This window comes from Falco cherrug, chromosome 4 (assembly GCF_023634085.1).
Source record: "Falco cherrug isolate bFalChe1 chromosome 4, bFalChe1.pri, whole genome shotgun sequence".
NCBI classification, from domain to species: Eukaryota; Metazoa; Chordata; class Aves; order Falconiformes; family Falconidae; genus Falco; species Falco cherrug.
Window position 1 is genome coordinate 10,818,516 of NC_073700.1, and position 136,302 is coordinate 10,954,817.

The following is a 136,302-nucleotide window of genomic DNA, read 5'->3' on the forward strand; positions in this document are numbered from 1 at the left end:
AGGCATCTGCCGTTGCCGTTGGAGGAACAAATACTTGTGGCCCCATCAAGCTTGTGAACCCCCCACGAGGAGCAGCTTCTTGCAGCACAGCTGGCAGCATCCCAGGAATGGCTCCAGCTTCACAGGCCTGCGTGCTGCCTGCCTGCCGTTCCTCCTCCCTGCCTGGCGAGTGCTTGCTGCATGCCCCTGCCACCGCGCTGCTCCTGCTGACACCCCCTGCCACGCTGCTGCCTGCTCCTGCAGGGTCTCCTCTCATGGGTCTCCAGGGTCTATGGTGACTCCCATGGCTGGGTTAGCATGCAGCTGGTCTCCTGGCACTGGGTGCCATGCTGGGAGGTGGGCAGCTCCTGTTTCCCAGCCCTGGGAGGGGGAAAAGCTCGGCATTGGGCAGCAGAGCAGCTCCTGTGCACAGGGGAGGTGGTGGTGTCTTGCCCATTTCCCCCCGCACCTGCTTCCCCCAGCTCTGGGGGAGGAGGGATGGTGCTCAGCCCCCTCCGATGGGGTGTGGAAGTGCTGTGGGGTTTGGGAGCTGGTGGGCAGCTTTCTCCCACATGTGGCAAGGGCCTCTGTGCTGCTGGCATTTGCCCTAGCTCTGTGTCCTGGGCTCCTGCAGCCCCCCTGCTCAGCTGCTCCCTGGGCCAGTCTGATTTGAAGCAGACAGTGGTGGTATCATCCTGCCCACGGTGCTGGTGACTATTCCTGTGAGGTCTCCAGGAGCAGCGCTGGGCTCCTGCGTGCCCCTCCAGTCCCCTGAAGCCGTGGTGCCCCTCCTGCACTGCTCTTGAGAGCAAGGTTTGGTGCAGAGTGGCAGGCACCATGCAAAGCCAGGAGTAGCCCCCGCCTCGGTGATGGCCCCCCCAGCACCCAGTGGGGGCTGAGCTGCCCCATCTGCACGCCCACCTTCCTGGAGGGATGCTGGTGAGGGCTTGAGGCAGCCAGACACAGCACCTCGGTGTTTGCAGGTAAGACAATGATCTCGCCTTCCCTAGCGCTGCGGGGAAGCACCAGTGACCTGGCCTTGCCCCGAACCACTCTCCCAGGGGACGGCTGCAGGAATGCCACCTTTCACCTCTGCATCCCACTGCCTGGCCCAAGGCGCTGGGCTGCTGACAGTGCTGGTCGCCAGGGCCACCCGCAGCTGGGCAGGTAGGCTGGGCAGCACCGGTGGGTGCAGGCGCCTGGCGCAGGTGGGCACGGACTGGCTCAGCACACACATGTTGGGTCACGCTCTGCACACCAGCACCCAGCCCGCACATGCCCTGAGCGCGCGTGCCGCAGGCTGGCAGCTCTCCCTCGGCTCTCCTTCATCTTCTTCCTGCAGGCATCTGAAGGGAAACCGCTCCCTCTGCTCTGCCAGCCCCTGTTCTCGCACCACCACCACGATGCATCCCTGGGTCCCCCTTTCAGCACCCCAGGCGCTGCCTGCCGCTGCCTGCATGTCCCGCGGCCAGGGCTGGGCTGGGAGCGCCTTAATCCACGGTGCCCCCAGGGCAGGCAATTCGTCTGCCCCTGCAAAGAGGCAGGAGTTGTTTCTCTTCCTTTGCAGCATGTGCTGAGCTGGCTGGGGCATCTCTAAGACGTGTGCACCCCACTGAGCTGTCAGCACGGGGAAAAGCAGCACTGGCCCCATGTGGAGGTGCTGAGTGAGCTTTGCTGCACCCAGTCCCTGCATTTCCACAATCTCCTGCATCCCCATCCTCGGTGGCAAGCCAGACTTATTTTGCAGAGCTTGGTCCCTACTATGGATGGGGACTATGGGGCCAGGAGTGAAGGGGAGCAGCTCATGCCTCTATCAGTTGAGAAGCTAGATGCCTGTGAGATGAGCCAGGCTGCATGGATGGTCACATGTAGCATGTGGCACATCACCTCCGAGGGGCACTTCAGCCCCTGCCAGCACTCTGCTTCCCCTTGCCTCCCTCTAGGTCCTGACATCCAGCCCCAGCCCCTGTGCAGCCTCTCTGCACATCCCCAGCATCACCCAAAGCCCAGGGGCAGGATACAGCTGATGAAGCTAGCTTGTTAACTAGGCACTCTTGAATCCCATGCAGTGCTACTGGCTCCTCATTTTGTTGCCATCGTCCTCACCACCACCCTCCCTTTCAGGGACACTGGCCCCATGCTGCTGCAAAGCACTGCTGGCCCTTGGCAGAACCCTCATGATGCCTGGCTTTCCCCTCCCTCGCTGTCCCTGAGGGCCAGTCTGGCCTCTGCAGCCAGGCTGACCCGGGCTGCCTTCTCCTGCCTGACTCGGCCAAAGAAGGGATCACATCTCTGTGGTGTCACCATTCCTGCCCTGATCTCTGTTTGCATGGACAGCGGAGCTTGGCCACAGTCCAGTGCATCTTCGTGAGAATCTGGTGTGTGGCCACGCCAGCAGCAGCCTCCAGACACAATAGTTTATGGACAGGAAAAACTTCCCATCCCTCCACAGCATCTGTGGGGAGAGCCAAGGCACACGCCTGCCCCACAGGGAACCCCGGTGTGGGGGCACAGTGGGCCCAGCCCAACTTCAAGTCTAGCTGCAGTGGGACCACTTACGTCCACAATCCTTCACCCACCAGACCCTCCCTGCTGCTGCCCCTACACCCACCATGGTCCCTACAGCTGGGAGCATCCCCAGAGTTGCTGGGCAGAGGGGGAAGCTTGCTGGTCATAGCTTCCCACTGATGTGATACTTTGCTTCCTTTACTGCAGGGATATGGCTTTGGGCAGCAGCAGGGTGGGGGGTTCTGCAAGGTGACCCCTGCAGCACAGAGAACTGGGGGTCTGCTGTCCGTTCCACTTGTGAAGCCTGGAGGGCTGGCACAGATGTCTCCCTCCCTGGACCTCTCGGGGCAGGTCATCAGGAGGTAAGGGGTGACCAGTTACCTGTCCTGGCCTATTTTGTGGCCCCTGGGCTTGATGGGGAGCCCAGCGTGATCATATCCCTGTGAGTCCGATGCTGGTCCTCTGGCACTCTCCCCGAGCTGGCTGGTGGTGGCAGCGCGTGTCTTTGGGCTCCTTCCCCGGAATGCTGGGGGCAGGCGACTGGGCGCCACGGCAGGGAGCTGGTGGTGGCTGGTGCTGGGAGACATTCCTGGAGCGTGTCCCAACTGGCCCCTGCGGCAGACGAGGTTCCCCCTCCAGCTCTGGCCAGTTCCTCCTCCCCTTGCCTGCCTCGGCACCAGCCCCACCCTGCTCCCCTCTACCTCTAAGCCCCCAAATTTAAGAGGATCAGAAGAGTGGGCAGCTCCCTTCCAGCAGCCCCAGAGCTGCCCGGTGCATCCCCGCCAGCTGGGGATGCCCATGCCATGCTGGAGTGGGGAGTGCTGCTGGACCGCTGCAGGGCCGGGAAACTAAAATTCTGTAAGGGTTGTGCTGAATCCCAGCCCATGCCAGATCATTGGCGAAGGCAGCGCCTGCAGGATCTGGAGAGGGTGGGTAGAGGATGGGGCGTGGGACCCATGGCACTGCAGCTGCAGCTGGCTCTGCAACCCAGCATTCGCCTCACCGTGCCATGTGACTCATCCTTTTTGCCACCCGACACAGAGGTGAAACCTTACCTGGGGCTGAAGAAAACAGATTTTCCTCGTTTCCCACTAAGGCAGCGGTGAGGCCGCCTGCCTGGCAAGGACAGGGCAGGGAGAGGCTCAGCCCTGGTGCTTCCTGCATGCCTGCTGTCAAACCGGGGGGCTCCCATCCCTGGGGGTGGCATGACCGCCCATGGGGCTTGGAGCTGGTGCTCCCCCCATGCCTGCAGCTCAGGGAAGCACCCTGCAGGGACCAGGGCTGGTGGGACCTGGGGAGATGTTTTGGGGCTTCCATGATCTGACACCTATGAGGCAGCAGAGGCTGTGCCGCAGGGGATGTGTGGCCAGCTGGCAAGTGGCATTTGGGGACCAGGGTGGCATGCATAGGGCAGGCAGGGGTGAGGGGCTGGGGTTAGGGTCAGCCCTGAAAGCTTGATCAGCATCAGTGGAGAGGAATCAATGCGCTTTGGGGCAAAGCCAACCAGAAGATAGGGAACCCCAAGCCTAGGCTGTGGGAATAAGGACTGGTGGTCTGGCTGCTAGCCCGCCAGGCTTGGGAAAAGGCTGACAGCTTTTTGGGATGTTCCCAGAGAGACTGGCGTGCAGCGGCGGCGCAGGGCAGCTGCGTGAGTCACTCGCACCTGGTGTTCTCCCTCCACCGAGGCAGCGGCAGCACCGTCTGTCCCGCGCCCCGGGCCGCAGATTCCTTCCCTGGCCCTGGTATGTGGCGGGGAGCTGGGAAACACCACGGAGGGGGAGGCGTTCTCATTCTGGGGACCCAGCACCCCCGCATGCCCCCCTCCAGTGCCAACACAAGGGGGATGCTGCTGACAAGACCGTCAAGATGCTCCCGGGCTGCCTGCGGGGAAACAGGGTTTGGGGACCACCCCACTTGGTGCCTGCCGTGTTCGCGGGGGCCGAGGTGGCAGGCAGAGCCCCCAGCATGGCTGCGGAGCATCACTGCCCCGGTGCCTCTGCCTGCGGTGCCCGCTGGGGATGCTCACCCCAGCGCTGCCCCTGTTAGCAGGGGTGACCCCTGGCTGCCCGTGCCCTGCTGCCGGCACCGCGCCGTGGGGCTGCTGCACCAGCTCCGGGCCCGGGGCCAGCCACAGAGCCCTTGGCAGGCCCCTCCGCTCCCTGTTTAACGAAGCCCCTTGTCTAATTGGGACAGGCTGCCCTGCCTTCATTAAGCAAGCTCTGGCGGGAGGAGGGTTTGGGGACAGTCCTGACCTGGGGATGCTGGACCCACAGCTGGACCCACAGAGCTGGGGCTGGCAGGGGGAAACCCGTGGCCACGGTGAACTTTGGAGCCGGCCGGCCAGGTTTGGGGGCCGGGGCTGGGGCCTAACGAGAGGAAGGCTAACGAAGAGGAGGGGATGCACTGCTTGCTGCGCCTTTAAGAAGAGCGGGGGCATCGCCGCTCCTCCCCTGCTTGGGAACAGTGTGTGCCTGGGAAAGTTGCCTGCAGCCGGCCCTGGAGCATCTTTGCTCAGTGGCAGGTGGCCCTGGCCCGGGCCCCCAGCTGTGAGGTGGCCCTGGGCCCCAGGGACCCCCAGGGTTGCTCCCCTTGCTGCCCGCAGGAAGATGCCCCCAGACTTGCCTGCTGCCCTGCCAGGAGCCAGAGGGGAGCCCCTGGGCTGGCAGCCAGGAGGGCACAGGTATGTGGGGTGCTGGGGACAGGGTGATGCGGCGTCACCAAGGGGACAGAGGGGAGGTGGCATGGGGCACATGCTGGGGCCATGAGCTTGGGTCAGACCCAGGTGAGCACAGGCACCAGCGGGGAGGACGGGGTGCAGTGTGATGTGACCCAAGGAGCCACGTGGTCCCACGGTGTGCCCTGGGGGTCAAGGGCACCTTGAGGGTCTGTACCCTAGGCTGAGGAGAAGCCCCAGGGGACAGTCCTGCCAGTCACTGGTCAGGCAGGGAATGAGGCCAGGCGGCACAGGGTCCCTGCCCACCTTGCTGGGTATCCTCTCTTGTTCGCCTCCTCCCACCAACTGCAATCACACCACCAGTGGCTTTCCAGCCCGTTGCTCTAGCCCCGGGGTAGGTTCTCAGCCACCAGTCTGTTCTGGTGGCTGCTGGGGGACCGTGTCTGGAGCAGGGCAGGAGGATGCCCCACAGTTGGTGCCAGGGCAATCCCTGTACTTGAGCTATGGGTGCTGGGGTCCCACGTGATGGGTACCGTAAGCTGTGGGTGCAGGAAAGGTCCTGGGCAAGGCTCAGCCATCCTGCAGCCTCGTGGGAGCTGCGGTGGCATGGGGAGCAGCCCTTCGCTACCACCATCGTCCTTCCTAGGGCTGGTGCTCAGAGCCAGGCTGTAACCGGAGGGGACCAGGGGCTTGGGTCCCCGTGGCACCTCTGTCCAGCTCTGTCCAGGGCCGGGCAGTGCCCTGAGGTCCCTGGGGACGAATCCCCTCCAGATGGATGGAGGTGTGTGGCCGGCTCCTGGCTGGCAGGTCTAAGAGCCACTTGCCACGTTCCTGAGATGTGAAGGATGGAGATGCTGGAGGGAAAACCGCCTTGAGCCTCGCCGGTGCCCACTCAGCCCCACACCGAGGTCACACTGGGCAAGCCCAGCAGAAACCCTGGCCGGGGGTCCAACCCCCCCCTGCTCCATCCCCACCTCGGTGCCCTCCTGCCCCTGCCCAGGGCGCAGCCGGCGGCGGAGCCAGGGCTGGTGCTTTGGGGGGGAACAGCCCGAAAAGCCACTTTCCCCCCATCCCCGGGGAGCGGGTGGGAAAAGCCCTTTCTGGGGGGCCGGGCTGGGCGGGGGCCGCGGTGCTCCCGCTCCCCCCCCCGGCACCGCGCTCCGGGCCGCCCTCAATAAAGGGGCGGGAGCACCGGGGGCCGCTCCGCGCCGGCACCGCCTGCGCCCGGCTCGGCACGGCACGGCCCGGCACGGCTCGGCACGGAGCGGCACGGCACGGAGCGGGGCGGCACGGCCCGGCACGGCGCGGCCCCGCGGGGTTCCCGGGTGAGTGCGGGCGGTGGCGGGGGGCCGGCTGCGGGCGCGGGCCGCTGCGGAGCAGGACCGAGCCCCCCGCACGGGCACCCGTGGGCGCTCACCCGCCCTCCCGCGCCGGGGCGGCCGTGGGGGCTCGCACCTCCTGCGTGCAGCCGGGCTGGGCTGAGACCCAGCGCGGCCATCACCGCGGTGTCAGGCTGGGTGACCCCGCAGGCGTGTGCGTGGGCAGCGGCGGGGTGTGAGGGCTCACGGGCAGGGCTCACCCACCCTGGTTCCCCTGGAGCACCCCGCTTTGGCCACCCATCCCGGGGTGGTGGGGAGCCCCTGCAGGCTGGGGCGGCAGTGGGCAGGAGCGGGCAGGGTGGGCTGCTGCCGGTGCCGAGGCGTGGGGCGGGCGGGCGGGCAGGCAGCGCCAAGGGCTTGTGGAGGCAGAGCCCGCGCACACCCTGCAGCCGGGGCTGGCAGCCTCCCCTGGCCTGGGCACGGCTCCCCCGGGCGTCAGGCAGCAAGCGGGGCCGCGGGCCAGGCCTGGCCAGGCTGAGCCGGAGGGCTGGAGCAGGGCCAGGCACCGGCCGGCATGGGGCACGCACGCGACCGTCCTCCTGTACCCTGTGCCACCGCCAGCCCGTGCCCTGCCACGGGGCAGCTGCCGGCACCGCTCCCACCTGGCCGGACGCTGGCCAGCCGCTGCCCACCCGCCACTTTTTGGTGAGCCAGCAGACCTGGCCCGCTGGGTAGGGCACTGGGTGCTGCCGGCTGCTCCTCTGGCGTGGGGGACACGTGGCAGCGTGGCTGGGCACAGCCCTGCTGCTCCCCGCCCCGGCTCAAAGTGAGGACTCTTCCCTGCGCCGTGGGGTGCCGGCAGCCGTGCCCAGGGCAGTGCTGGCACCGTGCCCTCCCGAGGCTGCCAGGTGTCCTGGCACGGCACGGTGCTGGGACATCCTGGACCCAGCCACTCTGCCACCGCTGCCCTCAGAGGTGTGAGGCTGTAGTGGTAGCATCCTCTCCCACAGGCTCCCACGATGAGTGGCTGGCTCCTGCTCCTCGCCATGCTCCCTGTGCTCCTGGCCCCCCCGGCCGCCATGGCGCAGAAGAGGAGCCAAGGTGGGTGCTGAGCACTGGGTGTACATGATGGGTGGGGTGAGAGGGCCCAAGCACCACTGTGCCATGGAGCCAGTCTGTGCCCTGAGCACCATCGCTGCCCCGCAGCAGTGTGCGAGGATGTGCTGGAGGCCGACATCGCCTTCCTGGTGGACGGCTCATCCAGCATCGGCAGGAACAACTTCCGCGCCATCCGCACCTTCATGGACGACCTGGTGGGGCCCTTCGTGCAGGTGGTGGGTGAGAAGGCGGTGCGCTTCGCCGTGGTGCAGTACAGTGATGAGCCGCGGTGAGCCCCGGGGAGAGGGCATGCAGGGCAGCGGGCAGCAGGGCTGGGAGGTGACACAGCCCCGCACACCCCCCAGGGTGGAGTTCCCCTTCTCCCAGCACACTGATGGCACAAGCGTCCGGAGGGCCATCCAGCAGCTCAGCTACAAGGGTGGCAACACACGGACTGGCGCTGGCTTCCGTTACATCGCTGACAACTTCTTTGGCCCCTCGCAGCTCCGTCCCGGGGTCCCGCAGGTACATGCAGGGCAGTGGCCCTAGGGACACCCAGAGTGTGATGTGGTGAGTCCGCAGGCCCTGGTCTGGGTCTCATGGCTCTGTCTTGGCCCCGCAGATCTGCATCCTCATCACAGATGGCAAATCCCAGGATGATGCTGAGGGGCCAGCAGCAAAGCTGAAGAGCCAGGGCATCAAGGTCTTTGCCGTGGGTGAGCAAGGCTTCAGAGCTAGGCAAGGGGGTTTCCCGCCGGGTTCAGGGTCCCTGCCCTGACCCATCATCTCCATCCCTGCTAGGGGTCAAGAACGCCGACCACAAGGAGCTTATCCGTGTGGCCTCAACACCCACTGAAGCCTTCTTCTTCTACGTCGGTGACTTCAAGCTGCTGGGGACGCTGGTGCCACTGATGACACGCAGGGTGTGCACAAGCGCTGGGGGGACCCTGCGCATGCTGGGTATGAGCCCCCATCCTCCTCCCTGTGGGGTGCAGCTGCCAGCAGTGCTGGCTGCCAGGCTGTGCTCACCCTGGTTGCACCCTTCGCACCCATCCTCCCCAAAATGCCCTCCTGGCCACCCTGTCCCACTGGGCACGTGGCTGTGCCACCCTGGCAAGCTCTCCCCACTGCCCGATGCACCCTGGAGACTATGGCCCCTGCGCTCCCCTGCAGATGGACCGAGCCACACTGGTCCCTCCAACCTGGAGATCCTGGAGCGCGGCCTCGACCAGCTGCAGATCCGCTGGACGGCAGCCAGCGGCCCTGTCACAGGCTACCGGGTTCAGCGTGTGCCACTGACGGGGCTGGGGCAGCCCATCGTGGCGGAGAGGCAGGAGGTGAGTGCTCCCACCTGCCTGCTCAGAGTCCCTGGAGATCCCCGGTGGCTCCATGTGTGGCCGGGGGATGGTGAGGGGATAACGCAGTCCCTGCCCAGGTGAGACTGGGACCACGGGAGACGAGCACTGTGCTGCGGGGGCTGCGCATGGGGACGGAGTACCTGGTCACTGTCACTGCCCAGTACGCCAACAGCATCGGCGAGTCAGTATCCAGCCGAGCACGTACCCGTGAGTGTCCATGCCCACAGGGACACGGGCAGGTGTCGGGGGTCTGCGGCACACGGGACTAGGGGCTCATCCGTGGCTCTGTGTGCCCCTAGAGAGCCGTGCTGGCTCCCTGCTGGATTTCCGTGTGGTGGAGACCGGACCAACCTTCCTGCGTGTAGCCTGGCAGCCTGGCCCTGAGCCCCCCCAGGGCTACGGCCTCAGCTACGCTGTGCAAGGTGAGGGGACGGTCCCTATGAGGGGACAGTGCACAGCTCGGTGGGCCGGGCAGGACATGGCAGAGGGTGTGCATGCGTGGGGGTTGATGCAGGGGGTGCATGCCTGCCTTCACCACAGCGGCCAGCACTTGCGTACGGGCTGTGGGGCACCCGTGCGTGCAGAGGCGTGGAGGTGGCGTGTGTGTTCCTACACCCAGAGGCTTTGGTGCGCAAGGCTTGGGGCATGTGCTTGGGTGTGCACAATGCCTGGGGGCCTGGTGTGTGCCCCAGCCTGGAGCTCGGAGCATGGGTATACGTGTGCCCCCATGATTGCTGCGCATGGGGGGCAGGCGGCAGACCCCCGTCCCAGCCATGCGCTGGGCTGGAGCTGCACACCTGGCAGCCCCTCCTTGGCCCCGGGCACTCCGGTGGGTGCCCTCATCCTGGCCGACATCCCAGCCTCTCCCCATGCTCCCCACCCCTGGCACGGCCTGGCATCCCTGGGGCAGGGTGCCGTCCCACAGACACCCCTTCCCTGCCAGGCCCGGTGCATGCTGTGCCCCTGTGCCCACCTGCACCCCCCCGCCTCCCCTCCAGGAGCAGCCCAGGGTGAGGAGAAGAGCCTGGGAGCCAGCACACAGTCAGCCACGCTCAGCAACCTGCGCCCCGACACTGAGTATGTGGTAATGCTCCGACCCCGCTATGCACAGCAGCCCACCGTCCCCGCCACGCTCACTGCCCGGACACGTAAGCACCGCGCCTTGCCCTGGGCCCAGCCAGGGATGCAGACAGGTTCCCAGCACAGGGATGCCCCTGCAGTCACGATGCCCTATGGGGAGGGGGCTGCCTGGCCCATTGCTGCCTGGAGGATCCCAACAGGGATGCAGGCAAGCATGACTACAGGGTGATGCTGTGTGCTCCCGGGGGAACACAGTACTGTGCACTCTCAAGCTCCTTCACAGCCGTCTGGGAATGTTTCCACCAGAGCTTTCCCCACGTGATGTAAAAATGTCAACTGAAAAAATGCGGGGTTTTGTTTTTTATAAATTGAAGCACTGCGCTCTTCAGGAGGAAAGTGCGGTTTCCACCAGGAAAGAGTGTGGTGGAAAGCATCGCTGGGCAGGAGCGGGGGTGAGGCCCCAGGGCAACACCTTTGCAAGCCTCAAATTTTGGCAAACCAATTCCTTCAGCTGCCCCAGGCAGCCTTAACCCACAGAAAGTATTTAAGGCATTAAGAGGAAGGTGTTTGAGCTCCAGTTTGCTGGAGCTGGGGTGCTCTGAAGGAGCTGTGTGGGTGTGGGCTGCACTCGGTGACTTCAGTGCAGTTCAGCATCCATGAGCAGGGGCAAGGGGGCTTCTTACTCCTGGAGCAGGTGGGTTTGCAGGTGAAGGTGCTTCCCCCTGCCTCCTGCTCCACTGTCATGTAGGGGATGCGACAGGCACCTCTTGCCCACAGGGCGCCTGGTGGGCATGCAGCACTTGGCTGTCCACAACGTCTCAGCGCAGAGCATGCTGCTGGCCTGGCAGCCCGTTGGTGGTGCCACCGGCTACCGGCTCTCCTGGGCAACCCTCACAGGTAGGTGTCTGTCCCAGAGCTTGTGGCCCTTCTGGTGGCACCAGGGAGGAGAGACGTGGGGGTGGTGGCACCCATTGCCTGGACCCCCCATGGGACTGCTGTGCCGGCTCTCACAGGGCAGGACAGGCATAGGGTGGACCTGGATTCTGGGCGGACGTCACACGCGCTGGGGGGGCTGCAGCCCAACACTGACTACGTGGTGACGGTGGCCCCACTTTTTGGGCAGCTGGAGGGGCCCACAGCCACTGTGCGGCAGAGGACGGGTAGGTGACGGGTACGGGTGGTGCCATCCTGCCTCTGGCTTTACTTACGCTGCCATTACCATGGGATGGGGTGGCAGCCATCCCCTGTGGCCCCACACCATGGTGATGCTCCCTACCCTGCCATGTGCGGGGGCTGGGGACCTGCTATGGTGGGTGGCTGGTGGCAGAGTGTCACAGGATAGCCTGGCCCACGGGATCCCTCTTGCAGAAGTGGGCACAGAGCAGACACTGCGGACCAACATCCTGGGCCCCACGTCCATCCAGGTGCTCTGGACCAGTGCCCGTGATGCCCGTGGCTACCGCCTGGAGTGGAAGAGAGCCACAGGTGGGATCAGGGTGCCCAGTCACCCTTGTGGACCCCCTATGCCAGCAGCCAGCAGTGACCTTCCCCTCCCCACAGGACTGGAGCCCCCCAGGACGGTGTCCCTCCCCAGCAGCACCAACACCTACCAGCTGACGGGGCTGCAGCCAGGCACTGAGTACCGCATCACCCTCTACACCCTCTATGATGGTGGTGAGGTGGCCACCCCCGTCACCACCTTCCAGACAGGTGAGTGACTACTGTGGGTCCATGGGTTGTCCCCCACCCTCCCGAGCCACTGGGATGGAGGAACATCTCACGTGGCATTGGTCAGCCTGGGGACCCCTTTGGTTGTGAGCCCCTCCTGGTCTCTGGTCACTGCCGAGGGTGAGGATGGGAGATGTGCTGTCTGGGCTGTGCAGCTCCAGCTGTGCCTCACCGTGTCCCCTTGCAGGTGTGGAGGCACCTGTGGGTGCCGTGTCGGACCTGCGGCTGGTTGAGGAGTCGGGCAGGTGGGTGCGACTGGGCTGGACTGGTGTTCCTGGTGCCACGGAGTACAAAGTGGTTGTGCGCAACAGCCAGGGTGAGTCTGTGGACAGGGGCGGGGACAGCACCCAAGGGACCCTGGCTGGCTGGCGCTGAGGGTCCTGTGGCTGCCCTGCTCCCGGCAGATGGCACGGAGAGGACAAAGCGTGTCCCAGGCAGCCAGACAGGGCTGGAGCTGGGTGACCTCCAGGAGGGCATCGCCTACCTGGTGCGTGTCTCAGCACTGGTGGGCAGCCGTGAGGGCAGCGCCGCCACGCTCACCGTCCGCCTCAGTAAGTCCACATCAGGGTTTGGTGCTGTGAGTCCCGGTACTGTGTTTTCTCCCCCGGCATGCATTTGCCACCTATCCCCCTGCAAGCGCTCAAGGTGCCAGGGGGGCCGAGGGCACCCCCTGGGCCCCCCAAGGTGATGCCATGGTGCCGTGGGGTGGTGCAGAATACCCAGCTGTGGGCAGCATCTCGGAGCTGCGTGTGATGGAGGCCGGGCCCAGCCAGCTGCGGGTCACCTGGCGAGGGCTACCAGGTGCCAGCGGCTACCTGCTGACGTGGCGAGGCAGTGACGGTGAGCATGAGGACCGTGGGGTGCTGCAGTAGAGGTGCTGGAGCCCTTCCCATCCTGGCCGTTTCTCCTAGGTCTGGATCAATCCCGCTTTCTCCCTGCCGACCCCACCACCTTCACCATCGAGGGGCTGCGTGCTGGCATTGTCTACACTGTTGGTGTCACAGCTATTGTGGATGGCCGTGAGGGCAACCCTGTCACTGCCACGGGGCGGATAGGTGCGGTGTCCCCCCACCTGTCAGTGCTGGCTGGTGCCGCTTGCTGTGAGCCCAGGTGACAGGGGTCCTCTTGGTGTCACAGCACCTGAGCAGGTGGGGACAGTGTCTCAACTGGAGGTGCAGGCATCCAGGAGCAATGTTGCCCGTGTCACCTGGGTTGGTGTGCCAGGAGCCACTGCCTACCGCGTGGTGTGGAGCCGCAGGGACGGTACTGTGGGACAGCATCAGGGGTGGGCTGCGAGGGCAGCAGGGTGGGGGCCTGACACTGCGGTCATTGGCAGGGGGCTCGGAGACCAGCCGGCGGGTTCCCGGCCACATCAGCTCTTTTGACATCCCTGACCTGGAGGGAGGTGTCTCCTACACTGTGAAGGTGACAGCGCTCGTAGGCAACCGTGAGGGAAACCCTGTCTCCATCATCGTCACCACCCGTGAGTGCTGGGGTGGGGGGCAGCATCCAGGGTGGCACCAGGCACCCTGCCCCTAATGCCTGTCCCTGCCCCGCAGCGGAGGCAGCCCCACTGCCCCCTGTCAGCAGCTTCCAGGTGATGGAGGCCTCGGAGCACCGCCTGCGCCTGGCCTGGGTGCCAGTGGCCAGCAGCGCCGGGTACCGCCTTGTCTGGCGCCTGGCTGAGGGTACGTGTGGCCGGCTGGCACCCCTGCCTCCCCCGCAGCCCCCGCGTCACACCCCCTCACCTCTCTCTGCCCCCCTGCACAGGGGGGCCCCAGCGCAGCCAGCAGCTCCCGGCCACCACCAGCTCCTACGACCTGGGCGGGCTGGAGCCAGGCCGGCGCTACCACATCAGCATCACCAGCCTGGGCAGTGGCCGGGAGAGCGAGCCAGCCACCATCACTGCTGTCACCAGTAAGGAACTGCATGGAGCTAAGGGGACGCTGGACCCCTGATGTGGGGCTGGAGCCCAGAGGGGCATCCAGGGACCGGGCTGTCCCAGCCTTAGGTTGGGGAGGGTGGTGGGTGGGGAGCTGGGGGGGGGTGGGGGTGGCTGTCCCATGGGGCCAGGACACCCTTTCCTCTTCCTTGGCAGCTGCCCGGGGCCATGTCACCAACCTGCGGGTGACAGAGGTACAGAGGGACTCAGTGACACTCACCTGGACCCCAATTCCTGGCGCCTCTGGCTACATCCTTTCCTGGAGCCCCCCCACAGGTGAGACGGGTGGGTGGCCCCGGGATAGGGGGCAGCATCCCTGCAGGGTCTCAGTGTCCCCCCTGACTCTGTCCCCTGGGTGGCAGCTGGTGGGGAGACAGGGCAGACGCTGTCTGGTGCTGCCAGCTCCCAGCAGGTTTCTGGGCTGCGCCTGGGCCAGCGCTACACCTTCACCCTTCGTCCGCTCCTGGGGAGCGCGCCGGGCGCCGAGACATCTGTCACCGAGCGCACAGGTATGGTGGGGTCACTACAGGGATGGACTGGGCTTATCTCTGCTCTGGTGGCAGCTTCACCCCTTCCCTGCCTGTAGTTTGCAGGGATGCCCGTGGTGACATTGTGTTCCTGGTGCACGGCACCCGTGACAGCTCCTCCGGTGCCGATGCTGTGCGCACCCTCCTCTCCAACACGGTGTCTGCCCTGGGGCGCCTGGGCCCTGAGGGCACCCAGGTAGGGGGCTGGTGCATGGGCAGGGGGCCTGGGTGTGCGGGCAGGCAGTGGTACCCACTGCTCCCCTGCACCCTTGCAGGTGGCTCTGGCCACGTACAGCTACCGCAGCCTGCCCTGGCTGCTCCTCAACCGCTCCAGTGACCTGCCCGCTGTGCTGGAGCAGATCCGCACCATGCGCTACGAGGAGCCCAGCGGCAATGCCATCGGTGAGGTGCGGCACTGGGAGCCAGGGTAGTGGTCGGTAGGATCCTGCTGACTGTTCTCTTCCTCCTTCTCCCTCCCTAGGGGCAGCCATCACCTTTGCCAGGACCTACCTGCTGAGCCCGGGTGCAGGGCGCCGGTCCAGTGTGCCAGCGGTGCTGGTGGTCCTGGCTGATGGCCCTTCTGGGGACGATGCCATTGCTGCAGCCAGGGACGTCAAGGCTGGTGGTGAGGATGGATAGAGTCCCAACAGGGTGTGCAGGGAGTTCTGCGGGGTGCTGAGGGTGCTCTTGGTTCAGGAGTCCGGGTGCTGGCGGTGGGCTTGGAGGGGTCAGACCGAGAGCAGCTCCGGCGCATGGTCACTGGTGAGGACCCGCGCTACATCTACAGTGATGGTGGTGCCCTGGCAGAGCTGGAGGGAGAGCTCACCGACGACCTCTGCACCATCATCTCCACCAGGGTAAGGGGCCAGGGTGCCCCAGGGGGCATGAGGGGGAGCAGCCTCATGGGGGTCAGGAGCTTCTCCTGCTCCTGGGTTCATATGGGCTTCTCTTGTCTTGCCAGCCGGAGCCCCAGCCGAAGCCCTGCACAGTGCAGTGCCCCAAGGTGAGCATCGCCACGCTGTGCTGTGCTGCGCCATGCCGTGCTGCAGCACAGGGGCTCAGCATAGATCAGGGTCCCCCCAGCTTGTTGATGGCAGCAGCGCAGTAGGGAGCCGAGCATGGGGGTGCAGCCCTAACCCCTTCACTCTGTCTCCTTGCAGGGCGAGAAGGGAGACCGCGGCGAGGCAGTGAGTGCTTTGGCATCCCCCCCCAGCTGGTGGCACGGGGTGGGGGCTGCCTTCCCCAAACCCTGCTGATGCTAGCCTGCGGGGGATGCTCACCGCTGACTTTGTCTCTGCAGGGACCACAAGGACGCACGGGGCCACCAGGCCCCCCTGGCGAGCCGGTAATACCCTGATGGGGGGGGAAATGGGGGCAGTTCCCTGGTGGGGGGCAGCAACAAGGTCCCTGGGTTCCCTTGTCCTGCCGGCAGGTGGGTGCGGTGCAGGGACCTATCCAGCCCTTGCTACAGGGATGGATGGGACCATCCCTTAGCCACCACCCGCCTGTCCTCTCTGCTGTCCTTCCAGGGCCGCCACGGGCTGCCTGGCCCTCCAGGACCCCGGGGGCCACAGGGTCTGCCGGGAGAGAGTGTCGAGCGGCCGGGCAAGAAGGGGGACAGGGTAAGTAACTCCAACCCCCTCACCCAGGCACCCCAGGATCCCCAGGCATAGTGATCTGGCCCCACAGGGCCTCTCTCTGCCTCTCGTCCCTCCCTTCTCCTTCTCGTCCAGGCTGGAGGAGGGATCCCCTTGGAGACCCCTGGTCCAGCCCCACACTGCTCCCTCACACTCCGGCTCAGCACACAGGGGAAAGGCACCCTGGGACCTGGCTCAGCCATGGGGCTGTTCTGGGCTCCCAGTGCTGGGACCAGCACTGCCTGGGGCACTGCGGGGGTCTGGCAGTGCCAGGGTCCACCAGGTGCTGGTATGACGCTCTTCCCTCCTGCAGGGGTTCCCCGGAGCTGATGGGACACCGGGAAGCCCTGGCCGCCCTGGGAACCCTGGATCACCTGGGCAGCCGGTGAGTGGGGATGTTCCTTGGTTTTGCTGCTCCCGGAGCCTACTCTTTCCCTGTGTCGGTGTGGCTCTGTAGCTGGCAAGGTCACTGCTGTCCCCTGTGTGTGTGTCCCAGGCCAAGTGTACTGGGCAGGGACTGTCAATCCCTGCTTTGGCTGGAGCCCCATCCAGCCGCATCCCATCCCATCCCATCCCATCCCATCCCATCCCATCCCATCCCATCCTCACTCCCTTGGCTGGCAGGGATACACACTCACATCCTGAGCTGTTGTTTTCCAGGGTACCCAGGGCATCCCTGGCCCCCGAGGGGATCCTGTGAGTATGGCCCCAGCCCTCCCCAGCCCTGCTCCCCGTACACACCCCCTCCTCACTCTTAGCTTTCCTTCCCAGGGGGCACGGGGGCCAATGGGGCTTTCTGGCCCGAAGGGGAACAAAGGCGAGCCGGTAGGTGATGGGCGTGGGGCTGCCCTGTGGGGGTCCCTGGGGAGCAGCGGGGACCCTGATGGGCATACCTCAGCCCCTGGCATCTCCTGGTCCTTGGTGTCTGGGTGACCTTGGAGTCTCCCCATCTACCTGATGGGCTCCTGGCCTTGTGGCACTCTGGCCCCCATCCTGCACGGGGCACACAACAGGGCACATGGGGACACTGATTTTTCCTCTACCTCCTTGTGCAGGGAGAGCCCAGAGTGATTGTGGATGGAGCACAGGGACTGCCAGGCCAGAAAGGGGAGCCGGGCACACCGGTAGGTGTGTGGGTGGTGATGCCAAAGGATCTCTGCCAGCACTGCCAGGCCGTGCTGCAGCCCCAGCTTAACAGAGCATCTCTGTCCTCTAGGGCAGCCCTGGCCCCCCTGGGAGCCCCGGCCCACAGGGGCCCTTTGGTGATCCAGGTCCCCCCGGTCTGCTTGGACCCATGGGGCCACCAGGACCTCCGGGAGAGTTTGTGAAGGTACATCCCCTGCAGGTGCTGTGTGGGGACAGCTGGGGGGACGTGTGGACAGATGGATGGAGGAACAGCCAGCAACCTGAAGCTGCTCCTTCGTGCACTCCTCCTGGTCTCACTCGTGGGCTGTGCCCCCACCAGCTGTGCCCACGCACACTTACATATGCATGAGCTGGTGCTGGGCAGTGTGGGGAGAGACGCGTGGCTTGCATGTACCCCAATACCACTGATGATGGGCTCTGTTCAGCATGTTCCCCGCCTGTTCACGGGGGCATAGGAAGAGCCCAAACCTGCCCTTACTTGCTTTTTTTGCCCTTGCAGGGGGAGAAGGGTGACCGAGGAGAAAGGGTGAGTGGCTCTGCATTTCCCTGGTTCTGCCCTCCTGAATGGAGGTCCCTGAGGGCTCTGCAGCCCCTCCAGGGTGCTGGGAAGGACTGAGCTCCCTGGGGCTATCACGCAGGAGCTGATGCCTGTCTCTGCAGGGCCCCCCTGGACTTGTGGATGGGGCAGTGCCTCGAGGGGAACCCGGCCCTCCGGTGAGTTGGGCCCCCAGGCCAGCAGGGATGGCAGAGGGGAGCAGGGCCATGGCAGCCATGTATCCCTGGGGATGAGCTGCATCACCAGGGGCTAAGCTGTGCTCTCTTGCAGGGCCTGCCTGGGGACCCTGGGCCCCGGGGACCTGCTGGGTCCCCTGGCCTGAAGGGAGAGAAGGTAAGAGGATGGTGGAGATGCTCTGTCCTGGGGCTTGGACCCCACACCGCTCTCCAGTGGGGGTGCCAATCCCCATCTCACGGGCATGGCTGTTGCCTTTCCTAATCCCTAGGGTGATGGCAAAGAAGGTTTCCCAGGGCCACCTGGCCGCCCTGGGGACCCAGGAGACCGGGTGAGTTTCCCGAGAGAAGGTAAGGCGGGCTAGAGCTGGCCTCACCAGCAAGCCAAGCCCGGACGGCACCCTGGAGGACTCCTGCTCCAGACAGCCTGGGCATTGACCCTGCCACGCTGGAGGTGACATCTTCTCCATCTTCCTTTGCAGGGCCCTCGGGGACCACCAGGGGAGCAGGGCAGGAAGGTGAGTGGTGCGGGGACTGAAGGGGTGCTCTCGCCTTGCCTTCAGCGGGTTCTGTGCCAGGACCTGCGCCATTCCCTGCAGGTCCTGCTGCCCCTGACCCCATATTCCTCCTGTGCCAGGGAGACCGTGGGGCGCCGGGTGAGCTGGGAGAGACGGGCGAGAAGGTGAGACAGTGCCGGAGTGAGACTGTGCCATTTGGCAGCATCGGCGGGTCCTGATGTTCCTGTGGCCCTGGTTAAGGCTGCACTGACCCTCAAATAAAAAAGCCTAATCCATTGTAAATATGCAGAAGACACTCAGTTCTATTACCACCCACTGCTTGTTACTTTCATTCAGTTTTTAAGGAGTCTGCCTCTGAGGTATGGTCTCTAATCACAATTACAGCGCTGGCTGTGCCTGGGGGTTGCTGTCAGACCCCAGTGATTTTGGATGGGATTCGGGGCTGGGCCCGGAGGGCTCTGAGGCGGTGCGTGGGGTGGGGGCAGTGTGGCGTGGCGGGAGGAAGGCTCCCTGAAACCCTCCTCTGCTTTGTTCTGCAGGGGGACCGCGGCGTGCCAGGCCCCGAGGGAGAGAAGGTAGGTGGGCTGAGGTGGCTGCAGCCACACCGGGGTGATGCCTGTCCTGCCCTGCAGCAGCTGCCCTGCCATGGGGTGGGAGGATGCCCCTGACACCTTCCTCTTCCTCCCCTCCTCTAGGGTGAGACAGGAGCCCCAGGGCGCCCAGGGCCATCTGGCAGAGAGGTGAGTTGGGGTAGCAGCTGTGGTGATGAAGACCCAGCACCCTGGGACTGGGGGGGCTGCCATGCCCTGGGTGCGCATCCCCAGGCACCACCAGCCCCTGAGGTCTCTTCTTTCACCACAGGGAGGTCCAGGACCAGCCGGCCCCCGGGGGGAGAAGGTGAGGGCAAAGCGGGGCCCTAGCAGGGTGGCAAGGGGCTGTTGGGGAAAGGGCTGGCAATGACACCTGTCTCTCTGCAGGGCGATCCAGGACCACCTGGCAAGCCGGTAAGTGATGCTGCCTGGCAGGTCCCCCTCTGCCTGTCCCAGCTCTGAGACAGGGATCCGTGGGCAGTGCCCAGCATGGTCCCCTCTGCTTCTCCCCCAGGCTCCCAGTGTGGCCGGTGTTGGAGGAGAGAAGGTAACCCTGCCCCAGCTGTGCCCCCCAGCCCTGTGCTGGTGCTCCCTGGGCATGGCTGTGGGCTGGGGAGGGCGTTTGCACAGATGGCCATCAACACGAGGGGATGCCCATGCTGGTCCCTCAGCCTGGCTGTCTGCAGCTGTAGTGGGAGGAAGGGGGGTGGTTTGTGGGGGCTGACAGTGCCATTTCATCTGCTCCAGGGTGACAGAGGCTTCCCAGGACCAGAAGGACCTCCTGGCCCGAAGGGCGAGGCAGGAGATAAAGGCGCCCGTGTGAGTACTGCCTGGGACAGGGGGCACAGGGGGCACAGCACAGACAGCCTGGGCTCACGGTGCCTACGCTGTTGCTCCAAGCTGCATCCCTTCATGTCTAGGGTGCCCCTGGCCTGAGCATCCCAGGGCCGGCTGGCCCCAAAGGCGAGCAGGGTGATCGGGTGAGTCTGGGTGCACCCCAGGGGCTGGGGCTGGCTGGGCTCTGCCCACAGAGGCACTGGTTCACAGCCCCAGTCACTCCCCGGGCACGGGACCGCCCCAGTCCCTGGTGACACGTGCTCTCCCTCTCCAACAACCAGGGTATCGTTGGCCTCACGGGCAGGAGCGGCCCAAAGGTAACGTCGCTGCAGGAGGCATTGCCCCTCCATCCATCTGTCCGTCCATCCATCCACCCACTGGGCTCTGGAGGGGCAATCCCTGCAGGCTGTGCCATGATGCTGCTCCAGGGAGTGGAGGGTGCCGTGCTGAGCCCCTTCTCCCCTTGGCAGTCCCCACACTCCCCCCACACTGTCTTAACCCATTGCCCTTTTTTCCCTGCCCAGGGCGATCCAGGGGAGCCAGGAGAGAAGGGTGAGCCGGGCCGAGCAGGCGCCCCAGGGCAGACCGGGCTGCGTGGCAAGGAGGTAGCGTGGGTCAAGGGGGCAGTGGGACAGGGGGCTGTGGGGCACCGTGGCCTTGAGGAGGTGGGGGATGGCAGGGAGCAGGGGGATGCTGGTGACTTGTGCTTTTCTCCTCCTGGCTGGTGCCCACTGACCTGTGCTGCAGGGAGAGCGTGGAGAGAAGGGTGATGAAGGCACCCCGGTAAGTGAGGACCCCCCAGGACCACTGCCCCCCTCCCCACTGCCCCCCACTCACCCCCTCTCTCCCTACAGGGTGAAGCGGGTCTGCCTGGCAAACCTGGAGACAGGGGCCCCCGGGTAAGTGCGAGGCTGGCGGGCACCCCGGGGCAGGCAAGATGCCCAGTGGCTGCCAGGTGGCTCCCGCCAATGCACGCCCTCCTCTGCCCTCCACCCAGGGCCTCCCTGGCTACCGCGGCCCCCCAGGGGAGAAGGGGGACTCAGGGGACCCAGGTCCCGAAGGCAGGAATGTGAGTACCACTTTGTGTGTGCCCACCACCCTGTGGGCACCCACCACCCCATGCACCTCATTGCCCCACACCCACCCTTTTACCCTTTTCCAGGGGTACCCTCCACCCCACAGGACCTCCCATCCCATGGGACCCCCATTCCCTCCTCCCCTCACCCTATCCTTCTTTGCTGCAGGGCAGCCCTGGAGCACCAGGGAGCAAAGGTGACCGTGGGGAGCCGGTGAGTGACGCAGGGCCGTGTGCCTGGTCCCCATCCCAGAGCCAGCCCTGCCCTCCCTGGAGCCACACCAGCTCCCCTTAACCTGCTTCCCTTGCCCTTCTTTCAGGGGCCTGCCGGACCCCCAGGACGAACTGTAAGCCCTGCCCCCACCCCTCTCCCTGCCCAGGGGCTGGTGCCTGCCCCCATGTGCTCTGATACCTCTCTCTGCCCCACAGGTTGATGTGGGGCTCGGTGGAGTAGGGGAGAAGGGTGAGAAGGTAACAAGTGGGTCCCCGGGAATGCTGGTGGTGGGGTGCCCTGTGCTGTCCCCGCTGGGCTCTGCCTGTGCACTGGGATCCTGGTGGCACCAAGCCCTCCCTGCCCAAAACAGCCCCTGCCATGCGGAGCTGATGCACCACAGCTGAGAGGCATGTGGGATCCGGGGCAACATAGGCTGATGCTCCTGCCCAGTGCTGGGAGGAGGGTGCCAGGGCAGGAGGGCCCTGTAGGGCTGAGTTCCTCGAAGGAGCCAGCATGCTTATGGCTCCTCAGCCCCACAGGGATCCCACGGCAGTACCCCACACTCTAGGTGTTCTGCTTTTATAAGCCAGCTCAAGTTCAGGGCAGCTTTGGCCATGGGCTGTGCTCTGTGCTGGATGGAATCATGGTCCCCAGCCGTGGCTCAGCTGGCTCCTGGCTCAGCAGCACTGCTCATTGCATTTCTTCTGAAACCAATATCTGGCCACCCGGGAGCTGCATCGAGCCCAGCAACCTCTATTTTTCAGCCTGTGCCTGTATTTTGAGACCTTTGCTATTATCCCGCCCTTAAACCACACAGCATAAGCAGAGGTGCTCAGCATGGGCTCTGGCACAGGCGTTTGCGCGGGCGGCGGGGCAGTATCCTCTAACTGCCGTGCCCTTCCCTGGCAGGGGGACCCTGGGGACCCTGGTGAGGATGGTGCAAAGGGTGCCCGGGGCGATGCCGGCTCCCCTGGCCTGCCTGGAGAGAGGGTAAGTGCTGGGGCTTCGGTGCGGGAGGCAGTGGGACAGCAAGACGGGTGATGTTCTGCGGGAGAGCTGGGGGTCCTGGTGAGCACCCAGGATCCCCTCCTTTCCCTCCATGCCCCACTGCTAAGTGTGTGTCTCTCTTGCAGGGTGTGGAGGGTCCTCGTGGCCCCCCCGGTGCACGGGTGAGTGCCCCATCCCCACGGGGGTCTGAGTCGGGGGGTCCGTGCCCTCCTCAGCTCCCGTTCAGGGCGGACAATGCTTACTCCTGTTCCCACCCTGCAGGGTGACCCCGGGGACCGAGGCCTGCCAGGAGAGAAGGTGAGGGGGCTGGGGGCTGGAAGCTGCCCCATGGCACCCCTGTCCTGCCCCATGGCTTCAGCCCTCCTGCCCTGCTGTCTTACAGGGGGACCGTGGCCCACCAGGGCTGGATGGCCGCAACGGGCTGGAAGGCAAACTTGGACCCCCAGGCCCTGCTGGGCTGCGGGTGAGCGTGGTCCAGGGCAGGGGGCACGGCTGCCCCCGGGCACTGTGGGTGGGGGGCTGTGGGACAGAGGGGCAATGGGACAGGAGGAGCCACCCCCACCCCCCCCGGACACTCTCTGCCCCAGGCTGGGGATGCTCGTAGGGGGCCTTTGGCGAGGTGGGGGTGTCCCTGCCCTCACCTCCTCCTTGTCTGCAGGGGGACCCGGGGAAGCAGGGGGACCCCGGCCGGGACGTAAGTACCTGCAGAGAGGGCGAGTTTGGGTTGTGGTCCCTCTGGGGCCATCATCCTTGCAAGGGACAGATGTCCTGTCCCATGCTCCTTGGTCTGGGGCAGCGCAGTGGGACTGTCTCCTGTCCCCAGCAGGGTGCCACCGTTCCAGCCATGCTCCCTCCTCCCAGAGCTGGCTGGGGATGGTGGGTGCCCTGCTGCCCTGTGCTTCTCCTGTCTCCTTTCCTCGCAGGGGCTGCCTGGGCTTCGTGGGGAACAGGGACTGCCTGGCCCCGTGGGTCCCCTGGGACCACCTGGCATCCCCGTAAGTACCAGCCGCCCTGGGGACACACCCTGCTCTGTGCCCGCTGCAGTCGGTCCCAGCTGGGTCTGCCTACCGGGGCTTGCCCTATGCCCAGCTCCCCCTTCCCTGCACCCTGGGGCCGTGATGGGTGCCCAGGGACCCCTGGCTGCTGGGGCCGGGGGGAGAGCTGGGGGTCTCTCTCACTGCCTCTTCTTCCTCCCAGGGCAAACCTGGCGATGACGGCAAACCCGGCATCAGCGGCAAGAACGTGAGTAGGGGGAGCGGGGCTTGGCTTTGGGGCTCACCTGGGGTCCTGAGGGCCAGTGATCCCAGTACAACATAAAGGCGAGAGGGGGAGCTCCCATGCTCTGTGCTGTACACCCGGTGCCAGTCCCTGTCCCATGTGGTGCCTGTGCTGGGGTGGTTGACCCAGGCAATGACTGGCAGCCTGTGTCCCCAGGGAGAAGACGGGATGCCGGGAGAGGATGGGAGAAAGGTAAGGAGCCAAGCCCTGGGTGGTCTCTGCGTGGTCCCCACATGCCTGGTGGCTCCTCCCTGCCTGGGTCCAGGAGCATTATTTTGGGGCATGCGGATGGGGCAGCATCCCTCTAACTCTATTCCCACCTGGTTAGGGAGACAAAGGTGACACAGGACCTCCTGGCAGAGAGGTGAGTACCTCCCCACAGAGGAGGTGGTGATGGGGGTGCTGGGTACGTGCCCCCACCTGGGACAGACCTGGGCACCCAGGTCCTGGGGGTGACACTGCTTTCTCGGCAGGGCCACAGTGGCGCCAAGGGCGAGCAGGGGGACAGAGGTCTGCCAGGCCCCCTTGGCCCCCCCGGCCTCCCCGGCATCCCAGGCCAGGTCGGCCCCCCAGGCCAGGTATGTAGTCCTTGAGCCCACAGTGCCACCCAGCACCAGACCCTGGAGTATGGGCTGCTGTGGGGCAGGCAAGACCCCTGCTCACAGCTCCCTTGGGGCATTGCCCTGTGTCCGTGGGTTCTGGGTGCTATTGTGTCCCCTCTACATCTTCCAGGGCTTGCCAGGGCTCCGTGGGGTGGCTGGACCAAAGGTAGGTGTGCTCATGCCCCTGAGCCTTCCTTGCAAGGCAAAGGTCTGGGGGACCCTGTGCCACCTTGGCGTCTTTGCTGTGTTTCAGGGGGACCCGGGGGAGCCTGGACTGCAAGGGGAGCCAGTGAGTACCCAGCACTGAGCCTGACAAGCTGCAAGCACCCCAGGGTGGTGGCAACCACAGCCTGCCCGGGCAGCACCAGCAGTGTTAACTCTCAAACCTACTGCTCTCCTCGCGTACTGCACCTCTGTACATCTTTTCATTCCCTTTTTCTCTGCAAACCTAGGGGCGACCTGGCAACCCTGGAGCACGTGGAGACCCTGGGGCTGCAGTGGTGAGTGCATCTCGACCTGCTGGGCTGGGATGTCAGCTCTGCCTGGGGAATGGAGGACCCTCCACAGCCCCTATGATGGGCACAGGCCAACACTCACTTTGTTTTTAATATCTTTTTATTGCAGAACATTGAACGTAGCCTGGAAGCACTTGGCATCAAGGTATGTAGTCCATGGCTGTCATGCTGGGGGCTGTTCCTGCCCACATGGCAGCAGGAGGGGGAGGATGTGGGAGGTGGTAAGAGACCACCCAGGATGAGTTGTTGGGGCCATGGGGTGCTGCCACATCTGGGTTGCACTGACCCCATGACTTTTCCTCCCTCCCAGATTTCATCCCTGAAGGAGCTCACAGGTGCCTACGACGGGAGCTCGGACTCATTTCTGCCGGTGTCGGAGCGGCTGCGGGGCCAGAAGGGCAGCCGGGGGGAGCCGGGAGAGAGGGGGCCTCCAGGTCGAGAGGTGAGTGGAGCCAGGCTCAATGCCATGCCCCAACATGCTGCCCCACTACCCAGTCTGGTTGGGGGGGCCATACAGCCGGCTCAACCCTGGGATGCTCCAGAAGGACTGACCCCCGGCGCATGGCTGGCTGTGGCAGCACGGTGTTATGTTTTGCAGGGGTCCTTAGGCTTCCCCGGTGAGCGAGGACCCAAAGGTGACAAGGGGGACCCCGGTGCCCCTGGCCCCCAGGGCCCCACGGGCCGTGCCGTGGGCGAGCGGGGTCCTGAGGGGCCACCCGGGCAGCCGGGGGAGCCTGGCAAGCCAGGCATCCCTGGGGTGCCGGGCCGGGCTGGGGAGCTGGGGGAGGCCGGGCGGCCCGGAGAGAAGGTGAGTGGGGCAAGGGCTGTGGGACCTGGTGCCGGGGCTTGGGGACAGCCCCGTGATGGCTACCACATTGTTTTCCCAGGGCGACCGGGGCGAAAAGGGTGACCGGGGCGAGCAGGTGAGCCAAAATGGGGACACAGTCCCCTCTGTCCCCCAAATGCTGTGCACCTCCTGGGGGGATGGGGGGCTCTCCTGGGGGCAGGAGGATGCCCTATAGGGGCCAGGATTGGCCATAGCAGGATAACTCTGCCCAGTTTGATGCTCAGCCTATTTTTCTCCCCCTTCTACTAGGGCAGGGAAGGCTTGCCTGGCCCCCCAGGGCCCCCAGGGCCCAAGGTAGGTGATGGCTGCTGCTGGGGACCATCCCCAAGGGGTGCGAGCCTGCACCTCTGGGGATGGATGGCCACGTCCAGACCCCTGGCACAGGGGCCTGGGGAGGGCTGTGCCCCTGGGGGGACCTTACTGAGATCCCCTGGGTGCTGGCCCTGACGGTGCCCTGCCCGCAGGCAGACGTGGTGGAGGGCAGCCTGATGGGTTTACCGGGTGAGCGTGGCCCCACCGGACCCAAGGGAGCGAAGGTGCGTGGTCAGGCAGAAGGGAATGGGGCGACCAAGCCAACCAGGCTGGGACAAATGATGAGCTGGGCAGGGACTGAGGGCTGTGGTGGGGCAAGCATCCCCAGAGGGGCAGCAGAGGCTGATGGCATCTGTCTTCTCTGTGACACAGGGCGAGCCAGGAGCCGAGGGTGAGCGCGGACCCAAAGGAGATAAGGTCTGTGGTTTTAAGTCTCCTGCTGCCAACAGGGCAGCCCCATGGAGTGAAGCCCTGGGCAGGGGCACCGTGGGGGCACCCCTCTTTGAGTGTCAGCAGGCCCTGGGTGGGGACAGAAAGGTCCCTGCCTGTTCCACAACCCTGCACCTGTCCCCTCTGCAGGGTGAGGGTGGCCCACGAGGCGAGCGAGGGGAGCCTGGCGAGAAGGGCAGGGATGGTGCCCCGGTGAGTACCGCAATGTCCCCCCACCCCTTGCTGACCCTGGACCCCTGCCTGGCACTGACCCCGTCTGCATCTCTTGCTCCAGGGTCTCCTGGGTGAGAGAGGGCTGGCTGGCCCCGAGGGGAAGCCGGTGAGTGGGGACATGATGGGGAGGATGTGGGATGGGACAGGGGGAAGGTCTTGTGGTCCCACACCAGCCACCACCAGTACTAGCGGGAACATTCACATCTCATTTACCTTCTTCCCCCACTCATGCAGGGCCCACAGGGCTTTAGGGGGCTTCCCACCTCTCACCCCCACCATAAGTACCCCTGGGCTGGGTACCGCTTGCTGGGAATGGGGAGCATCCTTGGGGGGCAGGCAGGGCTGCTTGGGGGTAGTGGGCTCCCACTCACCTGCCAGCTCTGACATTTCTTTGCAGGGCTTGCCAGGCTTCCCCGGCGTGCTGGGACGCCCGGTAGGTGTCTGTGTCCCCTCTGTGTCACTGTGCCCCCCCACCTCAGCATGCAGCTGGGGGCTCCTGACGGCAGGTGCTGGGTGAAGCTGTAGGGGCCACCCTGCTGCCTGGGTGGGTGCTTGGCCCCAGGCATCTTGCCAGGAGCCGGCCAGGCTTGTCCTCACTCAGCATGGGTGCAGTGTCTGGGTCTCCTCTCCCAGGGGACACCCCATGCACCTACCAGGGAAAACTCATCCCTGCAGTGACCCCATCTCTTCCTCCCTTCAGGGCAACCAGGGAGACCCAGGACCCCCAGGACCTCCGGTAAGCAGCCACCCCATGCCACGTGCAGGGGAGTGCCATGCAAGTGGGATATCAGCTTGGGGAGGTGTGTGTCCCCAGGGAGCAGGGGTAGGGTGGCAGTGCTGGGACCATGCTACCCCACTGTCCCCTCCCTGTCCTATGCCACCAGCAAGCACCACTCCAACATAATGTCCCCTTGTTCCCTGCAGGGAAGCACTGGCCCACCGGGGAGCCAGGGCCCAGCTGGGACCAAGGTATGGCATTGGCATCGGCATTGGCATCGCCACGTCAGACCAGGCAGAGGAAAGCAGGGCCTTGCCAGATTTGGGGGCTGGAGGGACGGGGGCATTTCAGGACATTCTGGGCTGGACAGAGGAACATTTTGGACTGGCCACCCTCATGGATCCAGCCAGCCCTGGGGAACAGCCCCGTGGCAGGCATGGGGATGTGGCTGTGACCATGGTGGCTGGTGGGTTGGGATGGTGGGGCTGATGCAGGCACTGTCTTCACAGGGCGATCCGGGGGAACCTGGCTCTGGCATCCGGGTGAGCGAGCACTCCTGCCATCCCTGCTGGCACCTGCCTGCCCCCCCAAAACCATCCAGCTCCCACCCACAGCCGCTGCACCTTCCTGCGGTGGCAGCCGAGGTCCTGGCTGTGCCAGGGCAGCATGCCATCCTCTCTCTAATGTGGCTGTTTCCATTGCAGGGCTTGCCTGGTCCCCAGGGCAGCATGGGACTGCCTGGCTCCCCTGGTCCCCCGGGCCCAGTGGTAGGTATTTGCAGACATCTCTCGCCCCAACCTGTCCCTTGGCCATTCCTGGTGCCTGGGCTGCCACTTGATTTCTGCTTGTCTCCCTTGCAGGGCCCACCGGGTGTTCCTGGGCTGCCAGGACAAGTGGTGAGTGTGTTGTCCCCTGCCCCTGCCTGGCTGCCATCAGTGTGGACACTTGGGGTTGCCTGGGGGTGTTGCAGGGCCCCTGTACCCCAGCCCCACTCTTATTGCCCTCAGGGGGAGAGCGGGAAGCCAGGTGTGCCGGGCAGGGATGGCGTGCCAGGGAAGGATGGCGAGGCAGGGATGCCTGGGAAGATGGTACGTTGCTGCTCACCCCATCCCATCCCAATGTGAGCCCCGTGGGGCTTAGCCTGGGGTGTCTGCAGCTGAGGCTGAGGGCTGTGCTGCTTGTGCCAGGGCGTGCCGGGACCTTCAGGCCCTGTGGGTCCCAAGGGAGAGCCAGGGGATGCCGGCGTGCCAGGGCAGGTGAGTGCAGAGCTGCTTCCACAGCAGCTGGGAGCTTCCCTGGGTGTTCCTGGGCTGGGACGAGGGGGAGCATCCCCATGCAGCCCTACTCACCTGCCCTCTCTCTCCTCTGTGCCCCAGGCCATCGCCGGCCCTCCTGGCGCCAAAGGCGAGAAGGTAAGGAGTCAGGGAGCAAGGCAGGGGGGACCCCCACCCCTGCGTGGCGTGGGCAGGGGTCCACAGGGTGCTGGCACCCATTGCGGGCTTGCCTGAACACCCATGTGTCACTGCAGGGCGAGCCGGCGCTGCTGGAGGGTGTGCTGCTGGGAGAACCCGTGAGTTACCCCCTTAACCTCGTCCCCTCTATTAACCTCATCCCCCTACCACCACCCCCTGCCTTCTGGGGGGCGAGCCAGCCCTGTGGCCTCCCCCTCCCCTAATGCTGCTCTCCCCAAGCAGGGCTCCAAGGGCGACCGAGGCTTGCCGGGCCCCAAGGGCGAGAAGGTGAGCGCTGCCCCGGGAGGCAGCAAGGAGGGTGCCATGAGGTCCCTGGGCTCCCTGGCTGCCTGGCCACAGCGTGGGGGGGGAACTGGCTGCAGCTGCTGCCCCTGTGCACCATCACATATCCCAGCTTTTTGCTTGTTTCACCCCTGCCAGGGGGAGCCAGGACGATTCGGGGAGCCAGGAGATCCTGGGGAAGATGTGAGTAGGAGGCGTATGGGGGGCCAGGGGGTGGATGCTGGGGGCAGTGGATGCTGCGAGGGAGTGGGGCCTGTACCCTTGTCACCTACCACCTAGCCCTTCCTCATGGCTTCATGTCTTCATAGGGAGCCAAGGGATCCTCTGGAGCCAAAGGGGAGAAGGTGTGTGTCCCCTGCCCCCAAAGACACTCCACAGCCCTGGGGGGCTGCCCCTGGTGGCATGGTGCCCTGGCACTGCTGTGCCCACCAGCCAGGGGATGTGCCACGTGCTCTCTGCCACCACACAGGGATCGCCAGGTGTTGGTGTGCAGGGGCCGCCAGGACAGGATGGGCCTCCAGGTTTGAAGGTAACCCCTGTCGCCACGTCACCCTGGCTCTCACCACATCCCCAATGCTGGGGTGCTGCCCTGCCTTGGCTGGATGAGGGAGAGGCACGCTCCTGAGGGGCTGTTTTCATAATTTTCATCCCTGCTCCAGGGTGACACCGGTTTGCCAGGACTACCAGGACCCCCAGGCTTAGCAGGCATTGCTGGGACACCGGGACAGCCAGGCCTGAGAGGGGACAATGGGCAGCCTGGCCTGCCGGGTCCCCCAGGAGAAAGGGTAGAAGCTACAGCCAGCACCTGGCCTCAGTGGTCCTGGTGACCCTGGACCCTTGGGCAGTGTCAGTGGGGTCCCTGCAAACCCCGCTGCCTCCCAGGCACAGTCCTTGCTCACTCACCGCTGTGTCCCTGCCCAGGGTTTGATCGGCTTTCCCGGGAGAGACGGCACCCCCGGGCCACCGGGACCCACGGGGCCCCCAGGGCCAGCAGTAAGTATGGGGCTCCAGTGCCGCAGCATCCCCAGGGGTACAGGCTCTGCCCTGGCTCCCCACCAGCTCGGGCAGGGTGACAGGGACTCACCCTGCACCCTGTGGCCCCTGGGGCTGGGGGTTGCTGGGGGGCTCTGGCATGGGGGCCGCTGTGGGAGCCCCAGAAATGCTTCGCAGGGCACCTGGCATCGCCTTCTGTGACTTGCTCACCCTGTCTTTTCTTTTAGGGCGTACAAGGGGCTTCTGGCCTGAAGGGTGACAAGGTAAGATAGGGCGCAGCCCTACAGCATGAGGGGTGTGGGGCTGCTCCTCTCGTGGGGTGTCCCTGCTTCAGCCACCCCACAGGGGATGCTGAGCCCACTCTGGATGGTGGCACACGGGAGCCTGCTCTGCATCAGGCACACAGAGAGGTGGTGGGGACTGTGGGGTGTCCCTGGCATGGGGGGGGACGTGGCACAGCTGGGAGGAGCAGTGGGCAGCAGGGACAAGGATGAGCTCTTGTCTTCCCCCTGGCAGGGTGCGCCGGGGGCCGGGCTGCCAGGAGCCAGAGGCGAGCGTGGAGACCCAGGGCCACGGGTAGGTACTGCCATGGCCCCTCTGTGTTCCCACCGCAGCCCCCCATGTCCCCGCCACCAGGGATGGGAATTCCCACGGTGTCAGCCTTGAGGGGATGGCGAGCCAGAACTGTGCCTGTCCCTGGGGTGGGGTGATGCTGGGGGTGCCCCCATCCTAGACTCCCTTCTCACATCCCTTTCTTCTCGCAGGGTGAAGACGGGCGCCCAGGACCAGAAGGGGATCGAGGGCCGGCGGTAAATACCCCACTCCCCAGGTGCACCCCTGTCCAGGACCCTCCCTGACCCCCTCCCCCCTTCTTCTCTCCTGCAGGGCTTGCCTGGGAACCGGGGGGAGCGTGGGGACAAGGTAAGGGACTCTAGGGGCTGGTGAGCTGGGGGTGAGCAAATGATGCATCCCCAGAGATCGGGGTCCACAGGGAGGTGCTGCCTGCTCCCCACCGTGCATCCTTGCAGCGTCTCACCATCTCTCTTTCCTCACAGGGTGACATTGGGGCCCCAGGGCCCAAAGGAGACAAGGTGAGTCCCAGGGCCAGGGGCAGCAGGAGGAAGAGGGCAGCAGTGCTGACCTCCCCGCTCACCCCCACCTCTCTTCTTTGGGTGTACAGGGCGATACTGTGGTGGTGGAGGGGCTCGCTGGAGCCCGAGGCAGCAAGGGGGAGCCGGTAAGAGCTGTCCCCATCCTTCCTGCCCTTCTCTGCATCGTCCCTCTTGTCCTGATGGGCAGGGACTCTCCTGTACATCCCCTCCCCAAGGCCCTGCCCGCCCTGCCCATGGTACATGGCAGCTCCCAGCCTTGTGCTGGGAAAGCTCCCAGCTTTCCTCACGTACCCCCTCTCCCGCCCGAGTGGCACAGGACAGCCTTCCCCCCACCTCTGCTTGCCAGAAGAGCTGGGGTGTGGGTCTTCTTGCCGCTGAGGGACCCTCCCTCACAGTGCATGTTGTCCCCTCTCCTTCAGCCACCTACAGACCCCTGTGTCCCTACCCCAGGGAGGTCTGTCCTCCCCACCCTGATGTGTATCTGAGCATCTCCTTGTCCGCTGACCCCTCCCTGCATTTCCCTCTTTGCAGGGAGAGCGTGGCCTGAAGGGCACAGAAGGGGACAAGGGGGACAAGGGGGAGCAAGGCATGCCCGGAGAGAAGGTACAGGGCTTGGGGGCTTGTGCGGGGCTGGGGGCTGCTGGGTTGGGAACTACAGAGGGCTGTTGACAGGGCAATGGACAGAGGGACCAGGGCATGATGGCATCCCTGTGCCACATGTGCTGGTGCTTCTGGGCACCCGGGCATGGTGCTTGGCGCCCCAGCAAGAGGAGCTGCTGCAATCAGCCTCGGAGGTCACCATGGCTGTGCTGTGGCCATGCCATGGCCAGAGCTCTTCCTCTTGCCCTGTGTTGATCTGGTTTTCTGCTTACAGGGGGTGAGGGGCGAGAAAGGCGAGAAGGGCTCCACAGGCTTTCCTGGGGCACGTGGCCCTGGTGGGCAAAAAGTAAGGAGCTAGGCACCCCCAACTGCTTGGGGTGCTGGGGGGTGCTGGGGGCACCAGCCCCCTCGCCTTCCCTGAACGATGCCTTTGCCTTCCCCAGGGAGAGGTCGGAGCATCAGGAGAGCCTGGCGAGCCGGTGAGGAGCCACGTCTCGGTGCCGCTGCCACCCCGCTGCGGAGCAGGAGCAGACCCCTGTCATGCTGTGTGCTCTCTTGTAGGGCCAGCCTGGCCGTGATGGGATCCCCGGAGCCCGGGGGGAGAAGGGGGACATGGGACCCCTGGGCATGCGTGGCCCCAAGGTGGGTTGGCCCCTCTGTTCATTGGTGCTCTCCCAGCCGGGACCTGTGCTGGCTTGGTGTGGCTCTGTGACTCCCCTCCTTATCCTCGCAGGGTGATCGGGGCATGAAAGGCGCCTGTGGCCTTGATGGGGACAAGGGCGAGAAGGTGAGTGGGTGCCCGCGGGGTGCCACAGGAGCCTGGATGCTGCCTGGAGGCTGCGGCCCTTTGGATCCCCTCTGCCAGCCAGCAGGAGCAGGGACATGGCTGAGGTTGGACCTCAGCCCCGTGGCAGGGGCATGGGGTCCCCTCCTCTGCCTGCGGCTCTGGGGTGAGCATTGAGGGGGCACAGGACTGACCGCCCTGCCTCTCTCCTGCCTGCTGTAGGGAGAGCCGGGGATCCCGGGGCGCTCAGGGCTGCTAGGGAGGAAAGGCGAGCCGGTAAGCACCACGCTGACACTGGTGTGGGATGGGAATGCACGGCTGGTGGCTAACAGACATCTGCTTTGTCCCCCAGGGAGAGCTGGGTCTGTCGGGACCACCGGGCATCCCTGGGAAGGAGGGGCTCATGGGACCCAAGGTATGTCAGGACGGCACTGGGAAAAGCTCTGCTGGCACCTCAGCCCCCATGCTGCCTGTCCCCCACTGCCTGTCCCCCACTGCCTGCCCCTTCCTCTTCACAGGGCGACCGGGGCTTCGACGGGCAGCAGGGAGCCAAAGGAGACCAGGGGGAGAAAGGAGACCGGGTGAGCAGGCTGGAAAGGGACGGTCTACATTGCACCCCACTGCACCGGGCCAGGATCCATCCTTGGTCAGAAGCACATCAGAGCCTGATAGTCCCAGAAGAGCCATCTGGTGCTGCTCTAAATTGTGTCACTAAACTAAAAGTGGCAACAAATTCCCACTCTTTACAAGAAGGCACTGGTTCTGGTACTTCAGGGGTGCCCAGCTGCAGGGTCAGAGGATGCCTGTGGCACCTGCTCTGGGGCTGGGGGCTCCGACTCCCCTGGCCTCACCCTTTGCTCTCCTGCAGGGTGCCCCGGGCATTATCGGTGGCCCTGGTCCCCGGGGTAGTGATGGTGCTCCTGGGCCGCCGGGGCCCCCAGGGAATGTCGGCCCACGAGGTCCTGAGGGCATGCAGGGCCAGAAGGTGAGTCCGCGCTGTGGGTGGCTGGTCCCCCTCGGTGCGTTGAGGAAGGGAGAGCCTTGTCACCGGAGTGGGTGAGGGGTTGGTGGTGTCAGGAGCCGTGTCCCAGCTCTGTCCCTGCCCTGTCAGCTCGCTGCCTCTGGGGTCCTCCCTTGTGTTCCCTTGTCCAGGTGGTGGGAGCCTGGGGGGTTGGGAACGCTGCTTGTCCTGGGGCTGGGCTGGACCCATCCCCAACCGCATCCCTATCCCCATCCCTACCTGCACAGGCATCCCCAGGGTGTGGGGACTGGGAAAACAGCACATCCATGGCACTGGGGAGAGCAGAGAGGCTCCAGACCCACCAGCCAGATCCTGAGCATGTGTCCTTTGCAGGGAGAGAGAGGGCCCCCTGGACAGTCGGTGCCAGGGGCCCGTGGTGTGCCTGGCATCCCTGGTGAGAGAGGAGAGCAGGTGGGTGAGCGGGTGCCTGGCCCTGCCTAGGAGAGCCCCAGCCGGGGCCAGCCTCCCACCTCCCTTCTGCTTGTCCCTAGGGCAGTCCTGGCACCCAGGGGCTCCATGGGGAGAAGGGGGAGCCGGGCATGACGGTAAGGAGCCAGAAGGGAGCCGGCACAGGCTTCCAGCAGGTCACTGGGGTGGGAAGGGGTGCCGGATCCATCCCACTGCTGCCGATGGAGGGACTTCCCCCACCTCTGGGCTCTGGGGCCTGGGAAAAGGGATTTTGCTCCTCTCTAACTGCACCGTCCCCCATTGCGGTGCCGGTCCTTTGCCCCTCTGTGTGCGTGGCAGGAGGAGGAGATCCGTGCCTTCGTCAGGCAGGAGATGAGCCAGCACTGTGGTGAGCATCCCCCACCACTGCCCTGGGGCTGGGGGTCTGGCCCCCACTGCCCCTGACCCCCAGCCCTGTCTCTCCCACAGCCTGCGGCGGCCACTTCCCGCGGCGCCTGGATTCACGTGAGCACTCAGGTTGCGGCTCTCCCTTCCTACCCCTCTGCTTCTGCCCCCGCCCCGCAGCATGTGTGGCACTGAAGGGGCCCAGCACCCAGGTGTGCTGCTGGTTTGGGGGACACTAGAGGTGTCTGGGACCCTCTGGGACCCCCTCAGTGAGGACCAGCATGAGTGGGACCATGCACAGGGAGAAAGGATGGTGTGTGGCAGAAGCGATGGTGCAGCAGGGATCCCCAGGGGCATCTGGCTTGGGATGGTGCCAATGGGATCTGGGTGCTGCCAGGGTCTGCCTATCGAGAAGGGACCATGGGTCCTGCACCCCATCCATGCTTGAGTGCCAGAGCCAGGGCAGGTGGGCTTGCAGTGGCCAGTACTGCTGAAGGGGAGGGTGGGGTGAGGGATGGAGGCAAGAGGTGGGCTGGGATGAGGTGGGTGCTTTCTCTCCAAGGAGGCTGGGGGGCTCGGGCCAGGAGCAGCCTCCACTCTGTCCAGGGAGGAGGAAGAAGCGTCCGCCAGGAGAGGGAGCATGGCCAAACAGGTGATGGAGAGCCTGGAGGACCTACAAGATCTGGCCCCATGGGCACTTGGGGCTCCCCATGCCCATCTTCATCCCCATCCCCACCCTGCTGGGCTCCCAGCAGTCACTGTCTCACTGAGCAGCAGCTCCTCCTATCTGTTCCTCCTCCGGGAGCCCCCAGCAGCCCTGGTCTGCAGTGCAGAGAGAGGATGGGGTATCCCCAGGTCCCCCATCCCCAGCCGTATGCTGCAGCAGTGCCAGGGCACTTTCCCCCTGGGAGGCTGGGGGAAGCACCCTGGGCCTCCTCGCCTCCCCCCTGATGCCGGTGCTGTGTCCTTTCCCCTCACAGGGCTCTTCCCCACACAGTCGTTCCTTGCTGGCGGCGCTCACGAAGTCCCTGTGCTCAAGTTGTCACACACTGAGGAAGAGGAGGGTGAGTGTCATCCCTGTGCTCTTAGTCCCCATCCCCCTTTACCCTGCTCCATGTGTGTGGCCAGTCACGTCCCTGCTTGCACCATCGGTGGCCATGCTGCCGGTTCCAGGGGGCTTTAATTAAAGAGGGAGGAGAGGGCAGCAAGGAGCGTGTGTGCGTGCAGGCACGTGCAGAGCAGGGGCCATGGCTGGGGGGAGCAGGACAGAGGGGGAAGCAAGGACTGCTCACGCCTGGCACTGTCTCCCAGGGCAAAACAGGGCGGTTATGCTTGACACAGATGACCTCGAGTATGAGAGCATGTATGGAGAGGAAGAGGACTATGATGAGGTCCTGGAGATGGACAGCTTGGAGCAGCCCTCAATGGATGGTGAGCTTGCCTGTGCCCACCTGGCACCGAGGATGGAGCTGGCAGGGGTGACTGTGGGGCTGCCTGAGCTTTGCTGGGGTGATGCCTCCACATCCTGCCTGGCAGCTGGTCCCCACCCCCTCTGGCTGGGGGGATCTGGGATTCGCAGCCCTCTCGCTGGCACCCAGCTGGGGTGTGCGTTCCCCATCACAGCACTGCGCCGCGCACACCTCATGCTCCTTCCCCCTCACAGAAGCTGTCCCTCTGGGCTGGTGGGACCTGCTGGCCCTGGCAGGTTTCCTGTGCTCCTGGTCATGAACCACAGGAGGGGATCCCAGAGCTCACAGGGGAGCAGGGAAGCCCCAGCAGCAGCAGTAGCATGTGGAGGATCCCTCCGGTACCCTTCCAAGGGACACTGTGGCCATCACATCCCCATGCCACCTCCTTCCCAGCTTTTGCTAGGAGCTGCTCCTTGGGGAGGGCTTGCCCAGAGCTGCGTCTCCTGCCCTCGCTCCCAGCACTTGGGCAGGGCATGGGAATGTCCCCTCCAGCCAAACCCTGCCCATGCTCAGTTGGGAACCATCCCTTGCCTTCCCCTTCTGGGGTTTCTCCTCCTCTGCCAAGTGGCTCTGGCTGCCTCCACCGCTGGTGTGCTGCCGGCTCCTGCCTACCCTCACCATTGCCATTTGCCCCCCACAGCTGAGCCCTGCAGCCTGCCGCTGGACGAGGGGGACTGCCAGCGCTATACACTGCGGTGGTACTACAACCAAAGAGTCACCGACTGCCGGCCCTTTGTCTACAGTGGCTGCCGGGGTAACCTCAACCGCTTCGACAGCAAGGAGGAGTGCGAGCTGCGCTGCAGGCAGCGTGCAGGGGCAGGTAGGCATGGCATGGCATGGCATGGCTGCTGGCACCAGCAGGTCCGGCAGCATCCCTACGTGGTGCCACAGGCTCGGCCAATGCAGAGCCAGGGGAACGATGCTGGTCCCCTGCTCAACTCTGACACCGCTTCGCTTCTCTCCGCAGATGCCCGTGGCGTTGCCAGCAGCACGGCGGGAGGGCAGCCAAAGGCATAGGTGTGGGCAGTGTCTCGGTAGGCAGGGCTGCCTGGTGGCAGGGCCCTGCTGCTGCCTCAGCCAGGGCTGGGCTGCCCGCGGTGGCGGGGGCCACGTGCCCACCGGCCCCCAGCAGGAACCTGGTGCTATTTCTAACGTGTCTTTTTGCTGCTCGTGGGTTTTCCCTTTCATATCAGTTTTATTGCCCATTAAGGTGAAATTTATATTAAATGGGAACACACCCCCCTTCCTCAAGGCTCTTAACCCCCTTTCCCACCTGGAAGTTTCCCGGGCTGTTCCCAGTTTGATTTTTAACTTATTTGCAGCCAATGAGATGGTGCTTGGCCCCGTGCCCCCTGTGTGGCAGCCCAGGAGCAGAGATGGGAATTGGCATGGTTGGGCTCCTCCCCTCCTCTCATCTAACATCCTCATCCCCTTCCCTGGACCCCCCACACCCCCAACTCCTCCCTGATCTCTGCTGGGGGAGACTGCCTGCATCCGTGGGCCAGGCAGTGCCTCCCTGCACGGCATCCCTCACCACCCCCGGTCCCGTAACCAGCTCCATCTGAATAAATTTCACCTTAACCTCAAGTGAGGCCCAGTTCCCCTTTTGTGGCTGCCGTGGTTTGGCAAAGACCTGTGGGGAGGCCAGAGGCTTTCTCCATGTGCTACCTTCCAGCTTGCATGCCCGCCAGCAGCACATCTGTCTAATCCAGGGGGGCTCTCCTGCACCCCCCAGCCCAGTGGGGAAACCCTGAGGATGGTGCTATGTTAGAGGAGGTTCCTGCTCGCCTATGCTCGCTCTCAAAGGCTTCATGAAAGCGATGTTGGCTCCAGGGGTCTGCAGCCCCTGCCTCCCCCCACCTTGGGGCCTGGAGCAGGCTGCTGGGTGGGCTTTGTGGCACCCATACGTACCGCTGCTCTTTGTGTATATCTGTATACAGTGAATGTATATGTGTACCAATGATATTAAAGCTGCGCTCGCGGGGAGATGCCACACTTCTTGATGCATTGCCAAAGGTGCCCGTGGAGTTTGGGGCCAGCTCTTGAGCCAAGCATGCCCCCTGCCCACCCTAGCTGGAATGCCCTTCCCAGCTGCTGAATGCTGCACCAGCTGGGGGTCCTCACCCCCCCAGGGACCCCAGTGCTCCGTCCCTGTGCCCGGTGTGTGCCCAGCTGACGCAAGCTAGGCCACGACCCTGTGGCCAGGCTGTGACATGTCGACACGTGAGGCTGCAGCACTGCATGATGTGCTGGGTGAATCAGTGCCACTGGCTAATTTTGGCTGTTGGGTGTGAGTTCCTGGCCATCCCTGGGAGGAGGAACAGAGCTGGCATTGTTTCCTGCCCTTGCCACTGCTGGGGAGGCTGCCCTGGGTTAGGTCATCCTGCGGCCACGGGGGTGGGCAAGACCCCCAGCAGTCTGAGCCCCAGCCCCGGGTGCCCTGGCTGCTGACCCTGGCCAGCCCTCCAGGCTGAGCACCCACCAACTGATCTCATGCAGGTGCCTGCCTGGCCTGAAAGCCCTTGGGTGCTCCCACAGCCCCTAGGGGGGGAACTCTGGGGCAAAACCCTTCTGTGTGGGGCTCACCCCACACCAATGCCTATAGGCTGCTACTCACTGCAGAGGGACTGGGACAGTCTGGACTGGTGCAGCTGGGCTGCAAACCAGTGGCATCCCATTAGGACTGGTTGTAGGTGGGCTGCAAACCGGTGATGTCCTGGTTGAACTGGTGCAGCTGGCTGCAAACCAGTGGCCCAAGCAGCGTGCTGGGGTTGGCACAGTGGGGAGGCAACGTGTCTCCAGATATAACCCTCAGCTGGCCAGGGCCAGGGACTCCATCAGGACAACAGTGCCAACCAGCACTGGGAGATGTCCAAGAGCCTCGTGTGGCACAACACCTGCGGAGCTGGCACTCACTGCCATTGCCACAGATGCCAGCCGGTAGTGATAACGCATATGTGTTTTCTCCCTTCCTTAAGTGATTAACCAAAGCTGACAGGAGCAGGAAGGCTCAGTTAGATGGAGAAAAACCATCTTGCGAGTCAGATGTGAAATAATTATGCCTGAGCTGCCCCAAGTTCCAGGAATCCCCTCTAAATGCAGTTGATGGAGATGCGAGGGGTCACACACCCACCCATGGCCCAGGATGATTTCATCTGCTATTAGGCAAAATGTATTAATAACACTGTCGTGTGCCCCCCCCCCCCCCCCCCCCCCCCCCCGCATGTCACCGTCACCCCCTGTGTGGGTCGGAGGTGGAGCTGAGGGCAGGATAAGAGCCAGGGCTTGGTGGGGAGCAGGGCAAACCCCCAGTTCATGGTCTGCACACGCTGGGAGCATTGGCTGAACGTCCAATCCAGGGGACGAGGACCTGCTGGAAATGGTGAGGCTGCAGCCTTTGGTGGTGCTTTTCAGGGGGCTTTTAGCTGTGGGTTGCAGGGGGTTGGATGCTTTTCATTACCTGCTTCCCAGTGAGTTAAACTGCCTCCAGCTGCCCAGTCCGGTACTTTCCAAAGGGTTCCACCCCGGAGATGGGTTGTAGGAGGTTGGATGCCTTTCACTGCTCTCCTTCCAGCTGGGCAAACCCCTCTGGGTGACTGATTCAGGGGAGAGGCAGCTATACAGCAGGATTTGTGAGGCACTGCCCCTGCCCCTGCTCTGACCCCCACCCCACTGCACAGCATCCTGACCCGTCACACTGTGGCACAGAACCCTGCATCCCCCGGGGCCCTCCCTGGGACCAGGGTGGGGGACAGGGTCAAGGAAGATGCTGAGGCTTAGCACAACTCAGCACACGTGGCCAGACTCGTGCCCTTGTCACCTCATTGCCACCGACCCGCTGTGTATTTTAGGTCAATTGGCTCACATCAACTCCTGGTGGGTGGCTTTTGCTCCAGAGAGCCTGGTAGCCCCGTGAGGGGACAGCATCTGCTGGGGAAAGCGTGGGAGGAGGAAAGCCCCACAGTCCGCCTGGCCCCGAAACCCCAGGCACGTCACACTTCCCCAGCCAAAGGGCAGGTCCGGGCCAGGGAGCAGCGGCAGACCCCAGGCAGCCACCCCCCCAGGCAGGAATGTCCCTTCCCCTGGGTGGCAAAGGACTGGAGGGTGTAAAATGAAGGGGACAGCTGGCATCTGGCCAGGGGCTGCAGGAAAGGATGGGGATACCCAGCTGATTTGCTTCCCATGTCCCCTTCAGCCTCCCCAAAACTCCCCCCACCCCATGCAAAAAGATTAAAATCAGGGTGGAAAACTGAAGGCCAAAAGGGAGGCGAGCCCCCAGCACTGGGCATGGCCAGCTGGTGCAGGGAGCGGGGGGGCTCTGCATGTGGCACCCCGGCAGAGATGCATTCTGTCCAGGGGGCTGCAGGGCCATGACAGTGTGATGGGGGGTGTGATGCTCAGCACCAGCCATGTGGTCCCTGCAGGCACTCCCAGCCACGCTGCACTGCAGGATGCTGCTCACCTTCCTGGTGGTCCTTGGAGCCCCAGTGAGAGCCTGGAAGGGGCTGAGCAGCGAGCAGCTCCCACCAGGCCCCCGAGTGGGGGACGGAGACAAGCTGATGAAGCAGGAAGCCACTGGTGCTAAGGAGATGCTGCCAGGTGTCCCTGAGATGAGGAAGGGTGACCACGGCTCCGGGGAAGGGTCTCATCCGGACAAAGCCAACCTGCCACTGCTAGAGGCATCAGCAAGAAAAGCATTGCCCTGGCCGATGAGCCCAGCCACCAAGAGACCTGCTCCCAGGAAAAAGTCAAGAAAGCTGTCCCTGTCACTTGATGTCCCCACCCATGTATTGAAAATCCTGCTCGACCTGGCCAGAGAGAAGGAGCTGCAGGCCAAGGCGGCCGCCAACGCTGAGCTGATGGCCCGCCTCGGGCGCAGGAAATAAACCTCCCGGCTGGGGCATGGCTTCTGCCAGGGCTGGGGAGGGCAGCAGGGCTGCTGGGGCGCACGGGTGGAGGGCACGTGCCCGCAGGGGACCACAGACACAGCACCTCATCTCCCCGGTCCCGGTGCACGAGGCACAAGCAGCAGCCATAGAAGGGTTTGGTTTAATAACTGTCACCTCAGCATCACCAGAGAAGATACAGCTGGGTTTGCCTACGGCAGGGCCAGCACAGGAGCACAGCCAGGTCCCAGCCCCAGGCACCGCAGGGACCTGTGTCCTGCTTCGGTCCCTGCTCCCCTGCTGCTGGGATGTCTCCAAGGAGGCTGCATCCAGCTAGGCAGGTTTTCCTGTGCCGCCTCTCTTGGGGTGGCTGCAGCGTGCAAAATCCTCTGCAAAGCTCGGCTGAGCCTCAAAGCCAGGGTTGGTGAGCGTGCACAATAAAAAGTTGGCATCAAACATGACTGGTTGTGGTTTATACAGGTCCTGCATCCCTGTACACCCCCATTTTGTGTTCCCTCTCCCCAGAGCTGCAGCGGGGACACATCCTGGGCCAGGGCCAGCACTGGAACTCAGCAAATCCCAAAGAGGGGCTGTCAGCCCTTGTACTGGCAGCAAGGCCAGCCCCCGGCCCAGGGTGTCCTCAGCAGCTCCGGGCCAACGGGGACATCGCGCTGTGCCGTGTGGCTGCCGTCTTTGGCGGAGCTGGGAGATAAGAGCGGCGTGGAGCAGAGTGCAGCTGCCCCGTGCAAAGTACAGGGTGGTGCGAGCGAGGCAAAAGCCAGGGGCCACGTGCCGGAGGGGCTGCTGGAGCTGGTGGGGGACACGGCCATGCTCTTCGAGGAGTACCTGCTGCAGGGTGAGTGCAGCCCCTTCACCTTGGAGCGGACAGAAGCCATCGGGGTGACCCAACGCCCCGTGGGAGGGATGTATCTCAGTAGCCAGCAAAGGGATGCGCCAGCAGATGGGTGGGTTGGGTGAGGCAGCAGGGTGGGTAACTGGTCCTGCCCTGCCTGCCCCAGGGCTCAGGCTACGCCTGGGCAGCACCGGACCCCCAGGACACCCTGCTGCAGTGGTGGGGGCTGCAGGGCTGGGCCCCGGGGTTTGCGGGTGTAGAGTACAGGTGGGGTGCCAGTGGGGACACGGGGCACAGGAGCTGCCAGAGGCGGTGTCCCACAGCAGGGACACACACTCAGGTGAGAACTGCCTGTCCCCAGGAGGGGTTCTCCCCCAGAGCACTGAGCCCTTGCCAGGAACTCCCCCTTCCCACGTCCTGCCCCACTGCCCCATCTTCCCTCCCTGACTCCCAGTGTGCCCCTGCCTTGCTCCGGCCCCCTCTGGCCCCAGCATTCCCTGATCGCCCGGTGCCCGGCTCTGCCGCTCCCAGGGTATCCCCCTGCCCAGTGTGTCCCAGGGATCCCAGTGTCCCCTCCTGCTGTGTCTCCTGGACTGTGTCCCCCAGTACAAGTGTCTCCTGCCCCAGGCCTTGTGCCGTCCCCAGCTCCACTGCCCCAGCATTCCCAGTGCCCGTACTGCCCTAACACCAGTCCCCCCAGCCCCACTGCCAATACTGCGCCCGCGCCAGCCCCAGTGCCTCCAGTGCCCCCCAGCGCCGCTGCCCCCGTTGCTCTCCGGTGCAAGTGCCGCCCCCAACCCCAGTCCCCCCCAATGCCAGTGCCGCCCCCAGGCCCCGTGCTCCCCAGCCCCACTGTGAATACTGCCCCAAGCCCAACGCCCCCCCGTGCCGCCCAGCCTCACCGCCCCCGGCCCCACTCCTAGCCCCGCCACCCCCCCCGCCAATCAGGCCCCGCCCTTCCCAATCGGTCCCGCCCTCTCCTCCTGTCAGTCACCGAGAGCCACGTCAGGGCGGGCGGGGCCGCGCCTGCGCAGTGCGGCGGGCGGCGGCGGCAGTGACAGGCTGGCAGGAAGGGGCGGGGGGCAGGAAGGGGCGGGCTGGCACCGGCACCGGCACCGGGACTGGGACGGGGACGGGGACTGCCACGGGGCGGGGAGGGCCTCACCTAGGGGCCGCTTGGCAGCACCATGCTGAAGAAGTTCGACAAGAAGGACGAGGAGTCGGGTGAGGGGAGGCCGCGGGGCTCTGCGTGGGTGGGGGGCCCTCCCGTGGGGAAGGGGAGCTGTGGGGGGAGACCCCTCCCGTGGGGAAGGGGAGCTGTGGGGGGAGACCCCTCCCGTGGGGAAGGGGAGCTGTGGGGGGAGACCCCTCCCGTGGGGAAGGGGAGCTGTGGGGGGAGACCCCTCCCGTGGGGAAGGGGAGCTGTGGGGGGAGACCCCTCCCGTGGGGAAGGGGAGCTGTGGGGGAGACCCCTCCCGTGGGGAGGGGGGTTGTGGAGGGAGACCCCTCCTGTGGGTAAGGGGGGGGCAGCTGCGGGGGGAGACCCCTCCTGTGGGTAAGGGGGGGGCAGCTGCGGGGGAGGCCCCCGAGGGAGCCATGAGGGGACACTGGGTACCAGCTTTGCAGCCGGGGCTGGCTGGCGCGCACCGGGGTGCAGTGTGAAGCACTGTGGAAGCACTAGAGCAGCCTGCTGCTGTCCTCTCCCTGCTGCATCCAGGGGCTAAACCAGTTGTTTTGGCACAGCACACCGAGGTCGCCCGCTGCACCACCAGGTGTGGAGTCTGAGACTAAATATTGAGCATATTAGCCCTGTTCACATTTACCCAACTCTCAAACCAGGTGCTAAAGCAGGGTAGAATCCGATTTGTAGTTTCTGGTATTTTTTCTGGCACACGTGGTCTGCTGTTCCAACAAGATCACTTCCACTTTCAGTGGATCTGAAAGGCTGAGAGCACCTAAAAACCACCAAGTGACTGCTTGACCTTTCAAAACTTTAGGCCTGGGTAGTAAGGAAGAGGTAGATATTTTATGTGGTGTGGAATTGAGGCTAGCTATGATAGTGTTTGCTTTCATGGTTGTGCCTTGTGGTATCTTTTTCATCCTCCTGTGAAGCTTTCTGTGTGCCTTGTTCTGCGTAATGAATCGGTGTGTCCTGAAGTGAATTCATTCAGTGTAAATCTTAGTGGTTGCTCTGTGGACTGTGCTTGCTTTTGATTTTAATATGCATTAAATGCTTTGCCCTTCTTTCCCTTGTCCAAAGCCTCCAGTGACATCCTGATAAGCAGAGAATTTAGTGAGGCAACTGTTGGAGGGGAATTGCTCTTGGCTTTCATTTTTGGGGCTATTCTTCATTTGCACCTGCCACACACTTCAAGGTGTTGGCACTACTTATGGCCAAGGCTGGCAGGAGATGCACTTCCTTGTATTATGGTGCTGACTTGTTGACTTTGCTCATATTCAGAGCTCACAGTGTTTGTTCTTTCTGCCACTGCTGCTTGCGTGCTTCCCAGCATTTTTTCTTTGCTATTACATCTATTTCTCATCCTATTGCTTCTGTCTCAAATGAAGATTCCTAGCATTTACTGCACCTGCCTTTCTCCCGTGGATTGTGTATATGTCCAAAATGTATAGCTTGAGTGCTTGTTTTTCTTAGTATTGGGTGCAGTGCATCACCTCTGAATTTACAGGCCTTGTATACCCATCTTTTCCATGTAAAGGCCAACAGGATGGTCATCTTGTTAAGATAAGTGTGTCTGCTTAATTGGCTTCTGTGACTCTGATTTTCATGGGTGGTTTAGGTAGCCTTAGATGAGCTGCTTCCAGCAGCTCTCAGAAATGCACTTTGAGATGTTATTTTGGGCATAAAATTACGAGATCCTTGCTTGGTCAGTGACTGTTTTTCTGCAAATCAGTATGAATTGTTATTAGTCATCCAATACTAGGAGCCTTCTGAACACACAGCTTCTGTCTTCCCTGTGTCTTTCTCCTCCACTGATGGAAGAATGCTTTGAGACCAGACTGAGACGTCATGTACAATGTATTTCAAGCTCCTTAGTACTATGAAAGATGAAGCAGCAATGCTCCCTTATTCATAGCTGATTTAGGGATTGTAGTTTTGCTGGGCCATGGGAAATACTGTTTTACCGGGCAGGTTTTTTGGAACGTGTTCACATGCTCATACTAGGACTGGTTCATACTAGAGATGTTAATTTTGTTCTTTCCCCTTGTTTTCTTCTCTCCTCAACCCCACGTAAGAGTCTGTGTTTTTTCAGCCACCTGCTGCATTTACAAACTCCTGAGCCAGAGAAGGGCAGTTTATGAACCAGGAAGGAGGCAGAGTGCAGATGTGCTTGCCTTTAAGTGTAAGGGTTACCCTTGCAAAGGCTTCTGGCACCAGCATAGGATGCTTCAAGCCCAGGTCAGATCGGAGCTGGGCCCAGGAGCTGCGCTCTCTAGCAGATCAGGCTTGTTAAACATTGCAGCCATTTCCAGCTCTGTTCCGTTTTGTCCCAGGGCCAGATTGAACATAGGTACTAATTAAAGCCTGCTTATCAATAACTGGCAGCTTTTGAAAAGCTGCAGCTCACAAATGCTTAGGAGGCGAGCTAATAGAGACCGTGCAGTATGATACTGCTTTTCCCTCTGATTATTTCATCCTTAATTGGTGAGGGGTTTAATTATTTAATATAATTTATTCTGTTAAGTGGAACAATGAAAGTTACTCTGTGTCCAGACTCTCTAGTCTGCTGTCTTGTTCTATTAATTAGTGATAGAGCCAAAAATACTTTACTGGTGGATTCCTGATTGGTTTATAAGGGAGGGATAAAGCACTCCTGACTCAACAGTCTGGCAAGCGATACTTCTTTTTGTCTGAGCTTTTGTTTCTAGGCCTGTCTTATTGATGCTCTAACTGTCAGCAAGCCTCCAGCCCAGGGGCTAGAAATAGGTCTTTGGGGATAACAGTGGAGCACAGTTACTTTACAGCTAATCAGTCTACCTCGGCTTATGGCTAGTTACTTCTGGAGGGGATGGCAAACTGAAGAATATTGTGTCTGCTCTTCCCTAACTGCTATGAAGACATCCAATTAATATTACTTAAAAGAGGGAGCTCTGGTTGCTTGGTGTTCATGAAAAAAGTTAGCCCAAAATGCTCAGTCTGTTTTTGAAGCATGGGCCTAGTTAGAAAGTCGCTTTCTCGTAGCACTATTCCTGGAAAGACTTTTCTTTCTTTTGCAGGTGGGGGTTCCAACCCATTCCAGCACCTGGAGAAGAGTGCAGTCTTGCAAGAGGTAAATGCTCAGATGATCTCCTTTTGTGTACCCCTTTCTGGATAGTCTCTCCCTTTCTTGAGTAGGTCACTGAAGAAATTCAGCAAGGAAGTGGGGGTTTATTAAAGTCTGTCTAGCTCTGAAAAAATGGGTAACACTCCCATTGGTTCTTATTTTATTGTTGGAGGGAGGAAGGAAGGAGGTTGAAATGGTCTCTGTGACAAATTAGAGACTGTGAATATAAATAGGAATAAAATGAATAAAATTACCTGGGAAAGCTCACCCTCAAACGAGAAAGTTGGAAAATGGGCCTTGAACACCCCAAATGTCCTGTAGATGACAAAGTTAATGGGTAGGGTGTCAGTAGTTATTGAATAGTCTGAATTCGCTCTGAAAAACTGCCTTTCTGTTCAACAGCAGGTAAACTCAATCCCCAGACGGTGTTGTTTCAGTGTTACCTGTTTGCTTGCAACATTGTGAATGGTGTTGACTCCCCTTAGCCTTGCAAGAGCTTTCATACATCTGTCAGAAGAGTAGTGTTTTAGCTAGCATACAATCCAGACTTGTGTGGGTGAAAGTGTGATGAGGATTTGGCCTTTAAACCTTAATTGCACTTGGATTTGTGATCCCAGACTGTAGAACCAGCTGTTTAAAAAGGATTCCATGTTTAACAGGAATTAAGGGGTAATCTGATCCAAAGTCATTAAGAACCTTGCCATACCTTGCTCACAATGTGGTGTTTGTATTGGTGGCCAAGACCAGACAGGACAGTGTTTGTGAGGAGGTGTTGGTGTCAGCATCCTTATCTGTGCTTTGTTTCCAGGCTCGGGTGTTTAATGAGACTCCCATAAATCCACGAAAATGTGCTCACATCCTCACCAAGATCCTGTATCTCATAAACCAGGTAAGGGAGAGAAAACTTACACCTATACAGAGACACGTGCAGCAGGTCCAAAGCTGGTGGTGATAATTGATATTTCCTTCCTTCCTTTCCAAACATCTTCTAGGGGGAGCACCTTGGTGTCATGGAAGCTACCGAATCCTTCTTTGCTATGACCAAACTCTTTCAGTCCAATGATGTAAGTCTGCTTGTTGTTTTCTGCTGTATTTATCTAGTGGGACAAGCTGTCAATGGGACAAGCTTGACAAATGTCAAGCTTGAGGCATGCATTTTTATACAGTCAGCTTTTCTGTCCTGCCTGGAGCTACCTGATCTGAGTGGGAAGAGTAGGCTGAAAGTTTAGAAACAGAGATCAGCTTCCTAGCCCTTCCCAGACCTTGTAGCAGCTTAACTGAAGCAACCTCTGATTTTGAGACAGATTCCTCCTTCTGAATTGCTCTTTGCCTCTTGAGACTGTGCTAGGCACAGATCAAGCATATAATCAGCTAGAATATACTATGCTTTGTGTCTGGCTTTAAAAGATCCTGCTTCCTGCTGAGAGTCAATAACTGTGTGTCCTGGAGGAGTTCAGGAATTAGTACCTACCCACAGCAGTAATACCATCGCTAGTTGTCCCCTAAACCACAGGGCATTACAATCATGAGACCAGTGTAGAGATTCCCAGACTCAGGAGTATAAATTGCTTGCTTTCTTGCTTTTGAAGCAACAGGGTGCCTTCAGCTAACGATTTCAAGCTTTTCTCCTTGTTCAAGTGACAAGTGAAAGATGAAACTAGATCCACGTAAATCTGGTATCTCTGCGGCTTCACTCTAAGATTGATGGATATAGAAGAGGAAGAGGCATATTGTTAATCAACATGGGTTTTGTACATCTTTTACGCTAAGGCACTGGGGCCCTCTGAAGGTGTCAGGTTCTTGATCTTCACAATAAAATCATAGAAGCAGGGAAAACTGAGATCTCTTCCTATCCTCTCAGCTGATATCTGTCTTCCCTCTTTCCTTGTCAGCCAACTCTTCGTAGGATGTGTTACCTGACTATCAAAGAGATGTCTTCTATTGCAGAAGATGTAATCATTGTTACTAGCAGGTCAGTCACTTCAATTTTCTTTACTGTTATATTCATGTGTCCTCCAGAAGGGCTTGTTCAACCTCTTGAAGATAGTTGTAGTCCTTAAGTAGGGTGAGGATAGGGAATGTCCTTGGTGAGGAAAAGATTTTCCTTTAAAAGAGGCCATTAGAATACAGACATTGAACTCCTAGTGAAGTATGTGAAATGCGCTGTGTCCCTATATCCCATGCTCGTGGCTGTTTGGGTTGTCCCTTTTGGTTATGTGATATGGCAGCACTGCTGATCTTTTGCCCTTTTGCAAAAGACTGGTTCATTAACTCCTACTTTCCTGTCTGAATGCCTTGAAGAATTTTGAAGACTTCTGGCATTAATTCCCAAGGCTTTCAACAGGTAGACAAGGCTTTACTGCTCCTGTAGCAGCACAGGATGCAACTTCACCAGGGAACAGAATTCCCTCTGTGAGTCATTCCTGAATTTCTGATCATCCCACTAAAAGGCTGGTGGGGGGAGACAGGAGCCTGAGGGTATAGGGTGTGCTGAGGGCCAAGGCCATGCAGCAGGCAGAAGACAGTCCCAAGAGCTGCAATGTGATGAACTCCCATCCACTCATAGATGGTCTTGCACTGACCAGGACCCTGGGGAAAGGGCAGGAATGAGCATTCACTAAGGAAGGCAGATGCCTTAGCGGGGTACATGTGTGTGCTCCGGTCTTGATTGGTGATCAGGAGCCCATACAGGGCTTGGAACCTGAGTACTGATCTTTTCCTCCTGCCTTCCCATCCTGGTGGGACTTTCCTGACACCTGCAGTTGCCTGCTTGGCATTCAGCTGTGGTGCTGGCTGCCTGCTGCTCTGTGTGCACTGCGTGTACCTGAGAGCTGCTGGCTCAGCAGTGCAGTACTGAGAGCTTCCTGTTTTCAACCAGCTTAACCAAAGACATGACTGGGAAGGATGACAATTACCGAGGCCCTGCTGTGAGAGCGCTCTGTCAAATCACTGATGTAAGTGCTGCTTTTCCCTTGGGGCAGCCCTAAGCCCTTCATCTTTCCCTACTTCACTCCATCCCACCTTCCACTCTGCTTTTCATGCCTTGCATCTCCCTTTTCACACTCCTGACAGCTTTTCTGTGTCAGCTGTTGTTTCCCTCTCCCTGCAGAGTACCATGTTGCAGGCCATTGAGCGTTACATGAAGCAGGCAATTGTTGACAAAGTGCCAAGTGTATCCAGCTCTGCTCTGGTGTCCTCCTTGGTACGTACTCCCTGCAGGGTGGGCCTGAGGGACAGTAAAGCTGGGAAGCAGTTATCTGTGGTGGGACTGAACAGTTTCAGGGTTTCATTGTTGCTGTTCTTTGTGAACTGAGGGACTAGTACTGAGTTCGTGGGCGATGATCGACCTCTTGAGGCCGCAGCCGTCACGGGCAGGTCTCTGCATGCTCTTCAGTACGTTGCTGCCACCAGCACCCTTGCGGGGAAGGCTCATTGCTTCTTAATATGAGCCGTGATTCCCAAAGCTTCCTCCGTCCTTTTCTTATGGGTCGTCTGTGGCTTGATCTCCCCACAGCACCTGCTGAAGACCAGTTATGATGTGGTAAAACGCTGGGTGAACGAGGCTCAGGAGGCAGCTTCCAGTGACAATATCATGGTGCAGGTAGGAAACCCGCTGCTGACACAGGGAACAGCAAGCAGCAGCTGGGAGTGGAGAAAAATGCTAGAGCTCAGCCAGCCACCTCTGGGCAACAGAGGGCATAAAAGTGGAAAAAGCACTCCATGGGTTTGTGACGATCTCTTTCCCTGCGCAGTATCATGCTCTGGGCTTGCTTTACCATGTGCGGAAGAATGACCGCCTGGCAGTCAACAAGATGCTCAGCAAGTTCACACGCCACGGCCTCAAGTCACCATTTGCCTACTGCATGATGATTCGAGTAGCCAGCAAGCTGCTGGAGGAAGAGGCTGGCAGGTGAGACATCTCCTTTGCCCTGCTGGAAGAATTTCCTCAGGTTCTGCTTCCATTTCCTCTTGCAGACTCACTTACCGTCTCATGAGGGCAATTATTTCTGTCTTTGAAGAGCAGCATGCAGCTTCTACCCTCTTACTGTTGGGTGAAAGCAGCAGAGAAAATAGAGGATGCTTTCATGGTTTTTACGAGCTGGCTTCTATGAGTTGTGTGCTTGCACACTGAATACTTTCTGGTTTCTCTGGACTGTTTTGCATAGGTGTTCTTTACTGAGATATTCTACTTCATTTTCTCTGTCTTCTGTAATTCTTTGGCTACCCTGTATGCAGCGTGGCTTCCTAGTGGATAAGATTTCTGGTGTGTACAGTAAACTCTTGATGTGTGAGGTCTAAGGGAGATTCTCTTTAGCCTGTAAGGCAGAGGGAGTCTTCTCAGAAGGTAGCCTGACTTCTAGCCCCTGCATGCTGGAAGTACAGTATCATGACCACTGCATAATCTGGGGACAGTGGATTTATGGCCACTTTTACCTTTCCAAGGGCTATGGGACCTGCCCATTTCTGCTGTCGGATTCTTAATGTTGTTAGCACCCTTGTTTTAATTCATTCTTGTGGGGTTTTTTGTCCCTTAGCCATGATAGCCCCCTGTTTGACTTCATCGAGAGCTGCCTAAGAAACAAGCACGAGATGGTGGTCTATGAAGCAGCATCTGCCATCGTTAACCTGCCCAACTGCACTGCCAAAGAGCTGGCTCCAGCTGTCTCAGGTAAATGTGGAGCTCACAGCAATGGCGAGGGAATTATGGACCTGCAGTGGTAACATCTCCTGATGACCCCAAGAAACAGGACCTTGTGTAGTTTCAGGCTTGTAGTACTGCCATACCGTTTTTTGCTTTATGCTGATGCTGAGAGCCTGTGATATGTGTGAGTAGCTTTTCTCCTGTAAAGGTTTTTGCCTGGTGTGTTCAAGTGTGGGTTACTGGAGGGGTCTCTTTTTTTTTTTTTTTCTTTCTTTCTTTCCCTCCTCTCTCCTGGGAAACAAAGCTTGAGTTCTAACTGATAAATCTTCCTGCTTTAGAGTGAGTGTACCTGTGCAAAAAGCCAAGGTATTGGGGTCCTGCCTTCCCAGCTCAGTCCAGTCCAAAGGTTCTTCTGAGCTGGGACTGTTGTCAGGTAGGGAGGCTGTGTGTCACCTCTTTGCACGGAGAGAGGGCCCTTCATGGGCCAGCCCTGGGAAAGGAACAGAGTTTGCATAGAAATGGAGAACAGCAGTTCAAATTGACTTAGTAGAAAAGATGACAAGGTGATGAAATCGGCTTTGAAGAAGAGTGAAGGATAGCAGCACCATGGAAGAAGAGGGAGGTGGGTAAGAGCTCTTTGTCAGCAGGGGTGTCTGGCAAAGGAGAATACAGGGAGGGAGGGAGGAATCTGGTAAATTCACAGTTGTTTTTTAAGCATTCTTCTAGTTACCTTGTGCTTGCAGCTGTCTCTTCATTTAAGCTCTTGCTTTAGGTATGAAACACTTCTCAATAATAGATTGCCTAAACGTCTGCCTTTGTTGTTTTCCCTCCTTGCAGTTTTGCAGCTGTTCTGCAGCTCCCCAAAAGCAGCGCTGAGATACGCAGCTGTCCGTACCCTCAACAAGGTAGGAGCCAGCCTCTTGGGAGCTGTAATAGTTTCTCATGTGCAGGGAGGTGCAGACTTCAGAAGAGAAAGGGGGGCAGATTATGTGATGATTTTCTGTGAATAACCTCTACCGTGAGCTACAGCTTTACATTTCATTGGTGTCTGAGTGCAATAAAACCTCAAAGAACACTTTAAGAAGGAAAAAAGAACACCTAAAGCAATCATTTTCACAGGTCTCTGTAAGTGTGTCACTGGTCTTATGTGTTACTACTTTCCCTTTTGAGCTTCCCATGGTGAAGGAGCTCCTTGTAAAACAGGGATCAAACCTTGATGCTGCTTCTTGCCTGTTCCGTGGCAATCTTTGCTCCAGCTTTTCCTTTGACCTTGTAAACTCTAAAAAAAGAAAAAGACAGGATGGCAGTGTCTGGTAACTGCTGTGCTTCCACCCACAAAGCTGTTCTGCAGAACTAGGCTTGCTGAGTTTTTATTGGGAGTTCATAGCTTTCTTTTCTTAATATAAAGAGGAGAATGAGAGAGTTAAAAGTAGTAAAAGATCGTTTATTACTACTGCTTCTCTTCCAGCAAGAGATGCAATTCTGCAGGAAGAAACAGCTTGTTACTTCAACCTCAGATTAGTTGTTTGTCTGAGATGACCTACATGTACAATCATTTATTTTTACAGGAGGGAGTGAGAGCTTACAAGACTTGAGTGAGTTTTGCCAGCTGGACTTTCTGCATCTATTGAGTGATTTCTGCTCTTCCTTCTCTGCTCTAGGTGGCCATGAAGCACCCATCTGCTGTGACTGCCTGTAATCTAGACCTGGAGAACCTTGTGACAGACTCGAACCGCAGCATAGCCACCCTGGCCATCACCACACTGCTGAAAACTGGCAGTGAGAGCAGCATTGACCGGCTCATGAAGCAGATCTCCTCTTTCATGTCCGAAATCTCAGATGAGTTCAAAGTAAGGAAGTGGGAGGAGGAGGGACATGCAGGTTCCTGAAGAAAGCCCTTGGCCTTTGTCCATGTTTGTGTGTGCAGTCTGAAACTTGCATGGAGCTGTTCCCAGGAGCTGGGCTGCAGAATATTTTCGGGGAAGAGAAAGAATCTGAGGCTGTTGGCCTAAGCCATGCCTTGGTTGTACAGCACTCAGCTCCAAAGTCACATGCTCTCTTCTGGGAAGACACCCTTTGAGAATTAAATCTTTTTCTTCTTCCCAGTTGGTGTGGGCTTTTGCTAGGGGCTGGCCCAGTGCATGAAGAGCAGTCTCCCCCAGTTTCTAGGATTGTACCTCCTGGAACTGTGGTTTTTTGGATAAGTAAAGGCAAAACTGTAGTTTCCAGGCTAGGGACCAGCACAAAATTAACACAAGTCAGCCTTCCCCCCCCGGCCTGGTGACACTGAATCCTTTTTTCACCTGCCCCCCTTTTCCTCCAGGTTGTAGTGGTGCAGGCTATCAATGCACTGTGTCAGAAATACCCTCGCAAACATGCTGTCCTCATGAACTTTCTCTTCACTATGCTTCGGGAAGAGGTAAGTTTGCAGGACAACGACTTTTTGTTCCATGTTTATATGCATGAACTGCAGGACTGCATGGTGACCCCTGTGAGAGTCAAGCTTTTACTGATAGTGCTGTGCAGTAGGAGCCTCTCTCTAAAAGGCTTGCAGTCTGACTGGCAGAAATGGCCAGCTGGGCACAACAGTTATACGCATACTGCCAGGCATATTTTTAATGTGGTTTTCATTCTTTTATTTTTCTGGGGGTTTATTAACTCTCAAAGCAAATGCAGGCAGCAGCAGATCTATTGGCATTCCATGTGTGTTTCACATTTGAACCAGCTTTCTTTTATACTTTGACAGCAAATTCCAAGAAGTTTTGTCTTGTACACAAAGATTCTATAGCAACCTATTTATTGATGACACAGGACCACTTTTGTTCTGTTCTCTGTGGTGTGGTGATGAAGGCATCACGAGTACCTATAATCATTCCCTGCGTTCAGTCAGACATAAATTGCAGAAAGACAGCTTCACAGAGGTTTGCTGAGGCTGTTTCTAAATGAGCTAACATGCCTGCAACACAGCTGGCCCCACTGCTTGCTCTGACATCACTTTCTGCCAATTACAGCCTCTCATTTGGGAACAAACCAGAGCATCTCATTTTGCTCCTGTGAAAAATGGACTATTCTCCTTTCCCAGATTTTCTGTGGGTGGATGGTATCATTTTGAATGGGGTTTTGTAGTTCAAACCATTTTGTTCTAAAGCTTTTTTTTAACCAAAAGTAGCTCCAGAAGGATCCCCCCAAATACCCAGCACTGCACATGTAATTGGCAGAGGATAGTGTGCAATTTAATCCCCTGGTGTGTATTGAGGACACTAGGAAATAGTGTCTGAAGATAACCAAGCATCAACAGCATGTCAGGTTATGGGGTGTGCCTGGGAAGATACTGATTGCCTGTCTTCCCACACTAATGGGCCTATTTGCTGGGTCCTGCTGTGGCAAATATGATCCTTAATATATTTCTCTTGTGATTCATCCTCAGATGTCTGGTGCTAAAGGGGAGAGGGTTGGGCTTTTTCTCCTCCCATATGGCTGTTTTTATGCACTAATTCTAGTAGCAGAGGATTTTGAAGGAGATGTAAACCCTTCAGGCGGATGCATTCTTTTACCCTCTTTAGGACTTGTTTTTTCCTTCACTGCGGCCATTCTGAAGGGAGTTGGCAAGAGAGCTTGACTGTTAGCTGGCCCTTTGGGTGTAAAGAGGGTCAAAAGTGGGGACAGCATTACTGCCTTTCTCCTTTCAAACACAGATTAAGAGCGCTGAGTGTGAGTGACCTTTTTGAAGAAAAGTCTTTCCTGTCTGGCTAGTTCAGAGTCTCTAAAATACTTTGAGATTGCCAGCTGAGCAGTTCCCTTTTGCTCCTTAGGGTGGCTTTGAATACAAGCGAGCTATCGTGGACTGCATCATCAGCATCATTGAGGAGAACTCGGAGAGCAAAGAGACAGGCCTGTCTCATCTCTGCGAATTCATTGAGGACTGCGAGTTCACCGTGCTGGCCACTCGTATCCTCCACCTCTTGGGGCAGGAAGGGCCCAAAACCAACAACCCCTCCAAATACATTCGTTTCATCTATAACAGGGTTGTCCTAGAGCATGAAGAAGTCCGGGCAGGTAAGAGACAGACCTGGAAAGCTGTCTACCCTATGGCAGATCTCCAAGGAAATAGTGTATGAACACCTTTGCTTTTGTGATTCGCCCTTGTTCTGAGCAGATCTTTTTACACAGCAAAGATCCTGCAGTAGTATTGATGGAAGAGGTAGCCTGCAGCTGAGAAACGGGGAGGGAGATGCAACACCTAAAACTAGACAGAGGAGCTTTGCAGGCACTTTGCTGTAATACATCTGCCTCTCTCTAGTCACAGTAATGCTTTACTAGTGCTAGCATCTCTCACGTGGCATTTCATCAAGGCCAGGAAATGGAGGAAACTTCAACTGATTTCTTTGCTTTCTAATTCTGTTTTCATGACTTGTACTACAGGTGCTGTAAGCGCCCTGGCCAAGTTTGGAGCCCAGAATGAGGAGATGTTACCTAGTATCTTGGTGTTACTGAAAAGGTGGGTTGTACCTCAGAGGTTTTCAACATCCTGGGTGAAAAACCCTGTTTGCTTGAGAGCTTGTTAGCATCCCCATGCATGTCTAGTCTTTTCCAGCTGTGGACCTGAAAAGGTACAGTGGGTACCTGGGATCCTGTGATGGGATCGCCACTGGATTCAGCACCACAAAGTGGACAGAATCCAAGTGTGGCAGATGATTGCTTTTCTAAACCAATTACTAGTAGACTGCTGGTTGTCTCCTATTGGCATGTTCTTTCTGGCCCCGTAAGGTGTCTTAGTCACCTGGATGCATTTGCATGGACTCTGCTGCCTTGCACTGAAGAAAGTTTTCTGCTTTTTCCTCTCAGGTGTGTGATGGATGACGACAACGAAGTGAGAGACAGAGCCACCTTCTACCTGAATGTTCTGGAGCAGAAGCAGAAAGCCCTCAATGCTGGCTACATCCTGAATGGTAATGCAGGAAGTCCTCAAAACAAGTCTCATCTCTTTCCTGGTTTAACGAGTGACAAAGAGCTGGTATTATCTGTGGTTTCAGTGACTTGTCCCTTCTGTCCCCAGGTTTGACGGTGTCTATCCCTGGCCTGGAGAGGGCTCTGCATCAGTACACCCTGGAGCCCTCCGAGAAACCCTTTGACTTGAAATCTGTTCCTTTGGCAACAGCTCCTATCATCGAGCAAAGAGCAGGTGAGGAACAGTCCCCTAAATGCTGGTCAAAACTGCTAGTAATTCCCTTGCAGCTCAGCCCTCAGACAGCAGACTACACTGGGGTTGCTGGGAATTGCTGAGCTCCATCCTGTTTGAATTTTGTGGGATTACATCTTCTGCAAAGACTAAGGCCAGCAAATCTGGTTGCTCCCACATTAGTGTTTCAGTTTAGTACAACTGCTAATAGTAGTAATAGTTGGTAATCCTCACTGGAGCTGCTGCAGTTGCAAAGGTTTTAGGAAACTAAATATGGGTGTCTAGTCCATAGCAAGATGAGAAACGAGCTTTCCTCATTTCCTCCCTTAGACAAATTCCTCTCCAGACATCAATCTGTTTTCTTATTTAGTTACTACTTACTCTTCACCTTCAAATCTTTTGTTGGGTTTGTGGTGTGAGTGTGTTTTCTTTCTGTTTTGCAGAAAATGCTCCTGTTGCTGTAGTCAAACAGCCAGAGAAGGTGGCAGCGACACGGCAAGAAATATTCCAAGGTGAACTGATACAAGGCCTCTCCTATGCCTGTGTGTGAGAACAACATAGCAACTTCTTGCTGAGCCTGCCTTAGCCCCTCTGGCTTTTTCCCACCTGCTTTCATAAAGTGACATGGGCTCCCTCCCAACTTTAAGTCAACTGTTCGCTCCAGGGAGGGTGGGCAGGCATGCCTGCAGTCCTGTTCTTTCTGTATCGCGATAGATCTGGACACAGCATGACTCTGCCTTTAATTTTGAAAGTCCCTATTGAATCCTTATGGATTTTTGATGGACAGTTCCATACTGCAGCAGCTTCTGGCAGCTTAAATGAGGGCTCTGAAACTGCTAACACGTTCCTGTGAGGTGGGGAAGGCAATGGTTTCTGTGTCCTCTGTTTCAGAGCAACTGGGGGCAATCCCAGAGTTTCGGGGACTGGGCCCGCTCTTCAAGTCTTCCCCAGAGCCTGTTGCCCTGACGGAGCTGGAGACAGAGTACGTGGTTCGTTGCACCAAGCACACCTTTGTCAGCCACATGGTGTTCCAGGTGGGTAACTGTGGCATGTGGTGCTGAAAGATGATTGGAAAATAAGCTCCTGACCAGTTAAAAGCTCCACTGGGAAGAAGCTCGGGGATATCTGTGTGCAGAGCACGTCACTGCAATGAGGAGTCCTTAGTTTCTCATCCAGGGCAGCAGAGCCCCAGAAAAAATTAATTAGGGAGCCTGTGTGTGTGGCTGAATGGTGCTTACACGTAGTCCAAATAAAACGAGCAAGCACTAGATGGGGCTGTTCTCACTGAGCAGCTGGCAGGATGAGCTGTGTTCTTTCCTCACGGTCCCCAGGCTTGTGGTTTGGGCATAAAAGAGTGAAGTTTACTGAAACACTGAAGAGGGTACCCAGGAAAGGGACGTAGTGGGGGAGAACTCTTCATCCCCTACATCTTGTTTTAGCTTGTGTAGTACACATGCTTTTTTCTGTATGTCTTGGCCTTGGCTGTACTGCCCTGCTGCTACATGTGAGATACTAGGATTGGTGTGCCAGCATCTTTGGTCCTCGGGGAGTTCAAGGCACAATGAGTCTTACAATAGCTTGTCAACAGCCGTGTTTTGTCATTAGCCAGCTCCTTCCTCAAAAGCTCAGAACTGCATACGCAGTCCTCATAGGGGCTGATCTTTGTTTCTGTTGTCCATCTACCAGATATAATTGTGTGAGGTTAAGTGACTTGTGATTGCAGCTGGAGCAAAGTCTGATCAGCAAGTTTAGACTTGCTGAAACAAGCTTGCTGAAACTTGCAAAGGATCATCTTCCCATCTGCTGTGGGGCACTGTTCCCTATAGCGTCAAGTGAAGTGTAGGCAGCACAGTACTCAATTTCCATACAGCAAAGAGTTAACCTGGAAATTACCATCCAGGGAGAAAGGACAAAGTACAGTTAGAGGAAAAATTTCCATACTAACTGGTGACCTGAAACAGGCAGAAGCTGACACATCCCTGCCCTCGCTGAATTTGTGCTTCTGCCTGGGTTGCAGTAGGCAGGCCTCGGGTAGTTGTGTGCTCGTTCATTGTAAGTGTTGTTTCCTTTAAAAACCAAACAAACCAACCAAAACAGTTTGCTGGAGCACTGGAGTCCCCTGCAGGGTTTTAGTTTCTCCCCTAAAGCATTTAAATGAGTAGGTTTTAGTCACAGTTGCTCTGTGAGTAACCTGGAACAGACAAGCCCTATGACTAGCCAGCTGATAGCAGGGTGCCCTGCTGAAACACAAAGACTAGGGGTTCGTAAGTTGACACCACACTCCCGCTCTGCCTAAAGTGAGTCTGCTATTAGATCTATAGTGAGCAGCTTCAAGCTGTTGCTGCTTTCTGCTTCCCTGTTCAGTTTGACTGCACAAACACCCTGAACGATCAGATCCTGGAGAATGTCACGGTGCAGATGGAGCCAACAGAGGGATATGAGGTCATTGGCTACGTACCTGCCAAAACCCTGGTGTACAACCAGCCGGGTACCTGCTACACGCTGGTGGCACTGTCTGAAGAGGATCCAACAGCAGGTAAACAGTTTGCCCTCTGTGTTTTCCTGACATTCTCCAAATTAAGCGTACTGTATTGCTCACCCCCACAGATTCTACCTTGCATCCTAGCCAGATATTTATAGCTGTGTGTGGGTGCAGCCGTGAGTGATGCTGAGCATGACTTCTCTCTGCTGTTCGGGGGATGTCAGGTGTCCCTTCTCCTCTCCCCGTTCCCTTGTGCTATAGCATTGACGAGTCAGGCAATGAGAGCTGGCAGATAAGTATTCAGCACTCTGCTGAGTTATCTTCCATGCACCCTGGCATGTCCTTTAGCATGTCGGTTCTTTGTGTTAGTATGTGAGGAGCTGGTACTTTTGTAAAGTGCTGTGAGTGCCCAGCTGCTTTGAGTAGCAAATGCATATTTCAGAGAAACTGCTAGAATTTCAGGGATGTCTGTTTGAACTGAACATCCCCTCATTTGTCACTGTCCAGAACATGAACCGGGCCTTACCTGTGCTTTGGTTTCCCTCGTTTGTGTTCTGGGACTGTGCGCCTGTGTGTGTTGCTGCTGTTCACCCAGCAGTGCCCATCTTCTTAGGGGTGAGTCATCACTTCCTCTCCCAGCCGAGTGCTATTAATCAGCTGCTGTGTTGCAGTGCAGGGTGGTTTCATGTCAGAGGCACACGAACCGATCCCTAGATAAGGATCTTGCCTCTTTACAAGGCACTGGTGGGCCACGTTTAGTTAGTATTCCCAACACAACTTGAGGTTCATCAGTAATAGCATTTAATCTGAGGATTATGGTCTGGTACAACCATCATGAGCCTATCTTTATCACTGTTTGCTAGCCTTAATATTAAAAATAAATACCTTGTCCTTGAGAGACAGAAACTGTGGGAGAGCCCTCTCTAGGTCACTGGCTAAGCCTGTACTGCTGACAATGATGGAGAACCCAGATCTCCCAGCCCAGTCCTGCCACTGGGGAGTGCGGATCTGTGGTAATGTGAGATTTGCCTTTGCCTCCCCTGCCTCCAGTGGCCTGTACCTTCAGCTGCATGATGAAGTTCACTGTCAAGGACTGTGATCCGAACACGGGTGAGACAGACGACGAGGGTTACGAGGACGAGTATGTGGTAAGGAGCTGGGCGTGTACCTGATCATGGAAAATGCTGTCATTTTGAGGGGTTTTGTGATCTGTACTTAGATCCCTGCGAGCAAGTGATGTGACCACTGGCGCTGATGTGGGCAGTATTATGTGAAGAGGAGGTTCTTGCCATCTGTGTGGTGTCTGTCCCGGGATGCAGATGTGGGTTTGCAGAGCTTGCTTTGCCTTGTTTGGAATATCTGGCAGACACCTGACTGTGCAGGATACCTATGTTTTGGGAGGCCATGGTGTGTCCTCCAGGCTTGGCTGGCTGTGCCCTTATGGGCTCTAGCAATAGCATGGTCAGGCTTGTGGAGACAGAGGGCCTTTGGACATCTTGTGTTCTCCATGAGTTGCTCTTTGTGGTGGCACAGTTAATTGCCTAGTGGCTTGCCTGATACAGGGAGATTGCTGGCCTTGTTCTTGCTCTGGGGAAGGTGGGTATCATGGTGTAACCTCAGCTGGCAACTAAGTACCTCACAGCCCCTCACTCACTCCCCCCAACAGGGAGGCGTGGGGAGGAGATTTGAGGGAAAAGGTAAAACTTGTGGGTTGAGATAAGAACGATTTAATAATTAAAATAAAATAATAATAGTAATCACAACTGTAATGAAAAGGGGAGAGAGGAATGAAATCCAAAAGGAAAAGCCAAACCAAACAAGCTCCAGGTCACGCACAATACAATTGCTCACCACCTGCTAACCGATGTCCAGGCAGGCCCCAGCCAACCCCCCCAGTTTATACACTGAGCATGATGTTCTATGGTATGGAATGTCCCTTTGGCTCGTTGGGATGAGCTGTCCTGGCCGTGTCCCCTCCCAGCTTCTTGTGCCCCTCCAGCCTTCTCACTGGCAGGGCCTGAGAAACTGGGAAGTCCTTGACCTACAATAAATTGCTTACCAACAACTGAAACCGTCAGTGTATTATCAGTATTATTCTCATACTAGATCCAGAACACAGCGCTGTACCAGCTACTGAAAATTAACTCTGTCCCAGCTGAAGCCAGGGTGGTGGGGCTTTTCCCTCTCCAGCACCAAGACCGATGAAAGCACCGATGCTGCAGAAGTGCCTCTCTTCCAGGCTTTGCTGTTTCCAGGGCAGGCTGTTTTACCATAAAGCAAGAAGCTGAACTTATGCTTGGTCAGAAACTGAGGCTGGCTCACAGAGGGTGGTGCTTACTCTCTGGAGAGAAAGGGATGTTGTGGCACAAACTCAGCTTGCCCTGTTAGCTCCAGAGGCTGTTTGCTATGGATTGCCTGTCACTGCTTTGAATCTGATTTGAGGCACTGCTGTGCAGTGAGTCACTGAGGACACAGCTTCCTCCCAGAAGGAGTGGGGAGGGTTTTTCCTGATGGAATGTGCAAGGTTAACCCCTCTCTCTGCTTCTCACCAGTCATCGGGGCATTTGAGTGATATTTAAACAAGCTCTTCTATGTGTTTCAACCAGAATCAGGAGGAGATTCTTTCCTGCAGTGATTGCTGAAATGAATGCAGGCTGGTGTCCAGCCAGCTCTGGCACTGACTGCCCTGCGATACACGCTCTGGAGGGACAAGCTCAGTTCTGCTTTGCACAGATCTAGTCACAGCAGCAGTTCAGCTAACCTGGCGTGTCGCGTTAGGTGATAGCAACTGTCTGACAGTGTCTCACTGTACTTTACCAGTCTGCAAAACCATAAGGCAGAAAGGCAAAATACAAGCTTATAAACGTTCCAGGGAATCAAATGCGGCATCTGCGTGAGCACAAGCAGCTATTTCTTAGCTTTTGGTTTTTTCCTTTGTTTTGTATGTTTCTCCAGTGCTTTGATCTCTGTCAGGCCAAGGGCTGTGCTTAGAATGGGAACCTGCTTTGTAGACACTGGAAATGACATGACCAGTGGCTTTGCCAGGCCTAGCAGTTGCTTGACCAGAAGGGGCAGGACTTGTTCTGAGGTATCCACGAGTGGAAGTGGAGGCTGTCTCCTACGTTCACCTGATTTCAGGGAACCCGGTCTAAAGTTCACTTTGGAGAGAGCAGGGTTAAAAATAACCATGTTTCACTTGGACCTCTTCTGCCACCAGCTTGAAGACCTGGAGGTAACAGTGGCTGATCACATCCAGCGAGTTCTGAAGCCAAACTTTGGAGCAGCCTGGGATGAAGTGGGTGACGAGTATGAAAAGGAAGAGACCTTCACTTTATCTGCAATTAAAACCCTTGAAGGTAAGGGGTTGTTGAGCCCAGCAGAGCTCTTAACATTCCCTCCAGCAGGCAGAGTCTGGAGGCACAGTCTGGCTCACTTTAGATCTCTCACAGAAAGGCTAATGGGGCAAAACCCTTCACAAGCTATTTCACCACAGCTGTTAAATACAGAGCTACAGTTAACGTGATAACAAGTTGAGGTTTCAAAAAACCCAACGAGCATTCTGGGCCCTGTGGAGACCAGGCTGGATCATGAAGCAAGAGAACATCTTGCTTTGCTCTCGTACTCTACCTTCCTAAGCAGACAGACTGTCGTTCAGCTGTGAGCTCCCACTTTCCTTTTTGAGACCAGTAAGAAAAGATTCAAAGAGCAAAAAACATCAGGCTGATGGGCAGGCTCATGGTGTAAGCCCTCTTCTCTTCCATGATGTTTTAGAGTCCTTTTATTTTTCCTGAGCAAGCTGCAGAAACCCTTTGATGGCTTAGAAGGGTGTCCTTGTCCTGTAACGATCGCTGTGCTTCCTTGTGCAGCCCCTTGGGATTTGTAATACCCTCCCTCAGCCTTTTCAAATTCCTCCTGAAGACCTGTGTCACCTGCAAGATGTCTCCTTCCTTCTGCAGCTGTCCCCAGAGAAAGAAGCAGGCTGTCAGGGCCGCACAGTTAGCGCGCAGTCAGCTGCATTCTCCTGCTTCCGTCGTCTGACTCATTCACCCTCCTCTTTCTGTTGCACCTTTGCTGCAACAGTTAACGGAACCGCCGTGTGGCGGTGGGGTTTTTGTGCATTGCCTTTGCCTCCCTCATGGCCTCCAAAACCACAATACTGGCCAATGCTATGTGTCCCTTGGGACCAGGAACATGAACCCTAACATGTAAGGAGGGCGTGAGTCGCCTTTAGATGCTCTCTGTGTGTCTCTGTTAAGGTACCTGTGACATGGAGCCCATTTTATTTTTTTCTTAACAGAGGCAGTTAGTAATATTGTGAAGTTCCTGGGTATGCAGCCCTGTGAGCGATCGGATAAAGTGCCAGATAACAAGAACTCCCACACGCTGTACCTGGCAGGTAAGCTGTGGGTGAGGCCTCTGCCGGAGGAGCAGCTCTTTGGGAGGTCACACAGAGCTGCCTGTTAAAAATCAGGGCAGGAGTTTCTGATGGAGCCCGCTGTGCTCTGGGTAGGATTTGGAGGCGTGTTCCTCCATGGCTTCTGTCTCCGCAAGTGTGCAGCAGCTGGTGTTGGGGATCAGCGAGGGTGCTGTGACGGGGGGATGTCGGCTGGGATCATCCCGAGGTTCAGCTGGGTGGAATTGGCTGTCTCCGTGACCTGTGGCCTCCTAGTTCAGAGTGAGCCTGCAGAGGAAAGTACGGCACCTTTGCCTGGCAAAATGGAGCTCTTGGGCAAGTGACTGGTGGTCACTGAAGGAGGGTCGTGCCTGGGTCTCTTCTCAGCTGGCGTTTAAGTTTTGCTTTCATGATTTGCACAGTAGCAAGAGCCCCAGGTACGTCATAACCAATGGGAAATGCGCTGCCTGAGGGTCTCTTCTGGCCCAGTGCTGGGGATTTGCTGGACTGCCTGGGGAAACCTGCCCTTGCCAAACAGTAGTAGTCATTTTTTTAAGCTTGCGGGAGAGGGTGGCCTGCAACACGCTCACTCCTTCCTCCCGCTCTCCCTTCCAGGTGTGTTCCGGGGTGGCCACGACCTCCTGGTACGGTCTCGTCTCGTCCTGACCGACACCGTGACGATGCAGGTCACTGCCCGCAGCGGAGAGGAGCTCCCTGTGGATGTGATCATGGCCTCTGTCGGCTAAACCGCCTTTTCCAGGACTGTCCTGTCCCCGAGCCCCTGCGGGCGACGCTTCTTTCTCTGGCAGCAGTATAGGGATCACATTCACTACAGCAGCTTTTGTGTCCTCTGCAGTACATTGTGTCCGGGGCTCTGTCCATAAAATAACCGTGCGTTTAGGGTCTGGTTTTACGAAGCGCCTTGTCGCCGCGCTGGAGCGTTTCCCAGCGGGTGCCCAGCTGTCGCCGCGGCGGGCAGGCGCCACCAGCCCGTGACCGTGACCGCCGCTCCCCTGTCCTTTTTATGTCGTTCAAATAAAACCATCTCGTACCGTTGCCGGCCTGTCTGGGGGAGGGCGAGGCGTTCCGCTCCCGGGGGCCGCCCCGCCCCGCGGCCCGCCCCTGCCCGCAGCCACTTCCCCGCCGGGGCGGAGCGCCGGGCCGAGCCGCGCCGAGCCCAGCCGAGCGGCGGGATGTGCGGCCGCACGGCCTGCTCCCTGGGCGCCGACAACCTCCGCCGGGCCTGCGCCTACCGCGACCGGCGGGGCCAGCGGCGGCAGCCCGAGTGGGTGCGGGCGGAGCGGTACCGGCCCTCGTACAACAAGGGCCCGCAGTCCAGCGGCCCGGTGCTGCTCTCCCGCCGGCACCTCCAGCAGGTACCGCCCTCCCCGCGCTTCGCAAACCGAAAGGGGCAGCCGGGTGTCCTGGGGCTTCAGTTCTGGGACGGGACGGGGTTGGGCCTCCCGCGGTGGCGTGGTACCGGTCTGCGTTGTAACGGCTGCTTGGGCTTCTCTTTGCTCAGGGTACGGGGCGGGTGTTGAATTTTCTAATTGCACAGATGCCGCCTCTCGTTAGTATTTACGTGTTCCAGAAGAGGGTGGGGAATCGGTACCGTACTTCCAGCATAGCCTTATATTTTCTGCAAAAAAATCATACATAAGTGATTAACTCTGGTAGAATTTGTTTCCTAAGTGTCTATAACTGCTCTGCTGGTTTCATTCTGCCTCCCTGAGGATTTTTTTTTTCCATTTCATAACATTGCATGGTGTGTTCAGGTTGCATTGGTAGGGGAGAGCAGAGAAAAAAAAAATCTGCTTCAGAGTTGTAAAATAACCGTACACCTGTGGTGACCGTTATCCCGGCTAATTTTAAGCCTCGCCAGACCTTTCTCAGAAAACCGGAGCAGCCTGTACAACTGTTTCTGCACCTTGTTTGGTTTCCGTGTAAGCAGGTGCCCAGGGAGGTGCTGCTCGTTCCTGTTCAGTGGGGTGAAGCTGGGCGCGCTGAGTTGGAACACACCTGTCTGGGCTCCCCGAGTTGAAGCACACCAGCCTGGGCTCCCCCTGCTCTTTCTCCCCTGGCCCGTGGGGCAGTGAAAGGAGCTGCTGCACTGAGCAGCCGGGACACCTCAGTGGGGCCGTGCTGGAGCGCCATGGGCGATTCCGTTAGCCTTCGTACCCTCCTTTCCTGCCTTGGGGTCCCACGTCCCCCTGAGAGCAGCTCTTGGAGCAGAGGAATGCAGGGCTGGGAGTGTCATACAGGTCACAGGCAGATGCCTGCTCAGTTGTCCACCTCTGTTGAAGTTGTTGGGATACAGGTACAGTGTGAGGTGCCCTTTTTTGCCTCCCAAGATCTGTGGGAGGCTCTGGAAGACTTCACAAAACTGGGCACATACACATCCATATATATATCTATTTATACACACACGCCTATGGTAGGTATATATGTGTGTATCTACTGCAGTTCTTTGGGAGCAGATGCCCCCCGGGGCCTTGCTCACCCAGCTGTGTGCTGCTGGGGCTGGCAGCTTGCGGACGGAAAGTGAGAGCAAGCTGGGGGAGAAGTGAAAGCCACAAGCCATTTCCATTGTCCGAAGGCAGATGATATGCAAAGCACAAGGAGTGAAAGTGAACCAGGTCAGCAGAAATCATGTTATTAAAATGAAGGTGAGGTTTACACCCTTTGGGACACTCGCTGTAAAGAGGGAAGTTTTGAGGACCGTAATACCAGCCTGACGTGACTGTTTGCTCAGGAGCTGGGGAACTCGCGCATCCAGGCCCTTCCTATGGAAGAAAAACCATGTTTTTCCTCCAAGAGTTGTCGGGCGAGCCTCACTGAAATGTTTATTTATTAGTTAGTTGTTCCCGCAAAATATTCTTGTGCTTTCTACTGGAGATTAATTCTTACAAGCAAGCTGTTTAGAATATGTGAAGTGTTACAATTAGTGGTTATTTCTGCTGGTTTGTGAGTGGCAGCCCTGCAGAAGAGCAGAGGCAGGTTTGGTGTTGGAGAGGCTGCGAGTCCCAGCTCAGCTCTTGGCAGAGATGCCAGCATGTTCCCCTTTGCAGGGGGAGAAGCCGCATCCACAGGGCTCTGTGAAGCCCCTCTCTTAAGGGGTGGAGATGCTCATGGTCCTTGAGATGTGGCTCTGACCCAAGGTGTTTCTCTGTTTCATTCGAAAGGATGCCGACTCCTCCGAGCGGGTCCTCATGGACATGCGCTGGGGCCTGATTCCCTCCTGGTTCAAAAAGGACGACCCCTCCAAAATGCAGTTTAATACCTCCAACTGCCGCAGTGATACCATGCTGAAGAAGTCCTCCTACAAGGTGAGTTGCTCTTACCTTCGTGTCCAGCTTAGAGAGATCTTGTAGCTGGCAAAACCAGAGCCAAAGCATCTCCCTAGCAAGTACTAGTCACAGTACCTGCTGCCCAGGGGAGTAAGTCCCTGTACTGCAGAGCTGGTAGGTTTCATTAAAATAGAAGAACTCAAAAAGTTATTGCTGGTGAAGCTCATCTTTTATCACAGTACTGGTAGTGGCGGCATTTGTGCACCCTGCAGGGCAGTTTAGGGGAGCCCCAAGAGGGAGCGAGTGGGCTAGATGGTCCCAGGAGTCCCCGTCCTCCCTTGCAGGCTGCCCGAGGCTGCTGTTCACTGCTCACTTGTGCTTTCTCTCCCCCAGGGTGCTCTCCTCAAAGGCAAGCGCTGCGTGGTCCTGGCGGATGGCTTCTACGAGTGGCAGCAGTGCAGTGGGAGGAAGCAGCCATATTTCATTTACTTCCCCCAGACCAAGGATGCTGTGGTATGGAGTCCCTGGCCGTGGCTGAACGCGGGTGCCCAGCTCCTGAGCCCCTGCTCCCTCCAGCTGCCCTGGGAAAAGCCCCCTTCCCTCCAGCTGTGCCCATCTCTGGGAGTCTCTGTTTCCTGACGGGGCTCTGTTCTGCGGTGGGCTCTGCACTCTGGCATCCCTCTGTGGCCGCTGGTCCCTGCCACTGCGGTCTCCTGACTGTAAGCTGTGCCACAGCATCCCCACCGTCACGCTCACTGCTCCCCACGTGCCAGATATTTGCATGGCTGGGCAATGTGTCTCACAGGGGACTGGGCTGGGAGTTTCGCTACCTCTTTCTTTCGGCTGAGTCAGCAGTTGGGATGTTCAGAAGGGGAGGAGGGTGCTGGCTTGCCTGTGGGAAGATGAAGTAACTCTCCTGGAGTTACGTCAAATTAGCCGGACTAATTTGAGGACTCCTGGAAAGCCCTCAAATTAATTCAGTTCCTGACTTAGATCTGAGTTGTTGACCTGCCGTGGCACTCACAAGTCTGTGATGCTTCAGCTGCCCATGGGCTGGCACTGACCAGGGTGATGGGGCCTCTCTCCTGCAGGCTGAGGGGAAGGAGGGAGATGAGGAGTGGAGAGGATGGAGGTTGCTCACCATGGCTGGGATTTTCGACTGCTGGGAGCCACCAGCGGGAGGAGAAATGCTATACACTTACACCATTATCACTGTGGATGCCTCTAAGGATGTGAGCTTCATCCATCACAGGTGAGTGAGAGTGGGCAAGGGGCTGCAGGATGGTGGCAGGGCAAGGGAGGAAAGCTGCGCCTGTGAACACCAGTCTGACATCATGCAGGCAGGGGGGAGCCCTGCCTACTCCTGATGCCCTTGGAGAAAAACATTACAACATTACTGGCTTGTATCAGGTCACCGGCTCATGCCCTTTCCATAAATTACCATCTCTGTGCCTCTGGCAAGCAGCAGAGTTGGATCACACTCCACCTGACCAGGGCCTGGCAGTCAGCCCCTCTGTCTCTTCCAGCAAAACAGCTACCTGGGTGAAGTGGATGTGTGCTCTGCCTTGTGGAAGAGCATCTTGCTGCTTCAGTTTTCCATCCTGTTTGCTTCCCCGCAAGCTGCTACCTCCTTGCTAGCTTACAAACCTGGCTTTTGCCGCCCCGCTCTGCCGTATTGGTGCTGGGCTTAGTCTCCAACTGTCTTGTCCCCTAGGATGCCAGCCATCCTGGATGGGGATGAGGCCATCAGGAAATGGCTGGACTTTGCTGAAGTGCCAACCCAAGAAGCTGTTAAACTCATCCAGCCCACAGAGAACATAGTTTTCCACCCAGTGTCCACCTTCGTCAACAGTGTCCGGAACAATGCACCTGAATGTCTCGCACCCATTGAGCTGGGAGCCAAGGTGAGTGCTGGCAGGGGAGAGCATGGCTACATGAGGTCCCTGTGTGGCCACATGAGTGGGGATGGTGCTGCCAGGTTGCAGGAGGGCAGCAGCAGGCAGCGTCTGCAGGGCATGCCTGCGCTTGATGCTGAAGTGCAGAAGCCCTGAACAGATTCCTTTCTCTCCGCTTCCAGAAATAAACTTACCCTGTGCCAGGATTTCTCTGCCAAATGAGGCAAATTCCATGTGAAATGGGGCTTGGAACAAGCCTGTTCACAGCAGCCCAGGGAACCTCCCGCAGATGTGCCTGACTGCAGGCAGGGCCATTGCTCCAGCCTCTGCATCCCGCTCCAGACCAGCTCTCAGTCACCCACCTGCCCTGCTCTTGCCGTGCTTCTGACTTCTCTCACTCTGTCTTTTGTCTCTCTAGGAGGTCAAAGCCACCCCAGGTAGCGAGGTGATGCTGGACTGGTTAAAAAACTCCCAGGAAGGCTCTCCCCAGAAGAAAGAAAATGATTTGCCCAGGTGGACAAGTCAGTTCATCCACAGCCCTTCACCCAAGAAAACTAGTGCAGATATCCTGCAGCAGTGGCTGAGGAAGGAGGGAGAGCCAGCTGTGAAGAAGCGCAAGGTTTAGGCACCAGCTGGGATGGCTGGCCATCCTTTTTCCTCCTGGTTTTCCTAAGCAGAATGAAGAATGTTTTTTTTGGAAGGCTCTGCAGGCTGGTATTGAGATTCCCCAAGCCTTTCAGGTTTTGATCCGATGCTCTTAAGTTGTTGTCTCTGTTCTTTGTGTTTTGTTAAAGGTTGGTGTTTGTCTTTAAAGCTTTTGGTGTGGTCTTGTGCTGATGGGAGTGAATATAACCTGCTGGCCTCCCTCCCTGCTAGTCATTCGTGCCAAGCAAAGATAAAGCCCAGAGAAGCATCTTAGCCTGCAAGGAGGAGTAGCTTCTGCCTTCTGACAGTGTTCATAGTTCGTGTCTCCTTCTGTTTTCTTTTCTTTTCCCTTTTTTTTGATATTAAACTGTTACCTCTTTTCCACTTAATTCTGTATTGATCTTGTACAAATTCCTTTCTAATACTCTTGCCCTCAGAAGATGGCTGCAGTACAGAGGAATATGCAATAAATACCAGGAGGAAACCCCAGGCTGGGAAGATTTGCCAAGAGTCATCCCACTCAGCACCAGCATTGCCATGCGCATTTGTGGCTCCTAAACAGGGAGATGTTTAAGCAGCCCCTCAGAGGAACTGGACTTTGCTTGGGTTTTCCTATGGGCAGCAGGATGGGACAGCACGTCTTGGTCACGTTGCTTGTACAATCATTTTGTTAATGGGATTTGAAGACTTAAGAGAGGATTTTCTTGATCTGTGGAGGGATGCACTCTGCCTTGTTCATAAAGGTCAGTCATTAAAGCCCAGATAACCAAAGTGCCATTGCAGAACAGCACAGGGCGGTTGTTTTTGAGGTCAGGGATTTTGTAAACAGAGCCAGATGTTACAGACCAAAAGCCTTGCATGGTGGGACCCTTGCTGGAAGGCAGTACTTCATTTGTACTGGAAACAATAAAATGAAATTAACTGGTTGATGTATAGTGCCCTTGTTCATGTGCATGTCTGTGTCCCCCTTGCCCACACCGCAGCCCCGCAGGCAGCGTTTGAATCTCCTCCATCTGCTGAGATGGAGACCAGCTACCCACTGCTGGGCTATCAGGGTACTGGCAGGGCCATGGTGCTGGAGCATTTCCATTTGCCAGTGGAAATATTCCCCAGGGATTTAATTTGGGGTTCCTCTCAAACGATCTGTCCCTGGGGAGCTGCAGGGGTGACTGTAGCTGGTGCCCATCCCTGAGGGGGGGGGACGGTGGAGCTGGGGCAGGAGCCGCAGGATGGGTACCTGGGGAGACCCGAGTGCTCTCGGAGCTGTATCTGTCTCTGAACGCCTCATGTGGCACAGAGGCAGATGAGCCCAGGTCTCCCAGCTTATGGGAAGCTGGGGGTGGGATAATGATTTCTAGCCAAAAAAGCCTGTTGCTAGCTGGCTCCTCATCACTCCCACGGTAACTTGAAGCAAGAGAGTTGCTGCATTAGCAGCTCCTGGCAGGATAAATAGATTTTCAGGTGCTGGGGCTTTCACCTTGGTGCCTGTCCTTGCAGGAGCAACAAGAGACGTTTCTCTCCCTGCCCAGCCATCACTGCTCTAGGGTGAGCAGCTCAGCTGCCCTGGCCCAGTCAGTGCTAACTGCAGATCAGGCTTTTCCAAAGGTCACCAGCTCATCTCAAATTCATTTCAGGTCTCCAGTTGCTGTGGAGGGAGTGAAGATGCTGAGCATGAGTAGGAGATGCTCACCTTTCCCTGCTCTGGGGAACATAATCCTTCCCTTGGGGAGGCAGGGGCAATGGAAAGACACAGGGTACAGGTTATCGCCCTCCAAACTGTGAGCAGGAGCAGCACCAAAAAACCCTACGCTGAGGTGTTATTGCTGAACTACACCACCTTTAAACCGGAGCCTGGCTGCTTGCCCAGCACCGTTTGCAGCGGTTGCTCTACCGGGCAGGGAGGTGACCGCACTCAGCCAGGCAAGACCCGGCCCCGACAGCTGGCTTGGGAGCAACTTTCCCCTTGGATGCAGGATGCTCTGGCAGGGAGGGTAGTGCTGGCTTCGAGCGGGGAGACGCTCCGGGGGACACCCCCTCGCCGGAGCATCCCCCCCGCCCGCAGGCCCCGGCACCCTCGCAGCAGCGGCATCCCGCCGGCCGGGGAGGGGGCTCTGGGTTTGGGGAAGGTAAAGGGGGCAGCCGGGGAGGAGCAAGCGCTGCCGGGACACCCGCGGGGGCTCCGGCCACCCCCCGTCCTCGGCCCCGGCGCAGCCAGGAAGCGGCTCTCGGGCTGCGGGCGAGCGCTGGCTGCGGCCGCGCCGGGCCGGGCGGGCGCCGGGACCCCCTCAGCGGGGGGCAGAGCCGGGCCGCTCCGTGCCGGGCGCTGCCCTCGGCGCCGGCCCCGCGGCAGAACCGAGGCGCTGCGAGCCCTATGCAAATCAGGGATCGGCGCGACGACCAATCAGCACCGCACCGTCCGCGGCGGCAACCAATGGGAAGAGGCGGGCGGCGGGGCGGGCAGGGATATCCGCGGCGCGGCGGCGGCGGCGCTGGCAGTGCGGCGGCGGGCGGCGCGCAGGGCGGAGCGGCAGCGGCGGCTGCGGGTAAGGGCGGCGCAGCGGCGGGCGGGGATGGCGGGGCTCTGGCCCGGCGGCGCGGTGTGGTGTAACGGCGTTTATCTCCCTGCAGGCACCGGGACCGTCTGTGCGCGGCACTTCTTGGGAGGCGGCGGCGAGGGGCCGCTGCCTGCCGGCCATGTCAGGCCGGGGGAAGTCCGGCGGCAAGGCGCGGGCCAAGGCCAAGTCGCGCTCGTCGCGGGCCGGGCTGCAGTTCCCCGTGGGCCGGGTGCACCGGCTGCTGCGGAAGGGTAACTACGCGGAGCGGGTGGGTGCCGGCGCGCCGGTATACCTGGCAGCCGTGCTGGAGTACCTCTCGGCCGAAATCCTGGAGCTGGCGGGCAACGCGGCCCGCGACAACAAGAAGACGCGCATCATCCCGCGGCACTTGCAGCTCGCCATCCGCAACGACGAGGAGCTCAACAAGCTGCTGGGCGGCGTGACCATCGCTCAGGGCGGCGTCCTGCCCAACATCCAGGCCGTGCTGCTGCCCAAGAAGACGCAGAGCTCCAAGAAGTGAGCGCTGCCCCCCACCCCTGCCCCGGCTCCCTTCTCACCACTGCCTCATCTCCCCTCCCGATGGGGCTGGGGTTCCCCTTCCTGCCTCCTAGCCCGGGCTGGGTGGTGAGCCCTGGCAGCACCCCACCAGTCCTCCACTAGTCCCCCCAGCCTGGGCTGTGGCAGGGTGGTGGGGGAGCATGGCTGAGGTCAGGCCCTGCTTGTGTCCCCACCCTGCCCCTCTTCCCTCTGGAAGAAGTATTTTTGGAGGAGGCAGCTGGATCACAGCTGTTGGAGGTGGTGGCATCCGGAGCTGTATGGTTGGATCGCAGTGCAGAGCTGCTGGTAGCTGCTGGGGATTGTTTTGGTTGGCGTGGGAACGGACACGGGCACCCTTGGCTGCCTCTTCCCTCCACCAGCCCTGGGGCTGTGCAGGGCCCCCCCAGCTGGCCCTGCTCGCTCTGGTGTGAGGATGGGACTTGCTGCTACACTGTGCCCACCCCACCCCGCCCCCCGCCCCCAGCAATGCCATCCTGGCCGCACTGCAGCAGGGAGGGCAGCGGGCTAGAAAATGTGAAAAGGAGGAAAAGTTTCTCCGTTGGCAAGAAGTGACTGTTAGTCTTGGTTTTGTTCACGGTAAAGCTAGTGCATTGCCTACTGTAAAGAAGCTCTGGTCCTATTTATTTTAAGGTCTCTCATTTTGGGGTACCTCCCTGCAAAGTCACCTTCCTGCAGCTCCCTGGCTTGGTGGGTGCTGGGGGACTTGGTGGTCCCACATGCCATGGGTCCTGCTAGCGGGGTGGGCTGGAGGCTGCGGTGATAAATCCCCTCGGAGAGCGTCGCAAGGTCAGGCGCCCGCCGGGAGCGGGAGCTGCCATCTTCTGCTGTGGCTCCCCTCCTCTTCCAGCTGCAGAAGCCCTTCATCTCGCTGAGAGCAGCCCTGTACCCTGGTTCCACTTCTAGAAATGACATCCCATGTCTTTTTTTTTTTTTTTTCCTGTTGTTTGTTTGTTCAACACTATTTCTGGTTCTGAGAAATAAAGTGATGATGCTATCTGTTAACTGTAAACCCTCTATGGATTAATATTTCTTTTTAAAAACAACCCTGGAGTTTGTATTAAAACCCACTCTTGGCTTAGTACCGTATTTATTTAATGGCTGTGTGGATAATGTACAAGCATGGGGGCAGGCTAGCTGTCCCATGACACCTGGAATAGCTGATGCAGAGACAGCTTTCCTCGCTGCCCAGAGCAGCCTGCTTCTGTGGAGACCAATAGTCATGTGCATGCAGCAGTGTCTAGGCAATTGGACTGTAGATCTTTATAACATGTTTTTTAAGTAAAAAGAAAAAAAGAGCATCTTCTATTTATGTGCTGTAAGTAGCATGTGTTCAACCTATTGAATCGGCTGTTAATCTTGTGGATGAAGTAATTTATCCTGGCTCTGAGTTTATTATCTAGAGTAGATCAACCTGGATGCTTGTCAACTGGTTTTATGAAGGGGTTTTTCACTCCGTTGTGGAACGTGGAAGCAGTGTGTTCTTTAGTGTCGTGCTAATGGGGGTGTGTGGATGTGTCCCATGGTTATGCTGGGGTACCCTGACCTTGGGTGGGTGGGGGGCAGCTGGGCACAGACCCCCTGGGATCTCCCTTCCTCCTGTAAAGTCACTGTCAGTGAGGTGGGGATAAGGTGTCCCCTTTCCACTGCCCAGTGCAGTGGTTGATGTGTCTGTACCTGAGTGTCTTGTTCTCTCCCTGTTGTTTTCTCCAGGACCAGCATTCTGTACAACCCGAGAGTGCTTTGTATTTCTTAGAAAAATGCAGAACTTGTGATACTGAAAAGAGCGGTGCAAACCCAATATCTGATTAAACTGGTTCCCTGTTGAATGCTGTCGAATGTACTGTGTCTTGTCACCTCACCAAACCTACTGAATCTGGCAGCAGTCTGCGGGAGCAGACTCTCTGGTGGCAGCTTGGTGTCTGGGCTTGGTTTTTTCCAAGCGGGGAAAGCCTAGTAAAAGCACAAGATACAGCTTAGCAGTGGTTCTTCTTGCCCTTCGCTTGGACAAATAGTCTTTTTCTACCCTTGGGAGCAGAAAAAACCCTCCTCTGGCTCTTCTTCCCCGCTATGGGAATGCCACATTGGCTGGTTGCTCTGTCACCAGGGCCAGAAAGCCTGAGCTGCAGGGGAGGAGTGAGGCTGGGCCGCCCAGGAGCCTCCCCCAGTGCTGGAGGTGCTTTCACCACCCCCTGGGCTGCCCCAGGACCTTCTGGGTGACTTTGCAGGCAAGTAGGCAGAGATGGGCTTCTGGAGGTCAGATGGGAAAAGCTGATCCTGAAGGGAGGGAGACCTGGCTGTACGGGGCTATTTCTTACTCTGACACAGTCTCCCTTTGTGGAATATCTCCCAGTTTGCTGTCCTGGTGACTGGTCTGCAAGCCAGAGTTGCTTCCCTGCTTGGGTTTTGGGGAGGAAGGGCTGTGGGAAGTTCAGACAGCTTCCTGCGGGGTCAGGGTTGGGTGCTGGCGAGGTCTGTGCCAGGCTGTGGAAGGTGTTGGTCAGGACTGGAGCCGCTGGGCTGCTCTCTGTGGGGCGATACGCCGCCTCGTGCCCTGCCAAACGTGCTGCCCAGAACAAAAAGCAAAAAGGTTTCAGCAGTTGGGAGCGCCTTGGGGCAGGGAACAGGGACAGCTCCGGCTGTTTAACCCGCCTGGGGCCGAGTGGCTCTGCAGCCACCTGAGCTGTTGTGTGGCCCTGCCCGGGCTGGCAGGGTGATGCCTGCAGCTCTGACCAAGCTGATGGCTGGGTGCTGGTGGCACATGCCCTTGACACTGGGCTGCAGCTGGGTTCTGAACTTCTGCCAGTCGTGTGATGGACCAGCTGGGAAAGCTGGGCTGTTGCAAGGCAGACCAAAGGAAATCCTGTCTGTCTCGCCAAGTGTTGCTTGGCCTTTATCACCTCCTGGCCTACACGTCTGACCGTTGTCATGACCAGGAGTGGAAGTCTTGGTCTTTATTAGAAAGCTGGAACGGACTTTGTCACCTTCAAGCCTGCAGCTCCAGTGATGAGTCTTGTGGCTTTTTTGAGCAGTGTTGCTGGTCGTGGCTCTTCTGAAAAACATCACAGCACCGGAGAAGTTAAGCTTCTAAAATGTGAAGGACTTGGCTGAGTAAAGCCTTCCCTGAGGTCACACGAACCTAAAAGGGTGTCTGTTGGTCTTGGCCTCCCTCGAGGAGAGGGCCAGGGAGCTGCAGGGCTCTCCCCCTGCCTCCGCTTTGGCACCTGAACGTGCCCTGAAGCTGCCTGCTGTAGGAGTCTGCTGTGCATCTTGCCATGTGCGGCCGTCTCCACCAGCTGCGTACCTCAGCTCTGGGGCTGGCTGTGTTTGTCTGGGTGATGACAAGTGAGTCACTGGCCCTTGGAAGTCCTTGGGGCTTGGGTTTCTCTCCAGAGCCTGGCCCTCGCAGCTGGCAGCACTCATGGGAGCTCACCCGGGGGTGCTCTGGCATGACAGCTCCTGGCGGTCTCAACCTGTGGGGTAAGATGCTGCTGGCCCCTGTGACCAAGCTGGAGGTGAGGGCTCCAGCTGGACTGGCACGGTGTGTCACCCTGCCGGGCAGCCAGAGGCTCTCTGCCTTCCCTCTGCCCTCACCTGCCCAGCACCTCCCTACAGGAATGCCGCCGGTGGTTTACCTTCGAGGTAGTGTCCTTTATCAGTCAAGCAGCTTGCATCACAAGCCAGCGCGGAGGGCAGAGCCGTGGCCTTGCTGAGATGCGGTGGGCCTGGCCACCCCTCCTGGGAGCGGGGAGACCCCCAGTCTGAAGTGTTACTCTGCTGTGAGACCAGCCAGACCGCGGTGGTGGCATCCCCTCCAGCCCTTGGAAACCTGCAGTGTCATCTATTGACTGAGGAGACAACTGCAGGTCGGTGCGGGGTTGCAGCAGCTCTCTCCTGGTTCCCGAGGTCACTGGTGGGTGCTCAAGCTCGGTGAGGGACTTGCGTGGGCAGCGGGGTGGTGGCTGGCCTGACTTGGCAGCTCTCCGTCCTAAATATAGACCTGGTCTCTTCCAGGAGCACAGCTGGCTCCTCTTGGTGTGAAAGCTGCTTCCCTCCGCCCTGCTGGCGCTCCAAGGAGCAAAGGGATAAAGCAGCTGCACGGGGACTGGCCCCTGGGGGAATGGGGCTGCTCCCCTCCCGGCAGTGCCCAAGAGCCCTGCTGTTGCGTGGGGTTGTGGCTGTCCCCAGGCACCGGCTGGCTGCTGTCCCTGTCCCCTCCTCACGGGGGTCTCGTGCATGGGGCTGATCCGTGCTGTGCCCCCCGGGCAGCGGGAGCATGTCGATGCTCTGGCACGGTGACTCAGAGGGGCTGGCAGCAGCTCCGGCGGGGGGTGCTCCTGCATGATGCTCGCCTCCCTTGCTGGTGGGGGCAGCCGAGCAGGACCCCGGCGTGAGGGCGCAAACGGCGGGTCCGGCTCCTTTCCTCCTCCCTCTCCCGCAACCCCGGGGTGAGCCGAGGGTCCCCGGTGTGTGCACGGTGCTTAGCGTGGAGCTGCGGGCGCATCCCTCAGCCGGGCAGCACAAGATGGCCCAGATCCCTGGCAGGGCTTTATGCAACCTTGCTGGTGCGAGCTATAAATAGGCACAGCCATGGAGGCGCGGGGTGGCTCCGCGGGGTGTGCGGCGGGCCCTCCGCTCCCGGCGCCACTCATGCCCGCAGCACGACCCCCAGCTCCTGGGGGAAAAGCGCCCGCAGCTGGGGCGCAGAGCGAGGGATGGCGGTGGGGGTGCGCCCGGGGAGCTGCCCTCCCCCCTCCCCAAACCCGGGCGCCGTGCAAGGCCAGATGTGGGGGTCTGTGCTGCGGGGTGGGTACCCCGCGGGTACCCCTTCAGCGCAGCCAGCCTCCCCCCGTCGCCGTTCAGGGAACCCAGCCGAGCGCAGCTGCGCAGGAACCGCTCTCCTCCCTTGCCTCCATGGCGGGGGAATCCTCGTTCCTCTCATGCCATTCCCGGCAGGCGCGGCAGTCTCCCCCGCAGGCAGGGCTCAGGAGCGGCGCCGCAGCGCCCCCGGGCCCGCTCTGGCGCACCCACATCTGGACGGGCTCGGAGCGGCTCCAGCCCCCTCCGCGGGGACCAACGCAGCACGGCCAGCACCCCACAACCCCCCCTCCCCGTCTCTCCCCGGGGCTCCGCTGCCTCGCCCCGAGCCCTCCCCGCCCACTCCCCGACGCCTGCAGGGAGCACACAACAGCTCGATGTTTTTTTTAACAATTTATTTGAAACGACGATAAATGAAAAGAAAAAAACCGAGAACAAATATCCCACCCTCCCTCCCCACCCCACCCCAACCCCAGAAAAAAACAAACAAACAAAAAAAAAACAACCGAAAACCGATTTAAAAAAAAAAAAATTAAAGGCCATTGAAGATGCGACCTGAACCGGCGGCCCAAGGGGCCCCCGCAGGCTGGCCCGCCAGGGGGCGGGCGGCCACCCGCGAGCGCCGGCCCTTTAAGAGCGCCCCGACGCCGCGGCAGCCAATTGGCGCCGAACGGGCCGTTGCCATGGCGCCGGGGGCCGGGAGCCAATAGGGGGCGCCGTGGCTTTTCGAAATCGCTGCGAGCAGGCACGGTGCGCCCGCGGGAGGGGCGGGGCGGGGGCGCGGAGCGGGCCCGGGCGGCGGGAGCCGGCCCACGTGGCGCGGGGGGCAGCGGGGCCGCCGCCGCAAAATGGCTGCTATGGAAACCGGGCGGGAAAAAAAACCTGTAAAGCACCGGGGAGACGGGGGGAGGGGGCCGGCAACCGTCTACACGCGGGGAGGGGCACGGCCGAAAACAAAAGGGGCGCGATCGGGGAGAAGCCGCGGGGTGGAGGGGGGTGGGGGGATGGAAAAAATAAGGCGTCGGAGAAAGGGTGGGGGGGCGCTGGGGCAGCCGCAGCCCCGCTCACCGCGCACGGCGGCGGCTGCGGAGCCGAGTCAGCAACACAAAGACAAAGCGGGTCCCCTGGGGTCCGTCCTCAGAGCAGTCTGTGCCGCGGGGCTCACAGTCCGGGGGGCGGCTGGGGGCTCCCTGCGCCCCACTCTCATGCCTTTCTGCTCTTGAGTGCCTTAGGCTTTGCGGACTTCTTCACCTTCTTGCCCCCGGGGGACGCGGCTCCCTTCTTGGTGGCCTTCTTGGTTTTGCCCTTGTCCTTCTTCGCCGCCGCGCCGCCGGCTCCCTTCTTGTGGGATTTCTTCTCGGGCTTCTTGCTCTTGGCCGCCGGCTTCTTTTCCGCCCGCCGGGACGTGGAGGCCGTCGCCTTCTTGTGGGATTTGTGGGCGCTGCTGCCCGCGCCCCCATCACCGCCGCCTTCCAGCTTCTTCCTGTTGAGCTTGAAGGAGCCGTTGGCGCCGGTGCCCTTGACCTGGAGCAGTGTGTCGTTCTGCACCAGCGCCTTGATGGAGTACTTTAGGTAGGTCCTGCCGTTCTGCTGGTCGAACCAGGCCACCTTCTTGGCCTCGTTGTAGATCTTGGCCAGCGAGGAGCCATTGCGCTCGCCCAGCTTGCGGATCGTCTCCACCACCAGCTGGCTGTATTTGCCCGGCTGGTTCTTCTTCTTGTTGTTCTTCTTCTTCTTCGACGGCGTCAACGAGGAGCCGCCGCCGCCGCTTTTCGCTTTCTTAGCGGCCGCTTTTTTCTCCGGGGCGAGAGGCACCTCCTCCGCCTCGGTCAGGGGCAGATCGGCTTCTTCCAGCTCTACCGACATGTTGCCGCGGGGGCGCGGGCCGCAGGACGGAGGCGGGGGCGGGCAGGGGCAGTCGCGGCGTGGCGGAGGCCTGGCGCGGCGCGCTGCTGTCCGACTCCGCTCAGCTCCGCGCCGCCGCCGCCGCGCTCTGGTGGGGCGGGCGCCGCCGCCGCCCTTTATATGGGCGCGGGGCGGACCACGTTGAGAACAACAACAGCCTGGTCCGCCGCCAGCTCCAACTTGTGCTTCTTGGGGCCCTTTCGCGGGGCTCCCGCGCCGCCGCAGAGCCCCCCCGGGCCGCCCCGCCCGCCCGGCGCCCCGCGCCCCACCGCCCCCCAGCCCGCCACCGCCCCCCCGCCCCGCGCCGCCCGCCGCCCGCCGCCCCCCGCCGCGATTTCGGGGGCGCGCCCAGCGCGGCAGCGGGAGCGAGGAGGGGGGCGCCCGGCGCGGCGGCGGCTGGGGCTCCGCGGCGGCCCCCCGGCGCATCACCACCGCCGCCGCCCGGCGCCCAAGAGGGGCTGCCGCGGGCGGGAGGAGGCGGCGGGCGGCCGGGGGGGGTGGCGGCGGCGCTGGCCCCGGGTTCTCCGGAGGGAACTAACACAGGCGACGCCCTCCCGCGGCCGCCGGCAGCAGCGCGGAGACGCCGCGCCGAGGCCGGGGGTCCCCGCCCCGGCGACGGGGGCCGCCCCTCCAACGACCCCCACACCCACGGCCGCCCGGACGGGGCCCCCGAGGGGGGAGCCCTGCGTGTCCAGTGTGCTCCCCCCCCCGGTGGGCATCGCCGCGCAGCGGAGGATGCGGGAAGCGCGGCGGGTCCAGATGGGTGGGCGACGGAGGGACTGTGGGCACCCCCGGCTTGGCGCTATGTGGGGCGGGGGGGGGGATGGTGAGTAGCTGCCGTCCCCGCAGCACCTGCGTGCCGCGGGAGGGGGCTGGGGGCGGCGATCTCCTAGCCCCACTGCAGGCCGCAGCGCTGCATGGGCTGGGGGGGGGGGGGGGGAGCAACGGTGCTATGACCGCCCCCCAAAATACACCGCACCCCCCGAAATCCCACCAGCGGAAGAGTCTTCCCGTGGAGGGGTGTGCACAACGCCCCCCCCCTCGCAGAGCCTCGGGGCCGGGCCTGGCTGGGCCCCTCGTCCCCCGCACCTGGGGGTGGGAGCCGTGTGCCCCCGCCGTGCGAGGGCCGGGGAGGGTGAGTGTGCGGGGGCACCCCCGCAGCCGGCACACGCGTGCCCGCCGGGGCCCGCAGGCGTGCACCGGCACACGGGGCACACGCGCAGGGGTGCGCACACGCGTGCACATGCACACGCGTGCACACACACACGTCCACACCCGCACACACCGTCCCCCGCCCACGCACGCCGCGCCGAGCCTGCACAGCCCCGCCACCTCCCCTTCCTCCTCCTCCTCCCCCTCCCCCCATCCCCCGGCCGCTCTCCGCCATTTCCCTCGCCCGGCCCCCCCGCCGGGGGGGACCAGCCCCTGCAGCCCGCGCTGGTGGAGGGGGGTCTCTGGGGCCGCCCGCCGGGCGCTCCCCTTGCCGGGGCCGGATCCTGCCCGGTCGTGTCCCCCCCGTCCTGCAGCGGTGTGACCTGTCCCGCCCCGCTCCCCCCCCCCCCCAGGAGAGAGCCCCCCGATAACAGCGGGGTTCTGCCCCCCCCATAGCAGCCGTGCCCCGGCACACCTGCGATGAGCTGCGTCAGGCCGCTGGGAGCCGCCAGGCGCTGGGGCGGGGGTCGGTACAGGGGGGCCGGGAGGTGGGGGAGGGGGCGCGGCCCCAGGTCCCCTCAGCCGGAGCCCCTCGGCCCCGGGGCGGCCAGCATCCCCACGCCCACCCCCCCGGGACTCGGCCCTCCCTGCCCAGCCTCCACGGCTGCAAGGCGGTGGGGGTGGGGGTCAGCACGCGTAATGTATATAGATCGATACATGTGCGTGTATGGCACACACAAACATATGCGTCTACATATGTGTAGATCTAATGCTGTAACCAAATGGAAGCTTATGGCTAAGCTGGCTATATATTATGGTTGTATAGGGGGAGCGTGCATGTCGTGTGTATTATGTATGTATGGAATATAGAACAGTTACTGATTGTAATAGCTACATGTAAATTTAATAGAAATGTTAAGTGCATGCATAAACATAAATACCTCAGTATATATTTTTAAAATCTTGGCATAAACACATAAATATTAAAATAAAATATATCGGCGGGGGTGAGAGGGGCTGGGCAGTGTGGGGGTCTCACCGCACTGTGTGTGGCTGCGGGCACGTGCAGTGACACCGCGAGTGACACCCCCGGCGGGGGCTGTGGGGGCGCACCCCCTCCTCCCCCCAGGGAGACCATAGGGAACAGAACGCATGTGTCTAAATATATGGATAGAGAAATATTTGAATAAAATATGTGGGGGGTGGCTGTGCCTGTGTGTGTCTGTGGTTCGCAGCCAGAGCGATACACAGGGAATGGGCAAAAATAGCCCCAACACACACATGTTCTCTCCCTATATGTACATATATAGGCACAGAGAACAAGCCTTGCTCACATACACCTCTATCGCATACGTGTATACATACATAACAGAGGGCTGTTCATACATACGCACACGCTTCTCTCACATGCTCTGTATATGCATGTATAGACACATGCTGAGAAAGTGAACTGTTCTCACACAATTACTCTTGCTATACATACACACATCGATAGGCATATATGCATACATATTTATAAACATATAGAGACACACTTCGCACATACTTCTATCTCCATTTTTTTAGAGATATATATACACAGCGAGAGGTTCATACATAGTTCTCTTGTCACTACATAAGCCTATATATGTGTGTGTATACATATATAGGCATATATAGAAATGGACGGGATGAGAGAAAGCGTTCTGTTTCAACACAGAAACATGTATGTATGCACATATACCGATACAGGGGTGAGACCTGGTTTCTCACACGCGGTTTTCTATTGACCTCTCTCTGTATGCACATATATATACATACACTGAGAGAGCGCATGTGATTTCACACAGAGACATACACTATCCCCTCCTCAATATACAGAATTGCATCTATCTCTCTGTACTTAGCTGTTCACACACAAATACATACACGGTATTCTCTCACTATATACCTGTTGGAAGGTGACCCTGCCCATGGCGGGGGGGTGGAACTAGACGATCTTTAAGGTCCCTTCCAACACAGACCATTCTGTGATTCTATGATATATACATATATACTTACATATATATATACACACATGTATATACAGAGAACTGTTCTCTCGCGCTCACACACATTTGCCCCTCTCTCCCCACATGCACTGTATATATACACACACAAAAGCGTGCATATGTACTATATATACACACACACAGCAAGCTGGTTTCAAACATACGTAATGTTCTCACTAAATATTTATACATCTATGTATAATTAGGGGGAGAGAGAGCTGTTCACACACACACACATTTCTCTCTTGTTATATACAAATATGCATATATACTTATGAACACACCTAAACACATACAAAGTTAACACACACGTTTCTCTCACGATATAAAAAATACACATACATATATAATGAAAGATAGACCTGTTTTCTGTCACTCACACACACACATACTTCTCTTGAGCAAGCTCTATATACATATACGCATATATATGCGCGTAGATACATAGATACAGAGAAGGAGCATGAGGGGTGTTCACACAGAGTTCTCTGTCACTATATATGCATGTAGAGAAGGGAGAGCTGTTCAAACAAAGAATAGACTTACTACACATACATACACACGCATGTACACATATATACTGGTGTGGGGGAGAGAGATCAGCACTGACAGACACACACACTTCTCTCTCTCAATATGCACATACATACAGCGCGGGAGCACGCCTGCGCACATCTCACCATCCCCCTCTATAGGAAACCGCATATCTGCAGCTCTAAGTAGAGCTGTTCACACACAAATGCATGTACAGGATACTCTCTCTGCACAGGCACATACATACAGAGCCAGCTGTTCACACGCACTCTTGCTATATCTATCTGTTTAGACATATATACATACATGTACATAACAAAAAAAGCAGGAGTGATTCACACACACACATTTTCCATCATCACCCCCACCCCACCCCATGTATAAGCTCTGGGGTGCATTAATATATACATATATATGTATATATCTCAATATATTCTCTTTTTGTATGTATATGCATAAGTAGAGGTAGCAAGAACTGTTCTTACACTATTCTCTTGCTATATGTATAAATATATAGAAGCATATATACATGTATATACACAGAGATTGTTCACACAGTTCTCTATATACATATACTCATATATAACTAGAGAGCACATACTATTTACACAAAACCACACTATTCTCTCTCCATATATATGCATACATATGTATATACTTAGTGAGCTGTTTTCACACATAATACTCCTCTATCTCTATGTATGTATATATATGCACATCTATGCATTCTATATATAGACCACTGTTCTCACACACACTTCTCTCATTACATATATAGATGTATACTTGGAGCTGTTAACATTCACAATTCTCTTCCTATATGTACACCTACATATATTTATATGCATAAATACAGAGAGACAGCTGTTCACTCACACAATTACACAAATACCTCTTGCCACACACACGCATGCACACGGTTTCTATCATTCTATCTCCCCTCCATGTATAATCACTGGAGTGTATAAATATGTACAGTTGTATGCTTATATCTTGATATATATTCTCCGTCTATAGACATATGTAGAGAGCGCACAATACTTGTGCTCAAACACACAATACTGTCTCATTATAGCTATGCCTCTATAGAGAAATATATACATATACACTTACATAAAGACTGTTCACACATATTTCTCTTTGTATATGCATATATACATATATAATTAGAGAAAGCACTGCTTACACACACACATGCATATAGAGAGCAAGCGCATGCGAGCTGTGCACACACATGCATAATGCTCACTACCCGTGTACGCCTATATATATTTAGAAAGAGATAGAGAGCTCTGCACACACAAATTCTGGGGATACACCCATGCTGTGTTGTCCTCAGTCACACCCCTCTCCCTTGCTATAAATACATTCTGTCTCTCATATGGAGGGGAGGTGACCCCTCACTCACCCCCACATATATAAATATAAATATATATGTAGTCACCAAGAGAGCACCCTTCACACACACAGTAGTCTCTGTCGCTATATATACACATATACATGAATATATAATTTTATATGTTCATACATACATGGCATCCCCACATCTATACATATATCCTTAAAGGCACAATGCCCTCTCCCTGTGTGCATATGCACACGCATGCTTACAGAGTGTGAGCAAGAGCTGTTCACACATTGTTTCTCTTGCTATATATACACATGAGAGCGCGCACGCACTATTCACACACACAGCGCGTTCCCCATACCCCTGCCACATACACTTTATTTGTTTACTTATATATGTAACAAACTCTCTGTGTGTCTATTTTCTGTCATTCTCTCTGTCTTCCCCTCCTCCTCCCCTCCTGAGGGAGAGAAAAAGACCTGCACGGAGAATGGTAAAAAATATTACACACACACCCCCCCAAAATGCATATAGGCTATGTGTGTGTGTGAGGTTGAAGTCTCTCCCACCCCCACGTATAATATCTAGGATGCATATACATATGCGTATGTATATCCGTAGACAGAGCATGAGGGAGCCAGTCCTTCCCTCTTCCCAAATCACAGGTAGATATACCCATATCCACCTCTACATCGAATTTATTTAAATTTTTACTTATGTGTCTATTTAATTTTTCTCTCCCCGTCTCCCTCCCTCCCCCTTCTCTTTCTCTAAGAAACGTAAAAATAGCTAAGCTACACACACGTACCCACACGTATATGACCCGTTTATGTATCTAAACCACTTAGAAATAGAAAATACATAAATATATTAAAATACATAAATAAAATATAAAAATATATATATTAAAACACACGTGTGTATAAATATAAAAAAATACGGAGGGTATCTGTGTGCAGACAAAGAAAAAACACATTTGCACACATACAAATACAAGCATAGAAGTATAAAATAATTTAAAATGTGTTAGTGTGTATGATCATGTCTGCTCTCCATAGATGGGGTCGATAGATAATACAGACGCATACGTTTTTATGTGTGTATATCTACACATTTGTATTTAAATGTTTTTTATAAAAATATATAAATAAAGTATACATGAGGGTAGCCATCATCTGTGTGTGATAACTTTTTCTCTCTCTGTATAGATATGTATATGGAGAAATAAATGCTTTGCGTTGCATATGCTTACACCATTAACCCTGCAACCATGTATGTCTCATAAATGGAAACCTGTAACACACACACACACGCTCCCCCGGCCCCTGTGTCCATGATGTCCTGGTTGTGCTCTTGCACCCCCTTGCTCTATCGCTCTGTGGCTCACAACAGATGTGTCTTGGTAAATATACACATACACACATCACTGCTTGTGTCAGTGTGTTCGGATATGTACACCACATACCTATTTTAGCGATACGTCTGTTTGTATCTGTGTACCTATAGAACCCTGAACATATTTTTGTGCTTCTGTCACACACTTACCTACAAGCACCCTGAAGTGCGTGTGGGGTGGGGGGTCCGTGCACACCCGGGTGCCGGGACAGGGGCAGCAGCGGGGGCGGCAGGGGTGGCCATTTGGGGGGCCAGGGCTGGCACCGTGCCCGCCCGTGGGGGCTGCAGCAGCAGGTGCTGGGCTGGCAGGGCTCCGACGGCGGGGTCAGGGCAGGGTGCAGCGCGGGGCACATCCAGCCCCAAAGGCCAGCCAGGTGCCACTACCAAGGCACACATGGAGCTTTCCCACCCTGGGCTTCGCAGCTGGGCATCTCCATGCTGCTTTCCATGCACCAGTAACAGCGGTCAGTTTTTCATTTTGCTGCTGCCGCTCCACCCCACTCCAGCCCCTGTGGCACAAATACAGTTGTACGATTCCCCAGCTTTCATGTTTGCACCAGCATCTTGCAAAATGCAGCTGCCTCTGCCAACAGCTCCAGCCCCTCGGTGGGGAGCAGCCACAGCCAAGCCCCACACCTGGCTGCCCTGCTGCTACCTCCATGGCCTTACCCACTGGCAGGGGCCCCGATCACACCACTTTTGCAAATTCAGGGCGCTGGTTGTAGCTATTGCTTATTACACTTGGTGTGGACTGGGGATCTGATCCCCTCCCCTCGCACCAGCCCGCCTCCCTCTTCTGGTCTCTCCCTCCTGCCCAGTCAGGACCTGGGCAAAGACCAAAACCACCCACGGAGCTCAGCTGGCTCAGCACTCCGGTCAAACACTCCACCTCTTCCAGGACAAGGCTGCCTCTGCGATTCGCCCAGCAAGTGACCCTTGCACACATCATCGTAGCACCTGCAACTCACCAGGCAAAAAGGTCAGTAGAGAATAAAAGCCACAAGGCCTCACTGATGCTAGGGGCCGTTGTGAACAGTGGTTTTAAGCACGCTTGTACCCTGCAGGGACAATTAATCCAGCCAGCTTCTCCAGACCACAGCAACGAAAAGCAATTCTTGCAGGAACACCAGTCCCTTGTCTTTGACACCATCAGCCCCGAGTGCAACAGCAGGGCACTAACCCCCACACTGCTTGCCTCCTGCACTGGCTTTTGTACACATGCATATACATCATATTCCCACCTGCAAAACCATCAGTTTGTAGGTGGGTAAATGGAATCCTCCCCGTTATCACCCATAACATCTTGTGACAAGGAGCTCCACAGCTGTCCTGCCCACTGTGGAGTGCTCTCCCTTTGTCTTGTGTCACTGCCATTTTATTTAATTGGGTAGAAATTAAACACAGGGTCTCCTCAGGGCTCCTCCACAGCTGCACCACGCAGCCCTTCCAGCCTCAGCTCCACAACCCAAGCCCAAAGCAGCAGGAGGTAGGTACAGACCCTCCTCTTTCCCAAAAACATCACTTCAGAGTTATCATTCCCACCTCTCCCAGCTTGGCTTTCTCCACACCAGAACCGTATCTACAGAAAAACAAGCGTGGAGTGATGCTTTAAATAGAGACGAGCAGAAGGTCCAAGTCTTTAAAAAAAGGTGCCGACAGGAAAGCGGTCCCACCAGGATACGTTGCTATTACAGAGTAGTTATTTGAAATTGATGTGGACAGCAAAAGCCTAGTCAAGTGAGAGAAAAGCATGACAGGTCAAAGCTGTAAAATAGGATATAGAGCACAAAAACTGTTAGAAGACTCTTGAAATAACTGGCCTCATTTCACTACACTTTGTTTTCCATCTTCCTGTGGGCACAGTAGTAGGGAGCTCAGCCTCACTGAGTGCAGAGAGCCATGCCCAGCATCTAGAAAGTAAAGGCTTAACCTTTGACTAGGCTGGACCAAGGCAAGGTCCTCAGCTCTAAGATAACTCTGCCAGCATTGCCTCTCTTCCAGCTGAAGCACGGAACTGGTGAGCCGGGAAGGGCTCCTCCAAGTTGAGGGTAGCAAGAGCAACAGCACTGCCCTCCCCTCCACCCTTCCGCAAAGGCTTTTTGCGTGGCCAGGACAGGGCTGAAGGACAATGCCCATAACCGAGCCATCAGACCCAGCACCGTTCCTGCCCTGCAAGCAGCTTCAAGAGGAGCAGGGGGGCAGCTGCCCTGCTACAGCCTGGGGTCAGCCAAGCAAGCAGGGCCCGCTCAGCCCACTCCTGAAAACCAGTTTGGATGGCACAGACTAAATAGTAAGGAAGAAGCACAAACATCCTTCAATCAGCAAGCAGTGGCTTGCAGAAATGGTGACTAGACTGAGAAAGAAAGCATGTTAGTGAAGAGGAGAAAAAAAAAAAAGTCAGAAACAGGAGTAAACAAGAAGGTTTGTTCTTGTTAAGTTTATTGGCATCATGTTTGTCTCTTTACATAAGAGCTCAGCCTACGTACTAGAATGTAGACCTCTGGAAAACAGGTAGAAGGGCTCCATTTAAGCAAGCTACAAACGCAAGAACAAATACCAGGAAGAAAGGAAGAAAGGAAGAAAGGAAAGGGACTAGATTGCCAAGTTTTTCCATACCAAAAATCCAGATTAGCAGTCAGTAAGAAGAAAGGGAAGATTCATAGTCCAGGTCATTCATCAAGAAACAGCTACCACAACCCAGGTGGGAGAGGAGCTCCATCCACAGTACAAAGAGCCACTGGGGCACCTCAGCTCTGGCTCCTTCTCGCGCTCGCTCCAGGATGTTAGGAGTTAAGCAGTAGGGGAGGTGAACAAATGAGGTCATTTCATAGCTGTATTTAATTTTAAATCCAATAATCCAGTGTGCATATCAATGCTGTTATGCAAATCTGAGAATTTAGATACAAGGAAGCCAGACAGATTTTCCAGAAGATGAAGCCTTTTTGGCCTCGAAACAAGAAGGCTTACATAGTTCATCTCTACTGTACAGAATACTGCCTCTATCTGGACTTTGTGTTGCTAGCACGCTGCAGTTCACAAGTGTCCTCCTCACTTTCTACACAATCTGTGTTTCAGTACTTGAACATGTATTTCAGGAATTTTACACTAATTTATACATTTTTAATTGGTTGCATATATTAACATGTACTATAAGATTTTTCCTAAAGAAGCATTACATAATACATGGATACTGTAAAAAGATCTGATTAGTTAAAAGTAACAAGCATTAACAGAGATACATACAAAACTCAACCTAGTTGGACTGAGTGCTGAGCTTGCAATGAACTATGGGTAATCAGCCTTTCCAGTTGCAGCCTTCACAGGGGAAAACACGAGACAGTTAAAAATGTATGTAACTTGTTACACAGATTACCTGTAAACAGTTTCTCTCCATTGGACACCTGGAATTAGATTCAGTTCCAAACATACCCAAGAGTTTCCATTTTAAACTAAGAGAAAGGTCTGTTACCGTGAAGTGTGATGTGGATGATGTGGGGACACGAGCTCTCAAGTGCGGGACTCAGACGCTCATGGGAGATGGGTGGAATTTGGCAGCTGGAGATGGAAATTTTTTTAAATTTCATTTTAAACACAGAAGAGGGGCTGTGTGTTTGAAGGCCTAAGTGTGATAATCATTTGTGAAGGACTGTGCTCAACCCCTCCCTCTCCCCTCAGCAGCTGCAGCTCTCCGCAGAAGCCTTCACTCGGTCATTCTTGTCTAGTTTGATGGGTTCAGGAAATTCATTGTAAAGCTCCACTTCGGTTTCCTAGTGAGAAAGAAGAGCCGAGTTAGTGCCACAGCTCTACAGACAGCTCCTAGCATGCAAGGAGCCATTCTTGGCTGGGGAAAGCTGTTGGAGAGTCCAAGGCTGCCTGCAGTAGCCCAGCCCAGCAGGCAGGACTGGCCCCCACCAGCCCCCTCCCTACCTGTTTAAGTGCGTTTCGTGCAATCGTCTGGAAAGCTTGTTCCACATTAATGGCCTCCTTGGCACTGGTTTCAAAGTAGGGGATGTTGTTTTTACTGTAGCACCAGGCTTGTGCCCTTTTTGTGGTGACCTGGGTGGACAGAGAGCAGCATCACCACCTTCAGCTAGGCAGGAAGGGGGTTTTACTTCCAGGGCCAGGCCAGAGACCCTTTATTATCCAACCTGAGCCAAGACAGCAGTTCTGATCTCGTTAAAACTACAGCCTTGATACAGAGCACAGGAGACTGCTGCCCACCACCAGATACACTCAGCCCTGAGGCAAGGAACACCATGCCCGAGGAAGATGAGACCACAGGGCACAGACCGCTCAGGTATCCACACAGCGGGGACCTGCTCGCATAGGAGTTTCTCAGCGACTCTGGAGGAGAATCGGCTCCTCTCCTTGCATCTACCTAGGAAACTGCTGCGATCCTTCCACCAGTGGGCAGGAGCATGCTGTGCACAGGGGTTTGACCTCTCCAGGCAGTAGAAACTCTTCCTTAGTGACACACAGCAGCTGAGCCACTCAAGCACCTCCCACTCCTGTTTCTCAGATAACCCTCCCACGTTCCTACAAGGTCTCCCACCCCCGGAATTTAAGGGGAGGCCAGCAAGTCCCACTACTCACTTGTCTGTTTTCTAGGTCAATCTTGTTTCCCAGCACAACAAAAGGAAAGTTCTCAGGATCCCTTGGACTGGCCTGAATGAGGAATTCGTCCCTCCAGCTGTCTAGGGTTTTGAACGTGTTGGGGGCCGTGACATCAAACACCAGCACACAGCAGTCCGCTCCCCTGTAGAAGGCAACTCCCAGAGACTGAAATCGTTCTTGTCCTGCTGTATCCCATATCTGGAGCAAAAGACAGGTCAGATAAGCCAGCTCTACTCCACATAGTCAGTCCATGGTTAGGGCATTCATTTCAAAACTCCCTACCAGACATCTACAGTCCCCAGCTAACCAGACAGGAGCACCCGAAGGCTTGAGAATTTCTGTAGGCACTATTACACCAGAGCCAGCAAAAGGAAGCCAGAAACACCCTTCTAAAGGTAGTGAACCTTTTTTGTGTTCAGCCTCAGCAAGGGACTTACCCTTGTTCTGGGCAAGCAGGACTTGGGTATTAGGGTCAGCGGGTGACCTGCCTGCAGTGCTGGGGTACACTTAGGTACCAGCACAGTCCAAACACCCCTGATGACTGCGAGGCAGCAAAAGCCTTGTTGCAGGCAGTCTCACCATGGAGAGATAAAAGCTTCAGATACTAGAGACATAAGTAGCCTGGCAGGTTAACACTATACCCATAGGACTCAGGGTAGCACCAGTAGTCGTCCTGACTAAGGAGTCCTTTTCCAGCCCTTTCCAGTTCCTAAACACTAGGGAAGCAAACCTTTCTAATGAGATCTAGTTTACTGACAGTCAAACGCTAGTTTGTAAACTGGGCCTGCCCAATCTGCTCTTCGCTGAGGCCAAACTGGTACTTGGCTTTCCCTTGCACAGACCTGTAGAGAAGCCCAGCAGTACCTATGGCCAAGAGAAGTTCAGTGCAAAGAAGGTTCGCACTGAGTACACTGATCCCTGCACCACTCTGGACTACACTAGAGCAGGTACTTCCACACGAGCGTGGTCCAGGCAGCCAGGTACCCCTTGCAGCAGGGAGCAGAGTTACCCCTTACCTGCATTGTCACTAGCCTGTCATCCACCATGACCTCTTTTGTCAGGAAGTCTGCGCCTATCGTAGCCTTGTACTGGTTACTGAATTTCTTGTTCACATACTGGTTCATGAGCGATGTCTTTCCCACCCTGTACAGAAAGACAAAAAGACTATGTAGGCTGTTTCTACAAGCGTGTGCATTAACCACCCTGAACAGAACATACCAGTGCCCTTTGCCTTCCACCATAGCACCCCTGGCCTTTCAACCAGGGAAAAATGCACCCGCCTCCACAAGAAGGTGCTTTTACATCAATAGATGCTGAACCAACACACTGAGTAAGAGCATTAGCTACCTAAGGATACAAAGGATTACAGTATTGAGAAACCTTGTTTCCCCATCAGTAATCTGATCCCCAGGAAGCAGTATGCATCACTTTATCATCATGAGGGCAATTCTGGAAGAAGATGAAGTGCCCCAGAGAAACCCACCAGAAACGGTCACCTTCAGCCTCTGCAGAATGAAGGGGTGGAAGAACAGACAATCTCAGCTGGCAACAACCCACATACACATCTGCTAGGCACCCAGAGGTGGGGATCCTCCCATGAGAGCCAGCTTAGAAGCTCACATGGCCTCTCAGCAGCTGAGAAACACCCCCCGATCGACAGCTTGCTGGACACCGTGGTCCCTGATCAACAGCCTGCTGGACACCGTGGTATAAATAAACTTTATGTCACGGGAGTTCGGTTACAGCCTGCAGGGCAAGTAACCTGCAAGAGCAGAGCAGGCTCCTGCTGCTGACCAGCTCAGAGCAAAGCCTTTCACTCCAAGGGGCAGGCTCTAGCCATATCAGACAGAAGCTAAGCAGATGGCTCACTATAAACAGTCTCTGACAGAGGCAGAGTTTTCAGAAATCACCTAAGACTGCTTACTAGCAGTTTTGGGATTTTAATTTTTTTGATTTAAGTGAAATGCTCATTTCAACACCACACATCCTCCTTGCAGAAAGGCTATCCAGTTCTGCTACTGGAGTCATCTGCCCACTGCATTTTCATCATTTATTATTGTGATAGGACTTCAAGATGTTGAACCGTGGGAATGCATTCAGGACAGCGTGGTGAGGAGTTCTTAAAGCCATAAAGTAACACACCTATCTGAGGATGCAAAATATCTCCTCCCAGCACTGCTGGTTACTTACAGAGCATCCAGGCTCCCACTAGGCAAGAGCACTGCTCCAGTCAGATGCAGATAGGCAGCTTAAAGGCTCCTCCACTTACCCAGAGTCTCCAAGGATGATGACTTTCAGTAACACTTTCTTCCTAGAAGTCATCTTTTACCCTAGAAAGGAAAAGGAACAATTCCATCAGATACATCACTTCTCAGGACAAAAAGCAGCAAGTCTGCAGTCTGAGAAACCCGATTCCCAGCAAGGAGCCAGCAACATGCAGAGTCCAGCACCCCTGAAACCAGACTCCTTCAATTCAAGAGGCAGTACTTGAGCACTAACCAGGTGTTTGCCCATTTCATAGGCAGAGCCATGCCAGACCAGTAGTGGCAACTTAATACCAACAGATAAGCGAGCCAAGCACTTGGCCTTTACAGTCCATTTTGGAGCCTATTTCCAGGCCATTTAGCAGTTATCTACTAGCCTAGGGCATCTCCCATAGCCCTACTGGAGGAAATTAACTAAAGCATATCAGCCCCCAACACAGGCCAACTCTTACACACACTACCAAGTGAGATGTAAACAAGGATGTGTCTAATAAGATAATCGCTTTTTTTGTGCTGTTCAGTAGTTTCGCAGTAGGAAAAAAGTGGGCTTCCTTCACCTTCAGATTCAGCTTGGAGAAGCAATAGCTTTCTCTAGCAGCTGTGCTTTGTGGAAGCATTAAGCCCCAAGGATACACTGTGGTTGGAACAGTTGCAACACAACCACACAGGCCAGCTGAACAGCTGAATTACAAGGCAAACTGCTTTTTTTTTTTTTTAAACCAGACTACACAGCTTTGCTGAGAGCATGTGAAGCTAACTACTGCCACCTCACCTTCAGTGGAAGGCCATGTAAGGCTACAGTGACAAACCTCACAACAATTGGTCTATTGCTCTGTTAAACAAGGAGTTTTTAGTTTAGTTTCATCCTGCCACGACTCCAGTCTACTTTATAGGCTACTAATGGTCCATCCAATTAGCACGAGTGAGAGCTGAGCTCCAGAGATCCACACTCTTACTTGTTCCCAGGTCTCCTTCAGGTAAGTGAAGAAGCTTCAAATACAACAGCTGCAGCAGGCCTGAAATACACTTCTGGATGTGCTTTAGCATAGTGAGAGCAAGTATGAAGTCCTTCTATGAATGGTTGAAGATGTCCTTCCTACCACAAGGCCCTTCTCTCCACCTCTGGGGAGGTGATGGGACAAACCATTCTTAGGTACTCAGGCTTAATCAGGTCACAGATCCTGGTTTGGTACTGACCTGGTCTGCAACACAGACTCCTTGGCTTTCACTGAGAAGCCCTGCAGGTTCTGTACAGCAAGAGGATCCAAAAGATGGTTATAGCTGTGCTACATGTATTAAGCTCTTATATGGGGACTTGGTTACCTTAAAACTACCCTACACTACATCCATTGCACCACATAGCTACTCTTCAGAAGCTATTCCCCACTTGCACAGCTAAAGAAGCCTTCACTTCTACAACAACATGGATACACACACCTTCCGTGCAGCTCAGTTCCTGAGGATATAACAGCCTAAGCTGCTAGACAACTGCAACCTGCTTCATCCCACTACTACTGGAGGTAACATGCTACAAGCTGTAAAAGCCTCTTACTAGATGCAGAGTCCAGTTGCAAAAGGTCTTATTTATCCCAAGCTTTGAGTGTTAGAATACATGCGGTCTTTTAGACTCTGCCAGCAGCGAATGCTGCAGAAGCTCAAGTCCTCCTGTGGCTGCCAACAGGTAGTGCTGCCCTTACAGCTACACCTTGTTGGACTGCACCCAGCTCACAATCATAGGATCATTTAAGTTGTGAAAGAAGGTGAAGACTGAGTCCAACCCTTAACACTGCCAAGCCCACCACTAAACATGTCCTTAAGTGCCACATCTACACGTCTTTTAAATACCCCCAGCGGTGGTGACTCAACCACCTCCCTGGGCAGCCTGTTCCAGCGCTCAACAACTCCTTCAGTGAAGAAATTTTTCCTAATATCCAATCTAACCACCCCCCCCACCCCCCCCCCCCACCCCCCCCCCCGGCACAACTTGAGGCCATTTCTTCTTGTCCTATCTCTTGTTACCTGGGAGAAGAGACAACCACCACTCCATCCCAATCTCCTTTCAGGCAGTTGCAGAGAGCAATAAGGTCCCCCCGAGCCTCTTTCTCTCCCAGCTGAACAACCCCAGTTCCCTCATCTGCTCCTCCTAAGCCTTGTGCCCTAGACCCGTCCCCAGCGTCCTTCTCTGGGCACATTCCAGCACCTCAACATCCCTCTTGCAGCGAGGGCTCCAATACTGAACACAGTATTCAAGCTGCAGCCTCCCCAGTGCCGAGTGCAGGGGGACAGTCACTGCCCTGGTCCTGCTGGCCACACCGTTTCTGATACAAACCAGGATGCTGTTGGCCACTGGGCACACGGCTGGCTCACATTCAGCTGGCCATCAACCAACATCCCCAGGCCCTCTTCTACCAGACACCTTTCCAGCCTCTCTCCCAAGCCTGTAGCGTTGTGTGGGATTGTTGTGCCCCCAGTGCAGGACCCAGCACTCAGCCTTGCTCAACCTCATACCATTGGCCTCAGCCCATCGGCCCAGCCTGCCCAGACCCCGCTGCAGAGCCTCCTGCCCTCCAGCAGATCAACACTCCCCCCCAACTTGGTGTTGTCTGCAAACTTACTGAGGGTGCACTCGATCCCCTCGTCCAGGTCATCATTCTCTCAGGATGATCTGCTCCATAACCTCTCTCAGTACCAAGGTCAGGCTGACAGGCCTGTAGCTCCCCGGATCCTCCTTCCAGCCCCTCTTGTAGATGGTGTCACATTTGCCAATTACCAGTCAGCTGGGGCCTCCCTGGTGAGCCAGGGCTGCTGATAAATGAAAGTGGCTCAGTGAACACTTTCACCAGCTCCCTCAGTACCCTCAGGGGGATCCCATCCTGCCCCATAGACTCATGTGGGTCTAAGTGGTGTAGCAGGTTGCTGACCACTCCCCCTCCTATTACAAGGGCTTCATTCTGCTCCCTGTCCCTGTCTTGCAGAGCAATGGGCCACATACCCAGAGAACAACTGGTCTTTACTAACAAAGACTGAGGCAGAGAAGGTATCAAGTACCTCATCCTTTTCCTCATCCCTTGTACTATGTGTGTCTGCCCTGCCCCAAATCCAATGAAGGATGGAGATTTGCTCTCCTTTTAGTTGCTAGTGTATTCACACAGACATATGGTTTTATGACAGTAGCCAGATTACATTTGCTGGGGCTTTGCCCCTTCCAATTTTCTCCTTGCATAACCTCACAACATCCTTATAGTACTCACGCATCAAGTGATACATCTAGTTGGGAAAAACTGTTAAGATAACAGCCAGAGGCTGCCGAGTGAATAGCAGTGGCAGGCCACCCATAGAGCTCATGCTATCCTTAGATGGGTGTTAACAGATGACAGAGCCTGCACAGGACAATTTCTCCAAGGGTAAACACCTCTCCTTTCCACAGCGTCTATGCTGGACTGCATTGCTCAATGATCCAGCTGGCAGCACAGCTATACTTGCAAAGATATAGCCAGCTGAAAGTTGTCAACAACCCCAACATTTCATCCTGCTTCTGGTCTTGCCAAGGTCCACAAGCTATAGCTCGTTTCCTCTACAGCCATGGGGACAACAGACCATGTAAGGTCCTTCAAGCAGACTGAACCTCCTGTGTTTCCCAAGTGCACAGCACAAGTGACACTTGTGCTAGCCGAGCCAGAGACTTCTGCAGCACAATTGGCTTGGAGCAAGAAGCAAGGGAACAGCTTTGAAACAGCTTAAAGACAACTGTGTACACCAAACTGTAGAGGAAAACATCAGGTTTTCAGGTCCAGTATGAGAATCACCTGTTTTCCTCAGGACAGACCAAAACTCACCCTGAAAGTGACTATGCCGGAGCCCAGCATGTACAGCTTCTATTTTCTTCTGAATGTTTTCAATATTACTTGCCATTGGCTGCTGCAGCTCACTGCTTCCTGGTATTCAAAGCAGCTTTGGACAAGCTGGCACTAGTTCTCATGCTCAGGAAGGGATTTGCAGAGCCCTAAAATACACCACTAAATCACACTGGATGCTTAGCACCCAAGTTCAACACAGTCTGAAGTCCCACTATGAAGGGAGGGGAAACTGTTGTCAAGTCTCATTACCTTGGAAGTAGCTCAGCTGAGCAGGCACCTGCAGACATGGGAACAACGTCTGAGTCACTAACACTGCCTTCTTGTCATAGCTGATGGGCTGCCCCATCATGTGAAGGGCTATTACTGCCTCACAAACACCAGTCAGGCAGTACACTCAGCTTCCATCCCAGGTGATGGAACGGATATGAGCCATAGCACAGAAGGAGCTGCCTCAGCTTGGTATTTGGTTTGGGCCATGAGACAGTGAGGAACTCCAGTCCTACCAGGGGCCAGCAGTGGACATTACTCAGAGCTTCCCACCCCCTGTTCTACTAGGCAGTCGATGGGTCAAGCCCTCAATCTTCTCATTACAGGTATAAACAGACCAACACTTCAGAGTTACTCCTTGCCAAGTACAAGAGATCTTGCCTTTGGAGAGGAGACCACATTTGCAGGTCTTGGAGGAAGCACCAGTGTTTGATCTCCTGGAGCTTTCCTACAGAAGGAAACCACTCTAAGTTTAAGTAGCATCAGGTTGCTCTCTACAGCACCACCTTTGCCATTTCCCCCTTATCCTTACCATGTTCTGTGTGGCTGAGCAGGTCTCCAGCTCTAAAGCAGCTGTTTATGCTTAACAGAGCTCTGACTGCTCCTAGTGAGATCCTCACTCTAGACAGATTGAAGACATCCTCATTATCTTAATGGGGGTTTCTTATGAAGCAACCTAAAGGGTCAAACTACTGCAAGGACAGGATACCATGCCTCCTCCAATACTTGCTTCCAGCCACAGTGTGTTTAACAAGCCAAGGTACTAGAAGCAGAAGACACTAGAGCTCTCTGAGGATCCTGTAAGTAAAAGCCTTACTACAATCTCCTTAGCACCATGCAAAGGATTTTGGTGACTTCAGCTCATACTAAGCCAAAAGCAAATACAATGTCTTCATGGTAGAGGATGCTTCCACACACTGCAGTTCAAGTAAGCTCAGAAATACCGCAGTCGATCCTGGTTACAGCATGCCACCTGCTGTGTCAGTAGAACAAGGTGCAATGAATGAATGAACCCTTGGTCAGGTTCAGTACTCAAAGATCTGCTTGCCTGAAGTCAGAGGCAATTTATGATTACTCCCTTGTTAACACCGGCTGTTTCTCACATTACACGACACTGAGTAGGTTCATTTCTGCCTTTCATCCCAGAAACAGAGCCCACATACATGCTATAAGCTATGCAGATCTTGTTTCTGGTGAACCTTGCTAGTACAAAAATCAACTGAAGATCAAGAAGAATATAGCTTTAGCTCACAGATGAAGCAGGTTTGGATACCTGAAGGAGCAATTTAGTTGACATGAGGAGTTTCTCTAGTCACACCTACAAGAAACATTACTGAGCTAAGCTGAGATGTAGGCTGTGCAGGATTTCACCCATGCTCTTGCAACGAGCAAGCTCAGCTTGAGACCACCAGATTAGAACCGTGATAGTGCTGAGTTAGTGGTATCCAAATCCAAAACTACTTTGCACAATATATGCAGCTTGTCTTGCTTTATAAGATTTGGTACGATTAATCTAGAGCAGCATCCTGTACAAGTCACATAAGCCCTTAAGATGGCACTGTGCAAGCTCACATAGGGCTCACATCCAGTCCCAGGAGCACTTCTGAACACACACTTCCTTTTTCAGAGATATCATGAAGAAAAACTTGTTTGTTAAGATTTGATCCAAGACATCAGTTCTGTTTTACATTGTGTGAAGTCTCTTGTAGTGAGGTCACCTGCATGAATGCTCAGAACACAGCCTACCAGCATACCCAGCTAGCCCTGCTCAGGAACTGGCAGAAGCTTCCAGTCAGGAGACCAGTGAGCATCATTCCTCCTCCTGGCTTAAGTGGTGCCAGAGGAATGACACAGCTGCCTAATACAGGAAAGGGGTCCTTCCACTCTTTTTTTAATGGCAATCCCTCTAAGCAAACTAGCCATAACAGTTTGTTGACCCTCATGAGATAAGCCTGACATAGCATGTTCTCACCCACAGTAGCATTACTACCTTTGTAAGGCTGGCCTGCTGAGGCAGCAAGGGAGAAACCGTAACATCTGACCTGTAAATGTTACTGGCTTAACCGATCTGAAGGGAAGGGTCAAGAGCTATCCTATGAAGCTCCATAGTGCCACAGCTCCTCAGATGCAAGAGGAAATAAAGCCTATGCCAAATCTAATTAGGCTTCCCTTGTTGCTTCAGAGTACATTACTACTGTCCTTTCACTTGCTATATTAAGACAGCCGCTTTGAATTAAGGCATAAATGGATGGTTAAGGATTCCTTAGAGATGTTAACATGTGTCAAGTCACAATGCAGGCATTTTAATATTAATTAGGTTGGTAGAAATGAAGAACAGTAGCAGCTTGCATTGATGGCCCACCAGCTCCTTGGATAAGCTATCCTTTAACAGAAGTAGACCTCACAATAAGGACACCCCGTTAAGTTGCTCATTGACCATTTTAGTATGAAAATAGCTAGCCTTAGGGGGAGAATCTCACCTCCACGGAAGACAGACAACAGCTCCCTAAGCAGCAGCATATCCATACCCGTTTTGAACCTTCTGACAAGCTGCTGGAGCAGTCCTTACTGTTGCAGCTTTGCTATGAAACAGTTCAAATCACAATCCTAACAAAGAACCAAAGCATGTTTACACAGAGGCCAGAAGAACTGGGACATTTGGCCAGGAGTTCCCTGCTCCTACAACCACCAGTCTGCCATCTGCATCTTCCACCAGAAACCAGCTAAATGCTGAAGCAAGACCATGCCTCTCTCCTGGTGTCCTTTGCCAGGGATATTTATTACTATGCCAACAAGGTGCCAGCAGCAGGTGAGCAAGCATCAAGCAGAGCTAAACTTACTGCAGCACTGAGGAATACCTAGTTCTGCACCCCTGTCCAGGCACACAGCACAGGAGTAAACAGATGTTCCACAAAGGCATATCTGAACATGAAGCACTGCAGGTCTGGTCTAGGTGTTGTGGCTGATAAGCAGAGCATTCACTTCTCCACTGTATCAAACAAAAATATAGTTAAGTACTCCATTAGGGGATACCACACACTGCAGTGGACTCGCCACAATGACCAGACTGAGAAGACAGCCACACTTGAACACTGGAAGAACTTCCTGTCCTAACACACAGGAAAAGTATCCGAAAATGCAGCTAAGTGTGTTTCTGACACAGGAACGCCACCTCTGCTCACTCTTCTCTTGCATGGGGGAGGCTGCAAAGCATTAAGTCTCTGTACTACACCAGAAAGCTATTTTTACACACACACAGAGACCAATGGTTCTGCATTTCTTCAAGGAAACTGAAGCTGGAAGAATGATTCAGGACCAGCTCAGTCAGACTGAACCAGTTCCTTCCCAGAAGCAGCAAGTTCCCTAGCATGTTTGTCACCTCAGGGGGGTATGTCTGCTTAGACCTTCAGCCACTGAAATGAGATGCTCACTGGATGTTTATCCTGGTCTTACAGGATCAAGCACACCAGACAGGCATATATCACTTGCCCTGTAGTCATGCTGTACCCTGCCATGATTTTTCAAGCCAAGTTTAGCTGAGGCTTTGAGGAGATGTGAATTTGTTCCAACTGAGCTACCCTGAACAAGGCCTCGTCTGGAGGAAAGGCCCATAGCCTCCGATTGCCATCGGCTGACCAGGATCACAGGTCCCATTTGCAGAGTACCAAGACACCCTTTGTATTGAAGCCTCAATCTCCAATTGCAGCAGGAACTCAAGGTGGAGCTGAACAAATTTGACCAATACAATTTAACAAGAACAGCTTGGTTCCAAATACCTGGCCACACAGACATTGTTAACGAGGTGTCTGCTAATGCAAAGCTACACGTGACAGCCTGAGCAATTCAACACGAATGACCAGCAGATACCAACATTTAACATCTTGCATTCTTCCCAAGTGACACAACAGCCCACCAGTAAACAGAAGCCCTGTCCCTTCAGCTGGGAAAAAGCCAAGTGCCAGCCAGAGAACAATCAGCAGGAGCCGTTTCTTTCACACAAAAATGGCTTAAGAGGCGCCAAGCTGCCTTTAAGGAAGAAGCTAGAAATAAGCCTGCTTTGGTGTTTGTTCGTTCGGTTTTTTGACTGCTACAGAGCCTGCGTATTTTCCTCACCAAATCCGAGTGCTCGACAAGTGGAACAAGTGCCTGGCATCCTCACACTGAGGACTGCTACAAAAGCACATGAAGATTTAACAGCAGATTCAGTCTTGTATCAAGAAGGGCTGCACAAGCAGGACAGTACCCTCTTCCATGCCCGTGACAGGTTTACTAGTAGCTCAACATCCCCAGCTGGCTGCAAGATCCCATATAGGAAAGCTTCACATTTAGTGGGGACATGTGCTGGCTTTGTGCCTAAAAAGCAAATTAGGAACATCTTGCCATTTGGGTTGACAACTTGCAAGAACTGCTCTCTAAATAGGTTGCTTTTTAGGGCAACAGGCTCCTACAGTCCATAGTCAGAGGTGCTTTAGAGGTGTTTTCAGGCCTTGCTGATGCACCACATAGCAGCTATCAAAGTAAAGCCCACACCAAAAGCAGCTGGCAAGATATTCCTGTGACAGCTTCACAGAAGGGTACACTCTAGCTACTGCTGTATCAGTAGCATCTCAAAACTGCTTTCCACCTCCTTCCTCCCCACACGATTATGTTGCTGTTCTAACCAACACATGTCCCTCCTGCTGGTACCCAGCCAAGAGCTTAAGCACAGCTCATCATTCCCTCCTCGGCTGCCTGCTACCTACTGCAGTTTCACCAAGAGCAGGCTTCTGTCCACTTGGTGCTTTTCCCAGACAGCCCTCTGAGGTAGGAATTACCTCTACTCAGGCAGCTGGGAGCCTCGGCTACAAATTAATTTTTGATACCTCATGTAAAACATTATATTGCAAGTTGTCAGGTGCAGGTATGCTGTCCAGTGTCTTCCACCCCCACCCAAGTCCTCAGCCAAAAGCTTCACCTTCTTTAAGAACAGCCTAGAACTTTTGATGCTTGCTAGCACACTGACACGGCTCAGATCAAAATAGAATCTTAAAACATGTTTCAGCATCCCAGAGGAACTGGATTTTTTAGACTACAGCTGTCTGCAGTAAGCTTCCACCTCATTTTGAGGGTGGAGTTGCAGCCTCCCATACCAGAGGAGCTGCTCTAGGACCAAATGAAGCTCAGGAACCAGCCAGCAACCACCAGCTACAGCTGAGGCACATGGCTTCTAGTTCAGGTCATTGGCTGCTTCAATGTGAGCACCAAACTGGCATGACATGCCAATAGCTAACTGACCTGGTCTGTGAGCTAACTACCAGATGGATACGACACCAGGCCCACAGATGCTCTGCTGCATCCTGTTGCTGGATAACATGCTCTTAAGACAGCTCAGGAGAGAATGATGGGGCAACATGCAACTTGGGGAAACATGTAGGACCCAGCTAGAAAGCAAAAGCTCTGGAACAGCTGTGAGCAGAATAGGCTCTTGGTGTGATCAAGGCAGCTCCAGAGCTGGTGCTGAGGAAGACACTCCTTTCAGTGGCAATAAGGTTTTAGCTTGCCCTCAGACATACCCTTCAAGCCTCAGCTGGGGGCTCTAGGACACATCCCAGCTGTGGGCAAGGGCTCATAGAGCTCCTTGGAAAAGTATATGCCAACGGCCAGTTTGCCAGAGTCCAGATACATGGAAGGCAGAAGCAATGCCACTGGTAGGAACCACGTCTGCAGTGGAATCACAGGACCCACACATGAGAAGGGGTCTGCCGCACCTGAGGTATCAGCTCAGCTGCGTGAGGGCTGAGATTTGGAGAGCACTGCATTCCTGAGAGGCACTGATGCATATGATCAGTCAGGCTCAAAGCCCAAGTTCTCAAACGCAAGTCCCCCAGCCCAAGCCTCACTGATTCACAGCCCTGTTACACCTCCCGGCATTTCTCCAGATCAGAGTTGTTTTATGCCTGCACAACGCTTAAATCCCAGATGTTGATCTGAACAAGCTTCTTGCTCTACAGCTGCCATTTGAGTCATGACTCTAGCCTGGAAAAGTCCAAACTATGTAGGACTAGCCGCCACCCCCACATCCAGGAAGGTATAAAGCTTAGAAACTGACAGTTTAGATATCACAGCATCTACCTTCTCTTGAGGTGATATCACGTTGATCTGACTACATGGTTTGAAAGTGGGAGCAAAACAAGCACAGAAATGTGTTTTCTTACAGCACTAAGGCAGATGTATCACTGCATGTTTAGTCAGACCACCAGTGTGCTTAGGAGCAATGGGAAAGGTCTGGAGATCATTTCTTGCTGTCTACAGGAACACTACTTTGTCCAGACTGCTGCTTAGCCTAAGATTACAGCAGCACATGTAGGCTCTTCTAGGTGATAGACACCCTGAGCCAAAGGGAGGAAGGGAAGGGAGTGCAGGAAGTGTCCCTGGCAATGCAGCCACCTATGCTGGACAGCCATCCTGGATGGTCACTTCGCTCCTCAGCAACATGAGGACGATCATCTCCACAGCAGGTAGCATGCATTTTCAGACTGCAGCTGTATACAGGACAGGAGTGCAGGAAGGCCCTTTAGAGCTAATGCCACACAGTAACAAGACCAGGATTCCCAGACAGAAAGCCCGCTGAAGTGGTAGTCTTCAGGCTTTAGGAAGGCAGCTCTGCGAGAAAGCCATACCCAGAAGCTTCACCGAAAGCTAGATGTTTCCAGTCATGAAGTTTCATAGTCCACCGGCTCCTCCAGCAGCTGAAGGGCCCTTGTATCACAGGATAACTTTCTCCCAGGAATGGGCAGACACATACAGAGCCCTAACAGGCTTATAGTGAGTGACTGAAGATCTTCAGCTACCCTTCTTTTGGAGGCTCAAGTTATGATGTCATCCAAGAATCAGTATTGCTGTGCCCCTGCCTTCCAGGGAGAAGCAGTTCCCCTATAAATCCTACAGGATTTCAGGTAGTTCCCAGTTAATTTTCCCCAAGGATCAAGCTGTTACAAGAACAGGCATGCCTGCTTTAATACCCCTCCCCCTTTATCAAAGCAAGCTCAACTTCCCCTATTCTGCCCTGGGGGAGACAATCTCAGGATGTGGGAGGAGAGTTGAGCACATTGCTGGCTGCTGGGAGACACTAGGCAACAAGCCATGTGTCTTGACTAAGGGCCTTGCCTACGCAAAGTGTTTCAGCTATGCCAGTATAGCTTCCATATTGCCATGCCTCTACCAGAACAGTCTCCTTGGTGGAGAGCTTTCAAACCCAGCAAGACAAATCTTCTACTATTAACTGGAACATAGCTATAGTGCCCATACAGCCTTGTTTATACAGGAAAGTCTGTCAGCCTTTTGGCACACAGCCACCCAACCATTAGAGCCAACCAACAGAGCCAACCAACAGTTTCAGTAACCCCTATACCAGTACCAATAGCCCAGCACGGTTCTCACATCAAGCCATGCCACTAAACACTATTTCCCTGTTACTTTCTATAAATCAAGCACAGTGCCAGCTGAGTTTTAATCCTCATATCCAGAAGATAAGGGTGACCAAATCAAAATACTGCCAGTCAGCCAATCCACTAAAACAGTAAAGTTGTCAGATATAGTAAAGATCTAACAGTATTTTTCAAGTACTCCGATTAGTTTCTAGTTTTGTCTACAGCTTCCTAAGGTTTCACACATTCCTGTCGTGCCTTCAGTTTTAGAAACACAAATAGGAGGTGTTGGATAACCTTTGCAGTGGTAAGCAAAGCACAGATCTTACACCTTGTCAGTGGTAAACAAGCCTTGTTTATCTATTCCTGGCTGCTAGCTTCCACCAGTTCCTAGAGGCTGGAAACAAGTGACTGAAGGGAGGCTGACCAAGGTTCAGGGCTTCAAGTGAAATCACGGCCCTCAGGAAGACTGCCAGGCCCTGTAGCTTACATCCAAGACTCAGATCCAAGAGTGAATATTGTCCCTCCTTCAGCACCAGCAGCTTGATAAACAGATAGGACAAATACTGATGAGAGATCCTACCGCCAGACAAGGAGGTGTAGATAAGTACAAGACCAACACTAATGGCAAAAACCTTGCTCCCGTACATCTATTCCAAGAGGTCCTGTTCTCAGCAATTAGTCTTCCAGAGAGAAGGCTTCCTCCAGGGCCAGGTTGCAATCTAAGAACTAAACCTTGATCTGCAAGCAGAACTCCTGATCCTACACACTCAATACCTCTTACTATGCTAATGCAGTTTGCAGAGCAGGAAGGACAAGTATTTCAGTACCAGTCCCAGGATGGGAGTGTAACAGGTAGCCTGCCTTGACAGCTGAGTCAGTGCCTAACAACGAATTCCTACTGTGGATACTGTTTCAGACATATTTCATACCTTCCTATCTCTTGCACAGATCATGCATTGATAATTTACCCGCTGAGCTATTCTCTTGATGAAGCTCCACAAGAGACAAAAAAACCCCAACAACTTACTGAAGTGGTGAGATTATGAGAGCAGTGCTAGTAAACTCCATCTCGGTGGGGGTGGGGGTGGGGGTTGATCAGGCCTAGGCATGCCTCAGCTACAACCATCTCACTGCTCATGCTCGAGACACTGTTACCACTGTGCCAGTTTGGACTTCAAATATTATCCATGTCTAGGAGCCAGCAGGAAAAGTGAGCTACAGAGCCAAGTGGCTCAACCCACTTGAGAGAAACAAGCACCAAGCAGGTTACTTTCAAGAGGATGCTGCTTCCCAGTTGGAAAGGGATCAAGGGTTCAGCACAGGCTTGTTAGATAAACTGGTAGCCCCAGCAACCAACATCCAGGTACTCCAACCAGGAAGCCTCTGAAGGCAGCTCCACCTGCCTGCTTTCACTTTTGTCCACCACTTCACTAGTCCTGCTTGTCCACCAAGTGATCGAAGTATGCAGTGATATAGGACCTCCAGAAAAATACTGTTTTCTTAATTGACAGTGTAAAGATCTACTTGATTTTATTCAGGAATTTCTGCTTGAAACTCATGCAAGTACAGTTAGATAAAATGCCAACTGAAGGTGACTAATTGTAAGTAGTTATGGTGAGGCAAGAGCAAGTCACTCACTACATCAAGTGCCTTCAAATTATACGAACAGGAATCTGTGCCACAAGTTAATACTTCAACCCCATCTCAAAGGCAGCGCACCCCTCCTGAAGTTTCGCTGCCCTTTGAAAACAGCCATGGCTTCAAGAACAGGTTCCCTTGCAAGCAAAGTCAAAGCTATTTGAGATCAGCTGTAAATCAGCACACTCCAGTGACCCTCACAAGCTTGCTTCCTCCCACCCCATCACTGACCGGCAGTTAGCAACAGCAGTGTTGACACAGCTTCCCCCATGGACAGCACGGAGCGCTCATTGCTGGCACCGGAGAGGAGCAGCAGTCTCGCAGGAACAGCGCTAACAGCAACAATGACATCACTACGGCAGATCTCCACCGAGCAGAAAATGCAGCAGCACACTGGGTTCAAGCACTGCATCCCCACCAACAGAGCGCAAAAGCTACAAGCACACTGGAAGCCAGAAAGTAACCATGTGATAGAGGGGTATTCCTTCACTGCCTGCTATTTCTGAACAGCACATGTGGAGTCACTGACCTTGGGCACTCATTTGGAAGTTTTATTCAAGGTGCATTTAAAGGGAAATGTAATCTTCAATAGGGCAGCTAACTGCAGGGCTGAATATGGTGTATTAACTATGCTTATTCCATTCATTATCCATATCTAATTCAGTTTTGAGATGCACAGCTCACATTTGGATTGTCGCTGCAGAAAGTGACCCATTTATCCTCAAAACCCACTGTCAAAACTTAACTACATCTGAAGGCAGACTGTTATATAGCAACTACAAAAGATCATTTTAGGAAGCTGCAGGGGGAAGCCAACTGAACTCCAACTCATCAGGCAATTAAACTGCAATTATCAAAACAATGCTGTGCAAGAATGAAGTACTTCAGCACCCGAAGGATACAGGACTGCTGGCAGACAAGCAGCGTGCAAGCATGCTAGTGCCCAGCCAAGTTCATCATTTAGGTTGGGTCTTATCCTGACTCCCTTCCATCAAGGCGACAAGCTTTAAATTACTCTACAGTTCCACAAGGGAATCTTGGATCCATCAGGCCCTAGTAACAAGGGTTACGAGCAGTTAGGGTCTCAGCTAAGGAGAAGCCCAGAAGACATTAGGGAATGCTGGCAGCATGCAAGGTGAGGGTTCTGTACTCATTTATCAAATGCCAATTTTTCTTTAGTTACTGAAGAAATTGCTACATTTTAACAGCAGGAACAGCTCTCAGAAAGTATCTCTGATCCCACAGATCCACCAGTTCTAGAGAATGCAAATATCCAGGTGCCCTATTCCACAGCCCTCACAGCTTGCCAGACACCTACCTCACAACAAAACATTTAAAACTGCACCCTCTAATAAAGCACAAGCAGCTCTGTTTACAGCCCAATGTCAAGTTCTGCATCAACTAGTCTCATTTTCACACAGAAGTCAGACCAGAACCCCAAACATGTTAGAGACAAAGCTATTTATAGTTTTGCACAGATGGTTTGACTGTAATTGTTATGTTTCCTCAAGGACAAGCTTTGCCAGAGATTTGCACCAACAGGTAATTCACATGACCTTCCAACACAGGAGTCTTAAAACAGAAGCTTTAAGAAGCCACTGCAGAAATTTAATCTGGTAGCCCTCTTGCCTGCAAACATTCATTTTGGGTAGTAAACCAAACACCATGGTATTTTCTCCAAGTGATTTCAGAGGAGAGCCTATAGCAGAGCTTGTACATTTTCCACTTCCAGTTAAGAATTCAATGTTATAATATGTCTGTGCTACTCAGCATAGTTTGATTCACTGGCAGAGCAAGGATGCCTGTAGTGTAGGCTCTGCAACACAGTTATTTAAATTCTTAACTTGGCACCTTTGCCTTTTAAGGTACAACTCAGCATGCCACGCTGAACTATTAGTAGGGTGTCTGAGGACACAGACCACTGCGTAACACCAAAAGGGAAAAGGAAAGTTTGATGTAGCTACTGCCTGGCATCTTACCAGTTATACTCCTCACTGCAGGTTAGGATATCAAGAAACTGCTATTGGATTTTAAGTCTTCCTTACCGAGGGGTCAGATTAACCCCATCTCAGAGCTTTTCTACACCAGAAGTAGAGAATTAACATAAGAGCACAAAAAAAACCACGGGGGTAGCGCTTGAAAGTAACAGTATTAGAGCTGCTTTGGATTGTAAGGACTCAGGCCAGGCATGGTGGGTCTACTCATTAGTTCATGGAGGGCAAGTCATGTGTTCAGTCAGCTGTTGGAAGTCACAAGGGGGAAGAGGGGGAAAACAGAAAAGAGAGACAAGTATACTCGTTCTTCCTGAATAAGTACAGCAAGGAAGCCTGATTATTTAACAGGGAATATTCAAATGACTCCACCCACTTTAACCTCAAAATACAGCCACTGAGAGAACAGGGTACGCTGACTCCAGCAGCCTGGCTCTACTGGAAGCGTAGCCAGGCTACAGCTTCTATCCTTCACTACTAGGACCACCTCAGTCCATGAACATTGTATAGCCGCAAATAAGCCTTTAAGTCATAGCCAAACACTGTGGCATAGCTGGTTATGTACGATTCCCCTAAAAAGAGAACTCTCCACTTCCCCCAGTCCCAGTTTCCACACAGATGGAGTGCTAGGCACAGGCCAGAGCTGGCTGGACAGTGGCAAGTGCCAGAAACTTTAAAGCTTCCATATTGGCAATTGTCAAACAAAGAACAGCTTGCTTACAGTTGAGAGGACTTTGTGTTGGGAGGTCATATGTTCTCAGTTTACAAATAAAAAACCTCATACACACATATCAACAGCTCTGCTTATCAGCGAGTATTTTTAGTCCTCAGGGAAATAATACTGAGAATTCTAGCGTTGACTTGAAGGGTTTAGAGTTACTGTGTAAGAGATACTCATTTTGATGAGTAAGTTACTCATCTTACTTCAGATTAAAACAGCCTTTTACAGCTGTTTTGCTATTAAACTAATCCCTCTATCTGTAGGGAAGGCAGTGCAGTTGTCTTAACTACAACAATTAGGTATTTCCATATTTATTAGTCTATATATACCTGGAGACTAGTAATGTATCTATCACTTAATTTACCTTATTATACACTCACCGCCAAAAGCACTTCTAACATGCACTCCAATATTTCTTAGAACTGACTCAGGCTTTACACACGCCGAGAGCTACTTTCGCAATAACTGCCAGTCTCTTCAGCCGCCTGTTTTGTCAATTTAATTGCTCCCAGGGCAGCCTGCCCATCTTAAAAGCGATATCCACTGACCACCCGGAGCACCATTTCACGCCCCCCCCCGCCCCAGCGCTTCCCCAAAGACCAGCACTCGAGCCACCTTCGGCCACCAGCTGCCCCAAAGCCTCTTCAAGCTACGCGAGCAGCAGCACATGTCACAGACAATACGCTCCCCTTGCCGGGAGGCGCCACTTCGGGCCTCTTTAAACCTCTCAGGAAAGGAGGCTCCCACAAAGGCCTCGACAAACGCGCATCCCGGGGAAGGCCTACGGGTCTCTGCTCCGGAGCCCCTGCCCGGGCAGGCCCTCGCGGCCCAGCTGTATTGTTCCCGGGGAAGCCACAGGCCCGGGCCGGCTCCAGGGAGCTCGGCACCCGGCAGCACCGGCCGCCTGACCCTGCCGCGGGGACAGCCAAACACCGCCCCTCCCCGGCGGGCCGGACCCCGCTGAGCCCGCCCGCGATAGCGGGAAGGCAATGCCTCGCCCGCCGCCCCCCTGCAGAGGGGTCCCCGACCGACCGCCCCGGCTGCGGGGAGGGGCCCACAGCGGCGCCCCCCACCCAGCGTCTCCTACGGCCGGGGCGGAGCCGCCACTCCGCACCCCGAGCCCCGGCGGGAGGGGATTCCCTCCCTCCCTCCCCTCCCCCCCGCCCCGCACGACCCCAGCGCCCCGCAGGGCCTCACCTGGTGCGTGTGCCGCGGCGCCCGCCCGAGACTCACTGCCACCCCCCGCTCGCCTCGGTCGGCTTTAATGGGCCCAACCGCCTCCCCGCTTTCACTTCCGCCTCCCCCCCGACAACTTCCGGTCACGGGGCCCGCCCGCTGGCCCTGACGTCAGCACGCCGCCCGGCAGCCGGCGGGGGGGTTGGTGGTGGAAGGGGTGTGGTGGCACGCGCGTCACGTGACCGCGGGCTCTCGGCCGCCATCTTGGGTCGCCGAGGCAGCCGCGTAGCCGCGCCCCGTACCGGCTCTGGGGCCCGGCTGCCTCCCGCTGGAACCGGCAGCTTCTCCGCGGGAGGCGGGCCCGGGCCGAGCGCGCCTGTTGGGAGCCCAGATGGTGCCTGTGGTACCGCACAAGCCGCTGTGCCCGCCCTAGCACGGGGGGAGGTGACCCGCTGTGGCCGCGGCCTTCCGCCACGCCGCGCCCTGCGGTCCCGAGGGGAGGAGGAGAGGGCTGGAGAGCTTTTCATGCTTTCACTTACAAAGGATGGGCACACAAGGGCACAAATCTGTGCTTTGGCATCTTTTTATTTGCAGCTGGGATCTGGAGTGAGGTTGTAGCAACAGCATTTGTCAGGAAAAAAAAGACAAAAAAGTAAAGGATGACAATTAAAGATACATTCAGGTTGATTAATCGAGCAATTACCAGTTCCAAGAGCAATACTGCAGGCGAGTAAAACGGGACTAGGTAAACTCTCTAGCACCTGAATCCATGGGACATTGGCCGCCCTGGTCATACCAGAGATACCCATATTTTCTACCCTGCACATTGGCAGCAAGTTCATTTTATTATTCAGCAATTACTTGGATATTCTCTTGGATTCATTCAAGTCACATGACTGTTGTGTGTTTAGTTAGCCTGTGAAGTCAGGAAAGCGACTAAGGAAGAGAAGTATTTTTAGAGCTAATTAGAGCTAAAAGGGCTGAAGCTACTTATAGCTACATTAAAAAGAAAATCACTTCTGAGCAATATACAGCAGACTGCTTCCAGCTCTGTAAGAGATGGGGACTGTGATTTGCAGGGAGATCACAGAACTGGCAGTCAGAAGACCTTCACTTTTCCTTCTGTCCCAAGACAAATCTGCTACATACTGTTACACAAATCACCTGCCTCCTCTGTAGGGTAACAGAGTTTCCCTGTGAGTCACCTGGAAACAGGAACAGTCACCTCAGAAAGATGCTGCAAGGTTTGATTCATTAATGCTCACAAAGCAGTTTGAGATCAATAGTGTAAAGGCAGCACAGCGTAGCAAGCATGCTGTTCACGTCATCGTTACCTGTCGGGTCTGGCCTGAGTCCCACCAGAGGAGTATCTTACCACAAAGCATGCAGGGTCTCCTTACAGTGTCCTGCTTTAGAAAAATCGGGCAACAATGGCATAGGCGCGTGAGCCTGATTTGGCATCTCTGTTGCCCAGAGAAGCCTGTGTGCTGCCTGCAGTGGGAATCACCTCTGCTGCAAAGGGCAGACCAGCCCAAGCCATCTTCAGGTACTCGCCACACCGTCACACTCACCCTCCACTATGCCAGTGCTAACACTTGACTGAGCCTGCCCTGAGTCACTTGAGCGCTAAATCTGCTGATAACTAGCAACAAAAGCAGCATGGTTAAATTTTCTGCCGGCTTAGTGCACTGAACTGGCTTCATGCAGGGCGCACGTCATGCAAGGGAAGGTGTGGATGAGGCAGGACACGGCTGCCAGTCCTTGTGCTGGTTTAAGTTGTGGAAATGAAGACTAGGAGAAGGTGAATGGGAGGCTGGGGTGCTGGGCTCTCCTTGTGTGATGCCAGCAAGTTCATTACCAGTTTTGTACCTTCAGTTCTCCACCTGCAGGACTGAGTGACTGTTACCAATCCATCCCACAAGAGAGGGGAGCCTGTGACATCTCATTTATCAGTGCTTTTAAGGTGCCCCATCAGATACAAAGAGCTCCAGAACTTGGCGCTAGTTAAAACGCAGACTGGACAAAAGAGGAAAAGCTTTGATTAGTGAAATGATGGAGAAAAGCCTCCCAAACACACATGATTTCTTCAGGTGGGGAAGAAAGTATCCTCTCAGCTCCACCACAGGACTGTGGGCCCTGGGCTTAGCAGCAGCTGGTGGAGCAGAGCACTGGCTTGCTCCAGTCCATTTTCCTGTAACAGGAGACCAACACGCTGGGCTGTTACGAGCAGGCATTAATGGTGAGTTAGACTGTTCCTTGGCTCTCTTTTCCTAAGTTTCCTTTTTTCTTTCTTTTTACACAATATGAAAAGCAATCAAAAACTGTGGGTGAAATTTCCTCCTTCCTTTTCTACCACAGAGCAATCCTGGCACCATCTATTACATACCTTTGTTACGCAGACAATAACCTCACACCAAGTTCCCATGTCACTTGCTAGCTTTCTTGGCATGACCAATAGCTGTGTCATGCAATAGCTGTTTGTGATGAGTTTCTCATCCTCTGTGGGAATGCAGCATTTTCTCAGACTGACGAGGCAAGATCCTGCCTGCCTTGAAGAGCATATGAATCCTGGCACTCAGGAGGACAACGTCAGCAGAGAGGTCCTTGCTATCCAGGCTGGATGCCTGTCTTTTGGCACAGATGAGAGTTACGCTTGGAGTGGCAGAATGAAAGTAGACGGACAGTGGTGAGAAAGTGGCAAAAGGAAGTACTGAGCCATGGCTTTTGTGTTTTGCTTAGCCCTATGGACACACACACGCATGCACCTCCCCACAAGAATAAACATGTGGCCTGGGAGAAACCAGAACATGGTGCAGTGAGCAGCCCAGCACACTTGGTTTCAGAGCCTGTGAACAAAACTGTATTCCTCATCTGACCACTTATTTGATAACAACAAAACCCAAGGAAAACCCATAAAAATGGATCAGTTTGAAACCCAATGGCATTTGTTTCCAATCACTAACACTGCTCTGAAGAAATCCATTCTCTGTCCTTGAAGGACCTTCACACGAGTGGATCTCTTAAAGTTATAGTGACAGGTCTTAAGACATTCACCATTGCAAAAACCTCAATCTATTTCATGCATTTTTCCCTCTAAATTGGGAAGTCAGAATGCCTCCTGCTTTGATTTTCTTCCCTTTGTGACATCTGATCTCTATGTACTAATCTTCCTGATCCGATTACAGACAATAAAACATGATATATATATTATGCCATCTCTTTGCTTTTATTCTTGGATGGAAAGGGACCTTCCCTTTCTCTTCCAAGTCTATAAGACGGCAGAGTGAACAGGGATACAGTAACACATGCTAGTTGCTGCCTTCTGGAATGGCCTGCAGAGAGATCCAGGGAGCACATCACCTTAGCTGTAGTACGTACAAATCCTTGACATTAACTGTGAACATCTGACATTCCCTACAGTGCCTAATGCATTCACCCTCTTCTATGGGCACACAGCTACTCCACCTCTGGCCACCTGTGACATTAAAAGCTTGGGGAGAGCCTCCTCATTCTTCTGATTCTTATCCAGCATATTTCAGCTCTTCAGAGTCCTGCTGTCCCTCCTCCTCGTTCGCTGGGCACAGTCCTGGGACCCTTTTTTGCCTCTGTGCCCAGAAAGATGTAGCACCAGCCCACAGCGGCTGTACTGCTCAGTGAAAACTGACTTGTCTGGAGATCCCTACATAGAGCTGTCCTCTCTCAACTAGCTATGCAATGTTTTCTTCTGGCTTTCCAGATCAGCTTCCTCAAATTATAATTATAATTATAATGGTCTAACTTACAAAAATAAAAAAGGGGAACTAAAATGCAGTAAACACACAATATCTTGCTTTTGTATTCCAAGCTTTGTCATCCTTTATCTTGTCTAAAGCAGATTCACCCTGCTACTGCTGGCATTTTGTTCATCAGAAATCTACTGCTGTTGCATGACCACAGATGCATTTCCACTGGCAAGAGTACATCCGTAGTCTTTTGTCTGCCCTCTTCTCTAATCCCTGCCTGCAGTACAAATACTGCTCCGGTAATCTACTAATGCTTTCACCTTTGCAATCCTCAGCTGATTTCTAAGCAGCAATACATGAAAGCAAAAAGCTAGCTCTGGACAAGACTTGATCACCAGATACCAACCGTAGGAAGCAACTGCAATCACGTTATCTCATGGCAGATCTCCAATCTGAGCTTCTGCGTGCAGAGGACATTGCATATAGTGCAAGGGATTACCAGCATCTGTACTTGCTGATAAAAATGCAGCTGCTGGAGGTTGAACATGTTAAAAAAACAAAAACAAAACCAAAAAACCCAAGACAGATAAAGGGTCTAAATGCAGCCATTGAAGCCTGAGCCCCACAGTGTGGGTGGGGGCCAACCTGCAGTGCTGCAAAGTCTGATTCTGCCATGTTCCCTCACACCAGACACAGGAGACACGAGCACATATAAAGGAAATGTCTTTTGACAGCTTCCCCCTGCTCAATAGCAAGAGCCGCAAAACCACTGCAGAGCTGTGATCTCTTTGATACTGGGAAGTGGCAACACTGGCATCTTCCCTTAGATGCCAGCTCAATCCCTGAGACGTGAAGGTCCAAATCTCTCCCTTGTTCTGCCTTTGAGTCACCCTCCTACAGAGGTTATGGACAACATGCTGAGCACAGGGGACATCCCCTTAATGCCTACACTGGTCCTGGTAAGACAGGCAGGGAGCAACAACCACATGCTGCTGGCACAGTGTAAGATGGGCACCACGCAGCTTTATGCTTACCCATTTGGCACCACTGCAGTTACCTGGAGCCTGGACTGGTGGACACCAAAGCCCATGGAACGTTCAAGTGTCACAGGGTAAAGGGGTGTTTTGATGGTCCAGACTAGCAGAAAGGCACCTGCATCCTACTGATGACCATAATCCTAAAAGGCTGTCACACAAACAGTGACAATCACCCGTGTCCTCCACAGGACTCCCAGCTGGCCTCCCCAGCTAAGGAAGTTCTCCAGCCACACCAACACCTTCCCACTTTTACAGCCGGTGCTAAATACCAGTTAATTAATTTTTTACAGCTGCACTGGAGGTATGCTGGGTAATTTCATATGACTGTTCTCAGTACTCAAGTGGAGAAGATGATCCAGGGAGTGAAGTAACTTGCCTGAGGTCAGAGTGAGTCAGTTACTTCATCAGATCTGGGTCCCTCTAAACACGGGACATTTCTGAAAGGTTTTTAAACCATAGGAATGGTATAAAAATAGGTGCAGAGAGAGGTGCACACAGCCAGCACAGGCCTTTGCAGAACTGGCCTTTCTTCAGGAATCAAGGTTTTGTTAGTGCAGTGCGTTACTAAAGCAGCAGGTTCTGCAAGCTGTTACTTACCAAGCTCTGAAGGCTTCACAGTAAAGGTCTGGTGTGCCTGAGACCTCTCAGCTCATTATACTAATGGCTTTAAAGCCATGGGGACAGGCCGATGGGTGGCAGTGCCTGGAATGCTCTGCAGGACCCACAGGCTGCATGCCACCACTCCTCTCTGCACTGGGTGTTGTGCGATGGGGTGGACCAGCCACGTGAGCTCTGCAACCAGGCGTTTTGTGGCAAAGGTGGCCATGTCACACTGTTGTTGTACCCAGAATGTGTCATGGGACAGCAGCCCGGTGCCACATGACCACTGTGAGTGGGACACTTTATGGGACAGGTGACTCGCATGTTGCTTCTTCCTTAGCAGTGAGTCAGTGCCAAAAGGTGTCCCAAAGACAGTGCTCCATGGGCACGAACCACACTGGCTGCATGCATGCTCTCCAGGACCTGCAGGTCCGTCCTGGATGTGAAGGGCCAGGGGTTGTCTGCATAGACCCAGGTGCTCTTCTGGGACCTTCCTGGGAAGGACACAGACATGGCCCACAGCGTGATTCCCTCCTCAAACACCAGCCACCTCTCTGCAAGCACAGGGTGCTGCCTGTTAGCTTCAGATCTATCTGCCTCAACTCTTTCAAGTCACAGATTTTTGCAATCCCTTCTTGTCTGCTCTAAAAGAAGTAAATTCCGTATCAATGGCAACCACAAGAAGCCTGTATAATTTTGAGTCCATGTTTTCAAAGAGGGTGATAGAGATACTCAGCCTTGAAGGATAAGGGTGCGTGGGCAGTGAGGTTTGCTTTGCTTTTATCTTGGACAACACTTTTCAATGCCTGGTGCCTCAGCAGCTGCATTTTTGACCCCAGGGAGTTATGACTCACTGTTTGCAAATCCCTGAGCCACCAAATTGAAGGTATGCCCTGCAAAGCACAATTGCCTAAAACTGAAATGGTTATAGGTGGGTGTTAAAGCTTCAGTTATTCTGTTCTAGCACTCAGGGCTGGCTCCATATCCCTGCCTGAATTTCTGGCAAATAGAAACCAGCACATCTTTCTTCGATTCTGGGACAAACCGCGGATCAATCTGGGTTTGTCTCCTTCAGGGAATTCCTCAGTGAACTTGAGAGCCATCGAGCTAAAAAGACTCATTCCATCTACCTTCCCATCACAATGCAAGCCTGAGGAACATCTGCTCTGCCCCCCAACCTGCACTCCTGCCCTCTGCCAAATTGCTTCAGACACCTGGGCCACCTCCACATCAGAGCTGGGGCTGGCCTGCTGGAGTACAGGACAGAGGCTAAGGCTGTCTTTTAGCTGCTCTCTGGGTGACCTGCGTGGGGCTACCTGCTGCACTGCCTGCTGTCCTTTCTGTTGGAGTGGATCGGTTTGCTGAGCAATACCTGCAACTCAGGGAAAAACAATGCATACATCGCATCAGGCATTTCTCAGCAGGCAGGTAAGAGAGCTGTGTGTTAGGAGCCTGAGACCCACCTGAGGAATAAGAGGAATAAGAAAGAATGACCTTTTTATCCTCAAGCTTCTTTTTTTCCTTGATAATCAGTGTTTTTCTTATCAGGAAAGAATGACTGCATTCACTGCTGCACACCAATGCTGTTCACAGAGGGTTAACGCTCCCTCTTTTTGGCTCACACATCAGCCATCTGGTGGGGCACCTCTGGGGAAGGGGCCACTGCTGACCACCACATACCTGAATGCCCGAGGTCCATGAATAGCCAGGCTTGGGTCAGAGGTTTTGATTCAGCCTGGCACGGGCAAAGAAACGTAAATCCCAGCTGGCACTTTAGAGAGCGCCATCCAGGGAAGTCCCTGTCAGTGGATTCCAAAATTTAGTAACCTGGTGAGAAATCTGCATTATCTCACAGCAAGCACTGTCAAACGCAGGGCTCCTGGAGGAAGCAGAAGGCACAGCAAGAGCTGCCAATCTGCAAATGACCCCCTTTTGCTGCTGTTGGAGGAATCCTCAACCTCCCACTGTCTGTGGCAGATCCTGCAAAACTGAGGCTTTAAAGTCCAGGCTTAAACTCTACGTGAGCAGCAGGGTTCCAAAGGAAATATATCAACAATTGCCTTCCTTTCCAAAAATAATCTGGGAAAGAAAGAGTTGCTCCATACAAAGATGGAAACTCAGTTATTGTACTGAGAGTGACCAGCAACAGTTCCTCACCGGACTTCACTGAGGACAGGATTGAAACGGGAGTTTGGGCACTGCTTGCTAGTTCGATTGCCTGACAGCTGAAATACAGTGTGAGTGCAGTGAGATAGATAGGCGCAACATGCTAGCATGACTTTGCAGGTGGGGGCCTGTTTTGAAAACATATTAGGCGCCGATACTTCTACTTCCGTAAATAAGCTTACAAGCAGAGATGGTATTCATAAGATAAAAGTAAATAAACAGTAAGAGAATAGCTACTGCCATGTACAAGGCGAGAAGGGCTTGGGCGAGGGGAGGACCTCCACCTAAGTACCAGAGGTCCACCTGGGGGTTCACCCTGTATGGACCCTAGATCAGGAACCTGTGCCGTTAGTATGCATCGCGTGTGGTAACTATTATCAGATAACCAAAAGGTATAATTGACCTGTAATCTCAAAAATCGTTGGACACGTACAGGGAGGTGCTAACCCCTATGTGCTCCTGGCACCAATAAAGGTGAAGGTGTGCTTTACTTGACAGTTGTGGACTGTGAGGTGATTTCTTTGAGTCACGATCGTGGCCGTGGGACTGTACTGTTCTGAGGTAGGTCTTGGCACCACATTTTCAGGATCTTAAAGGGTCAGAAGGAAAAATGCAATACCAGTTATCTGGCAGATTGGGCACTACATCACACACCACAGTGGCGTGGCACCCGGGGGCTGCATTATTGCACAGCCCTTCTCTCACCCGGGCAGAAGCGTGCCACTTCTCCCCATCTTTCACCCCAGCGACAAACATCACCTCCTGCAGCAACCCCGGGAGATGCACTGGACATCCCAGAGCCTGGCAGATTGGCGGGACAGCGATGACACCAGGACGATGCGGTGAAACCTGCTGATCCTTGCAGCGGATCCCCATTAGACGCTCCGTTACCCCGCAGACCTGGGTGACTTTTGCCCATCACAAAGAGCCAGGGGATGCAGCCTCAGCGGGGGTGCCTGCCCGGAGCCTGCGGGGGGGAAGGGGCCCTCCCTTTCATTAACTGTTGTTACTCCTGCGAGAGCTGCAGCGCACGGGGCGGTTCAGCCACCAGCGGCGGCCGAGAGGCGGCGGGTGGCCCCGGGCCGGGCTCTGTCCCCCGGGGGCGGCGCCACGGTACCGCGCCAGCACCGCCCCCTCGGCTGCCGGGCGCATGGGGCGCCCCCTGGCGGCGGCGGGCGGGCACCGCGGGGAGGGAGCGGGCGGGGGGCAGCCAGGGCTTTTTGCAGCGCCCCCCCCCCCCCCCCCCCCCCCCCGAGCCAGGAACTAGCTCCATCTCCCAGTCTAGGCGGGGAGCAGTGGCAGCGCTGCCCGCAGGACCCCGCCAGGACCCCAGCACACAGCCCACGCCATGGGCGCTCCCTACCTCGGGGCACGAGGGTTTCCACTGGACGTGCTTTCACTGGTTTGTCCCCAGATTTGTGTTTCTGTGCCAAACAGGCGTGCTGTTGCCTCCACCGCCGGCCCTGGGAGGTTGCAGCCTTGGGCAAGTGACCAGCTGGCCATGCTGTGCCAGACCCTGGCAGGAGGAGCTGAACGCAGCCTGCTCGCAGTGTGAGGGTGCAATTCAGCCCAGGAGGCAGCATCTCCCCTCTCTGCCCGTGCTTAGGACCCCCCAGCCTCCTGCTCTAAGGACAGCAGCTTCCCTGCTCCCCCTGGTTCTCTGAAAGCCAGCACTCATCTTTTCAGACCAGGATTTGCACCCCATCCTCCTTGTACCTCCTCGTGTTTTGCAGACACCAGTCTGCCAAAGGCATTTTCAAGCCACAGAGCGACGTGGACGGGCCACTTCAGGGCTGGTTCAAAGCGGGTGTTGTACCCAGGTCCCATCTGCGCTGGGAAGTACTTGAGTGGCAGCCCTGAGCACACAATTTTTTTGATGCAGTTCAACTGGCACTGCTCTCCTCCATCCAAAACACACCCTGATCCTGTAACAAAATCTAGACCCAAGCCAAAGGAGGTCTCCTGAAGTGGGCAATGTGCCCATTCCTTGCTCAGGCTCTGCATTTTAATGACACACGTGTAGCAGATTTCTTCCATTAGCAGCCCACCAGTGCCTGTCTATAGCTATTTCAGTTAGGGTTCTAGTAAGCTTTAAAAATGGAGTTAAAAATGCTTTTTATAGCAATGAAGTGTCCTCCCTGCTGCAGTCTTTTCCTCCCTATTGCAACAATACCTGCCACACAGTGCTCTCAGCCCTTTACAAGACCCAAAGACACTCTCCCATTTCCTTCCAGCAGGTTTTCCTTGTGTGCTTCCCAATGCTCCATACAATTGCGGTGCACAGACAGTTTTCTCCATTAGTTTTTCCAAGTCTCATGGTCTAACGTGGGCAGGAAAACATTTTTTTTAAACCCAGGAAAGAAATTATTTTAAAGAAAGGTGAACATTGTAAGGAGGGCTACTGCAGATTCCTGAAGTCTCTTGAAGAAACCCCGGAGGAGCAGCCCCTGAGCAGACAATGCCCTGTCAGCACCGTCTCTGTGCGAAGGCAGGACACGTTTCCAGGGCAGCCAAGCAAAGCCCAAGCGCTGAGCCCCCAACCAGCCCCCCTCCAGGCCCACCACTCCCATGGAAATCGCAGGCGAACCCCAAGCAAGAATCACTGTGTGTTTTGCTTGGCAAAGGCTCAGTGTAAGTTGTGCTGACTAGCTGAAAAATGAGGTTGTAAAAATAATGAAACTGGAAGACTTATTATTTTTTTCCCCAGCTACTTTTCGAGGGCCTTAGCAAGGCCAGGTGGTACCTGTGCTCTCATGGCTGGGAACTGCAAAACCTCACCCGGGATCTAATGCAGCAGGAGAAATACCTCTGCCTCCCACTGGCAGCCAGAAGGCTGCCTTGATTTTACACGGACAGGATTAAACAGTGAAATAAATAACATTAAAAGCTGAAGCATGGAGGTTTTTTTCTCAGTCATTATGACAGCCACGTGCCTGGGGGTTTTTCTCAGGATTGTTGTTAGATTTTTACTACAATCTGCAAGCTAAGGTGTTGCCAGGATGACTTCTGCTACACATGCACAGCTCTGTTTAATATCTCCTGCCCTGACCTGGGCTCCTCAGAGAGCAACACATTATATCACGGTACCTGCATATTCCCAGTGCAAGCTCCCGTGGCATGACGATCGCACTAGGATAAATCCTGTTCCCTGCTGCTACAGGCTTAAGTGTGCTTCTGTGGTCACAGCCAAGCCGCTCCTTCAGGAAAACAACTTCTCCTTTCCTCCTTGAGAACAAATTGCTCCGACAGATGACACAGCTCTTAAGCCTGGCATCAGCCCTGTGAAAACAGAAGAGTGTAGGGCTTTTCCTGGGGTGCAGTTCCGTCCATGGCTTATCCTGCCAGAGGCATTTATTAGACCGCCCTTCTCCCTCAGCCCTGGCAGACGGCTGCGCTGGCACGGGCTCCATCATGGCTGTTCCACTCACACTGCCTGGGGTCCCTGAGGTTGACATGCTCTCTCCACAGCACATTGTCACCAGCAGCTGGGGCATTATGCCAGTGCCTGGATGGCAGCAGGGTCTGGTAACCTCTCTCATGCTGCTTCCCAACCCACAGCTCTCTGGGCCATTACTGCTGGAGGGGAACATTCCACGCAATGGGAGAATTAAAAAAAAAAAACAACCCACCGCTAAACACTTAAAGAGAGAAAAGTAAGTGGCTCTGTGGACTCTTGCTAGAATCAGCCCTAGGTGGCCAGATTCTCACACAGGCACCACAGCCTGGGACAATTAGGAGGCAGCAGGCCCCGCAGTGCTCCTTGCCTGCAAAAGCAGCCTCTCCCTACTGGAACACAGCCTGCAAGCTATCCACCAGCTATCCCAGCCACCATAACCAGCACACCCAGCCAGGGGGCTGCCACCAGCTGTTAACAGAACCCGTACAAGAACAACAGCCTGGCACCACTCGATGTGAGCTTAAATATCTACACAACATGCAGGGCAGCAGTGAGAGGGGCCTGCGGAGCCAAACTCATCCTTCACGCAAGCTGAAAGGCAGCAGCTTTTCAACCCAAAGATAAATTTAGCCTACGTGGTAGGGCTGAAGCCTTGGAAGAGACGCTGCACAGGCTTGGCATGACTCAATTATTGCAATTAGAAATGGATCCAAACACGGGGTTAGCATATAACAGCCTGATTCAGAGCTCGCCAGGGTCTGGGATGGGTCAGATGTTGAAACTTTTGCATTTGCCAGCAAGCTCAGATCCAGGCTCTGGGCTGAACCCATCAGAGAGCAACCTTTAGCCCAGGAGGTAACGACTGAAGCCCAATTATCTCCAGACACAAGGGGAACATGTATTTATTTCTTCCTCTCCCTTTGCCAGGAGAAACTGCCCTGAGGGAGAGAGGGCAAATGAAGGCTGAAGCTGCATGTTATTAAAGATGCAGCCTGGAGTTCATTTATTCCCTCTGACATGAAGACTAGGGTTGAAGGAAGGACAGCGACAGCCACTCCTAGTGGAGGAACTTTCCACAGTAAAACCAACCTGGACAACTGGAGGGAGTCCCCAGACACAGCACTGCTGGCCAGCCTTAAATTAGAGCTGGCTATTTCACTCAGCCCTCCATGTTTCATAGCTGTTTCTCCCTGAACTGGCCCACCCACTTGCAGGGCCCTGAAACCCAGCTCTTTGGAGAAGCTGAAGATAATCATGCTTTTCCTGGAAAGCAGAGGGACCTGGAACATTTCCCTAGCTGGAAACACAAGGCTGAGGACGCAGACACCTGCCCCTGCAACCTTCCCCTGCTGTGCTGCTGGAAGATAGCCTGCTGTCACCCAAAACACAGTGACAAGACTACCTGCTTGTGCTAGGGTATGCTAGCAGGGCCAGCTGCCAAATTCACAGGTCTGGTGCCTAAACCAAAGGGAAATTGAAGTCATTTGCCAAGAAAATTTCCATAATAGGAAGGGGGGGGGGGGACGGGACGACAGTAAGGGAAGAAAGGGAAGGCCAGTTAAGAGGCATGCTGTTTTGAACACAGCACACCAGGAAACATCCCATTTTATTTAGCTTTTGCCAAGGGGCTATTAGACTCCAGATCCAAACTCACATTTAGGAAATCCCCTTCTGATACTTGGCAACCTCAGGCCAATCCAAAGACTTATCTTCGTGACTCATATTAGGATCTTAAAGAAAGGTCGAGTCCTGGATCACATTATACAAACATGAAAAGTCTGTTGTCCCACAGGGCTCACAGGCAAAAGCGTTGCTCCAGTAATCACGGCAGACAACATCCGTTCTTTGCTTTTATCTGGTTTACATGTTTGGGAATAAAGTGTCTATCACCTCTTCCCCAGTCATGTGTTAAACCACTAACATCTTCCTTTCTCCAGCTCTCTCTGCCCAAGTCAGTTCAAGGCTGGTTACCACGCCTCGGCTGCCTGTGGCACTTCTACTCCGGCATCATTTAGCTGTCAATTACCAGTGGTTTTTTTAGCAGATTTTGATTTACAATCTTGAAAATCACTCACAACACAAGCTTAAAACCTACTCGTGTTGAACCTCACCTTCCAGAGCAAGTGACCTGCGTGCCAGGCCTGTGAGACAAACTGCCCCGACTTGTGGCTCATTAACTCAGCAGAGCAATCAAGAGCACCAAGCCCCATCTCCGCACAGGGCCCAGTGCCACATGGCGCTGCCAGCGGTGCCCACACTTCTGGCTGCTCGAAGCCGCCACCGACAGAGCCCTGGCGAGAGCCGAATTCTGCAAAAAACGAGGAGACAACAGAGCTGTTCCGTGCGGTGGCTGGAGATTTAAAAGCACCTGGTGCCCTGAGCGTCCAGGATTATTTGCTGTAATTGCTCTTTGCTCCCTTTCAGGCCCCGCAGCGGTTCACCACAGCAGGGCCGAGCGAGCGGCTGCCGCGCCTCTGGCGCTTGGCCGGCCCCGGGCCCCGGCAGCGCGGCCCGTGTGGAGCCCAGCCGCACCGCGGGCGCCTAGCTTGCGGCCCGGTGCTTTCAGCGAGGCGCGAGCGCCCGGGCCTGCGGGAGGCCGGAGCCACCCCGGGGGCTCTGGAGGGGCCCGCCCCGCCGCAGCGCCTCCCGCCCGCCCTTTCTCCCCAGGCACTGACGCGGCCACCTCACCCTGCGGGGGCAGGGCCTGAGGCGCCGGTAGGCGCCGCCATCATGGGCCTCCTCCCCTGCTGGGCGCCGCCATCTTGTGCCCTCCCCGTACAGCGTGGGCGCCGCCATCTTGTGCCCTCCCCGTGCGGTGTGTCGGCCATGGCGGGGCTGCTGTGCCGCCTGCTCCTCTGCCTGGCGGCCGCCGGGGCCGCCGCCGACCTGCTGCTGGAGGAGGTGCGGCGCTCCGTGGACCTCAGCACCCACCTGGCCAAGGTCTCGGCCGAGCTCAGCCTCGCCAATGCAGCGGGCGGCGCAGCCGCCTCCACTTTCCTGCTGGCGCTGGAGCCCGGCCTGGAGCCCCGCCTGGCCTACCTGGGCGTGCAGGTGAGCGAGGGGCGGCGGGGGACGGCGCCCCGCTCCTCGGGGGGGGCGCGGCACGGCCTGGGGCGCTGCGCGGGCCCCGCCGCCCGCAGGGACACGTAGGCACCGCGCCGCGCTCCCCCCGCACGGGCTGCGCCGCCGGCCGGCGTGGCGGGCGGGGACGGGCTGCCCCTCCAGTGCGTGAGGAACAATGAAGCCGGGGGCTGCGGCGGCCGCGGGACGAGGCGCGGTGCCGGCGGAGGGCCGGGCGGCGGGCCGGGCGCTAATTAACGGCGTTAGGCTGCGGGCAGAGCGGCCGCGGCCCCTCGCGGGGAGCAGCGCTTGCGGTTCCAGCTGGTGCCGGCCGGGGGTCGGGGTCCAGCGCCTGCCCCCCGGGCCGTACGTGCAAGGGGGCTCTTGTACGGCCAGGAGCGCTTCCACTGAGCTCCTCTGTGCTTGCTGGCTGCCCAAGCCAGACCCCGTGGCCTGCTCGCTCCCCAGCCACCGTAGAAAACTACAAGAGAAATCACAAAAGCAGTTGACCGATAGTCTGGTTTGCAGAAGTTACCGTGACTGTGCTGGCTTGGGAACCAGGCCGAGGGGAACTTGAGAGTGCTAGCAGAAATAACCAGTATCTGTTCTTGCATGCTGACCGCACTGCAATTTGTATTCATGCAAAACATTATTAAAGGGCTTTTATGTATGTATGTAAATAGTTATCAGCTTGTACTTTCTCAGGGAGCATCCCCCTGAAAAATGGATAGGGACCTTCTGGAGTTTGCCCTGGACAAGTTAAGCCTCTTAAACAGTAACACACTCATCAGTCTGTCATTTTGGAACAGGTCAAGGGTGAGGAAGAGCAGGAGAACACCTTGGAAGTGAGAGAGACTAAAGTTAAGGGCAAAAGGTGAGTGTCACCCTCTAATGTCAATACGTGGAGTTGTGCATAGGGGTTCCACCATTGTCCTTATGGTGGAGCAGAAATACTACCCCAGTCCCACATACCTAGAGATCCTAGAGTCTTCTGTTCCTGAAAAGGTCCATTCTGTAATCAGGCTGCATCCTGGGGTGCCACAGAGCCAGGGAGCACAGCTCACACAAGCAGCCAAACCCAATTCCTGCAGCCCAAGAGGCTCCAGTAGAAGTCGTTTCCCACCCTTAGATGCTCCTTTCTTGGGAAATAGCGTGTGTGGGTTTAGATCTCTGCACCGAGCCTAGCACAAGCAGTGTATACCTGCTTCTCACAGCCACCCGTGGCTGCTAGGGAGGGGAGAGCATCTCTTAAATGCAACACAGCTGCCTTCAGGGGAGCTCAGCTGTGCGTAGTCTCTTGTACGCAATGCTTTGAGTAATGCCCTGTTCCTTTATTAAGGGACATCAGGTAAAAGAAGCATTATAGCTATGGTCATGCTCTTACCCATTGCTCCCTTTAGAGTTCTCAAACGATTAGCAGTGGTGATTACTGAGAGATTGTAAAGTGCTCTTTGGCTGTCCCCGGAGCACAGCTCTTAGTCTGCGATGTGGGGAGTACGCAGTACGCTGCCTGCTGTGGCCCAGCATGGTCTGTTGCTGCTGCAGGGAGAGAGAATGCTATCTTTTGCATGAGGCTCTGTGCTGCCAAGCTTGGGATGCTTTGCTTACACTGCATATCTGGGCAGGCAGGTGCTTTCTGAGCCGTGAGAGCTGAGAAATAAAGGGTGCTTGTAAAGTAGGTCAGAAGCACCGTGCTGCAGGATTTCAAGAGGACTGTTGAATTGAGTTGCCATGGTAGACCATGGGTTTCTGACCTATCTGGAGGTCTCATGTCATCCTGCTCTGGGCCCACCAGGCATGTATCATCACCGTGGTCCATCTGGTGCATCCTTACAGGTTTGGTGAAATCTCAGTCTTTTCTGTAGAACCTCAGTCCAAAACTGTGCTTATTTTCTGGCCATTCCTTAGTTTCAGGTCCTGTGGGCAAAAAGCTGAGAATGAACAGACTTGGTGGGAACAGGTGGTGAAGATGTTTGTGATTTGTCTTCTGGACATTTGCACATGCTTCCTCTCATTCAAATCATTCTTGTCATCTGGGGAATAGAAAAAGCCCTGGTGAAGCATGCTTTATAAATGCAGAACGAGGGAGGGGAGTGTGTCACCATTCCCTTTCCAAAATGGGAGCCCAGACTTTTTGTGAAGCAAAGACTGTAAGTGTGCCTGGGCACAGTTCACCCCTGTGCTGCCTCTTGTCCTGCTTCCCCAGTCCAGAGTAAGTACGCATTCTGGGACCAAACATCTATACACCTTGGAGAAGCAAATAAAATATTGGCCCCAGTCACGCACGATATACGGGCTCCCGTACACAGGAGGTGTTGCAGAGGTTGGATCTGATTACTCTCTCGGGGGAGATCTCATATGACTTACCTGTTTTCCCTTCCAGTGGAAAATTCTTCTCTGTGAAGCTGCCATCTCCTTTGGCACCAGGGGCCAAGGTCCGTGTATCTGTTGAAATGGTTTTCACGCACGTCCTGCAGCCCTACCCCACCCACATCACCCAAAGTGAGAAACAGTTTGTGGTCTTTGAAGGAAATCACTATTTCTACTCACCATACTTCGCCAAGACTCAAACAACCCGGGTCAAACTGGCCTCTAGGAACGTGGAGAGTTACACCAAGCTGGGCAACCCTTCCCGCACTGAAGACATGATTGAATATGGCCCCTTCAAGGATATTCCTCCATACAGCCAGGTAAATATTGGTGCAAAGAGGTTGTGGCTGTGTAGAGAGCGTCTTAGAAACACGGCACCTGTGTCTCAGAGGCTGGAGAGTGGGAATTAGAGGCTTTCATATAAGAATTGCAGGTCAAGCCTGAGTTAGCCTGCATGCAGGCTTGGAACATGCGCTCCAGCAGGGTGCTCCTAGTACAGATGTGATCGCTGACCGCTGCTTGATGTCTACAGAGCGAACCAAGCCAGTTTGTGCATGGTTCTGGCAGGGGTGTATTTGCAGTGGGGAAGACTGCATCTCTAGCACACTCACCACCATAACAGCCAGACACACAGGGTGTGACCTACGAGTACACCCCAGGTACCCAGCGCTCTGTGTGAGCTGGGCTGGGGTGGCTCAGTCCCTCCTGTGCAGTCAGCCTCATCTCTTGCAGAGTCTGTCAAGGAGGTTTCTCTGTGGGACACGGAGACAGGTAATTATGAGCGGAGGTTGCTCCTTGCTTCAGGTCTAATAGTTTATCTTTTTTCCTCGGTAGGACACTCTGAAGGTGCACTATGAAAATAACAGTCCATTCCTGACCATCACCAGTATGACCCGAGTCATCGAGGTGTCTCATTGGGGGAACATTGCGGTTGAAGAGACGGTTGATTTAAAGCACACCGGAGCAGTGCTGAAAGGGCCTTTCTCCAGATATGACTACCAGAGACAGCCAGACAGTGGGATCTCTTCTGTCAAGTCTTTTAAGGTTCACATTTTGCATAATATTTTTTTTTCCTTTAAACTGTGGCTTCCCCCTTTCTTACATCCCCAGAGGAGAAAAAAAAAATACAGTTGTCCTTTTCCTTTGCCTCTTCTTTGGTAACCATACCCAAATAATAAGGGAATATTAGAGCTCTGATCTATTTTCAGAGAAAGCTCGTGCTAGATAAGGAATAGGTTTTGGAGGTAGAATTGGGAGGTTATGTGCTTTATTGCATCTGTTCCCCAAACAAATTGCATATACCAGGGCATGTAGTGTTTCTTCACACTCCCACCCCTCCAATCTCAGAGACTCTCTAAAACCCTTAATATCTGCTTTCTGTTTTCTACTGTGCAAGGGCCATTCATTCTGTCCCCACCGTCTTATTTTTAGAGTTGCCTTCTCTGTCATAGTCTCATCATGTCAAGCAGTATTGATTAAAAACTCACCCATTCATTCCTTGCTCACAAAGCACTCAACAGGAGTTAAAGCTGTGGCTTTGCTAGGCAGATGTGAGAAGTATTACGTGTTTTCATCTGAACCAAAATGTTTCTCGCTGCTTGAAGCCTCCAGAATTGATTGTTGTAGTTCTGTAAGGTGGTGCAGCCAAACAGAAATCTCGTTTTGCTGAGTGTAAAGCCAGCAAGCCTAGTGAGCTATGGCAGCGGGCTGGAGTGAAAAGGGAATTGCTGTCCTGGTGGGCATGATGAGATCCCTTGCTGTCTGAGATACTTGAAACTGGGCTGGAGAAAGGCACGTTCATTTAGAGTCCAAGTGATTTTAGTGCTGGCAGCCACTTCTGTGACTGATTGCTTATAATAGCACAATTTTACCACTTGGTGCAACTGAATGGCCATTTTGTCATCTCTCACACGGGAGCGCAGTTTCTCAGCGCTTTAACAGTCATTATTGGGTTTGCCAGTTTCACGGGAAATAACTCCTAGCTGATGCACTTGACTTGCTTCTCTCCGTACAGACCATTCTCCCAGCTGCTGCTCAGGACGTCTATTATAGAGATGAAATCGGGAACATCTCCACCAGTCACCTCCTTGTCCTGGATGATTCTGTGGAGATGGAGATCCGTCCCCGCTTCCCACTTTTTGGGGGATGGAAAACACATTACATCATTGGCTATAACCTGCCGAGCTACGAATACCTCTACAATCTCGGTGGGTGGCATAGGGGAAGGGGGTAAAAAAACCTTCTCCTCTGTGTTTATAGGTGGTTGCTGTACAGTGAAGAATTCAAAGCTGCAGTATGCAGCACCTTAGCAACAACAGTTGCTAGCTATTATTTCTAGAATATGCAAATCCACCTTCTTTTCTTCTTTTCTGTGCTTCCTTCAGGTTTTTGTAGACATCTGGTTAAAATATACTCGAGTGAGCTAGTGCCCCCTGCTGCACAACCGATCCATCCAAATTCTGCTTTTACTTGTGTTAGGAGCTGAGCTTCAGTTCTTTGAGGAATTGTAACCACCCTCTGGCCTGCACTCTCTTAGGTGATCAGTATGCCCTGAAAATGAGGTTTGTCGACCATGTGTTCGATGAGCAAGTTACAGACTCTCTGACTGTCAAGATCGTCCTGCCAGAAGGCGCCAAGTAAGTGTCATTATTCCTGGCTTGTTACTGCAGATAGTGCTGTGTTGGTGGCAACTCTCCAGTCTACTCGAACGGCCTGGGGGCAGTGAAACAAAACTATGACTTTGCACGTGGAGGAGACCTTGGAGCACAGCTTTGCTTCCTTTTAGAGTGGTGTTTAAACTGCATAATTTGCCTTGTGCTAGAGGCCATGGCTGGCCAGCCAACTCCGAGGTTACATCATCTCAGACACTGTATAGTCATATGGGACTGTCTGATTTTATCCACAGGAATATCCACGTGGACAGCCCCTATGAAATCAATCGTGCTTCAGATGAGCTTCACTACACCTATCTGGACACTTTTGGACGTCCAGTTATTGTGGCACACAAGAGCAACCTGGTGGAACAGCACATCCAAGACATTGTGGTGAGTGTGGCCTCTGTGCGTGGTTTGCCTGAGCAGTTGTGCCTCCTCTGAATTTAGGAACACGGTCAAAACACCCGTATTGGGTTCCAGAAATAAATACTTGCTGGACTTCATGTCCAGTTCCACTGCTGTCCGAGGAGGGTAGTTCTCTCTCATAGTAACATGGGTTACTGCTCAGCATTTCAAACTTCTCTTCTAGGTTCATTACACCTTCAACAAAATCTTGATGCTGCAGGAGCCTCTGTTGGTGGTTGGAGCCTTTTATATCTTGTTCTTCACTGTGATCGTCTATGTGAGGCTGGATTTCTCCATCACTAAGGTGCTGTATGATGAAAAGCTCTGCGGGAGCATTAGTAGCTTACTCAGCTGATGGAGATTTTTTCACACCAGTAATTCTCACTGGATGTTCCTGCTGATCAGATATTTTACTAGATGTTTAAATGAAGCCCTTGTTTTATGCTACCTGAGCGTTGATATTTCTGCAGGGTTTGAACTGGTGTACTAAGGCTAGCCAGACTTTTGCCTTCTGGATAGAAAAGAATCCCCCCAAGAAGTAGGGATAGCTGTAATTCTCCTGCAATGTTTTTACTTATTTTGTTAAACTATTTGTTGGGCCAGACTGAGTGCTGAAAGGTGCTGGCTGTAGTCAGTACTTGTACCATTCACCTAATTACTATTGGTTGACTAAGTTGCAAAGGGAGCAGTTTCTGTAACAGGTCCGTGGCAGATTGCAGGCATGGTTTGGTGCAGGTCAAAGATGTGACTGCTTAGATCTTCCCTTTGTCTTCTTGCAGGATCCAGCTGCTGAAGCCAGGATGAAGGTTGCCTGCATCACAGAACAAGTGCTTACTCTGGTGAACAAGAGACTTGGACTGTACCGTCACTTTGATGAAGCAGTGAATAAATACAAGCAGTCGCGGGACATCTCCACGCTGAACAGTGGCAAAAAGTCTTTGGAGACAGAGCACAAGGCCCTGACAAATGAGATAGCGTCTCTGCAGTCTAAACTGAAGACAGAAGGCTCAGACTTGTGTGATAAAGTAAGAAATTCTAGTTTATATTTATAAACTCTTCCTATTGTTGGTTCTATCAAGTATTCTAGGCAAGTTTTAATTTGGGGTTTAGCTTCTGCAGCCTGTATTTGTTGTGGTGGTTTTTTTTCCCACCTCTGGAAATGGCTTGATCCCTGCCAGGGGGTGTGAAGATCAGCTTGTTCTCTTTGCAGTAATCTTGGTTATGCAGCCATTAAGTGCTGCTGTTAAACAGCTGCTTGTGCTGTTTCTTAAACAGCCCTTGAACCAGCTGCATGAGTACAGATTAATGCTTTTGTAACACAATCCTGATGCTTCTGATTGAGCTCATGGTAGAGACACTTAGGTAAAAATGGAAGCTATCAGCACGTTATCAGTTCTGACTTTACTATTGACACCAGCCAAACCAAAATCTTCTCCCTGATCTCTTGTATTCTTGCACACTTGAATTTGGTGCTGACAGAATTTTAGTAACGTGATGCTCCTCCGGGGGTATTTTGCTGTACCATGTTGAAAGCCACAGCACAGCAAGCACACACCCACTATCCTTTCCTTCCTCCACCATATTTCAACACTTAACCTGCAACAGCCACTTAAACCCAGGTGAGCGACACTTTAGTGTAAGGTCCATTCAACCAGCAGCCCACCTTGCTTAATCTATTATTAACTCAGAGCAGCTCTGTCATTGCAGACCTGCTTCTCACACACCATTAATATTAGCTGTAGGGACACAGCTTCCAGCTGTCATAGTTGTAAATTAGCTTGAAGCCTTTAAAATCTGTCATTAAGCACTCCTTAACAGTCATTGCACCTGTCTCCTGCCAGTATGGCTCCTGGGTCCTCAGAGCCCCTTTATCCGCACTGCTTAATTATCCATTCATGAGATACTCCTCATAACGCAATGCCAGAGTAAGGTGATGGCTCGGGAGGCAATATTCAGGGATCGGAGATGTTTCCTCTTAGCATTGACTTCATCTTTTGCTCCAGCTTCATCCTCTCTTCTATTCCAGCATCACTGTATGGATGGGGTTTTTGTCTCCTCTAATATTCCCTTTGTTTCTTACCCTGTAAGGTAAGCGAGATTCAGAAGCTCGATGGCCAAGTCAAGGAGCTTGTTCTGAAGTCCTCGGTTGAGGCTGAGCGGCTGGTAGCTGGCAAGCTCAAGAAGGACACGTACATTGAGAATGAGAAGATGCATTCCAACAAGCGCCAGGACCTGGTCACCAGAATCGACAACATCCTTGACGCACTGTAACTCTCTGGTTTAGTGAGCATGTGGACGGGAGAAGTATGGAGGAAAATGAGAAGCCTGGGAGTGGATAACTTTGAGCCAAAACTTCTTCCCAGCAAAGTTAGGGGAAAAGTTGACGCGAAATGTATGAGAGTACGTTTTGCATTTAGATTTTTCTATAGAGCCTGTCTGCTCAGCAATACATGCTGTGCAAGGGACCACAACATCATGCTGTTTGGCTGAGTCTCAGCCAGGTTATAAAACAGTCTCCCACTTTTGCTTTTCCCTGTGTAAATGTGCCCTGACTAAAGTGCACACAAACAGCCAGTCTGAGCTCTGACACGCTCATGGCAAATCTGAATGTTGCGCCTCCAGAAAGAATAAAAGACACCTTTGTTCTACTTTGAAATAAAACAACCACTGCCTCTCCTTTACGTGTCATGCTGGGGTGGGGGGAGGCAAAGATGCTGGTGCAGAGGGGCTGGGTGGCCCTGTCCTGCCCATGGCCAGGCAGGGCAGTTCCCCGGGGACCAGCGTTCAGCCCTGACCACTCCTGTCTCCTGTCAGCTATGTGCCCGAAAGGCAGAGCTCTGCCACCCTGCACAGGCAGACCCAAGCAAGGGAGAAAGCCAAGTACTTGTTCCCTAGGGATATGCGTGCACCTACACCCTTACAGGGAGAAAAAACATGCAATATAACTCCTCCTGCTAGTCCCTCTCAGTGTGCCATATGCTTTCCTGCTGCATATGACAACAGTCCTTGCAGCCCTTGTGCTGCCCAAGTAGGCCCTTGCTCACACCTGGGTATCTTGGGCTGTTGCATGCATTTCCCTGCTAATTTCAGTCTTGCAAGATTTTTTTTTTTTCCCCTGTGCCTCTCTGCTTCAGTGCACTGCTAAACACCCCAGAGCTGGCTGCCGGGACAGCAGTATAGGTCTTCCCTACTGCACTTGCACGGCTAAGTTGTTTACCAAGTTGGTTTGAGATCCTAGTACAGAAAAAACCCGAAAGTTCAGAACAAGATGTGTCCCTCTGACTTTCTTGGTGATGCCTTGCCCTGAGCTGTGGGCGAAGGCAGCTGCCTGCGGGTGTTGCTTCTGCAGGGCAGGGGTGGTTAAGCGGTATGCCACCCTCTCCTTCGGGCCTTCGCTTCGTGCACCCTTCCAGAGGAGCTGGAGGCTGCTTACAGACCGGGCAAGAACATAGTTACACCACTGAGCACATCCAGAGCATCTGAGTCAGCGCCAGGATGCTAGTGCCAGAAGTGCCCGTGCTGGGAGGTGGAGGTGTCCCCCCCCACACAGCACCTGCACTGGCACCGTGCGAGACTCGGGGCAAACATAGACTCTGTGGCCCAGTGCTACCTGCAAGCCCCGTGCCTGGACACCCGCAAGCAGCTGGACGCTTTCCAGTCCTTCGGCAGGCCACCTGCGCTGCCTGTCCCTCTGTCCCAGGCCCACGTAGCACAGGTCTTTGTCACATTCATGGTCTCTGCCCCCTTACTGTCCCCTCTTAACTTGGATAAAAGTGGTCTTTGTCCTCTCCTGGGATGGTTTTCTCCTTTTACAGAGGATGAAGTTGGTAGGAAAGCCCTTTGTCCCATGCCACACAGCCTCCAAAGAGGTTTGTTAGCGTTTTGCTGTAGGCTTGAGCCCCGGTGCCAGCTCCCTCCCACACCCACGAGCCTCACCTTGCAGCGGGGTGGGCAAGCCTAGATCCCCTGCCTCTGCTCCCTGCACAGGTGCTCTTGGGAGCCCTGAAACCACAAGTCCTGCCTGGCAAGGGTGGCGATGACCAACAACTAAAATCAAATAAATAAACGTTACCCCACTGGGCCAAAACACACGCACAATATTCATAGAGGTACCAGGGGCATGCAAAGCCCAGACAGGGGCTGCCTGTTGCACCCAGGGCAACACAAGCAGGTCCAGGGAGGAGGAGAGGGATCAAACTGATGATCCCAGAGACACCCCAAACTTTCCATTCACCCTGGCAGAGGAAAGGCGATGCCACCCCACCTTCCCCACATACTACTTCTGCCTGGCTTTGCAGGCAGCCCAGACCACCAGGGAACAGCGGAGTTTGTGCCCATTACAAAGCCCCGTGGGGTTGCAAGTGTGTCTCTGTGTCTTTCCTCCCTGTTCCAAGGGGCTCTGCTTGATCAGCACATGCCTCAGCCCGCACGGCTACTGGCGGCTTCAGATTTTGCTTGTTAATGGAAACCACGGCTGCGGAGATAGCAGCTATAAATAGGCAGGATGAACGCAGGCAGCTCCGGTAAAAAAGGCTTCTGGTCCCTAAGGAGAGCTGCCCCAATTCCAGAGGCTGAGAATAAACCAGCCGCTGCAGAGAGAGATGCTTTGCTCCCCTCCGCCACCCTCCCCGGGCGGACGCAGCCTCCCACGCGGTGCGCCCTGAGCCCATCCTTCAGGACAGCTCACATGCAGGGAAGGGGCGATTCAGGGTGAGTGGCACAGGGGTGTCCCTGCCCTGGGGCTTAGTGCAGGTCCTTGGGCTGAGCAAGAGACCCCTGGAGAGACAGGCTCTGGCTCCTACCGTGCTTTTCAACTGCGTTATGAAATAGGATGGAGGCACACATACTGCTGCATTCCCCAGGGTGGGTTTCACCCCCCAGAGTTGCCCCCAACTTTTGTGTCTGCTCTCCTGTGCCAGCAGCCCCTAGAACTTCTGGAAACCACAGCAAAGAGGGACCCCACACCTCAAAGCACACAGCCTCCCTGCTTGACCCCCCCCCAGAAGGGGCAGCTGAGCACCTGGAGCCTGTGATAGTAGCCCACAGCAGCATATATATCAGGGAACCCTTTCAACAAACACACAGCAGCAGAGCAACCTAGAAACCAAAGCAATTTCTGGATTCCTGCATCATTAATTCCTGAGAATAAACTAGAAAAGGAGGAGGAAAAAACATAGCACCTACCAGAAGTTTGGTGTCTGCAGGAGCTGTGGGAGGGCCAGAGCAACAGCACCTGATAGCAGCAAATGGATCAATTAAGGCCAAATGATTTTTCTCTCTGCCAAATTTAAAGGCATCAGCCTCCAATCCATGGGGTGGGGGAAAAATGGGGAGGGCCATTGGGCCAGAAAGGCAGTCAGCTGTCCATGTCCTGCCGTCTTCCTCCTCAGTTCTGAGGGCTTGAGGGGATCTGACTTAAAAATCTCTCTCTTGTGGCTGGGTATGACAAACTGTAAATGCATCCAAGGAGGTTTCAAAATGTTCTCCCTGCTCAGACCCCAGTGACAAGCAGAGAAGCAGCCCCTTGCCAGATGTGTCTCCCAAGGTGCCCATTGAGGACTAATTTGCTAGGAAGGAGCTACCGCGGACAGCCCAAAAAAGCTCCCACCAGCAGATCCATCAGGGAGCTCAGTCTCTCCTCCACGTGGTTCAGGCTGTGCTTGCTTTGCTCCTGCAGCTGCTGCATCCTCCAGCCAGCATCACCATGCTGGCCTCTGCCACCAGGGCCAGTCCAGGAGGTCCTTGGCCAGGGCTGGCCTTGTTGGCACCATTTTTAGTTGACTTTGGAATCACCCTCCAGCTGCTCCAAAGCTCCAGCTGCTGCTTTCCAAGGATATCCCTTATTTCTTCCAGGCTTGGCAGCTCATCAAGTGTGAGGAACTGGAGCCAGCGGGTTCCCAAAGCACCACAGCCAACATTGGGGATGTAGGCACTGCCACCAGGGAATCCAGGCACGAGGGCTCCTCTTCCCTTCAGCTACGCTTGTGGCCATCTAACCTGAGACCTGTGGTCAGGGGGAATCCCAGGCTGATGGAGAGGACAACCCCATCCTTGCGCTGCATCCAAAACCAGCTGGGCCTTCAAGAGAGAGCTGAGAACTGCAAGAAGACTGGGCTTTGTCTCTGCTGCTCTGCACAGAAACTTTTCTGGGCTAGGAGTATCGCTTGTGATCTTGTTCAGACAAAATCCTGGAGAGCCTGTGAGGAGTTGGGAGGCGTTTGCCAGGGGAATTGTGGAGCAGCAGAAGGAATAGGAAGGCTTGGATAAAGGAGCGCTTGAGACCCTCTAGCAGATTAACATCTCATGGGTAATTAAAGCTGAGCCCTGCTGGGACTCTGTAATTAGTTTTCCTCCTGTGCCGAGTTTGGAACCAAAAGGTTGAAAGGGCTGAAATTTGCCTCTACAGCAAAGGGAACAAAATGAAGAGAAAAGGGGAAAAAAAAAGTATATGTAGAAGAAGGAAAAGGAAACCACACAAATGCAAGATTTGCTGGCGAAAGCGAGCAGCCATGATTTCAGGTCCCCAGCTCAGCACAGCCACCTGCCTTGCATGCAGCTTGATTGCAGCTCCCCTCTACCTCCCTGCTGCTCCCCCCTGCCTCCCTGCACCCCACGGCTCCCCTTCTCACCAGCATGCCACCCGCACCCAAAGCTTCTCCTGGGGGTCCTGAGGAGCCAGAGAACAACTTCTCCCTCTTTGACTTCTCACTTACAATCCTCCAAGGGAAATTACAGACCTGAAGACCTGTTCTGGAGGTCCAACCCATCCTTCAGTGGATGCTCGAACTTAGGGGCTGGAGGCAAAAGTTGGGTTTTATAGTCAGTTGCATTGTGACTCACACCCACACCCCCAGCCGTAGCCAGCCCTCCCTCCATCCTCTATGGGTGGGGATAGCCCAGTAATATTTCTGCGCCACTGACCCTGTCTCCCCTCCCCGTGCTGACACCTCCCCTCTATTCCACAGGGACCAACCACCTTTTTTTTTTAATTATTTTTTTTCTTCTAACCAAATAAAACCACCAGGCTTAACCCGGAGCAAATCTTTCAGGTCTGCAGTCAGCTCTGGGGGGTGCCACGTCTCCGTACGCCCTGAGGAAGCACATCCAAAAGCGCGGTGGGTTTAGCAATGCCTGACCTGACCCTGGATCTTCAAAGGGAGGCAGGGATGGAGCACACGCTAGGCGCCGTGCAAGCAGCTGTGCTGTAACGCTGCCTGCTGAGTTACAGCTGTGGGGAGCGCACACCCGCGTGCACACCCTGCGCCAGCGCAGAGGGGTTTAGTGAGCTCCCAGGTTAAACAGCATCCATGGTCTGTCCCCTTCATCTGTCTGCAGACCATCCCTGGCAGCAGGGCACAGCGCCTTGGTACCTCAGCCCCATGGCAGACCTGGCAGCCCCCCCAGACGGACAGACAGACTTCCCCAAATGTTCTTTCACCATTTCCCTCCCTCCATCCCCAGTAGCACTGCCCGGTTCCCAGTCTACCCAGTCTGGCAGCTGCTCAGAACCATCTGGTGGCTATGGACCGGTGGCCTTGGGGGCACCTGCCCGGTCTGGGGTCACCCTGGGCTGTTGCTGGCTGAGGGGTCTGTGGTACCTCACACCCCTGCTCGTGGCACCCGCTCCCTCACCAGCACAGGGTGGGCCACGGCCTGGCAGAGGACCACGTCCCACCAGACAACAGCACTGGGACAAGGACCACGTCCCAGCGGGTGGCAGGGCCAGGAGGGGCGAGAGAAGGTCCCTGTGGCACTGGTGGGGCCCATGGGGCCATCATGGCACCTCGCCGCCTCCACCGCCGCTAGAGGCCGACACCAGCGGGGAGGCCGCACCGCCCTGTCGCCACCCCAGCGTGCCCAGCCCGCTGGTGGCCCCGCTGCTTGGGGGACCCATTGCCCCGCTGGTGCACGGGCCAGCCCTGGCTGAGGATGGAGGCAAGCATCTTTATTTTTTTGGGTTTTGGTGGGGGGTTTTTTGTTTAAATTTGTTATTTTTTTCTTTCCCCCCCTCTCGCTCCTCCTCATCCAATTTGTCTTCGAGGCTGACATGAGAGAAAACCCCAAATGACAGCGCCTGCCCGGCACAGTTTTACCACAGTATCCTGAAAAAGGCATCTGGTGAGCTGATAGTGCAGGGGGGCTCCGGGCGGGAGCCCCTGCCGGAAGCGGAGGACTGGCGGCGGTTGAAGGGCCGATGCTTCAGCGCGGGCAGCAAACAGGAAACGTCCCCTGGGCCCAGGGAGCTCCTCCGGGGCCACCCCAGGGTCTCGAGGCACAGCCAAGGGAGCCCACCCCACTGGGGCCATGGTGGGCCCGCCGGGACCCCCGTCCTCCTCACCCAGCCCTGCCGCCATCTTGTGCCGAGCCCCATGTTGCACCTTGGAGCTGCCTCTTCCTCCCAAGGGCAGCAGCCATGCACACCACGGCTGGAGAGATACCACAGGGCTGGCGTGGGCCTCCCTGCCATGGTGGACGAGACCCCGGGCTTTGATGACTCTGGCTTCAGGGGACATTCCCTGTAGGTGCCACCTGCGTGGCTCTGCGTGGTGCCTAGCTTGAAGCCACTGCTGTGCCAGGGGCTCCAGGGGTGGTAGGGAGCATCGTCCTCCCATGGGGACACGAGGGCTGCGCGTGGCAGTGGCCCACGTGGCACAGCTGCAAGATGCAGAGCATCCCTTGGCCAGCAGGGA

At 55.4% G+C, this 136,302-nt stretch overlaps 8 protein-coding genes across 22 annotated transcripts; 6 read left to right on the top strand and 2 right to left on the bottom strand.

The window, feature by feature from the left end:
- Window positions 1–6,363: 6,363 nt before the first annotated feature.
- On the top strand, window positions 6,364–37,415 carry COL7A1 (collagen type VII alpha 1 chain). 14 transcript variants are annotated; one of them, XM_055707943.1, is made up of 120 exons: window positions 6,364–6,486; window positions 7,491–7,581; window positions 7,687–7,867; window positions 7,944–8,103; window positions 8,201–8,294; window positions 8,380–8,538; window positions 8,752–8,915; window positions 9,014–9,143; window positions 9,236–9,358; window positions 9,935–10,084; window positions 10,794–10,913; window positions 11,030–11,176; window positions 11,385–11,501; window positions 11,577–11,726; window positions 11,932–12,060; window positions 12,149–12,295; window positions 12,459–12,584; window positions 12,656–12,799; window positions 12,882–13,007; window positions 13,081–13,227; window positions 13,304–13,432; window positions 13,515–13,661; window positions 13,843–13,962; window positions 14,049–14,195; window positions 14,273–14,409; window positions 14,489–14,615; window positions 14,695–14,838; window positions 14,910–15,070; window positions 15,175–15,216; window positions 15,374–15,400; window positions 15,514–15,558; window positions 15,743–15,835; window positions 16,164–16,235; window positions 16,511–16,546; window positions 16,622–16,675; window positions 16,906–16,974; window positions 17,067–17,180; window positions 17,496–17,522; window positions 17,657–17,710; window positions 17,823–17,885; window positions 17,998–18,057; window positions 18,208–18,243; window positions 18,363–18,407; window positions 18,783–18,818; window positions 18,939–18,983; window positions 19,105–19,140; window positions 19,221–19,247; window positions 19,348–19,380; window positions 19,581–19,652; window positions 19,754–19,813; window positions 19,952–19,987; window positions 20,195–20,275; window positions 20,418–20,453; window positions 20,525–20,569; window positions 20,668–20,739; window positions 20,915–20,959; window positions 21,066–21,092; window positions 21,175–21,216; window positions 21,869–21,949; window positions 22,093–22,128; window positions 22,229–22,264; window positions 22,350–22,430; window positions 22,626–22,661; window positions 22,891–22,962; window positions 23,165–23,209; window positions 23,402–23,437; window positions 23,574–23,609; window positions 23,719–23,823; window positions 23,978–24,013; window positions 24,101–24,136; window positions 24,300–24,347; window positions 24,472–24,507; window positions 24,673–24,804; window positions 24,961–25,170; window positions 25,250–25,285; window positions 25,459–25,503; window positions 25,674–25,745; window positions 25,894–25,938; window positions 26,101–26,163; window positions 26,246–26,290; window positions 26,582–26,617; window positions 26,885–26,920; window positions 27,109–27,153; window positions 27,412–27,444; window positions 27,607–27,669; window positions 27,763–27,798; window positions 27,910–27,990; window positions 28,090–28,158; window positions 28,279–28,314; window positions 28,431–28,472; window positions 28,597–28,641; window positions 28,795–28,839; window positions 28,965–29,000; window positions 29,126–29,185; window positions 29,316–29,441; window positions 29,578–29,649; window positions 29,877–29,912; window positions 30,166–30,225; window positions 30,414–30,458; window positions 30,535–30,570; window positions 30,705–30,740; window positions 30,830–30,886; window positions 31,293–31,364; window positions 31,636–31,707; window positions 31,805–31,840; window positions 31,923–32,003; window positions 32,095–32,148; window positions 32,368–32,421; window positions 32,498–32,560; window positions 32,664–32,726; window positions 33,014–33,130; window positions 33,500–33,577; window positions 33,658–33,711; window positions 33,914–33,962; window positions 34,043–34,090; window positions 34,521–34,610; window positions 34,939–35,022; window positions 35,270–35,389; window positions 36,068–36,247; window positions 36,395–37,415. In XM_055707943.1, the coding sequence occupies exons 2-120, from the start codon at window positions 7,500–7,502 to the stop codon at window positions 36,442–36,444; spliced, it is 9,102 nt and encodes a 3,033-aa protein (XP_055563918.1). In that variant the 5' UTR covers window positions 6,364–6,486; window positions 7,491–7,499; the 3' UTR covers window positions 36,445–37,415. The 14 variants fall into 14 exon arrangements, 10 of the variants coding, with proteins under 10 accessions (XP_055563918.1, XP_055563920.1, XP_055563921.1 ...); XM_055707945.1 differs by having other exon boundaries at window positions 34,524–34,610; XM_055707946.1 differs by having other exon boundaries at window positions 34,043–34,078.
- A 2,242-nt stretch (window positions 37,416–39,657) lies between these two features.
- On the top strand, window positions 39,658–40,734 carry LOC114016168 (urocortin-3). The gene has a single exon (XM_027806975.2). It carries the CDS (start codon window positions 39,837–39,839, stop codon window positions 40,311–40,313), a length of 477 nt encoding a protein of 158 aa, XP_027662776.1. The 5' UTR covers window positions 39,658–39,836; the 3' UTR covers window positions 40,314–40,734.
- A 149-nt stretch (window positions 40,735–40,883) lies between these two features.
- On the top strand, window positions 40,884–63,201 carry COPG1 (COPI coat complex subunit gamma 1). Of its 2 annotated transcripts, none has more exons than XM_027805572.2 (24): window positions 40,884–41,169; window positions 45,403–45,455; window positions 46,258–46,338; window positions 46,442–46,513; window positions 47,342–47,421; window positions 48,328–48,403; window positions 48,559–48,651; window positions 48,964–49,050; window positions 49,202–49,359; window positions 49,985–50,118; window positions 50,929–50,996; window positions 51,753–51,941; window positions 52,415–52,510; window positions 53,904–54,147; window positions 54,514–54,589; window positions 54,937–55,040; window positions 55,148–55,273; window positions 55,714–55,782; window positions 56,162–56,304; window positions 57,635–57,806; window positions 58,803–58,900; window positions 60,970–61,108; window positions 62,050–62,148; window positions 62,761–63,201. In XM_027805572.2, exons 1-24 carry the CDS (start codon window positions 41,142–41,144, stop codon window positions 62,889–62,891), a joined length of 2,616 nt encoding a protein of 871 aa, XP_027661373.1. In that variant the 5' UTR covers window positions 40,884–41,141; the 3' UTR covers window positions 62,892–63,201. The 2 variants fall into 2 exon arrangements, with proteins under 2 accessions (XP_027661373.1, XP_055563929.1); XM_055707954.1 differs by lacking the exon at window positions 40,884–41,169 and adding an exon at window positions 42,264–42,390.
- Window positions 63,198–68,901, top strand: HMCES (5-hydroxymethylcytosine binding, ES cell specific). The gene is made up of 6 exons (XM_005432601.4): window positions 63,198–63,521; window positions 65,328–65,471; window positions 65,826–65,945; window positions 66,524–66,684; window positions 67,147–67,336; window positions 67,746–68,901. The coding sequence occupies exons 1-6, from the start codon at window positions 63,339–63,341 to the stop codon at window positions 67,950–67,952; spliced, it is 1,005 nt and encodes a 334-aa protein (XP_005432658.2). The 5' UTR covers window positions 63,198–63,338; the 3' UTR covers window positions 67,953–68,901.
- A 1,549-nt stretch (window positions 68,902–70,450) lies between these two features.
- LOC102056470 (histone H2A type 2-B) lies at window positions 70,451–72,911 on the top strand. The gene is made up of 2 exons (XM_055709765.1): window positions 70,451–70,515; window positions 70,601–72,911. Exon 2 carries the CDS (start codon window positions 70,667–70,669, stop codon window positions 71,045–71,047), a length of 381 nt encoding a protein of 126 aa, XP_055565740.1. The 5' UTR covers window positions 70,451–70,515; window positions 70,601–70,666; the 3' UTR covers window positions 71,048–72,911.
- A 3,460-nt stretch (window positions 72,912–76,371) lies between these two features.
- Window positions 76,372–77,898, bottom strand: LOC102056925 (histone H1.10). Its single transcript, XM_027806988.2, has one exon. The coding sequence runs from the start codon at window positions 77,764–77,766 to the stop codon at window positions 77,104–77,106; it is 663 nt and encodes a 220-aa protein (XP_027662789.2). The 5' UTR covers window positions 77,767–77,898; the 3' UTR covers window positions 76,372–77,103.
- Window positions 77,899–87,084: 9,186 nt separating this feature from the next.
- RAB7A (RAB7A, member RAS oncogene family) lies at window positions 87,085–108,366 on the bottom strand. The gene is made up of 6 exons (XM_005432515.3): window positions 108,223–108,366; window positions 91,148–91,208; window positions 89,895–90,021; window positions 88,858–89,076; window positions 88,192–88,320; window positions 87,085–88,031 (listed from the first exon to the last, which is right to left on the bottom strand). Exons 2-6 carry the CDS (start codon window positions 91,198–91,200, stop codon window positions 87,936–87,938), a joined length of 624 nt encoding a protein of 207 aa, XP_005432572.1. The 5' UTR covers window positions 91,201–91,208; window positions 108,223–108,366; the 3' UTR covers window positions 87,085–87,935.
- Window positions 108,367–121,910: 13,544 nt separating this feature from the next.
- RPN1 (ribophorin I) lies at window positions 121,911–130,288 on the top strand. The gene is made up of 10 exons (XM_055708776.1): window positions 121,911–122,174; window positions 122,993–123,057; window positions 124,567–124,873; window positions 125,388–125,597; window positions 126,568–126,760; window positions 127,090–127,189; window positions 127,459–127,597; window positions 127,797–127,916; window positions 128,392–128,637; window positions 129,701–130,288. Exons 1-10 carry the CDS (start codon window positions 121,950–121,952, stop codon window positions 129,881–129,883), a joined length of 1,788 nt encoding a protein of 595 aa, XP_055564751.1. The 5' UTR covers window positions 121,911–121,949; the 3' UTR covers window positions 129,884–130,288.
- The last annotated feature ends 6,014 nt before the right edge of the window (window positions 130,289–136,302 follow it).

Bases quoted from the DNA above. Each gene is read 5' to 3' on its own strand.
- COL7A1 (XM_055707943.1), top strand. From the start codon at position 7,500: ATGAGTGGCTGGCTCCTGCTCCTCGCCATGCTCCCTGTGCTCCTGGCC. The intron at 19,381-19,580 runs GTAACCCTGCCC...CATCTGCTCCAG, and splicing joins CCGGTGTTGGAGGAGAGAAG to GGTGACAGAGGCTTCCCAGG. The intron at 24,805-24,960 runs GTGAGTGGAGCC...TATGTTTTGCAG, and splicing joins GGGGGCCTCCAGGTCGAGAG to GGGTCCTTAGGCTTCCCCGG.
- RPN1 (XM_055708776.1), top strand. From the start codon at position 121,950: ATGGCGGGGCTGCTGTGCCGCCTGCTCCTCTGCCTGGCGGCCGCCGGG. The intron at 125,598-126,567 runs GTTCACATTTTG...CTCTCCGTACAG, and splicing joins CTTCTGTCAAGTCTTTTAAG to ACCATTCTCCCAGCTGCTGC. The intron at 126,761-127,089 runs GTGGGTGGCATA...GCACTCTCTTAG, and splicing joins CGAATACCTCTACAATCTCG to GTGATCAGTATGCCCTGAAA.
- COPG1 (XM_055707954.1), top strand. From the start codon at position 42,354: ATGCTGAAGAAGTTCGACAAGAAGGACGAGGAGTCGG. The intron at 48,652-48,963 runs GTACGTACTCCC...ATCTCCCCACAG, and splicing joins CTGCTCTGGTGTCCTCCTTG to CACCTGCTGAAGACCAGTTA. The intron at 55,274-55,713 runs GTGAGGAACAGT...TCTGTTTTGCAG, and splicing joins TATCATCGAGCAAAGAGCAG to AAAATGCTCCTGTTGCTGTA.
- HMCES (XM_005432601.4), top strand. From the start codon at position 63,339: ATGTGCGGCCGCACGGCCTGCTCCCTGGGCGCCGACAACCTCCGCCGG. The intron at 63,522-65,327 runs GTACCGCCCTCC...TTCATTCGAAAG, and splicing joins CCCGCCGGCACCTCCAGCAG to GATGCCGACTCCTCCGAGCG. The intron at 65,472-65,825 runs GTGAGTTGCTCT...TCTCTCCCCCAG, and splicing joins TGAAGAAGTCCTCCTACAAG to GGTGCTCTCCTCAAAGGCAA.
- LOC102056470 (XM_055709765.1), top strand. From the start codon at position 70,667: ATGTCAGGCCGGGGGAAGTCCGGCGGCAAGGCGCGGGCCAAGGCCAAG.
- LOC102056925 (XM_027806988.2), bottom strand. From the start codon at position 77,766: ATGTCGGTAGAGCTGGAAGAAGCCGATCTGCCCCTGACCGAGGCGGAG.
- LOC114016168 (XM_027806975.2), top strand. From the start codon at position 39,837: ATGTGGTCCCTGCAGGCACTCCCAGCCACGCTGCACTGCAGGATGCTG.
- RAB7A (XM_005432515.3), bottom strand. From the start codon at position 91,200: ATGACTTCTAGGAAGAAAGTGTTACTGAAAGTCATCATCCTTGGAGAC. The intron at 90,022-91,147 runs GTAAGTGGAGGA...CTTTCTGTACAG, and splicing joins ATCATCCTTGGAGACTCTGG to GGTGGGAAAGACATCGCTCA. The intron at 88,032-88,191 runs GTAGGGAGGGGG...CTTTCTCACTAG, and splicing joins CACGAAACGCACTTAAACAG to GAAACCGAAGTGGAGCTTTA.